Source organism: Vicia villosa, linkage group LG7, assembly GCF_029867415.1.
Source record: "Vicia villosa cultivar HV-30 ecotype Madison, WI linkage group LG7, Vvil1.0, whole genome shotgun sequence".
NCBI lineage: Eukaryota > Viridiplantae > Streptophyta > Magnoliopsida > Fabales > Fabaceae > Vicia > Vicia villosa.
The window spans coordinates 95,315,550-95,458,593 of record NC_081186.1 but is presented as its reverse complement, the minus strand read 5'-3'; the positions used below and the strand labels follow the sequence as shown (position 1 = coordinate 95,458,593).

Below are 143,044 nucleotides of genomic sequence, written 5' to 3'. Positions count from 1 at the left end.
GTTACTTGAGAAGTTAAAGAGATTATCATTCCTAAATCTTAACATGCAAACGTATTGATATTCGCTAAATTTACATCATATCAAGTGATGAGATTGTTATGAATTATGATCATCAATAGATTTGATGAACTCTGTTTTGGCATAGTAATCAAGCTGAGATTCAAACTGTGAATTAGAAGATCTATTTTTGAGATAAACTTATTATGAATAGTATAGGATAGATGATGAATAGTATAGAATAGTTGATACTACATTGTATAGGAACCTCAAAATAGTTTAAGAATTAAGTTATAAATCAAATGGCAAAAGAAAAGTGGTTGGCTATGGCTGTACTGAGTTCGCAAGAATGACCGGCTTCAAGTTTCCATGGAATGAAATGTCAAAATAAAAAATTTGTTGTTTTTCCTTTGATAACGAAACAGTGTACCGTGGATTTTCTAGGATTTATTTTTAATTTGTTTGTATTTGATACTCTCCAGGGGTAGCAAAAGATTGAGGGCAAAGAAAAAACAGTTAACGGCAGATCTCCTTGTTCTTCTAATGGGATGGAGATCATTCTCTTACAATACTCTTTTTTCATCTCTTAATAGGGTTGCAAAACCATATTGGCAATGGCAACCTCTCTCACAAAGGTTAAGATTATTCTTACAATACCCTTTTTGTTTTGTTCAAATGTTGGTTTTAGATTATTTTCCATAACAGTGAAATGCTTCATTTTTTATGCTCTTTCAGGTCAACACTATATTATATTTCAGGTCCAATTGTACCGCGAAATTGTTGTAGTAGTGATTCTCTGCTGAATTTTCAAGGTTAACTTTTAGTTGGAATTTTTTTTAACTTGACTTGAACTGATTGTAATTATTAAAACCAGTCATTTGTTATATACATAACTGAATTTGTGAGAGAAAAAGTTCCTGATCTAATACAATACAAACCCCGTTATATGTATTTTTTTTTCTAATGAACTCAAATGCATCCGCATATTGATATATGTTATTTAGTGCGAATTCCTCTGAGCTAATGAGTTTGACTTGCAGCATTGAGATCATATGCTCGTGGTGCACGAAAGTCCTATGATCTTTTTGGCAGTAGAAGTCCGGGGGATGACGACTTCAAGAAAACCTGGGCAAAGGAGATGGATGAAGACAACACTCTCTGGACAGGAAGCGAGGATGAAAGCGATGAAGACAAGGACTCAAATAGCCGTCTTCATAAAGATATTAGAAAAGCAAGACAGGAAGCTAAGAAACATGCGGACCTGGTTGATGCAGATGACAGTGACGAGTTAAAAAGTGTTTGGTCTGGTAGTGACGAGGAAAAGACACTGTGGACCGGAGATGAAATGGACAGTGACGATGATGTTCCTACAGAAGCTTACCCAAATGAAAGAAGTGATAAGCACTTAGATAAGATTTTCGAGTTTGATGAAATGCCGAAATACAGAACCATCTCTGAGCTTTTGAAAGCCGAACAAGAACCGGAAGAGTTGTCGCCGGGAAAGCAAGCTAGGAAGATCGCGGTTGAGAATGCTTTGAAGAAATTAAAGAAAGGTCCAGATGGGAGGTATACTAATACATGGGAAGTTATGAGTGATTTAGATATTCTAATTGGCGCATTTGAAAACGTTGTTTCGGGACCCGAGTACGAAGAGCTTAGACAAGGAGGGCCTAAACAGCTAAATATTCAGTTTTTTAAGGACATACAAGCGAGAATGAGAGATCCGAATTACAAATTCTCGCCTGAGTTAAAATTGAAACCGAAGAGTAAACTTGTTACTAGAAAGAAATGGCAAAAGACAGAGTCTAGAAAGAGGAAAGCACAGAGGAGGTAAAGTTTTTTTTTAGACTTGTTGTCTCAAAATGGAATCAGAAGTTGGGGCTTGTAAAGTTGGGACTAGTTGTAATAAGATCGAGCACATGTATTTGATTATCCTCATTAAGCTATTTAAAAAATAATTGACTTTGGAAATTTAATTATACCATGTTTAAAGGATTGAGTTCAAAACTTTGTTAATCAAGGAATATGTTCTTGTTTATAGACAATATTAAAAAGAATAATGCAAAACCCTCATCAAGGAACTATATGAAATTAATCCTTAACTTTGTACATTAGAAAACTTGATCAAAATATTACATGCATGTGGGAAAAAAACGTGACTCAACAATACCTAGCAAGTAAGTAAAGTATTCTTTAGATAGACACTTTGTTGCTAAGGAAAACCATATTGAGATTGTTCTAAACATAAATCAACCTTTACACGAAAAGGAAGAACTAAATTAGAAGAAAATACAACCCAAAAAATGTGTATATATAAGCAACATAATCCCATATTTCATTTCATTCATTCACCACCAAGTTCATAGAAACATTAAGCTACCTTTGCTATAAAAAAAGAAAAACACAAGTGAAAATGTCTTTCGATCAAAAAACTCGTGAAGCCGATCGTATCTACGATGATTTTGAACCACCTTCTGATTGGGATCATGATGATACAAGTGACACAGTGATTCTTATGATTCCAGGTTAGTTTTTTTTCTTCTTCCTCATGCTTTTTTTTCATATAATATAGTTTATACTTTATTATATGATACCAATGATACATTGATTACATGCAGGATTTAAGAAAGAACAATTAAGGGTTCAAGTAACTTCAACAAGAGTGTTAAGGGTGAGTGGCGAAAGAAATATGAACGAGAAAAAATGGCGTCGATTTCGCAAAGAATTCTCTATACCATCTCATTCTGACACAAGTAAAATTGCTGCTAAATTTGAAGCTGGAATCTTATATGTTAAGCTTCCAAAACTCATCAACCATCAAAACATTGCTTCAACACCAACGCAACAAGAACCTCAAAAGCCTCAACAACAAACAATTCCTCGGAAACCAAACACTCCAAACACTGACCATGATTCTGATCAGAAAAAACAGCATGAACCAAAGAAAGATATTGAAGAAGTGACTCGAAAGAACGAGAAGGGTAAAGGAGAGGAGGAATCAAGAGATGATGAGAATAAGAAACTTGAGAAAAGGTCAGGGACTATGGAGATGGTTTCAAGACAAAGACAGGAATATGTGAATGCATTGTGTGGTTTGGTGGATGAAGTTAAGAAGCAAAAGAAATTGGTGAATGTGTTGCTACTTGTGTTTTTGGTCTTGATGTTTGGTATCTATGTTAAGAATGTGATTAACTCGTTTTTTTCAGGAGGACACAAACACCAAGAGTTGTAATTGCTTAATTACAATTCAGTTGTGTTGTTATATGCTTTCAATAAATATGTACAAGAATTATAGAGTTATTTGTGTAATAAGTTCTTAAATTTATCAAGAGAATAAAGAATGTTGGAGGTTTATAAGTATGTGTCGTTACATTTTGTCTAAGAAAGAGCATGACACGAAGAGGGAAAAAGTTCGAGGATATCCTCACTATTAAATTCACCGTCAATCACCACTAGACCAACTAACGATTGGTGGACGTTTGTGATTTATATAATCTAAAGTAAGTGGTTGATAAAAAAAATAGAGTGTTGATATGGTAATTATGCTTACCTGGGTCGAGGTAGGAATAAAGTTGTTCCATTAACATATTGAGTTATGGGGATTTCTCTTTCCATCCTCAGTGGTTATCTTTATAAAACTCAAAAATGTTTTTGGAATAATATGAAAGTTAACTTTCGGACGTGCAATACACATAAAAACACACTAGAACACTTCGTAAATGAGTCACTTATAATGTGCCAAAAATAGAATGAAGTTAATCTCCGTATTAATGAAAGGGTGAATCTATAGGTTAAGTTCCGAACTAATCCTAAAACACATTTTGAATTTATGATAATGTGTTTATGTCCACACTATCCGTAGATAATACAGAAGTTAAGTTTCACATTAACCCTTAGAACAACAAATTTTCTTCATAGACAATATTTTTGTTATAAATTTGACATATTTTAATAAAACTTATATAATTCAATCAAACCATTAATTTGATCACAAAATACAATCAAAATATCATCTATAATTCAATCAAGTCATATACTTATGTAATTCAATCAAAATACCATGTATTAAGTAAAAATGAAATACATACATTAATCACAAAATACAAATGATCAAAATGCAAATGATTAAAATAGAACAAAATAGTCAACTACTAGTTATATTTGACCCCATAGTTCCTCCCTTGCCTGCACTGCAAGTAGGTTGTACCTCAGCTATCATGACCTCTATAATTTCCCTCCCATAAGGGCCTTTCTGAAACTCTCATCTCTCTATAATTTTCCTCCCTAGTCCGATCCTCCTCTAATATTTCCTGATGAACTGGTCTAAGTAGCTCTTCCTCTACATCTGATGTCATCTAAGGTTGTGACACTCTTAAAAACCACTTAATGTAGTCGAATGCATTACTTTATGGCTGAAGAGTCGGCACACTACATACATCCTCTAGGACCTTATGATCATGGTACTCTGCAAATATCTATCAACATCTCTACGAGGGAGTGTAAGAGGAGAGTTAAACCAAAGAAGAGACTCCTCAGTTATACACATGAATCCTCACCAAGCCAACGAAGTATCTCAGGTAGACGACATCGGCATAATATTCACTTTTATCCCCGAATATGGATGTGCCAACCAAATACAATAGTTGTGACCTAATTGCACATACACTATGATATGCTGCTTGTTCATCATCACCATCAGCCTCAACTGCCGCATCCAGTTGGTATTTGTATAGCCTCTCCATAAATCAAAATCTGGTATGACATCCTATAGTGTCATCTATCTCATGTTGGGCATCACCTAGGTTAACTCCCAAATATTACACCATCATCTCGAGTGCATTATGTCAAATGAGTCTGGAGTAGCTTAATAATCTTCCCATTATTGGAGGATGTACGAGAAATGACACATCATCAAGTGTGATAGATATATTACCGATTAAAAGATGGAATAAAGAAGTCTTTAGAGGCCATTTATCAATGATAGGAGAGAACAAACCATAACTAATAAAAGTATACTCATTCTTGCATAAATCTTGCATCCTATATGGTTGCATGGCATCCTGAAGGCTGAAACCATGCTTCATCAGACTGCAGAAGCTTCATAATCTTTGTATTATGGTTGATACATCTCAACGACTCACAGTGCTGTAAAAAAATACATCAATGTCATAATTTTCAAATCTTATGACAAATATATTTAAAAGAATAAATACAGATCTATTTTTCCTCTCCATCTCACACGTGTCAGGCAAAATAGTCTGCATACATACAAAGTAGTGGGGTGTTTAAGGGGCCTTTTAGAAAAACATCAGGAATAATAACAATAAGTTGGACTTCTAGGGTATCAGGGGCATCAGTAGAAGACTCATTTCTCTGGGAGGACAATGCTGGAGACACGTAAACTTTAGAAAACGTTGCTTTTGCATCAAATGAATTGCCACCAGCGACTGGACAAAAGGGTCTAACTCTTTCCCTCGAAACTGACACATATTTGGCCACTCTATTGTGCCTTAATTTGTATACATTGTCAAACATTTTACCCGTAATTATACCAAAAAAATTATATCATAATCAGAGAAGCCAAACCAACGGGAAAAAATAGACAAACTAGAAAGAAAAAAAATACAGAACAACAAAATCCAAAAGTTAGCTTCTGTACCATCCTGAAACTAGAAAAAAGCATAAACAAAGCATGGATAAATGCTCAAAATTCAAAATTAAAAAAAAAAATACATGAATGCCTCACTAAAAAATAAACTTATTATGCCTCCTAATGTATCATAAACAAATTATTATGTTTTTAACTTCAACTAATGCATAAAAAAGAACATAAATTTTTTACCGAATGTGAGAGGTTGACAATTTTCGATTGAATGGAGTGCAGTAGAGGTTGATTGATGTCCTAGGATTGAATGCAATAAATAGAAGTATAAAGAAAGCTTGAAAATGATGAAAATGGAATTTGCTCATCAGCTTAACTTTGGATTTCGAGTAAAGCTTTTTGAAAATGAAGAAGAAAGAAGACGAAAGGTCTGACGCGTTTTACAGAACCTAACCTCCGTAAAAAATACAGACATTAACATCTTCAAAAAAATACAAAGTTTGACCTCTGGATATTTTAATATATGTTCTGGCCTCGATCTGAGACTTGACTTTGATTGATTTTTGGTGCGTCCGGAGGTTAAGTTCCAGATTTTAAGGGCATTATTGATTTCTTACTAATATGCGTGAGTACCATTAAGGGTTAAAAGAGTAATCCCTTTCAGTTATAGATTAGGATCACCATTGTTCATATCCGATCTCAACCCAAGCTTTTCCCAATGGGAAGGGAACCAATATCTCTATGGAACACAGAAGCAAAGATATCTAAGCATATAAATATTTTCTGGTGATTTTATAAAACAAAAGATGCTTCAAAAGGTTTTGTGTGTGTATGCGCGCGCGATAATCCCCTTCATAATTTAGGAGTTACTCTTATACTTTTAATGAATTCCAAAAGTCAATCATTTATTACTATCACATAAACTGAATTAGGGATTGATTTCTGATGCTAAACTTGAGAAATAATATATTAGTTTCAAGTTAACTTCACACAACTCAATAATATGCATTCATATCCTTCAATCGTGTGATAAAATGTTTCCAATAAATTATTGTCCAACTAAATATATAAAATTTGTTCTAAAAAATATTAGAATAAAAATGCACATATAAGAGTAACAAAACACACTTGTACCTGGAAAAAAACAAAATAAAAGACACATAAAACTACTATTTATTTTTATCATTTTGCTCTTTAAAAATGATAAAAAATTTCATCGTAGAAAGGTCGAAAGAGTTTGGGTGGTTAACCGAAAAACTTGTATTGTTACAACAACTTACTTAAAAGTTCAAAAGAAAGAAAAACTAGTTTAACTTACAATATGATTTGATGTGAAAATTTTAATGTATTATTTCAATTTTGACAATTGAGCGATTAATTTTCACATTAGTTTGTAGAAAATGCTGACTTAACACGCCACCTGCACTGCTAATCTAGTTGTACTATTTGTTATGTCAAGTGGAACGCTAAACATTTCTTTTGTGAGTATAAATTCACAATTACTTTTTCCTATGCATGAAGCTTCCACAACAGAAACAGATTGATTATTTGTAGCTTCCCAAGAGCCTTTCTGAAAAGAACCACAATGACCCTGTGTATTTCCAAAGCTAGCAAATTGGATTTGGGAAATTACTTGTCCACTTTGGCATGATAGTTCTAGTTGTGCTCCTTCATATACATTAGCACAAATAACTCTTATTGTCACAATTCAGAACTAAACACTTTGAGGATTACCACCTATATCTTCAAATAAAATCAATGTGTTCATGTCATCATTCAAGAATGACCTTGGCACATGGTACCACCTTTGTGACAGACTTCCACAATTGGTATTGCAGTTTCCCTTTACATATTCTCCACGATAATTGCACGTTTCACTGCATCCATTTGTAGTTGAAACCCAAGAAGGCCAATAACAACCCATGTTATGTCCATTCACCCAAGCATGTCCTTTACCTAGGCCTTGGAAGTCCACCACAATAGCGTTTGTTCCAAAAGGAGCTTTAAGCTCTGTCTTATACCAAGTTGATGACATACTGTTGACTGGAAGTTATTCTGATGAGATAGTCAAGTTCAAGAAGGTGCCAATGAATGAGTTTGAGATGACTGATATGAGAAAAATGGTATATTTTCAAAGGATGGAGATTTTTTTACTCTGAGAAGGATATTATTTTGCATTTCCTGAAGTATGAACTTGAACTTATGGAGATATTTGAGTTAACAGATTGCAAGTCTGCAATCACATTTATTGAGATGAATTGCAGGCTAGATTCTAATATTGAGGGTGATGATGTAGATGTTATAAATTATAAATAGTTTGTTGGCTCGTTGAGATATCCCAGTAATACCAGACCTGACATTTGCTATGCAGTTGGAATGAGGAGTAGGTTTATGAACAAACCAAACACATTACCAAACTGCAATTAGGATTCTGAGGTATATTAAGGGGACTCTGAAGTTTGGGGTTTTGTTCCCCCTTCAGGTGCTGAATGTGAGTTAGAACTGTTGTGCTACTCAAACTCTGACTGGTGTGATGATAGAGTTGACAGAAGAAGTACTTCTGAATATTTTTTCAAATATCTCGGAAATCTCATTTCCTAATGTTTCAAGAAGTAACTTGTGGTTGTCTTATCAACATGTGAAGCTGGAAATATATTTGGTGCCTTGACTGCTGTCAAACTGTTTAGTTGGTGAACTTGATGCAGGATCTAATAACTTTTTATTTAACAAATTAATAGTTTCACTGTTGTTACTACCAGAGGTAGCGGATTCAATAATATAAATAATCTTTTGACTTTTACCTTTAAAATCAAAAGTAATAACATTATATATTTATTTTAATTTAATTTCTAACATAGACCAATTTACTAATGTACTTTCCATCTCCTGAAACGGAGACCAATTTAATTTCTAGCAACAGTTTGAATTTGAAAATGGAGAACAACCGTTGCTATTGAAAACTGCTCGAATAAAACAATAGTTCTCTATAATGTTATAGATAAAGAAAATATTATTAGATTCCAAACATACTAGCATCTTTCATAATATTACATTGCATGTCAAACTATACTACATTTTTATTTTCACAAGATATCACTTGTATCTATTATAACATTATTACACATACAATGCTTGAAAATCAATATTTTTTTTATTTAAAATTACTTGTATCTATAGCATTATTAGACATACAATGCTGAAAATCAGAGTCATATACATCTAATGCATAACATAAAGCATCTGTGACATTGCAAACACATACAATGCTGAAATCAGTATTTTTATTTAAAATCATAATAATCATTGACAAGTGCCTCAATTGCTAAGAAAATAACTAATTAATTTTTCTTGCAAATGGTAAAAAGCTTTCCTTGTAAACCACTATCTTGCAGCAATAGTCAACTTTAATACCAAGCTCTTTCATTCTCTGAGTGTTTGAATTAAACCAAACTAATTCATTATCATCTTTTCTGAAAAATATATCACCTTTCTTGCCAACTCCAATGGGATGCACAATGCCGAACAATGGACCAACGGTGAATAGTTTTGTCCATGACTCTTTCACCCCAACTTCACCCAAAATTGATATGTGAAAAGTAGGCGCCACCTCTTCATAATAGGTAAGCCAACCAATTGATCCATTTAACACCACTAAGTGTCTACACACGAATCTAGTATCATCAATACCAATGTCAATATCAGCTTCACTCATATTCGAGGGTATTGATGTTTTAACAAATGTCTCATTGCTTAAGTCGAATGAAGCTAAATAAACTTCCTTACATGTTTCACTTTCACCCCACCAATGACATACTCCATCTATATACGCATGAACACCGCTAGAATAATAATGAATAGGCATGTCTATATCAAGTATTTTCCATGAATTACTATTTAGACAATACATTTCCCAAAAGGGATAATCAAAATCATCTTTTCGTGTCTCATTCACATCTGGGGCGAATCTATAAAAAAATGTAACATTTCTAATAATCTTATAGTCATCTCTTTTTTGGTCATAGCCAAATCCATGAAAATCAATCACGGGATCCCAACTAGGAGATTCAAATGAAAAAGGACTAGGAGGGGTGATATGGAATTCCCCGGTAGCTGGATTCCACAATACATGTCTCTCCAATTCTTCTCCATTACCGAGAATGCCCTCAGGTCCTCTCCCCGCAACTTGAATACAAAGAATACCGTTAACACTAGCAGAACCATTGATGATATAATCAAAAGGGTCTTCAAATGGTTTTGGCCAATCTAATTTGACCATATTCTCAAACCTCTCACCAAATAGAGAACACAAATTATGTCTACAAATATGGTTATGGTTATTCCAAGGTGTACTATTAGGGGGGAAAAGAGATGTATCGTTGTAATAAGAATGGTCCTTGGATAAGAAATTGTTTCGAAACATAGTCATGAAATAAGGATTTTGAATTAAAGGAGACCATGATTTGCATACACAAGAAAACCGAATCAAAGATTTGAGAGGAAGTTTAGACAAAATAACTAAAGCAATATCATCATATATGTGTTCACTAACCTTTTCTTTAGTTGGAGACACGGATTTCTCCATCTCTAAACACCAGTGACAGTGAGTAAGCCAGAGATTTAATAGACGCCGCTGTAGAGAGAAAATTTGTGAGGAAGGAAGATGTAATTAGGGATTATATAACCACTGTATTTGGATTGGAGAAGCCCTAATATAATTTTCTTATATTTTAATATGTTTGTTTCAAATAAATGCATATTATTCATTATTTAATTATGTCAAAGTAAAATGATATTTATGGGTTTCAAATAAATGCATATTATTCATTATTTTATTATCTTAATAACACTAGTATACTCACTAATCACTATGCTCGGGTCTTTGATAAATCCTAGAGAGGTCAGAGAGGATTTTATTACGTAAACAATTATTTTAAGAGCTGCTTGTTTGTTCATCTAATAACTTCTTTGATACTATGTAGGAATCTCAGACATTAAGTCTGGAAATATAATGATCCCTTAACCTCCAAAGGATACCTTTCTTGTTGATCCATTACGAGTTCTTCGAGCCATTCGATTTGGGAGTTTTAGTTTTTCACGACTTTTATATTTTTGTACAGGAATGTATGAAGTCCCAAGCAGACAAGAAAAATGTGGAGAGAAGCTTTAAGGTGGGGGAATGGGTGTTTGTCAAGTTACGCCCCCATCATCAACAATATGTGGTGGCTCACATTAATGCTAAATTGACTTCAAGGTATTATGGCTCGTATCCGGTTTGGGAAAGAGTGTGAGCGGTAGCATATAAACTCAAATTTCCTATAGTTTTGAAGGTGCATTGTGTTCCGTGGTAGGCGCCAATTGTATTGACATAGCTTATAATACAGGTTAGAGAGAGTCACCTGCATACGGATAGTAAGAGTCTCTCTGTATGTGTATTAAGTTTTTATGGAATTAGCGAATAAATCATCTAGGTCTCAAGGTTGGAGAATTTATGGGGTTCCTTTGGGCCGGATAGAAAGGAGAGAAACAGTTTTCTCCTAATTTCCCGGTGAAAGAGTGAAAACAATGGAAGACCGATTCTTGTTCAGATCATGGTGGAAACCATTTTTCTCCTTTGATTTTAGCCTTTTAAACCGCTTTCCCAAAGACACCCCACTAGCTACGTGTGGCTAGTGGATGAGACACGGACCCTGAGTCAGATGAGGCGACCCACGCCCACCATGCGACCTGGTTCGCGTGCCCAATGCTGTTGAACTTGGTTTGGGCTGGTTTGTCATGTGTTGCCCCCTTTTAGGCCCAATAAGATTATTTCAGTCCAATATTCAAAATCTATTTGTTTAAATTAAATAAATGTTAAATCCTTATCTTTGTCCAATAATAAAGATTTTATAATAAGGAATAATATCCCTTTATGGTCATGACATTGCAAAAAGGCAAGGTCACCTTCTGAATGATACCAAAGCATATAATTTTTCTTGAATGAGAGCTTTGCCTACAGAAAAAAAACAATGTTTGCACGAAAAGAAAGTAATAAAATCAAAATAGTAAATTACAAAAACTAATTAAAAAATCACATGAACAATGCATAATAGTCTTCAATTGATGCATATAAAAGCAACACTGCAAGAGCTTTCATTCACAAACATAAATACAAAAGTCTCAAATACAATAATATTATCAACAATGGATCAAATTCAAAAGACACAATCAGCACCTGAACGTATTTACAAAGATTTTGAACCTTATTTTGAATGGATTAGAGATGAAGTAAGTTACACTCTTATCCTAATGCTGCCAGGTATGGTTAACCATTCAATTTGTTGTAGAAACTTATGGTCAAATGTTATTAATGTTTGGTTTAAGCTCTTTCTCATTTTGCCCCCCCTGAAGTTTTTTTTTTGTAAACCGCACCCTATAAAACAAAGATTCTGTTTTCAGAAGCCCCTATCCCTTGTTTGGCTGACTGGACGTGGGAGATTTTGCTGACTGGGCAGTTGAATTTCTTGTTTGGCTGACTGGACTTGCTTACTATGTTTAAGTAGCAAAAATCATTCAAAAAATTTGTCAAACCCAGGAATCAAAGCTGGTTCTTGAATGTTGCCATCATGCATCTCCCACCAACTAAACTGTTACATCTTATTGATTTTTTATCGTTTCAAACTCAATTTAATATATATTATTTACGTTTTAACTATTTTTATAAAAAATATATAGATTAACGTTAATATAAAAAAATTTAGTTAAAAATGAATAAATGTAGTTTATAAAAATGTTTGTTTATAAAAATGTTTGTTTATAAAATGTTAATTTATATAATTTTCTTACTTTATAAAATGAATAAAATATAGTTTATAATAATGTTTGTTTATATATATTAATTTATAATTTTGTTTGTTTTATATAATATATATTAGAATCATTATAAAAATATATATATATATAAATGATTTATAACACAATTAATTTACCACAATTAATTTTTATATATAACTGAATTTTTAAAAATTATTTTATTTATTATATATATTAACTAAATAAAATAAATATAGATGATGCAATAATTATAAAACTAATTATATTTTTCAATTATAAAACTGAGCAATAATTAATAAATCCCTAACAAATATTAACGTTTTATTTTTTTATATAATATATTAACATCTCAAATTTATAAATTTCTAAAAAAACTGAGAAATTCCTATAAAAAATTAAACAATATTAATTTATATTAGTTATACTAACTTTTTATATTAGTTATACTAAAATATACTTTATATATTAATAGTTAGTTTATAATATTTTAAGGACTCCTAGTATAATGTTAACATTTTTTTTGTTTTATATATATGTTTTATTTTTTTATATTACCGTTAACAACATTTATTTTGTTTTATATATATGTTAAATTTTTTTATGTTAATGTTCAGTATATTTATATATTTGTAACATATATACTAAATTTTTTTATTTTATATGTTAAATAAATGTTAACATTCAGTATATATATATATATATATATATATATATATATATATATATATATATATATATATATATATATATATATATATTAACATTTTTGTTTATTACATTTAAAAAAGTTAATTAAAAAATTATATAAAAACGTTAATTAAAAACTTGAAAGTGTTATAAAAATTTAATAGTTTATAAAAAATTTAATTAGTTTATAAATTTAACAATTTATAAATTTAAAATATTATATAAAACGTTTTATATTAATATACTAACTTTTTATGCTAATATAAAATACATTATTATGTTCAGTTTTTATTCAGTTAAAATGTTAATAAGAAAAGCTAATAAAAAATAGTTAGTTGCAACAAAATGGTGTAGCTCAGTTGATTGAGGAGTTTCTCATTAATATACTTGTAGTGGGTTCAATCCTTGGTTGTGGCAGATTTTTTGAATGATTTTTGCTACTTAAACATAGTAAGCAAGTCCAGTCAGCCAAACAAGGAATTCAACTGCCCAGTCAGCAAAATCTCCACGTCCAGTCAGCCAAACAAGAGATAGGGGCTTCTGAAAACAGAATCTTTGTTTTATAGGGGGCGGTTTACAAAAAAAAAACTTCAGGGGGGCAAAATCAAAACTCGCCCTAGTGGCAGGGGGGCATCCTATATTTAACCCTTATTTATATACTTTCAATTTCAACAAAAATAATAGGATTCACAAAGGAACAATTGAGAGTGCAAGTGACTTCAATAGGTGTCCTAAGGATCAATGGTGAAAGGCAAGGGATTGAGAATATATGGCATCGTTTTCGTAAGGTATTTCCAATTCCTCAATATTGTGACACAAATGATGTCGATGCCAAGTTTGAACATGGAGTGTTGTCAATCAAGTTTCCAAAATTGATCACCCCGGATAATAAGCCTCAAGAACAAGAAACTATCACGAATCCACCACAAGAAGAACCTTCAATGGCACGTCAAAATAGTGATGAAGCTAAGGCGCCAACACAAGCACAAGTGGTTGATGAACCGCGAGAGATGCAAAAGGAAGATGAAAAAGAAAATAACAAGATAGAAGAACAAGTTGAGAATGATCAAAAGAATGTGAAGACTAATCATGAGTCGTCGGAGACTAAAAAAGATGAAATAGATAATAACAAGATAGAAGAACAAGTTGAGAATGATCAAAAGAATGTGAAGACTAATGATGAGTCATCCGAGACTAAAGAGGTTATTAAAACTCGCGAAGTTCAGAAAAAGCATCAAAGCAAGATAACACAAAGATTGAAAACAAGAGTTTTAGATTTTAATATAAGCTTGAGATCAAAAGATGATAAGGATGTTGATGAATTAGGTTTTGGTTTTGGTGACACAAGGCCTAAGAGGGGGAAGATGTGTCTGAACATGTTTGTGGCAACCTTGCTGGTTTTGGTGCTTGGAGTCTACTATCTACCATTTACTAATCAATTGGCCAAACTGACCGATTTGTCCCTTGCACAAATTGCATTTACAAAGGAAAAAGGGCATTTTTGTAATCAACTAAATACAACACAAAATTTTCACCTTTTTCAACAAGTGTTACATTCCCATTGGTCCAACTTAATTTAGTCTACTTTCCCTCCATAACAACCTTTGTTTCTAGCACAATTTCAAATTTCAAATTTCACTTTTTCCCAATACACTCTTTTCATATCTATTTTGTGAACCTTAAACTTCTCTCTCTATCTATTTCTCTGCTCATCAACTCATCCATCTTCTCCTAACCCTAGCAGAAAATAATTTCCTTCACTCTCTCCCCACTTTCAAAACAACATATTTGCCCCTCTTCTATCCCTCTTTTGATTTCTGCTCTATAGTGCCATTTTCTGATTGATTATCACTGTCTTCTATATGCAACTTATGTATGTATTATTTGTTTCAGGTCTTCTGTGACTTTGATTGGGAATTAGACGAACTCGAGGTAATGAATTCACTTTATGGAAAAATATTAAGCTAATTAAGCTAATGTGATGTTCCAGTTTGGAAATGATTATCCTTCTACAACTTATCATAGTTATTTTTTCCAAATATTGGTATTATTCTACCGAAAGATAATACCATACTGCCTGTTATTTTTACAATCATTGTTGTTTACTCTTAATGGCTGCATGTTACTATGTGATTGATTTTTAGGAAACTTTAACTTAACTGTGGTGTGCAAAGGGGATTTTATTAGACATATATATGATTAAAGTAGTTCTCTTATTTATAATTTAAGTGTTTCATTGATTCTCCGCCTTCTTTCCCTTGTGATAAAGATGTATATAGGCATTTTACATTCGATTGTTTAACATTCTGCATGAGTTTACTGATAAGCTTATCGAGGCAGAAGAGTTATCAGAAGACCAAAAGGATTCCTTCAAGGTAAAAAAAATATTTTGTTGATTCATTGTTCATATTTTCAGGTTTTTTATGTAACAAGTTTGTTTGATTCCTAGATCCCTTTCTTTTTTTTTTTGGAATTTGTCAAGGAAAAGGTTCGGGAAGCAAAGAAAGCCAATAGAGTGGTACTTTTGATGATTTGTGCTATTGGGGCATTGCATATATTAGGCTATTTTCTGCTTTGTTTAACCTTCGTTTTCTCTTGTAGGCAAGGGAAGCTCGAAAGAAAGCCATTGCAGAAATGAGTGAGGAAGCCAAAGCTGCATTTGATGCTATGAGATTTTATAAGTTCTACCCCTCAAGTTGATTTCTAAAAGTTTCTATTTTTCAATGTTGTGTGTTTTCATTTCTTTCTCAAAACAGCTTTAGAATTAGAAAATATTTTAAATTTCTGCATTTAGGAAATGCTTTTTCATTTCTTTCTTTCTCTAAGGTTGTCTACTTTAAGTGTTTTCATTTCTCTATTACATGTGGAACTATTATTGGTTTTGTTCGTCGATGTTTACTGCTTCACTTCCATTTTACTCAACCTTGTCAACCACCATGTTTATAACCTTACCAACAGTATCACAATTTTGCAGTTTGATCAACATCCTATGTACCTTTCACCATTTAAATTTTGAACTTCGTAAACCCAACCATTTAGACGATACACCTATGATATGATTAATATATAGCACAACTAATGAATGATTTATCTATTTATTTTACATTCCATTTTCCCAGGTTCAGATTTTGTGGGATATAGGGAGAAATAAGTATTATTCTATTTAATGGTAGCAGAACTTTGAGTTACTTGTGAAATCATACATGTGGATCACCTATTAAAAGGTTGGACTTTTCTGCTTTCCTATTCATTTAGCCTTCTGTAATGAGATATTTGAAAGAGTGTGATTTACTCTTAAAATCCTTGGAACTGACATCAGCATTTAGAATACAAGCTCATAGTTAGGGTCATTTTGCAAATCATTTAGATTTAGGTAGCATTATGCAATGAACTTTTCAATAGGTGTTTTTTTGTAATTTATTTCCACAAAGTTCACTGAGTTTGGTTTAATGTTGATTCATTAAACATTTAGTATTCAATTTCTTCTTCTTATTTAAAGTCAACTTTACCAGCAAATATTGATGAATGACTTCAATTTAATGCGCAATCGTGTATGTTCCATTAAAGCATGTAGACTTTATGCCAAGTTCTGTAAAATGATACATGGCATATTGTACTTTGCATTACTCATATTTTCCTAATTTTACTAACTGTTAAAAGAGTTTTCAATATTATAACAAACCAACTATGTTTAGTAAAAAAAAAAACTATGTAACTGTTGTGTAATTTCTGCATTTATTAGTTTTGAATCTAACTTCACAACCCTCAATGAAACTTGACAACCCTCCATGTTAGTGGTAAACTATTATATTATATTCCAAAGTTAAAATTTATTGACCTAAAACTTAAGTTGCCATTGGGTTATATGTGAATCTCCAGGGGTTGTATTAATTTGTAGCTATATTGTCACTGTTGTCTAAGATTGATGTTATACTAAGATTTATAAACAGATGATCTTATCATTCCATATGATTAACATATTTATTGAAATGTAATATAAAAATATTATAAGATTGAATCTTGAGAGCATTCTTATTTCTATCTTAAACTATTAAATGAAAATAAAGGGAGTGAAAATACTCTTACATTGAAAATAAAATAGTTAAATTAATGTTCGATTTGCTGCATATACATCAATCTTTGAGTTTGTGTTTGATATCAATAAAAAAGAACAAACTTAAATCATATAGGTATAGCTACTACAACTTTTTGAATTTATCCAGTTCCATTCCATGTAATAACAATAGTAGGACATATTTTCCCTTAATAAAATGGCAGACAATATTAACAAAAACTTATAAAACCTACTTTAATATATGGCTTTGTGAATTTTATTGAAATTGCAACTCCATTTTCATTAAAATTAGGAATTACACAATCTCACTAATTGTCCTTGTGATCCTACAATTTTACTACTAATATATATTTTCAAATGTATCTTTCAAGAAATCTTATATTACTAAAATCCACATCTTTTATTTTATCTCATAAGTTATTTATAAAAATATATGAGAGAATATGGCATTTAATCAAATAATGTTAACTTTTTTTCCATTCTAATCTCCTATTATAGCATGACATGAGACACTCATTTTTTAACATTAGCAATTAACTCACTATTAAATATTACATACACTCATTCTTTCTTTTGATTAAAATTTTAAATCTCTCTCACATTTTTTTTCAACACTTTCAAACTATCATTTAATTTTTTTCTCTTTATTTATTATCAATAAAAATACTAATAATTTATTTTTTAAATTTTAATAAAATTAAAAAATTTATTTATCTCACGGGTCACTATCAACACAATCCTATATATTATATCAGTTAATCATTATTTTAATTTGAGAAACAAAATCCTTATTTTTAAATATTAATTTTCTTTCTTTCTCCATCTCATGGCTTTTTTTCTTTATATATGATTATTTAATACACTTAAATTTATATGATTATTGTTCAATTTACAGTTAAGTGATTTATTTTTTATTTTGCATTTATATTTAAAATTTTACAATAGCATTTGTTAAAATTTTATTTTGTTGAATTATACAATTGCATTTGCATTTATATTTAAAATTTTACAATTGCATTTGCATTCATATTTAAAATTTTACAATTGCATATGTCCTTTACATTTGCATTTGTTGAATTATATAATGGGCCATGTTATCATCTATTGTTGTTGGACCGTCAATTATTTAATTTAATACTTGGCCCTATTTTGCTATTATGTTCTTGCTGTATCTTAAACATTTTTTGTGGACCATTATTTTAACTTAGAACCTATTTTTCATACTACTAATATCTTATTAGTAAAACTTCTTTTTAAATGGTTGATTTCCATTTTACCTATGCAATTTGTTCAAACTTCTTTACTTCACATTTTTTGTATCTTTCAAAAAATACTACACCACAAGTAATGCACCCGGGCGACAGCACGGGTCTCTGACTAGTATATGTCAAAAATGCATGGTGGTCATCATCATAATTCATAAGCAACTCAAGGAGAATCTAATAAATTTTAATCTCATTTACATTCTTGTAAATTCATAAATAAATTTAATAAAGAAATAAAATAATGAATTTGATTATCTATATATTATCTGCGAAATATGATCAAACTATATTAATAGAATATTTTGAAACTCTTACACTATTTAATATTTTTTCACCAAAAACATGTATTAGTTCTTTAAATATTACAAAATTTATTGTTATACTTAAACTAAAGAAAGACTCACCCAATAATTTCACAATCACGCTCAATTTTTTCATTCAAACCATAATTACACATTGGGACAACATCAACTTGAAACATTCACAAAAAAAGCTACAAATTTCAATCACAGTAACAAAAAGCAAAAAGAAGAAATTTGTGGGAATTAAAGGAGGGACTAAGCAGCTCCCAGACTGATGACACGAGACTCCGTAAACCAAACAAAACTCAAAAGAAAAAGGATTTACAAACAAACTCTCAAAATCAAAAAAGAAAAACCAACCTACAATAATTATCATTTATCTTTATATTTTTAAGGAATTTCCTTTTTCAATAATCCATATTTTTTTATTGTATCTGCTATTGAAATATCATATTAGTTATTATGTCTTTTGAGTGCTTCTTAATATTATCAATAATGCATACTTACTTTTCATTAAAATTTCAAATTATAATTTAAATAAATTATTTCAAACGTCCCTATTTTACTAAAAATATTAATTTTTAATATCTTAATTAAAATTATTGTCCATCTAATTATAATTTTAAATCACAATATTTTTTAAAATAAATAAATAAATTCACTTTCACTGCGCAATTCGCGGGTCAAAGTCTAGTTTATATTGTTATAATACATACATCTTTATAATCAAATCTATCTTTCCAATATATACTAACTTACGATGTGAGATTTATGTTTAATTTCAAACATAAAAATAGTATTATATACATGTGGTTAATTTATATAATATTATGTTCTATAATTTCTTACAGAAGACTTACGTTTTTTGATCTTTTGTATATAGAGTTGAAACTTAGCAACACGAGCAATGGTATTCATTTAAAAACCAACATGAGAAAGGGTGTTTGTTTGCACTTTTTCTTAACACATTTTTAGTAATTCTCTAAGTCTTCAATATGCTTCTCTAAATATACATTTTGGTAAAATTTACTTAAAACCAATACTTTAAATTTTAGGGGCCTAATTATTTTTTAAAAGGAAATTAACATGATTTTAAACGATTTTGTAAAATTTTCGATAAAAATGCATATCGAAGTAGGTCAGATGGATATTTTAAAATTGTTTTTTGTTTTAATTAAGGTCTATTTTCCAAATTAGAACAGAGCCTCTAGATTGATTGGGTCAGATCTGATCGTAACATTAAAAATTAAAGTTATTTGTTACAATTTTCTCCTCAACCTCAATTACTCTCTGTCTAGATTGTTTGGAATCTCATATTGAACACTTGCATCCCCAAATAGATGGACAATCAATTGGTAGCCATCACTAATGTTGACTATTATGTAGTCACAGTAAAAATCGGGTGAACTGATTATTGAAGTTTTCATTGAATGTAATATATTAAGGGTGGAAAATCATTTTCGGAGTTCAATTTGTTAGCCTGGACAAAAGAAGCAGTTGCCACCACCGTTAACAAGCAAAAACAACCAAAATGGCATCACAGCCACCAAATTGAATAGATGCATGATGAGAAATTATACAGCAAAAGAGAGTGAAAAACCAAGACCCAGGAAATAAAGTCGGGAACAAATTTTATCATGACATTAGTTTTGGTGTTCTTGCATTATTGAGATCGAGATTCGAATTCAATAGTCCTTGCAAGAGATTCAAGGGATAATTTCTTTTTTATAGAGGGTTGGTAGAAGAAAAAAACAGTGTAATTTTACTAAGAAAATGCAGTGCAAGAAAGGTGATTGATGAAATTTCACAAAGAAATTTGGTTTCGTGGCAAATTTAGAGGGAAAAAATTGGTCAAGTGACGTTTCAGTTGGCATATACGCTTGCATCCACATCAGCGCCATATAATCTACGGCGTTTAATCTGACTAATAGATTAGATAGAAAGGACTAACGTGACACGTTTTGAGAAGTTGAAGGACTCAAAGCTCTTTTTAAAACATAAGGGACCAAACTAGACCCAGAGGACAAGATTAGGGATGAAAAGGGATATTTAACCTATAAATAAGAGGAGACATGCATTCTAACTATATTAATTTTGCATCATTCTTACGATTACTTGATATGTATGATGTCATGGATATGATCGAAGTATTTTTTTATTTACTTGAGCAAAAAAAATACTTGACCATGAAGCATAATTTGTGAGGGTGTGATCCTTTGACAACCCTTTGAGTCTAAACATGAAGAAAAAAATTGATAAAATTATAACCCTTAGCCAATTTTAAAAGAAAAACGATCTTCATACATTGTCTTAAAGATAGGAGAGAAATGTTTTATCGAGTATGACCGACTCTCCTAACCTGTTGTGATATTTCGTCTTCAAATGGGCTCTTGAGGCCACTGCCTGCAAAGCTACCACAAATGATTTTCTTAGGATTATGTTGTAAACACTTTTGCATATGATGATGAGGTAGCATATTTTCACGGTCTTCTTGTTTTTATCTTTGCAAAATGAGACCGGTAGATGTATGGTTCGACATAGCCGAGTTGAGGAGTCGTTGAATGCCAGAAGATTTCTGCCTTCACGAGCCTTCAATTCTTTCATGCGTAATCCTAATCTCGTTAAGACTCTAAGATACATCAGATCACATGAGCTTTTGTCATCGATGAGGATTCTTCATACGGAATGGTTGTTATGGTGGTCCTTACAACTAGTGGAAGCGTTACATTAGGAATTATATTCACCTTGTGGCCTTGAAACCATAAAATATGCATATATTTTTTTGCTTATGGACTCTTGTTGGTGGTTTTAGCAAATTTATAGAAGATCTGGTACCGGTTGAATCAACGATGAACGCAGCGGTCACTACTACAAATAATACATTTTATGACAAAGCTTTCACCTCCGTCAAAAATAAACCAAGGTATAATGCCAAGGCGCTCCATGTTTTATTTTTAAAAAAATTACTTATTCCCTCGATTTTTAATATAAATGAGACAAACAATTCAAGACATGCTTCAAATTCCAGTTATTGCAGTTTATTTTTTATCTATAAGTGTAATCTAAAAGATTTATCCCTTCGATTTTCATAATAATCGAGGGATAAAATAATTAAATTTTACTATAAAACACTCTTAAACAGATTTTACCCTAATCTTGACTTATATGTAGCCGCCCCACACTCATATGCATCATTCTTTGAGATGGATTGCAAGACAGAAAAAAATCTTCAATGATCTTCTACCTTGAACAAAATATTTTTCTGCTCTTGCAATCTATCTCACTTATTGGTATTGATTTTATTGTTGTATTTTTGGAATAACCTTTCAATATTTTCAATCAAAGAAAACATCACTGTTTTTCCCGGGTTGACAACATTGAAAAATTTATTTCTAAAAATGGTCTAAACTGCATACAAAAAATGGTGAATGGTAAAAAATTAAAATGGAAACATAATATGTTACTTTCAATTTTTTTATCATTCACTATTTTTTGCTTGAACCATAATGCATCAAGTTTTTACGAAAACCGAGAGGTTATCTTATTTTATTTTATTTTTATATTAAAAAAAGAAAATATTTTTCCCTCGGTTTTCTTAAAAACACTGAGGGGTTTTGTTACACTGCCACAACAAGGAATATGTTTCATACATTCATAAAAGAACAACACTCAAGATATTGCCAAGTCATCAATCCACAACAAACTATATACATCTACCACTATATATCTTTCTTGTGAAAGCATTTCCCATAAAAATATTTGCTCAAGATTATGAAATCTTGGAACTTAAAGAAGTTTGAAAAAATTCTCTATGATTGATTGCAAGTGCAGAAAAAACATTTTCCAATGTTTGGATCATATAACTCCGGTTGGAACAGATAACTCCTTAGAAGTTGGATGCATTCAATCCTTAGAAGTTAGAATAACAGCGACTATGATGAAATCGCATTTTTTGTAATAATGTATTTTACTATTTTGGGTAAATAATGAAATGTAAAAAAAAAAGCTTATTCACGTTCGTTTTCTAATGAAATCGAGATGTAAAGATTTTGTACCTCGGTTTTTGAAATATTTGAGGGTATAATTCTAGTGTGATTATTGAGGATATTGATCATCATCCTTAAACAAATCTTCGTTGTCTATTTCATGAGTATCAACACTTAAGACACTACCATTATTGATCCGCGTGAAACATAAAAATCTATCATTATAAAAGCTTCTGAATATAAAAAAAAAAAAGATAATGAAACATCTTGAAGCGCTTGAAACTATCTACATCCAACACTTTGAGGTCTTCGAGAGCATTTGCCATGAAAAAATTTCTATGATGGATTGCAAGAGCAGAAAATTATTTGAGTTTAAGGTTTGTGATCTTAAATATTTATTTGAGCAGAAAATCATTTATTTATCTATCCTTTTTGTTTTATATCATAAACAAATGCAAGCAAAAGTCATAGAGAATATTCTGCACCCAGCATTTGATCTGCCCCAAAATTCAATGATTTAAAGATTCAATATTTTATTTTCACTGACAAATTAATTTTTACTTTAATATTTTGTGTTAACAATGTAATATTCTGGGTAACCATTAATTTGTAAACAAATTAGTTTATTAATATTTTATGTAAACAATATAACAAATTAAAAAATAATATATCTTACCCCTCGGTTTTATTGATAAACCGAGAGGTATGATGCGCTAGTTTTGAAAATTATTAAAATATATATGTTGGGGTTCGAATCAATATGAAGATATCTTTACCCCTCGGTTTTTAAAACATTGAGCGATAAAGTGACAGCTTTTTATGACGCCCTTCGTTACTTCGCTTTTGTAGTCGGGATTAAATGCATTCAGCGTCCGAGGTGTAACGTGTTTTCTGTAGTAGTGGAAGAGCTATGATGTTTTTTGGAGTTGGATCGGAAATCATCTTCTTTGTCTTAAGGTAATTATTGTTGCAATCTGTGACTTTGAGTTAAAAGGGATCTGATTATGTAAGTGTGTAGGAATCAGAAGTCAATTCCTGCATATGGCACCACTATTCCGCTCGAAAATAAAAATGATTGATGAAGTATAAGATATTGGATCTGCGGTGCAAATCTCTATACGACTAGATGGGAATGGACCTGCAAGATTAACACTCCAATATTCTGGTCAATAAGAGAATGAATAATAAAATGAATTGCAGATTAGAGAGTGAATACCTCAAATTCTACGGGAAATACATTATATATGAATAGTAGAATGACTTGGATTGATGTTTTGGTTATACTCGACCCAAAACTTATTGTTCAGACAAACTTCAACCACTAATCGAAATTGGCACACAGTCATTCTTCTATATTTTATATATTATAGATATAAAGTATCGACAAATCTAGGTCACAATATCACAATTCAAACTGTAATTAAAAACTTCAACCTATATTAATCTCAAAACAGATTTAAATGTCCTAATTTGTGAGAATAGTTCAAAAATTCATATTTGGACCTAATTTGTTAGAATAGTTCAAAAATTCATAGTTGGAGTCAAACACCCTAATATTATTTATCAAAAGTTTTCCTAGCGTACCTCTGAAGCATGGGTATTTCTAAAATGACGAAGTACCGGTACCGGATACGCACCCGTACTGAGTGTACGTATTGTACTCGTAGTACTTTAATTTTTTTAAATATTCAATTTTGAGTGAAATTTGTTATTATGTCAAATATCGATATCGTATATTTATGTATTTTAATTTTTTTGATATTATATCTTTTGATATTATATTTTAACATTATTTCTGATCTTTTAAAATTTTTGCAATAATATTTTTATGAACCTAACAATTTAATTCTCTGTTTATATATTTTATAAAAAAACTCTTTTTTTTTATTGACGTATCCATACCTTTTTTTTTTTTTTTAAATGACGCATCCCATACCGGTACCCGCACCGGGTACCGTAACTACCTATGCATTATAGTCTGATACATATTCAAAATCTTTTTCTATGTAACAAATTCTTAAGTCCATATCTTTGTCCAATAATAAAGGTTTTACAATGAGGAATAATACCCCTTTATGATTATGACATTGCAAAAAGGCAAGGTCACCTTCTGAATGATTCCAAAGCATATAATTTTTCTTGAATGAGAGCCATGACTACATAGAAAAAAGCAATGTTTGCACGAAAAGAAAGTAATAAAATCATAATAGTAAATTACAATAACTTATTAAAAAGTCACATGACCAATGCATAATAGTCTTCAATTGATGCATTAAAAGCAACATTGCAAGAGCTTTCATTCTCAAACATAAATAGAAAAATCTCAAAGTAAATATAATATTATCAACAAAAATGGATCAAATCCAAAAGACACAACCAGCACCTGAACGTGTTTACAAAGATTTACAACCTTATTTTGAGTGGATTGAAGATGAAACAAGTTCCACTCTTATCCTATTGCTTCGAGGTATGGTTAACCATTCAATTTGTTGTAGAAATTTATGGTCAAATGTTTTTTTTTTAAAGCAAGATGGAATATATAGGAGAATTGAGGGTTCTCAAACCTGTTTATACGAGAGGCGGAAAAAAAAACAAAAATTCGCCGAAAAGAAATTACAAACCAAATATAGCTATGAGAGGAAAAACAAAGGGTCTTTAGTAAACTCATAGAAACTATATATAGGGTCTTTAGTAAACTCATAGAAACTATATATTGGGTACGTAATTTCTCCGAAAAACGACCACTTCCATAACAAAGACTTGATATTCCAAACCGTATTATCAACAACCCAACCTTCATTGCGGAAGCAAAAACCGTTTCTAGACAACCAAAAAATCCACAAAATAGCTAACCATATCACCCCACATTTACCTTCCTTAACTTTCTTTTTTTTTACAAAAGAGGAACCAATCCATAAAGCTTTGTAAACAATCTTCTTCCATCCCACTAACCGGTTTTCCAACCCAAACCGCTATCTCTCTCCAAACCACACCCGCCTCTTTACACTTGAAAAAAGAATGATCACAACTTTCCGGAATAGTACCACAAAAAGCACACAAAGAATTCTCTATCGACAAAGAAACACTCCTACCCATCAATAAATCCTTGGTTGGTAACCTATTAATTAGAAGCCTCCAACCAAAAGCCTTAATATTAAACGGCACATGCACCTTCCAAATTAAATCCTTCACAACATCGAATCTATTCGGAGGGCCAAACGGATAGTTAAAACCGGCCAAAAACTCGTAACAAGAAGCAACGGAGAACGAACCTCCTCCCAAACCGCTCCACTCCACCTTATCTCTCCCTTCCATAAGGACATTTCGGCCCAACAACAAAAGATGGAGCATGCCATGCTCGGCCACCACCGAAGGGTCGGTATCATCACCCAAAACCACACCGTAATTCCCCCACTTCCACTCTCCATCAACCCAACCTCCCATACTAGCCACTGATACCCTTTTCAAACAAGAAAACGAAAACAACTTGGGAAAAAGCTCCTTTAAACTATAATTATCCGCCCAACAAGATTCCCAAAACGGAGTGATATAACCATTTCCAACCACAAACCTACATTTCGACACTATCGGGTCTTCCGCCGAACAATTGCCAATCGAAATCAAATCTTTCCACCACACTGAAAAAGAAGAAGAAGAAGAAGTGGAAGAAGAAAAAAGAGAAGAAGACATACCTCCACAAAATGAATTCATCACCAAATCACCATACCGGACTTTTAGAACATTGTACCAAGGCGCTTCTTCCCCTTCTAAGATCCTCCACCGCCATTTATTAAGAAGTGCAAGGTTGAAAGTACCAACTTCCCTAAAACCAAGCCCGCCTTTAGAAGTCGGAAGATAAACATTCTTCCAACTAACCCAATGAATCTTCCAACTATGGTCAAATGTTATTAATGTTTGGTTTAAGCTCTTTCTCATTTTCTTCTATATGTATTTATTTATATACTTTCAATTTCAATAAAAATAATAGGATTCACAAAGGAACAATTGAGAGTGAAAGTGACTTCAAAAGGTGTTCTAAGGATCAATTGTGAAAGACAAGGAATTCAGAATATGTGGCATCGTTTTGGTAAAGAATTTCCAATTCCTCAATATTGTGACACCAATGATGTGAAAGCCAAGTTTGAACGTGGAGTACTATCAATCAAGTTTCGCAAGTTGATCACCCCGGATAATAAGCCTAAAGAACAAGAAACTATCACAAATCCACCACAAGAAGAAGCTTCAATGGCGCGTCAAAATAGTGATGAAGCTAAGGCGCCAACACAAGCACAGGTGGTTGATGAACCGCGAGAGATGCAAAAGGAAGATGAAAAGGAAAATAACAGGATAGAAGAACAAGTTGAGAATGATCAAAAGAATGTGAAGACTAATGATGAGTCATCCGAGACTAAAGAAGTTATTAAAACTCGTGAAGTTCAGAAAAAGCATCAAGGCAAGATAACACAAAGACTGAAAACAAGAGTTTTAGATTTTAATATAAGTTTGAGATCAAAAGATGATAAGGATGTTGATGAATTAGGTTTTGGTTTTGGTGACACAAGGCCTAAGAGGGGGAAGATGTGTATGAACATGTTTGTGGCAACCTTGCTGGTTTTGGTGGTTGGAGCATATGTCAAAAATGTATGGTGGTCATCATCATAAGCAACTCAAGGAAAATCAAATAAATTTTAATCTCATTTAGATTCTTGGAAATGCATAAATGAATTTAATAAAGACATAAAATAATGAATTTGATTGATTATCTATATATTATTTGTGAAACATGATCAAACTATATTAATAGAATATTTCAAAACTCTAGCACTATTTAATATTTTTTACCAAAAGCATGTATTAATTGTTTAAATATTACAAAATTTATTGTTACACTTAAACTAAAGATAGACTAAATCGATGATTGTTATGTAACGTTGGAGACTATCATAAAATATTGATAAAATAAAGTATTTAGATCGATGCAAATGTCAAAAATGATAGGGAAGATTGAGATTGATAGCACAAGTTAAGGTGATCATAGTTTATTCTCAAGTTAATGCTAGTTTTGTAATTGAATCTTACAAACACGGTGTTTAACTCAAAATGGTTGAAGACAAAAAACATCGTTTACATGTCATTGTCATCTTCAAATTTGGAATCTCATATCGAACACTTGTCATCCTTGAACGGATGGACAATCTGAGAATATGAATGGGAAGGCCAATTTTATGAGGAAATTGCATGAGAAAGTAAAGATGCAAATTGAAAATAAAAATGATGACTATGCTAAATATGCCAACAAGGGAAGAAAGAGGGTGATTTTTTAATCTGGAGATTGGGTTTGGGTGCATTTTAGGAAGGAAAGATTTCCATTACAAAGGAAATTCAAACTTCAACAAAGAGGAGATGGCCCCTTTCAAGTGTTATCTCGAATAAATGATAATGCATATAAGATAACACTTCCTGGTGAGTATAGTGTAAGTGTCACTTTTAATTTAGTTGATTTGTCTCTATTTGATGTAGTTGAGAAAGCTTTCGATTTCAGGTCGAATTCACTTAAAGAAGGATGGGGTGATGAGGACATATCTAGCAAGGACAAGAGTGAAGCACTCCAAGGACTAGGAGGACCAATGCAAAAGGCATGAGCTAAGAAAGCTAAGGAAGTCTTGGATCAGATGGTCATCACTATCATGGAAGTAAGGCCTAACATAGAAGTCATGGAGTCTAAACTAGTCAACTTCATAAGTCTACTCTAAGGACTAGGAGAACCAATGCAAAAGGCATGTGCTAAGAAAGTTAAGGAAGTCTTGGATCAGATGGTGATCACTATCATGAAAGGAAGGCTTAACTTATAAGTCATGGATCTAAACTAGTCAACTTCATAAGTCTACATGGAGAGGACGTGGATGCATATGATGCTGCATATTTTGTTTTATTAAAATTAAGTTATAATAAAATGTGTGGGCAGAACATTGTTTAAATTAGGTCCAGCACTTAAGTTTATATTATTTTCTAGAGAATTTCTTTGTAGACCACCTATGAGAAGAATCCCTGCTGAAAAATAAAAAACACCCCTGCTTCGGAGATGCATCTCCGAAGTATTTTTTTTTTTAGATTTTTCTAGAATTCGGAGATGCATCTCCGAAAACACTCATTTTGTGGTGTTTTCGGAGATGCATCTCTGAAAGTACTGAAAACTCAAAATAAACGTTAGATTTTAAGTGTCAGGTATTTTTTCGGAGATGCATCTCCGAAAAAATCTGTTCATATACAATTTTCCCTCCTTCACTATTTCATCATTTTCATCACAAAACCTCCATCATTCTCAATCAAATTTTCGTCTCAAAATCAAGTTTCAAACGGTTGATCATACTAAAGGGGGCATAGAAAGCTACAAATTGAGGTAAACATCATTCATTTTATCTCCTATTCCACTACATTATTGTTGATTAAGTAGATTGAAAACTGCGTCACTTCGGAAGTGCATTTCCGAAATAAACCACCTAACAATTTTCGAAAATGTACTTCCAAAATAATGTCTGGCAGAAAAAAATAGTTTTAACAGCTTTAGTATATTTTTGCATATATTAGGTATGGTGCATTCGGACAACATTGTCGCCGATGACTTAGAAGTTCTGGAAGAGGTCAACGTTGATAAAGAGCCGGTTAACGAAGTTAAAACCACGAAGTTAATTCATCTTATGCTTTAATATTTATGAGTTCTAGCTACCTAAAACATGTTTTCGTGGTTTTTATTTGATTTTCGAAAGGTACTTGTTTTGTTTCGATTAAAGGCCCAATAGCACGAGGCCTATTATCCAACCTGATTCGTCAAGCGCAATGTATAAATACCTTCACAAAGGATTTTCATATACACAATCTCTAATCTCCACTTTCGTTACACTATATTAAATCTTAAACTGACTTGGTCGTTGGAGTGCTAACCATGCAGGTACCTCTTCCCCCTCTCTCTGATCTGTCATACTGAGAAGTAACGTAACTGATTCAAGATCAATGTCTCTGGTTCAATAGAGCACTGTGATCGCAATCTTGAATCCACTGTGCCTCATCGCTCTAGTCCTTAGGAAGTTTCGCTCCACCATAATTTTTGCAATCCTCTCTATTTCTGGTTATACAATAGAACAATATTGTTGCCTGTGGGAATCGACTTCTAACTCCTGTGATTTCTATGATTTTGTATCCAGATCTTGGGGTCGATTCGCAACCCCTGCAATGGTATACAAACATGACATTAGACTTTTGATGTTAAGTTATTTTAAATGTGACGTGCATATCGTAATTTATTTAATTAAATGATACATGTGTGTAATATTTTTTAATTATTTTATATTTGTATTTAAATATTATAATTTCAAGAGAGTTGAATGTAAGACAAGACAAACAATGACAACGGTAGAAAAGTATAAAAAATTTTGCTCGCTGTAATAAAATAGTTTATTTATTTCTTGTATTTAAGATAGTCGTAATTGCATTCTCAAATTTTATTTTATGTGTGATGCATGAAATGTATGTTTTATATGCGTATATGAAATACACAATTCGGTGAGAAATTTTAATAAAAATTTCTTCAATTAAATATTACGTTATTAGTTTTTTTTAATTTATCACTCATCAAGACTAATACTAAATAAAGTAGAGTCCATGTTTTATCAAGACTTATTCGAGAGTTGTATTAAATATAGGATCGCAAAACGAGTCAGGCCCGCCGGATCGGCCCGTTTGACCCGCTATTTTGGGCGGGCTGGACTAAAGTTTTCGGATCGGTACCTTAAGTCGGCCCGTCCAGCCTAACCCGCTTTAAAAAGTGGACTGAGGCGGAACAGGTTTTGCCCGCGGGCTTTTTGTTAAAAATTTTAATTTTTATACTTAGAATTAAAACAACTTTAATTATAAAAACAACACTCTTCTTTTAGGATTATGTTGATTGAATTGTATTCTAAATTATCATACATAAATATAGAATTATAAATGTAACATTCTTTCTATAACTTTCTATTACATGTGTTGATTTAAAAAGCTTGAAATAAAAGAACAAAATTGTATAGCACGTATAATTATTAAGTTGTCAATCTCAAATGTTTTCTTTAAAATTAGATGTTGATTTTAAGAAAAGGAAGGATTTGATGATTGTATACATGTGACAAATTTAGGATTTGACTATTAAGAAATTAGTCAATATAAGAATCTATATGAAGTAAACAGCGAGAAAAACAGGTGTTGATATTTTATGCACTACTATTTAATGCACAATGTATTATACAGTGTAGTTGTTATCATTGTTTGTCTTGTTTAAATTCTTAATTGGGTTATTTTAGTAGTTAGTTTTTAAATAGGATTAGAAAGATATGTATTGTTTGTTTATTTATTTATTTATTTATTTATTTATTTATTTATTTATTTTGATACGTTTTTTTATTGTGCTTGAGTTTATTTTGTTATTTTTTATTGTAATTAGTCTTTATTTATTTTACTTTTTGAACTATTTGGACTTAAGACATGTTGAAGTTTTATTGTGTGTTGTTAAAAAAAAATCTTTTATCAACCTTTTCGGTAATAATTAAAAAATTTAAAAATTATATATTAAATTAAATTATAAAATAAAAAATTGGTGGGCTAGTAAATGGTAGGTAGGGCTGGCAATGAACCACACTAACTCGAAAATAGTTCAAAACTCGATTCGAAAATTAAATCGTTGAACTAGGTTCATGAACCAAATGAGCTGAGTATGAGCTAAAAATTAAGTTCGTTAACTAAATGAGCTGAACTTGAACTATACATAGTTCGATTCGTTAGGTTCACGAGTCAACTCGATTATATATCAGATAGATTATATTATCCTTAAGAGTAGGTTTATTTTATTTTAATCTAACGGTTATAATTGATAATTTATATTCTCAAGTGAGAAAAATATTTTTACAAATAAAATTAACATTGTATAAATTCCAATCTTATAACTTTTACTTTATTTCTATATTTTTTATTTGAAAAATGTTAATTTAAAATGTCAAATATATAAGTATAAGTAGACTTTAAAAAATTATTTTTAAGTCTGTGAAATAAGCGAGTTAAACCTAATAAGATTAATCTAACGAGTTGAACCGAGATGTTCGTGAACTTCTAACAAGTCGAGTTTGAGCTCAAAACAAGTTCTGATAAACTCGAACTCGAACTCAAACTCGGCCAATTCTTAACGAGTCGAGTTTGAGCTGAAAAAAGAGTTCGTCTTAAACTCGAACTCGAACTCGAACTCGTCCAATTTTTAACGAGTCGAACTGAGCTGAGGCGAGTTCGACTCGACTCGACTCATTTCCAGCCCTAATGGTAGGGGTGGAAATAGGCTGGGCCGAGTTAGGCTTTGCCAAACCTGAGTCTGGCCTGCTAAAAAATTTGAAGCCTAAGTCTGGCCTGTAGCCTATCGTAGGCTTGTTTTTTTTGCCTAAGTCTGGTCTTTTTGAAGGCTTGATTGGCCTATGAGCCTACTTAAAAGCCTATTTCATTTGAACATTTATAAATAAGTCATTCAACTCAACTTTATATAGACCAACAAATTAAAAGATCAGTGAGATTAAATATTTGTTTGCATTGATTTATTTGAGTTTACCTAGTAGCATAAATTTAGTGATACTATTTGTTTGAGAGAACTTATGGAAGCAACTTATCACATTGTTCATAAGATTTTTTTTCATTTTATTTTCATAATTTCTTAAAGATAACTAAGACTTATTTTTATAGTTTAATTCAAAGTACAAAATACAATATAATAATAATAATAAAATTATTCATATTTATTTAAATAGGTCGGTCTCATAGACTTAAAAGACATTTTATATGATATGTGGCCTAGCCTTTTTAGCTAAATAGGCTTATAAAAAAGCCTAGGTCTTTTTTATTTATATAAAAAGTCTGATCTGGTCTAAGCCTATGTAGGCTGAGTCGTAGGCCCCTATTAGTCGGTCTGGCCTATTCTCACCCTTAATAAACGGGATGGACTTGACTTTTAAGCTCGGACACTTAAGTTCGTCTGCCTCGCTTTTGGACGGGTCGTCCGCTTTGTCACCCCTAATTAAATACAATTAGAAAGAGTTTCTACCCAAATAATTTATTTTTGTGTAATCGACATAAAACAAAATGAAATATGAATTTCGGCCCACTCAAAAATCTCCCAATGAAATTTTTCAAATTAAATATTGAAGATCATTTGATTTGATTTGATTAAAAATAGTAAAAATATTTTAGTAAAAGTACCTATTAAAATAATTTAATTTGATACAATCTCTTATAATATTTTGTAGTTAGAATTTCTTTTATATTTTACTCTAAAATATACTTATGAAGAAGATAAACTTCAAATGGAATTTTTGAATTGATGCAGAAATTGAGAGCAAATACTAGAATACTTGTTCTCTGTCTCTCTTCCCTTCATGAGGAATAATATCCCTTTATGGTGTCATGACATTGCAAAAAAGCAAGGTCACCTTCTGAATGATACCAAAGCATATAATTTTTCTTGAATGAAAGCCTTGACAACAGAGAAAAAAACAATGTTTGCACGAAAAGAAAGTAATAAAATCATAATAGTAAATCACAAAAACTAATTAAAAAATCACATGAACAATGCATAATAGTGTCCAATTGATGCATATAAAAGCAACATTGCAAGAGCTTTCATTCTCACACATAAATAGAAAAGTCTCAAATACAATAATATTATCAACAATGGCTCAAATTCAAAAGACACAACCAGCACCTGAACGTGTTTACAAAGATTTGCAACCTTATTTTGAGTGGATTGAAGATGAAGCAAGTGCCACTCTTATCCTAATGCTGCCTGGTATGGTTAATAAATAATGAGTTTGTTATATTCATTGACCATCACATAATTAAAATTTGTTAATCTCTTCAATTTGTTGAAATTCATGGTCAAAATATGTGTCAAAATGTGATTTATGTTTGTTATAAACTATTTCTCATTTTTCTTCTATATGTATGTATATATTTTCAATTTTATTAAAAAATAGGATTCACAAAGGAACAATTGAGGGTGCAAGTGACTTCAAAAGGTGTTCTAAGGATCAATTGTGAAAGACAAGGAATTCAGAATATGTGGCATCGTTTTGGTAAAGAATTTCCAATTCCTCAATATTGTGACACCAATGATGTGAATGCCAAGTTTGAACGTGGAGTGTTGTCAATCAAGTTCCCCAAGTTGATCACGCCGGATAATAAGGCTCAAGAACAAGAAACTATCACGAATCCACCACAAAAAGAAGCTTCAATTGCGCGCCAAAGTAGTGATGAACCTAAGGCGCCAACACAAGCACAAGTGATTGATGAACAACGAGAGACGCCAAAGAAAAAAGAAATGAAACCGATTAGTGATGAAAAAGAAAAGAACAAAATTGAGGAACAAATTGAGAATGATCAAAAGAAAAATGAAGTGGAACCAATTGGTGATGAAAAAGAAAAGAACAAAATTGAGGAACAAATTGAGAATGATCAAAAGAATGTGAAGACTAATGATGAGACTTCGGAGAAAAAAGAAGTTGTTAAACCTCACGAAGGTAAGGGAAAGCGACAAGGCAAGATAACACAAAGATTGAAAACAAGAGTTTTAGATTTTAATATAAGTTTGAGATCAAGAGATGATAAGGATGATGATCAAGTAGGTTTTGATTTTGTTGACACAAGGCCTAAGAGAGGGAAGATGTTGATGAACATGTTTGTGGCAACCTTGTTGGTTTTGGTGCTTGGAATATATGTCAAAAATGCATTTTGGGCATCGTCAAAATCATCTTAAAGAGAATCAAAAGAGTTTCAATCCCATATGCATATTGATTCTTGTAAATGTATAAATAAATCCAATAAAAGAATAAAATAATGAGTTTAATTATCTATGTATTTATATATTATCTGCGAAATATGATCAAACTATATTAGTATAATACTTCAATACTCTTGCACTATTTAATAATTTTTTTTTACTAAAACCATGTATTAATTGTTTAAGTATTTCAAAATTTATTCTAACACTTAGACTAACAGAAAGACTAAATTGATCATCGTTATATAAAATCGGAGACTATCAAAGAATATTGATAAAACAAAGTATTGGACAAATGTCAAAAATGAAAGGGAAGATTGTGGTTGATAGCTCAAGTTGAGGTAGATCATAGTTTATTCTCATGTTGATGTTAAATTATTTTGGAACATCACATTCAAATGTGGTCCCTTCATCACTTGTTTTAATTTGACCATTGTAATACACTAAAAATAAGTTTTTGACTCATGTTTATGAATGGGACTATTTCAGAACATGTCTCTTTCTACAAATGTTTAGTCATGTGATCTAAGTCGTTCAAAGTGTTAATGCAATATAGAGATTTAAAAGTGTTTGTGAATTGGCGTTTCAACATTACAATTTTTTAGTATAGGCAATATTAAATTTTTAAACACCGTCCTAATATAACATCCATATATCCTCTAGATTAGATGCATAATTCAAAAATATTACGTCTAAGTTTAAATGTTGTAAAGTGTCCAAAAATTAAAGAATTGTTCAATGCATTTAAGGCATTTAATGAGTTACTCACACATTCTCTGAAATTTCAAAAATATTTTTCAAATTCAGATTTTAAAATCTGAATATAAGTTATCTTTGAAAAACGCCAAAACTAGATATTAAAAAGAAAATTTCTTTACCCACCTCCCTATGGGGTCACCCCCAGCGAAAACCCCATTTTATCCCGGCTTCGGAAATGAACTTCCGAAGTATTTTTTTTTTTAAAATTTTCTAAGACTTCGGAAGTGCATCTCCGAAAACACCAAATGGGGGGTGTTTTCGGAGATGCACTTCCGAAAACACCTTTTTTCAGATTTTGGGGGTTTCGGAAATGAACTTCCGAATTATGCAGAAACTGTGTTTTTTTTTATGTTTTTGGAAACAGCCTCGTATTTTTAATTAAAGGAAGACGGCAAATAAAATAAGCGATATATAAACAGAAAATACTAATATACTAATATGATAAAAATAGTAATATATACAAGCCGATCCGATCCAAATCCAAATAATAATGGTGTACGAAAGATACAATCCGAAAACAAAAAAAATAATAAACCCGACCACTACTGGGTATGCCTAACCCTCTCTCCCTGAGACCTCCTCTGCCGCCTGTATGCCGCCGCACGGCCTGCATCAGTGACAATCATCTCCATCACGGCGACTGCCTCTGGACCGCCCCGATGAACGACACCTCGATCCAACGCGTCCCGCCCAAGCATCTCTATCCGCTGACAGATCGGCAGGAGATCAATGGTGTGGTCATCCTCGGCCTGCTGGTTCTCCAGGATCTCCTCGTGTGCTGGCCTAGGAGCGCCGGGAGCGTCGGGTGTCAGCAGAGGATGTGACACCCGGTAGAACCATGTGACGTACCCCTCCACACTGTGCCAGTCCTGGGTAACCCGAATGCGACGATACTCCTCCGGTACCACATGATTCTCCCAATCCTCAAATATGGCAGTGAGCTGCACTCTGGTCACTGTGTCGGGAGCAGCCTCAAAAGGTGACCTGGGTATCATCTGCACAAATCTGAACTGCCGCATGCACCGCTCAGGGAGATATCGGACCGTGATGTTGGTCCCGCATGCCAACCAGCCAGAATACAAAGATATGCCGTCAAAGGGGACAACCTGAGTGTAGTCGCTGAATAGCCTCCAGGTGACGTCATCGTGCATCGTGCGGTCCAGGTACCCACGGTATGCTCCCACCGCATTGTTCCCCCTCTGGAGAACGTATCTGGCGGCCCTGGGCATGGCGTCAACGTACTCAGGATCAATGTGAAAGCCGTGGATCCAGGAGAAGTAAGAGATGATCCAGCTCTGAAACACAAACACGATAATGTAACGTACCGTAAGTAAATACGAAACATAAATAAATACGAAACATAAGTAAATACGAAACACAAATACGAAACATAAATAAATACGAAACAATTAAAATGAAACGTACCGTGAGTAGTGTGCAGGATCCGGTCAACTGCCTCGTCCTCTAGTTGGAGGCCTCATTCAGCTTCTGGTATAGGTATGCCAGAGTAGCTGCCCCCCAGTTCCACTGGTGAACGGTGGTCAAGTCCATGAAGTAGCGGAGGTAGGTCACGTCGACGTACCTCGCACTCTTGTCCACAAAGATCGCAGCGCCTACCACATGCATGTACCAGCACCGGAGAGCGCAGCCACGGTGATAATGTGTAAATAGGTCGTCACCCGCATCCTCGGCATCGGCCGCCGCAACCAGGTGGTGCTCGAAATAACGACTCAGTGTGGTGAACCGGATATGAGGCCCAGATGTCGTGATGCACTCGTAGTCAGCAGCTTCGGGATCCATACCCAAATAGAGCGTCATCCACTCACTGGCTTCGATCCTCTGGATCCGGGAGTGGGTCAACAGCGCCCCCCTGATCGGCAGGTGGAGAAGACACTGCACATCATGCAAGGTGATCGTCATCTCCCCAACCGGCAAGTGGAAAAAAGATGTCTCCTTGTGCCACCGCTCCACAAAGGTCCCCTGCATGTCGTGGCTGATGGTGGAATACCCTGTCATGCAGAGCCCACTAAGCCATGAACCTCTCACAGCGTCGTTAAACCACTCGGCAATCGGTTTAAACAGACTGAAAACCTTCCGGCCGTGATTCACCATTTTCAACGGCTCTCTCTCCTGTTACAAAAAAACAAATAAAAAAGTATGTTAAATAGACCGTTAAGAAAATATTGAATAAACGTCTAAATTATAAACGGTTAAATAATGTAGTCGGGCAAATTATAAAAAATACCTCTCCCTCCCAGATAGGCCGAGCGACGTGCTCGCGGTAGGATATCAGCACGGAAGTGTCACTGGGGCCTCCCGGGTAGCCCCCCTCCTGCTCATCCTCCTCCCCGAGTGGAGGGTCAACATCCGGTACCTCCTCCGCCTCGTGGTATGACACTGCCACCTCCGATACCTCCTCCTCCTCTCGCTGGCGGGAAGAAGATACCCGAGCCAGACGACTCCTCGATTCAGATGCAGAGGTACCCTCGTCCATCTCCACGGGAACTCGCACACGTCGTCCCCGTCCCGTGTCGACGCCAGCTGCGCCGCCGCCCGCTCGCGTCTAGCCGACGCAGTTTGGGTCTCTCTACCTTGTCTGATGCGTGCTTGGTTGTCTGACATGTTCCTGAAAACAAATGAAATCAATTATTATGCGAGACAACATAAAGAACTAAAAAAAAATTGCACTTCTGATACAATTCGGAAGTTCATTTCCGAAACTAGGAATGGAGGTGTTTTCGGAAATGAACTTCCGAAACACCCCTCCGAGGAAGTTTTCTGCAACTTCCATGGCAGACCCCAAAATCCAACTTCAAAACAACTTGTAATGCTTCTAACAACCTAAATACTACTAACAACCTACCCCTATATCATTTATGCAATTGAAAACAACCCTAACATTCATTTGAAATATGGATCTAACAATTATAAAACTTACAAATTGAAGTGATTCGAGAGCTTTTGAATGTAGTATAGCAAGGTGATTGGAGCCTTTGATGCAGCCTTGGAAGTGGGTTTGCAGAAAATCTCAGAGGGGTTGAGTTTGATATTGGTTTAGGGCAAATGATTTGGGGGGAGGGGGTTGTTTTGCTAAATCTACAAAACGCGCAGTATTTCGGAAATGCACTTCCGAACTGGTGTTTTCGGAAATGCATTTCCGAAATAAGACAAATTTTTAAAAAAAAAGGCGCTTTCGGAGATGCATCTCCGAAAACACCTTTTTCTTACATTTCGTAAATGCATTTCCGAAGTCAGGGATATATGTGGTTTTTCACCAGAGGTGACCTAGAAGGTTGGGAGGTCTATAAAGAAATTTCCTTAAAAAATTATGGACTTGGAAATCTATATAGTAAAGTATACAAATCAAACACCGATCACACCTAACACATCACATTCGTAACCAATCTCAAGACCACACAATTCAAAATTACTACAAATTTCAAAGTCTGGATATTGGAATCTGGACGCTTCTAATTAAGTAAACTCGTACTTTTCTTTCTCCCTTCTCATTTTCATTTCTGCAAAAGAGCAAAAACAAAACAAAAAATAGAGAGTTTCTCCTCATTTACATTTACAGAGCTTGTTCTCCTTATTTTCAAGTATTCTTGGAGCTTATATATCTTTCATTGAATCTTATCATAACTATACTCCACTACATTGCATGTATTGAACATTGATTTGGTAAGTTGCTCATTCCCTTTTCTTTTTTGATTTCACATGCATATATTACCTAAATAGTTTATAAGTATGATATTTTAGACTTAAATACTATAGATATGCCATATGTGTTTGTCCCGAACTGCGTTGCTTTGAATTTTCGAAGAGTGGAGCTTAGATTCCGTGCATGCTTTGTTCTTTAGTTTGTTTTTCTATTCTAGTGCATGCTGGATTTCAAAATTCGAACCCTTTGTCTGAAGATTTTTGAAATAGCCTATTATCTGATTTTTGGTTTGTTTCTTTTTGTACTTGTTTCTGAATTTTATTATGGCATCTCTCTGCTTTGCTTGTTTGATTGCAGGAAAAATGTTTGACAACCAGGAAAGACTGAGACATGGTAGACTGGCCCAACATGCTTCTATTCGCAAGAAAATAGCTAGACCCGTGCGACCTGCAGTTGGAGAGACTTCTTTTGATTATGATGGATCGTCTTCCCAAGTTCATGTGTATCCAACATCGTCTTCCCAGATTCATGTGTTCCCTAATGTCCTAGAAGCCTCTCCTGCCCCAAAAGCTCTTGTTGCTCGAGATACAACGGATGTTGTTACGCATGATGGTTTCCTAGAAGGTCCCTCAGACCTTTCACTACTTCCTTTGTATCTAGACCATGATGTTAGGCACGTATGAAAAGGAGAGGTAACATACATCTTTAATTACTTTTTAAAATATCTATGTTATAATATTTTAATTGATTGATGATGGATGTATTGTGTTTTTTACCAGTATCATGATACGTTAAAATGTGTCAACCAAGGTAGAAGGTTGTAAAGTTGACACAACCTGATGAGTCGTGGTTCCTAAATGTTATGCATTTATCTAGGTTGCATGACTAAATATGGATATGTTAATCATGACTTATTGTCTACTTTTGTGGAGATGTCACGCTGATACGTCATCATTTCACTTATTTGTGAGATGTCCATCATACTTGATGATGTATTATGTCTCCTACATCTTTCGATCTAGGGAAAATTATAAAACTACTCCATAACCAGCAGAGTTAAAGCACTAGACATGATGGCGACATATTTGGGAGCTAGCTCGAGAAAAGCCTAACAGAAGATGGATGACACTAGAGGATGTCATGCTAGATTTTCATTCCTAGTGGATCTGTGTGAAAACCACATGGCTCTAGCTCTGGATGATGATGGTGATGATGCACAAGTTGCATACTATATAGTAGGTGCATTGAGATCATACCTCTTAGTTTTGGTCGACACGTCCATTTTTGTGAATAAAAGTGTCATCTAGTCGATGTTGTCTACCTCAGATATTTCATTAACTTGAAGAGGTTTCACAACTGGGAAGTCTCTTTTTTGGTGTACTTCTACTCCAAATTAGTTGAGGGTAGTATATGGAAGACTCGACAACTGACAGGAAACTGTCTATTTATGATAATTTTTTTTCATCTTTATCAATATTAATGTCAGAATACTTGTGTTGCATTGTTACTAATATTTCATCTAAACCATTTTTAGACATAGAACCACCAGTATTTTCCATGTTTCACCAACAGGGCATATGTAGAAGACTACTTTGAGGCTTTTCCATGTTCGTGCTCGATCATCCAGCTTCGAGGGAATCAGGCGATCGACTCATTCTGAGTTGTTCTTGATGGTATCGTGTCAGATGATACTTGTCGCATGTCATACGCCGATCACCATGAGACACAACTCTTGAAGGTGATATCTTTGTACTTTAGAAGGTTGGATGTAACCCCCCCCCCCCCCAATCTACCTGAGCGAGTCTTGTGTTAGTTTAGGTATTATCTAGGATATATCCTGAGACCCAGTCGTTGCTTCTCCTGTCAATGTCCTCCGCAGGTATGTTGATGAAATTTTGGTAGCATACTATGAACGTTTGGTCCTAGAGGATGTATGTTGTGTGTCAGATCTTCGTCCATGGAGTACGGTATACGACTACGTAAAATGATTTTATAGAGTGTCACATCCTTGCATGCATGACACCAAATACATGACGAAATCCCTTGAGGTCGGTCAACTCGTTAGGAAATCTTATAAGTTTAGTCTTGTCTAATTTTACAACTCAAAAATCAATTTTTAAAACTTTCCTCGGAAAATTTGAATAAAGCCAATGAAGATCAAGTTGATTTGATTTAGTTCAATCAGGTTTACATTTTTAAAATTTTAATCAATTTATTTTTTAAATCTATAACAAATCAACCTTCTTAAATACAATATAGATTTTATATACTATTAAATAAATACCCAAACTAATATGTATATTAACTAAAAACACATTAGTACTAACATAAAACTACTATAATATCAAATAAAAAAAAGTAACAATAAACTATAATAGCTTGATTCAGATTTTGGACGATCAATTTTGTATGATGATAAACAGATACCCGAACCAAAAGAATGCAGGTTTGATTGGTTTAGTTCAGTTATTGAATCCACTTTAAACTACAAGATTTTTTAAGGACTAAAAATGAAAACATGTCTTGAGCTGAAGACAAAACCTTTAGACTAGTTTGTCGCTAAAAAGAATAGCAGTAAGAACAAACAAAAAAGAGTAGTTTCAGGTTTTAGCATTACCAATATACGAGGTCACCTCATTTGTTACCAAAGCATATTACTTTTTCTTGTTCCACCAGACAGACAAAAGTCATAAACAGAAATAACATAATGTTTGCACGAAAAGAAAGTAATAAACCAAATAAACAGAAATATAATACTTGTAAAATGCATGCTTAATACGTTTCTCATAAACTCAATTGAGTATAAAAGGAACATCATGCCATGACCAATTCAATTACTCAGAGGCAAACATACATTAAAGCAAAAGAGATATAATGGATACCATGAGACAGACAGAAGCTAATCGTGTCTATGAAGACTTTGAACCATCTCATGAATGGGATAAATACAATGGGCGCTTCACAGTTTCACTACCAGGTAAACGTTATTTCAAGTTTTCAAAGAAAAAATCTTAGAATTTTATAACACATTTATTAAAATGTTATTACCATATACTAATAGATCACGGTACTGGCCAAAATCATGTTATCATAATACAGTTTAATAAATCTAAGTGTAAACAAGCTAAAATAACGATGATTTTATCCTAAATAGTATGAATTGTTTACCGAAACAAGGTCACACGAGACAACTATTTTCCAGATCTAAAAATTTAGCTTTTCATTGATTTGCAGGTGCATTAATTTTTACATCCGAAAAATATATTTAATATACTTTCAAGTTTTAAACATGCAGGATTTAGAAGGGAACAAATGAAGGTTCAGGTGACCTCAAAACCTGCCCTAAGGCTGATGGGCGAACGACATGCCTTTCAAAATAGATGGCTTCGTTTTAAATTAGAATTTCCTGTTCCTTCTGATTATGACACGGACAGCGTGACTGCAACATTTGAGGGTGGCAAGTTAACTGTCAAATTTGCCAAACTTACTAAGCCTGAGGAACCAGAAAATACTCCAACGCCAAAGGAACCATCACAAAAGGCTGATGAGCAAAAGGGTCCTCAAGAGGGTACTGCAAAAGCTAAAGATGAGAAAAAAGAAACAAATGAAACGACAACAAACCCACCAGAAGAAGCTCAAGGGCCAAAGGAAACATCACAAAAGGCTGATGAGCAAGAGGGTGCTCAAGAGGGAAAAGAAGAGAAAGCAGAAACAAAGACTGATGAAGTCTCTGATCAAAATACACTGCCACACAAGGAGAAGGACTCAATAACTGAAAAGAGCAAAACAGAAACAGAAGCTAGCATGGACAAAGTGGCTGAGAAAGTGAAGACTAATGGCTCAACTGAAAAAACAGATGCAGAAACCTCTAAAGTTCCTAAAACCAAAGCTGCAAAGTCTGTTGCAAGAGCCAAAACCAGGCTTGTAGATTTCACTCTCCCTAAGGCTCTCTCTAATCAGGATGAAAATGAAAATGAGGCCCTTGGAGATTCGACCAGAGGTCTTAAGAAATGGAAGAAATTGGTCGCCTGGGTCATGCTAATCTTATTGGTTGTGGGAATTGGGCTTTATTATAGAAATACATTTGGATCATCTCAGGGAGAATTCAGCTTCGAAGATAAGCTACTATTTCCTAATTGATGTAGTAATATTTATGAACATTGCATTACCTTATTTTCATTTTCATTTGTGTTTAAATGCATATATCCAATAAAAGAATAAAATTTCACATATAGTTTGGACTCTGCCAACTGTATTTCAGCTCAATTGTCATGTAGATATATTCTATATTTCATAAATAAATATTTATATTCTCTTTTATTCCAATAGCTCAATTGTCATTTTATTACAATATTAAATATTCAAGGTAATTTTATCACATTTTGTTTATTTCATCTCATCCATTCCACTCATCATCAGATAGAAAATAATAAACATAGCCGATTCACTCTAAAGATACTTGGGGGCAAAAAGGGAAGCACATGACAAAATAGAATCAAATTTACTTACAACAGGAACAAGAAACCTCAGAGCCCCCACCATCAGTGGCTGACAAATAACTCTGTTCCCAAATATCAGTAGGAACTGCTTTAGCGTGAGGAATGTGTCGAGGATGTTTCTCTCTCTTGTCTCCCCTGAGCTGCTTAAGACCGTGCTTAAGTGCTGGCAATAAAGCTTCCATACATTCAGCAACGGCATTTGGGTTTCCCGGCATGTTAATGATCTGAATATTGACATATCAAAGCCATAACTTAGTCACAAAGCTATTACAAATGTATCAATAAACTGATGGGAAAATTGTGTTTTGAGCCGAAGCTCAGCTTCCATTCATTATACTATCAAAGTAGACATAGAATTTTGTGTTTTTGTCTTACCAAGGTGGATCCTCTGATTCCAGCTGCAGAGCGTGAAAGCATTGCCGAGGGAGTCACCTATTTTTGCCAAGAAACAAGGCACAAGAGAATTACATATCATTGGAAAATGTACTAAATCTGTTGTAACTTTCAAAAATCAGCAAATAGCAAATCCAAACTTATCTGAGAAGCAGGAAAGAGAATGCATGTCATATCAACAAAATTAAGCTTAAGCATGCATAAAATTGCATCAATTCAAAATACTGAAGATCAAATAAAGAAAATAAAAGGCTGGTCTTACTTTAAACAAAACATAAATTATAATTCTACTTGAATAAACTTTTATACAAAAGCTCCTGACTAAGGACCCTTTGTTTTATATTTAGAAAAATAGATTTTTTTTCTTTGTATTTTTTAAAATGATTTTAATAAAAAAAAAAAGTTAAATATCCAATAACATAAATATACTTTATTGAAGATTAAAGCATAGTCAAAATTACATAATTTTTCATAAAGATATATCTCAAAAATATTTTTTATGAAAAGATTCAAAATAGCTTCAAATCTAAGCGGTTTTTTGAAATTTTGATATACAAAAAAGTTAGTTTTTATGAAAAGATTCAAAATAGCTTCAAATTTAAGCGATTTTTTGAAATTTTGATATACAAAAAAGTTATAGTAGTTTTTATGAAATGATTCAAAATAGCTTCAAATTTAAACGATTTTTTGAAATTTTGATATACAAAAAAGTTTTAGTAAAATGATGAAATACCTAAAATAACATTTAAGAAAAACCATTTAACCCAATTTTTCAATTGAAGCTTTTTTTTTAATTCTTGGTAACTTTTTTTAAAACAAAAATATGAAACACTAAAAAAAATCATTTTTTTTCAAAACATAAACAAATTGGTCTTAAATCATTTTTTACTTATCATCAAATGAATGTGTTTTAGTTATCACTTCACGTCCAATTGCAAGGAGCTTGCAAATAACAGTTTGCAAAAGTAGCATTACTCTAAATTTACAGGCTTCTTTTTTGAAATCACATAGACATAATGATAAAAATTGATAGCCGGCTGACCAGCACAACTAATCAGTCTGGTACAGTTCTTTGAACATTAATTTAGAAAATAAAAACGTGTTAAAAAATTTGAAAGTAAGATCATGAGAAACCACACCATACTACAACTATCTAACTATTATTTCTAAGGTGACTAACATAAGCATAGCTGCTCATACCTTTAAACTCTCTTGCATCATTACGTATAAAAGACCAGGTGTTTCTTTTTCAATCAACTCTTTTGTAGCTTCCGGTGTTACATCTCGTGAGGTAAAGCCAGTCCCACCTTGATTGGCAAAGCCAAAAAACAATGGAAGTCAACTCAACACAACTACAAGTTTTGCTCTTTAGAAAAACTGATAGGTTACATAGAAATGTACCTAGAGTAATTATAAGATCCATTTGTTCGTCATCGCTCCATCTTCTAAGAATGTCCTGAATTTTTGCCACATCATCTGGAACAACAGAAGTTGCTACAACCCGGGCACCTCCTAGCCTTTCTGAAGAAGAATTAACAACAGAAACTGCCCTTGGACCACTGTTTAGTTGTAAAGGAGTCAGCAAACTTTGAAGTTAATGTCAACTATTTAAAAACAAGCTTGGACTGTCCGGTTGAACCAATCAAAACATGAACCATCTGTGTATCTTGTTCAACTACTCCATATTATATTGTTTAGCTCAGTTATGGTTTGACCAAAATTATAACTAGTTGAACTAATCAAACCCATGACACAGAGATCTTGCTAGTTTGATATTCAGTTAGGATTTTAAAACATTGGCAAACAAGCATCATGACATTTTTTTTACTTTGTAAACTTGTCCTTAGGTAATCAGATAACTCCAATCAAAATAACTATCACTATCATGCCACAGAAGGCAAAAATACTACTAAACTTCCAGAATCTGTCTATTCCATTCGATCCCATTTCAACTAACTTCGGTTTGGGGAAATCTTCAGAGGATTTCACTTAAATAAATGCAGAAAATTCACAAAATAAAGACTACAGGCCATCATCCTTGAGCTCTGAGTTTGCTTGCATAATTTTTTTTCTAATGACTCAACTTGAAATCAAGATTTCCAACAAAAAGGCTTACAACTTTGAAATCTAGTAACATGCCCAAATAGAAAATTAAAAGAAAAAATGCCTAACCCAAGGATGACTGAGAGACCATTTCTAGGGGATAGAGTCACTTGCTCAGTGAATCATTTTTTCTTATTGTGATTGAATCTATCATTTCTTTTTATGATAATGTGTAAATTTTGGTAAAAGATTTTATACCTCTCAAAGCAATAATGGGCAAACAGGCAGTTTAAGAAAGAGAGAAAATGAAGAATAAATAAGGTATAGAAAAAAGTACAGTCCTATTACATGAATGAAACACTGACAAACCTCAAGTGTTACACATAAGATAAGTGGGAATTCAATAATATGAAGCCTAAGTTGATACCAAGTAGACAAGGCTGTTTTTTAAAGTCAATAGTTCCACACCAAAAACAGAAGAAACTAGAGAGAAATTTGTAACTTCTAAAGATCCAACTTCGAGACTGTTGCAGAACATTCTGTATATCCAATGCCCCTTTTGGCATTGGCTAATATAAAGTTTGCTCTTTACTTTGGCATCAACTTTGTGACCTCTTTCAAATAATGATTAAAAGAGGTGTATCTAGATGCCATTCAGCCTTATCCAACTGGGAAAATGATTTAACAATTATGACAACACCAGATGATATAACTTTTTCAATAACATACAAATGCTGTAGTATATGAGATATCATACCCAGATCTAGCTTTATTGAGAAAGAATGCAGTAATAAATGCACTTTAATAAATGCCAAAAATTCACAAATGAAGACCATGGGCCATCATCCTTGAGCTCTAAGAGCTTGCTAGAATAAATTTCTTCCTAATTAATCAACTTGAAACCGAAAGTTTCAGCATAAAAGGTTACGAGTTTGAAATCTAGTAAAATGCTCAAATAGAAAACTAAAAGAAAGAATGCCTAACCCTATGATGACTAAGAGACTGTTTCTGGGGTGTAGAGCAACTTGCTCAGTGAAACATTTTTTTCTTATTGTGAGCAAATTTGTCCTTTCTTCCATGATGATGTGTAAATTTTGGTAAAAGACTTTCCAGCTCTCAATAATGGGAAACTTGTAAAGCAATAATGGGCAAACAGGCAGTTTTAAAAAGAGAGAAAATGAAGAATAAACAAGATATAAGAGGAAAGTAAAGTCCTCTTAGATGCATAAAACACCGACAAACCTCAAGCGCAACACGTAAGATAAGTGGAAATTCAATAATATGAAATCTAAGCTGATATCATGTGAATAAGGCTGGCTGATTTTTAAATAAAATAGATCCACACCTAAAACAGAAGAACCTAAACAGAAATCCGTATCTTCTAAAGCTAAAACTTCGAAACTGTTGCAGAACACTCAATACAACCAATGCCCCTTTTGGCATTGACTAATATCAAGTTTGCTCTTTAGTTTGACATCAACTTTGTGACCTCTTTCAAATAATGATTAAAAGAGGTGTATCTAGATGCCATTCAGCCTTATCCAACTGGGAAGAAGATGACTTAACTATGACAATACCAGATCTAACTTTATTGAGAACAGACACTGTTGCTCCATTCCTCTAGCATGCACAGAAATGTTTTCTTTGATTTGGAGTACACTAGATGCACCCAATTAACAAGTAACAACAAAAACTCATAGCTAGCCTAGTAAGACAAGAATAAATATGTTGAAGATGGCCAATAGCCCGTTACATTTTTTTTAAATCATGTAATTTACCAGTTTGTTTCATAAAAAAAATGTCTGGTGAATTAGAAGCACCTAGAAGTTGCTTCATGTGGAAAGTGCAAAAACTAGTGTTTTAGCTTTTAAATATTCCTCATAAAATTGGTTTAAAACCACAAAAAAAATAATGCTCTCACTTTGTTTAACAATGAAATCCAAATGTGTTACAAAAATGCCTAGTCCTGATCTTCCTCACTGTGCATGTTTCTTTGCGCAAATCCAGATAATAAAATATAAAACGAAAGTCAACAATACCTTCGATCTGGGCCAGCCCCTGCAGCAACTGTGTCACTTACTGTAAGAATAGCCACTCTGAGGTCAACACCCCCAGAAGAATCTGTAGTTATTTTATCTGGTTTAATTCCAGGCAAAGTAGAGGTTGAGTCTGATGATGTATGATTCTTGTCAAAACTCACAGGTTTTAGGTTGGAAATCATGATAGCTGCCACTGGGGTCCCAGCAGATATAACACGGCCTGTTGCTGGAAACTCCATCAAGGCATTAGCTGACTTCATGCTAAGTAGTCGACTACTCCTCTGATGACCAGTGCTTTCGGCAACAAAACTGAAATTCATTGGCAACAAATAACGCTTGTTCATCAATGAAACCCGGTCAAATATAGGCATAGCAATTACGCCTCTGGAAAACAAGTAAATACACCTCCCAAAAAAATACGTGCCATAAAGAAAATATTTGTACATACATATTTCTGACTAAAACCACGATAATGCAATTCATCATTAACCTACCCAGGGCTGCCTGTTCCATCATTGTGAGTCCATATAACGGTGGCACGATGATATTCTGGTCTAAATTGATCTGTCTTAATGGGCCGTTGAAGCCGAGCTTGCACCCTGCACAGAAATGAATGAATGAAATCCTAGAGAAAGCAAGTATGACATCTCAACAAGAAGTGTGCTTTAGAAGTTTAAGTAACCTCGGATGATGAGGATTTGTCCATCCTGCGAGATGGCGTATAGCAGGGACCACAAAAAGATGAAAGCATACTGAAGAGCTGGCAGGATTTCCTGGTAGCCCAAAAGCTAGAATTTTACTTTCTGTTGATTGAGCACTAATCTCTGCAAAAGTAAATGGCTTGCCTGGTTTAATACACACCTGAAAGATAGATAATCTTGAGTTAAGATTAACATGATTAATAAAATCACACCCACCAAAGCATTCGACAAAATTTTACTAGTTCTACAACTACATAAAGACAACATACACTTTGCACCACCAGACCAAATTACAGGATCGCCAGAAAACTGATAAGAATCAAATAAAATTGTAACATAACCTTATCGAAATGAACTTTTCCTCGCTTTTCAAGCAAAGGCCTAATAAAATCTTTGTCTCCCATCGAAACACCTCCTGAACTTATGAGAATGTCAATTCCAGAAGCAAAAGCCTTATCCAAGATCTTTCCTTGGCAATCTTCATCATCCTTAGCAATACCAAGGTCCACAACTTTGCACTGATGTTGTACTGCGGCTGCCAGAAGCATGGCACGATTAGAGTCCCTAATCTGCATAGGATCTATGTATTAGCTTATGTTTGTTTTAATTACATTTACCAAGTAAATCCTATAAACTACATCCACATTCAAATATATGGCCAACAAATGGTTAGTTGAGTAGCACGGTAAAATAAGTAAAATGTTGTGCACCAAATTCTGAACAATACATACATATACATAGTAAGAAATTCATATTCAAATTCCTAATAACTATAACATTATTGTTCCTGCTAAGCATCTTCACAAAAATTTAATGAACTCATCTGACATGTGCTAGTCTTCCATAACAATACCTGACCACGACCCAAATGCCCAGTAGATGGCTCTACAAGCTCATCACCGGTAGAAAGAACGGCAACAGTTGGAGTAGGATACACCTGCATCAACAAAAAATTTCAAACATAAATATAGAAGAGCACATGCAAGTGCCTCTGAGCAGTAGAACCCAAGTTCCATCATGGAAGAAACTAGATCATCTATAGATTCAAGAAACTCTCTAAACAAAATACCTTTACTGTTGTCACACCAACTGTAGCAAGCAAGCCAATCTCAGAAGCACCTAATATTTCTCCAGATGTTAAGACCACTTTATCTTTCTCAATATCAACCCCCTGTCAATGAATATTTTTTGGATGAACCACAAAATTATACAGACCACCAAGTACATCAAAATATCCACATTATAATTATAATACACATAAAAAAGAACATTGCATTAATGAAGAATGAACCGCCGTTAATGTTGTCACGCGTGATTATATAACATAACTTATAGACATGGTAAATAGCTCTAAACTCTAAACCCTATAACATAAAACATGTGACTCCAAACCCTAAAATGTTGGTTGTATGGTAGTGAATAATATTTAGGGTATATGATTAATAGCATGTTTGGTTTGGCTTCTGGAAGAGCCAAAAGCAATTCTAAAGGTGTAGAATTGATTCTGAAGTGATTTTGAAGTGTTTGGTTCTTCTAAAGTACAATTGATTTTGCCTTCAAAATTGATTCTACTGAAGCTAGAATTTGTAGCTTTTGAGTTTAAACGTGGTTTTTACACTGAAATTTGTTGTTCAACTTACTTTTACAAAAATGTATCCAAACATAAATCAATTCTACTAAACTCAATTATGTTAAAATCAATTCTGCCAAACTCAATTCTGTCAAAAACAATTTTGTCCACGCCAATCAAAACACACACTAATATCATAATACTAACACGACGCAAACACACATTTGAGTCCATTGTTACTGGTGTGGTATCTGGTGTCCTTATATATGGTTCATAACTTATAAACTCAATATTATAGAAGTGATAATAAACAAAATACACACCACTGGCCGTATATCATTGCCTTGTGTGGTTTTCACCAAAATTTTGACCCTTTCAGCCTGATCTGAAGTATTGTTGACTTTTTCAGTATCTTCAACCTGAACAACCGCATCAGCACCATCAGGTATAGGCCCTGAACCAACACAATCACAATCCCAATCACAACTATTAATAATACCTAGCTTAACAAACTTCAACTATCGCAACCAATTTCACTTTCAATCATGAAAATTAAAACCGAATGTGAAGACTATTGAACAGTAAAATTAAACTAACCTCCGGTAGTTACATAAGCGACAGTTCCGGGAACGACGGTGACACCAACCGCATCGTCACCAGCTCTTGATTCAGCAATCACCGGATACTCACCAGGCCCGTCTGCAGCTATAACCGCATAACCGTCCTGTTCCAACACCAAAAGCCCAAGCCCAAGCCCGGGCCAACACGTTAGTTAAGTGAGAAATAAATAAGAATAGGGGAAATGAGATAGGGTTTTGAAAAACCTTGGTGGAAGCGGGGTAAGGAGGTAAAGGATCAGGAGCGTGAATGTCTTGTGCTAAGACCTTGCCAAGAGCGTCGTGAAGTGAAACGGAAATTGGAGAGAGACGGTTAGCGGCGTTAAGAACCGTTTGGAGAGCGTCAGTTACGGAGATCATTGTTTTGATGGATTATTTTTTGGGTAGCGTCCAATGTGACCGATACTGATACTGTTGTTATCTATTTATTTTATTTTATTTTTGTATAGTTATTTTCTCATTTATTGCATAAGGTAAGAAGAGACGTGAATTGAAAGGAGTGTCAGGGGAGGGAAAGAAAAATTGATGACTGTTGTTGTCTCTTCAGATGTGCAGGAGTCAGGAAATTTAGGGTACCAAAACATCTCCATTTTCAGGAGATTTGTTGTGTTTGGCAGTCACTGTTTGCTCTTCTTTTCCTTGTTTTTTTTTTTTTAATTTTGATATTCCTTCTTGTCCAGATACATTGAATCCGAGGTAGTATTTACTTGAAAGATATTTTTGTTTAATTTTCTATAACAAACATTTTTAACGTGCCTATTCTCACGTTTTTGCTTGATATAAAAAAGTTTTTGACTTGAAAGCAAATCAGACATTCATGAAGAGTGAAATGTACTTAACATGAGAATTCATTCCATGGTTCAAAAGAAGCAAAGTATCTATAGTAGACTAAGAGCAATCGATGGACTCAAACCCTCTGCTAGGGTTTTTTGACAACACGGATTCCGGCAAGGCTCTGGGGAATACCTCAGAGACAATCACGACCAAAAGCAAGGCAGAAGTTGACCTGTTGGACAGAAGCAAGAAGAGAGTGAAGGAAGGGGAGAGGGGATTGATCGAAAAAGGAGTATCCTTTAGGGATGTGATGACTGGAAGATGTGAAGAAGTAATGGTGGAGGAGAAAGGCTGTGATCAGATTGAAATGGAAGATCAAGAGGATGAATGGGGGGAGATTCAAGTGGAGGAAGAATTCATTGGTGGTTATGAATGCCCTAATTTCATTTTTTCGGAGAAGGAGGTGAAACGTATTCAAAAACCATGGAGGAGAGGCGTAATAGTTAAGCTGTTGGGGAAACGTATAGGCTTTAAGGCTCTGGAGAACAGGCTGAATCAAATGTGGGTTCGTAAAGGTATTATCACTATCATTGATCTCGGCAATGATTACTTCTTGGTAGCCTTCTCTCATGAAGATGATAAAAAAGCGGCCATGGAAAATGGACCGTGGTTTATTTACGATCATTATCTTACAGTGAAGGAGTGGAGACCAAATTTTCATCCGGAAACGGATACCATCAATGAAGTGGCTGTGTGGGTGCGCATCTCAGGGCTTCCGATTGAATACTACGATACTAGGGCGCTATCTGTCTTTGGAGATCGTATTGGTCGTACGGTTAAGGTGGACAAGACTACTATTAAGCAAGAGAGAGGTAAATATGCTAGGATTTGTGTTACAGTTAATCTGGCGTCACCTCTCCTTGCCATGCTGAGGATTCAGGGAAGCAACTATAAAATTGAGTATGAGGGCTTGCATCTGCTTTGCTTGGCGTGTGGTCGATATGGCCACTATAAGGAAAATTGCCCCACGAATGTCAAAGGGAAGAATGTGTTAGGGGATAACAGCAGTATTGGGGGAGTGATGCGTGGTGCTAGTGAAGGTGGTGGCATAGACAAAATCGGTGGTGGTGTGATGGTAGAGGGTCCATGGAAAGTAGTGCAAAAGCAGAAACGGTTGAGGAGACCGGCGGAAGGCCGGAGGAACAATGCTCAGGGGACCATTAATGCCATAGTTAATGGAGGAGGATCTCGATTTCATATTTTAGGAAAGGAATATCAGGAGGGTAATGAGGAAATTATTACACATGATGATGTGGAGCAACAGGTTTTGGGAAGTCATAAAGATATTATTATGGGGCCAAATCATGATGCTATTATTATAGATAGTACTATTAACGTTAATAATCCAAAAAGAAAGGCTGACGTGGCTACTACTAGCACTAATAATAATGAAGATATTATTAATTCTTTGACATCACTAGGTATTAATAGTGGGCCCAGGATAATGGCAGATATTCCTCAAAGTAGAAGAAGTGGGAATAAAATGCATAGAGGGGCAACTAAAAACAAAAAGGCCACACTAGCATCACGTGGAGGAATACAACTGAAGGAGAAGTCTGGTGGCATCAGTAAATCAGGGGTGGAGTATACTCTAGAAAAGGCTATGGCTGGTGAGATTAAAGAAAAGGGAAACTACAGGACTTTTAATTTGCATCAGAAGGAGAAGATTAATTGTTTGGTGGATACGGCAGTAATCTCTTGTAATACTGATGCTGTAGGGGGGGCCCATGCATCGGATTCTTCTCATGCAGATGGTGAAGAGGCTATTGAACAAGATGAACCACCTGACTACTCTTGCCCAGGAACTTTGTTCCAATATCCTAGTGGTGCTGCCATTGCACTGGAAGTTGTAGGCAAGGGTGACACAGATCTTACAGATGTGGTTCACGTAGGAGAGGCTGAGGAAACTGTGCAGGAAACTCCCTGCTAAGCTTTGGTCGAGGTTTCGGTTATTTTTCTCCTTGTTTTGATGATGTGTACAAATATCAAAGTAATGTGTTGGAATTGTAGAGGGGCTGCTAGTAAGGCATTTTTTCGGTATTGCAAGCAGTATGTGGATAACAACAATCCGAGTGTTCTCGTAATACTGGAGACAAGATGTGATCCGATTCGTATAAAGAAATCTTTGATGAAGCTAGGCTTTGACAAAATGGAACATTCAGATATTTTGGGATATGCAGGAGGTATTGTTTTAGCTTGGAGATCTAATGATATCAGGATCCAAGTTAGTCAAATAAACCATCAATTTATACATTCCAAAGTCAGTATGGATCAAAATGAAGATTGGTGGTTTACTGCGATATATGCTAGCCCTAATGACAATAATAAGAAAATATTGTGGGATGAGTTGCAGGATATAGCTAGTGGCTTGAGAGGAAGCTGGTTGGTTGCAGGCGACTTCAATGATTTTGATTCTGTATTGGATAAAAAGGGAGGGTTGCCTGCGTCAGTCCAGAGATGTCAAAGAATGAAAGAAAGAATGGATTGCTGCAAATTAAATAACTTGGAAATGCGTGGTCCTAGATTTACGTGGAGGGGGCCTGTGTTCCATGGTGGGCAAAGAATTTATGAGAAGCTTGATAAAGCAATTTCAAACGATGAATGGAGAATGCAATTTCCGGATGCTAGTGTCAAGGTGCTAGTGCGCGTAGAATTCTCAGATCATCATCCCATTCTCATTATTCTGGATGATAGCCAGCGAATTCAGTATAAGAGATCTTTTAGATTTGAGAGTGCATGGCTCATGCATGAATCTTATCAAAATATGCTCCAGGATGTGTGGAAGAATGATCACTCTTTTGACAGCAATCTTAATAATGTGATAACGGGAATTAAAGTGTGGAAGATGGAAACCTTTGATCAGGTTAAATTAGCCAAACAAAGAATCCTTCGAAGGTTAGAAGGGATTCAACAAAAGCTGCAGCAAAAAGATAATTATGGCGGTATGCGGATTCTCGAAAATAAGCTCCAGAGGGAATTAAGTGACATTTTGAACAAGGAAGAAGTTATGTGGTTTCAGAGATCCAGGTCCTTATGGCTGGCGGATGGTGATCGAAACACTCGTTATTATCATCTTCAAACTATAGCGAGACGCAGGAGAAACAAGATTGTGATGCTGCAAGATTCTATTGGCAATTGGATTAGTAATGAAGATGACTTGAAGACTCATGTTACTACGTTTTATAAGAATCTTTTTGCATGTCCAAGTGGTTGGAGCAAGTGGCGGCAGACGGAGGTGAGCTTTCCTAAGCTGTCTACGATCAACATCCAGTCTCTTGGTGAAGATATTAGTGGAGATGAGATCAAACGCGCCCTTTTCTCGATGAAGCCGTGGAAAGCCCCAGGCCCGGATGGTTTTCCTCCCGGCTTTTATCAAAAATCTTGGAAGGTAGTTGGTTCAGACTTGATTAAGTTTGTACAAAGTGTGTGGAAAGAACCTGGCCTTATGGTGAACATTAACAAAACTGATATTTGTCTCATCCCCAAAGTGGAGCAGCCAACCAATGTTACCCAATTTCGCCCTATTTCCTTATGCAACACGTTATACAAGATTATTAGCAAGGTGGTAGTTGCAAGACTTAAGCCATTGATGCCTTATCTTGTATCTCCTCTTCAAACGGGATTTGTTCCCGGTAGATCAATTCATGAAAACATCATTATAGCGAAGGAGATTATGCATTCCATGCAAAGAAAGAGAGGTCGGAAAGGTTTTTTTGCGATCAAGATTGACCTCTCAAAAGCATATGATAAACTTAATTGGGAATTTATTTGGAGAGTTTTGGATGAGTTAGAGCTTCCTAAGGTTGTAGTTAACGTAATCATGCATGGTGTTTCGAGTGTTGAGACAAATGTTAATTGGAACGGGAATAAGAATGAGTTCTTCAGACCGCATCGAGGAATCCGTCAGGGTGATCCTATATCGCCCTATCTCTTTGTTCTCTGCATGGATAAGCTGACACATATGATTGAGTATGCCATTCAAAAGAATCAATGGAAACCGTTTAAAATTGGTAAGAATGGTACAAGCATTTCTCATCTCATGTTTGCGGACGATTTGCTCATCTTTGGAGAAGCTAATGAGGTCCAAATAAAATGTGTGAAGGATATTCTTTGTCAATTTTGTAGCATGTCAGGACAGGAAGTTAGTATGGAAAAAACTAATATTCTTTTTTCTGAAAATGTCCCTAGAAGTATGAGAAGAAAGCTTGTGCTGCTATCCGGTTTTCGTGAAACTCTAAAGTTTGGCAAGTACTTAGGAATTCCTCTCAAAGGGAAAGCTTGTAATAAGTATGACTTCCAATATGTTGTTGATCAAGTAGCGAATAAATTGTCAAGCTGGAAAGCTCGTAATCTTTCTCTTGCGGGGCGTGTGACATTAGCCAAGAGCGTTATCGAAGCCATCCCGGTTTATCCTATGATGACAAATTCTCTTCCTAAAGCTTGTATTCATGAGATTGAAAAGATTCAGAGAGGGTTTATTTGGGGTGATTCGGATAGTAAAAGGAGATTCCATGCGGTTAGTTGGAATACTATTACAAGTCCTAAAAGTGATGGGGGGCTGGGCTTGAAAGATCTTAATATCATAAATGATACTTGTCTCATGAAATTAGGTTGCAAACTGCTTAATGACGATGAGGATTTGTGGTGTCGTGTTCTTCGCAGCAAGTATAATGTTGATAAGAGAGGTGAGCCATTGCATGCGAAAGCATCGGACTCCTCCTTATGGAAAGCTATATCAAAAAATGCGGTGCAACTTGCGGATTTAGGTGTTTGGAAAATTGGGGCAGGTACCAATGTTAATCCGTGGACTCATTGTTGGATTGAGAGAGGCTTGATTCTAGCGGATTTGAATCTCAGTATCCCTGCGGAGCTTCAAAATTGTTCCATCAAAGATCTTGCCCGTGACCAAAGTGAGTGGAACTGGGAGACTATGGCTTGGCTTCCTGAGTTTGTTAAGCATAAAATCGCTGCAATGGTCCCGCCAAAGGAAGAGAATGGTGATGATTGTCTTGTGTTTGCTACGGATGAGGAGGGTAATTTCTCCATCAGTAGTATGTATAAGGAGCTTACTCGTGCGGATGGGGATACCGCGAGTAAGGATTGGTCTCGTGTTTGGAATTTGAAGGTGCCGGAACGTGTTAGATCCTTTATGTGGATCCTCCACCATGATCGTTTACTCACTAATCATCGAATTAGTATGGCTGGTTTTGGTGTGGATGGTTGTCGCTTGTGTGGTGCAGTGAAGGACACTAGTTTGCATGTGCTCCGTGACTGTAAGGTGGCAAAAAAACTGTGGGACAGTATAATTCCCATTACTCTAACTGTTTCTTTTTTCAGTGCAGGTTGGACTCAATGGCTTCAGCTTAATTTATTCAGTGACAGTGTCGGTTTACCGGAGTGGTGTAATCTTTGGGCCACTAGCTGTCACGCTCTTTGGCAATGGAGGAACATGGAAATTCATGACACAACTTACAAAAGACCGCTGGTGATGAAGGATGTGATAGAAGACAAAGTGCATCAATACAATAAAGCGATGCTTGTTCAGCATAATGTTATGATGCAGTGCCACGAGAAGGTACTGGTTCATTGGCATGCTCCTTTGGCTACTATGGTGAAGCTGAATGTAGATGGTGCTCGAGATAGTAATGGTCTAGCGGGCTGTGGAGGAATTCTTCGTGATGCTAGTGGGTTTTGGCTAGGAGGCTTTGCCAAAGGCATTGGTAATTGCAGCTCTTTGATGGCTGAATTGTGGGGTATTTATCATGGCTTAGTTATGGTTTTCGATCTTGGTCACCGTATTATTGAAGTTGAGACTGATTCAAGACAAGCTGCAAATTGTATTCTTATCGGGAGCTGTGGGAATAAAATGGTGGGAAACTTAGTGAGGAATATTAGGGAGAAGATGCTGTTATTTGATAAAGTGGAAATTCACCATATCTATAGAGAGGCGAATAATTGTGCTCACACTCTTGCTCTGGAGGGTAAAAAGCTGGTTGGTGCGAGTAAATTCTATCAAATGGCGCCTACTTGGATGCTTAATTCTTTGAAGAAGGATCAAAATCCTGATTGTGTTGCTAGGGTTATCCCCTTGTAGTTTTCTTTGTTTTTTTGGGCCTCGGCCCTCCAAAGTATCAAAAAAAAAAAAAAAAAAAAAAGTTTTTGACTTAGCACTTTTGATCTCCTATGATATTTTTAAACTTTTAATCCTCAATTCAAATTTTAGTTTTTTCTTTTCGCTCAAACAATGATGACGAGAACGGTTTAAAAAATGGTGAAATTGAATTAAAAATAAACTAATTGAATATTCGAATTGTTATATTTGACTAGTGAACTAAATTATATGATACAAACGGTTCTACAACTAAATTATATGATAAATAAACTAAACTGAAATTGAAATCGAACCGAATTTAAATTGAAGATAAAAAATACTAAAAAAACGTTTATTAATTATTTTATAGTTATTTATTTTATTAATTATTATATAATATAATAAGTAATTATTGTGTGATTTTGTGAACATATGTGTTATATGTGTGTTGGATTATTGGCCGTGAAAATAATGGAATGAGTAATTGGGCCTCATATTAATGTTAGGAAAAGAAAAGGTGGGAGCATGATTTAGTAAGTCCATTAGTGAGAAAATTATGTATAGTTGGGGTTTTAACAAAACAAGTGAATTAGAAGTTAGAAAGAGTAGTGAATAAAAGAAAAAAAGAGGAGAAAAGAAGAGAAGAGAAGAGAAGAGAAGAGAAGAGAAGAGAAAAGAAGAGAAGAGGAAACTCTAGAAGGAGAACTTCATCTAAGGTAATGGTGGGTTTTCATTTGATTATGGAATATATATGATGTATGTAATGGGTAGTAACATGTATTAGGATTTGGGATTTCAATTTCTAGGTTATGACATGCTTGGGGTTTTTTTGAGATTCCATGAAATTGATACTTGAATCGTGTTGTATCATTGTTATGTTAAATATATGTTGTTTTTCACAGTTGTCATCATGTTTATGTTATATTTCTTTTATGATCTTCTACAGTTATTCACAGTTGTCATCATTAAAACAAAAACCTATTACCTGTAAAATAAGGCTCCACATACTTCCTGGATGTTTTTACAGCTTTAAGATTTTCGCAATCTCGAAATATTTTTCTTTTTCTTTGTCGTCTTAAGGTTTTAAGACATAATTCAATAATTTTCAACTTGTCTTGAAACCATTGTGGTGTCACTTTATCCATCAATCACCTTGTTTCTCTTTACCATGTTGAAACATTATTCAGAACCCTTGATCAACTTCTAGCCATCCTCGAACCTTTATCTTGCCACTTGCATCCACTTGTTTCAATTTTCATGCATATGTAATATAACAATCCCAAAAGCATGGATCTTCAACCATCATTGATTCTAGTTACTTTTGAATGCCTTCCTAAAGGTCCCTTTTTTTTTTAATTTTGCAACCATTTAGCCACATTCAAAGCATACCATCTAAGGCCAACACATATGCACTTTTTAGATGGTATAATCTCTATCATTACCTTATCACAAGTCAAATGATAATCAAAAGTCTTTGTAATCATTCCCTAGATACTAGTATTTATGGTAGGAACCTCCACCTCAAATTAAATATTCTTTGACATAGTTTCTAAAAACTTCATTCCTAAGTCTTTACTCTTATTCCCCTGACATGACTAAATAAAAGCAATACTTCTGCAATTAATGAAATTCAACTATCTAGGTTTCACTCTCAATAACTCACAAACTTTCCCACCTCTTAGATAACCATTGAAGATATAATAAACAACGTTACCATTAAGCTGAGTTAACTTGAATTGATCAATATGCAAAGTTTGGGTGAACTTCGAAATAAAAGAAGTTTTTAAGTTTTCTACTACAAATTACCATAAGTGTTTGAAATTTATTTTTGTAATTGAACACTATTGGAACATACTCTAAATTACTTTGAAAATAATAAACTACGTTAAACAAAGTATCTAATATCATGTGCATGTATATTTTAGTCAGAGCGTGATCAAATAAGAATCATGGTCCATTTTTACAAAGCATGTCTCCACCATTAAAAGTAAAATCACTCGCAAGGATCCACAAATCAAAGAAAGGATGCACAAACCATGTTTCCAGAAAGGGCATGTGCACTTTAAAGTAAAAATGATAATTTGCCTTAACGTGACAACACATGGTCAATTTTTGAAGAAAAAGAGTGAATTCCAAGATAAGTAAATTGTCTCTTGAGGATACAAACTTAACTCACGTCACATTTGTAACATATGAAGAAACCTATCGACAAAAGTGCTTATATGATTGACATTCATCTTCTACTCCATCTATAAAAAGAGATCGACACTCCCATTTCAAGTCATCTTGGTGAAAAACATCAAAAGGCTCTCCTAAAGAAAAACTCAAACACATTGTCTCTTTCATTTTCAAGACCATAAACCAACTACTTCGTAGAGTTATTATGAAGTTATATGGTGAAGTTGTCATTTATCTTTGTATACAAATACCATTCTCATACTTGAATATCCTCAAGCGATATAAAAGGCTTGTAGAAAATTGTGAAAAGCTCACTGAAAACTTAAACATTTAGAAGTGTAAGTCTCCTAAGGCCAAAAGAATACAGAACACATAAATAACCTTATTGGGTTATTTTGGGTATTAATAAAAATCCCACATACTATGAGGACTAAACTAACCGTTGTTTTTGCGAACTAAGGTAAATCCTTGTGTGTTATTACTCCCCGCTCTTGTTAGTTCAATTTATCAATACTACATACATTCTCACTAAACTTCATTACCTATTCATAAATTGTAGCCTTAGACTATTGACAAGTTCTTTGAATTTATCAAGCTAAAACAAAAAATTTAAAGGGTCGCAATTCAACCCCACTTCTTGTGAAATTTATAGTTACTTCCTTTGGTATCAGAGCATCGGGCTCCGATCTTTAAAAGAAACACTTAACCATGTTAGAGCAAAACAATCTTGAAAAGAAACGTCTGAGCAAACCAAACTTATAGCTGAAAAAGGGTCATCATATAAACATCCTTACTTCAATGACTCATGCTACTATTACTGGAAAGGGAAATGAAATTATTTCCATTATCTCAAGATAACAACATTTTGTCAGTTGTCAAAACTGGAAACTTTGCACCCATGACTACTCCAACAGAAACTTCTGCAACAGTCCCTAAACAACAAGCAGAATGAAGCAAAGATGAAAACGACAAGGTACTTCTAAACTTTAAAGTTAATTTCATCTTGTGCATTAAACATATAAGAATATGATATAATATAAGAATGCAACACTGCAAAAGAAATTTAGAACACGCTGAAAATTCATCACGAAGGAACAAGCCACGTCAAAAAAGAAAGAATTGACATGGGAGTAAAGAAGTTAGAAACCTTTAAGATGAAGAAAATGAGACATTAGATGAAATCTTTGCAAGATTAACCATCATTGTAAACGAGCTTAGATCCTTTGGAAAACGTACAATACTCATGAAAGAGTAAGAGAAAATCATAAGAAACATTCCAAAAATATGGAGACCTATGGTCACCGCCATCACTTAGGCAAAAAACTTGAAAGAATTGCGGGTGGAATAACACAATAGATCGCTTTGTGCTCATGAAGGTCTAATCATGGAAGACTTATATCAAAATAAGGGAAATATGCTTGCTCTAAACTCCTCTCAAAATACAAATACTCGAAATGAAACTAGCTCATCACAAAACCATGATCGAAAATGCGAGGAGTTAACAATTTTGATTTGTGTTTAATGAAGTTTTCTATTTTGAGCATTAACTTGGATTTAGCCTCAAAGATCCAAATCCACATTTTTCAGACCGCATTTTTTAGGATATCCATTTTCTATAATCATGTCTTATTGATTTGTTCTTAATTTTTCAATGTTACAAGTATATATTGGGATACTAATGATCCAGACTCCCTTGCCCGTTTGACATTACCTATGAACCAAACTCAACAGACTCTATCACCAAACCAATAATTTCATTGAGTTGAATGACAAAGGTGTTAAAGGGACAGTGTGAAAATAATTACATTCATCATAAAATTTTGTAATGACGTGTTTGTTGAGAATTTACCATGGAAATAAGTGACTCAAACATTAGAAAAAAGAAGACACCAACACAATGTAATTATTTAATCATATAATTTTGAAACACGGTCTCCAATAAAATCACATGTCTCACAAATAAAATGTCATATCCAATAAACCACATAACTCGTCCCTTAAACCCAAACACAATGTCTAATCAACTTAGAGAGCGACAAAATACGTAAATCCCTTCTGTTTAACACATCATTTTTAGAGGGTTGAACCAATATTTTCAAACCGCCTCACGCCCATTCCATTTTTTGGCGGACACACATGAACATGACGAATATGACCATTTGTCACTTTTAAGATTTAAGAGTAACAAAATTAGTCGGGTCCACTCATTTAACTCATATTTTTTGTATGCTAAACCACAGTTTCTAACACATCTATCTATTAAAGAGTGATTTAAACAAAAAAGACAATATATTACCCTTAAATAAGTTGACATGACTCAGTAACACAATTTAATAGTCGTCCCAAATAATTTGTCGCAAACCAAACAAAGTTTGGATGACTTTAATATTGATTGACTTTGGTGACTTTGTCTCTATGTTTCTCTAAACCAAACACATTCTCATATTTATTTTAATCATCTATATATAATTCAATTACACTACCATATAGTAAAGTTACTTAATCCATTTCCGACACAATCCTCCTCTATAATCTAGTTGAATCAAAATATTTCAATTGAACAATCTAGTAGTAGAATTTAAGAGAATAATAGTATCCCTAGTTCATGAGAAAAACATTTCCACTTAAGTCGATTGAGACATATAACACGTGATATATATAGTATCAATAGATTCACCTACAACCAAACTTAGAACAATAGCATCCAAACTCCCAATAACAATCTGCCACGTCAAGATTCCGCACACAGAATTCCATTTTCCAGGGACAAACACGACATTTCACATCCCTTAAACGTCAAAACCACTCCAAATAAAAACCTCAAAACCGTGACGTACCCAAAATCATCGTCATTTCATTTTCCTTCAACCCAAAACACTTCTCCCCCAAATCCCCCAAAACAAATTCAAAATTAAACCAAATCCCTAATTCTCAATTTCACACACACACTCCTTCTCCGTCGTCGTTTTACATGAACTCCGGTTCCCAAAACCGCCATGACCAGAACCCTATCACCGGAGCGACAACCACCGCAATCGTCACCGTCAATTTCTCGGTCGATTACGCAAACACTTAACGGCTCGCACAAGTTCTTGATCCAAGGCTACTCTCTTGCGAAGGGAATGGGAGTCGGAAAACACATTGCGAGCGATGTTTTCACCGTCGGAGGTTATCAGTGGGCGATCTACTTCTATCCTGACGGCAAGAATCCGGAAGATGGTTCGACTTATGTTTCCGTTTTCATCGCGCTGGCTAGTGAAGGAACCGATGTAAGAGCGCTTTTTGAACTCACGCTTGTCGATCAGAGTGGAAAGGGGAAGCATAAAGTTCATAGCCATTTTGATCGATCTCTTGAGAGTGGTCCGTATACTCTTAAGTACAAGGGTAGCATGTGGTAGGGTTATTTCTTTGATTTTTACGTGATTTGAAAATTTGAATCTTTGTGGTTTTAGTTTATCTCTGAATTGTGGTTTAATGTGAATATAGTTTGTGAATTTTTGTAGTTTAAAGTTGGTGTGAATTTCACATTTTTTATGCATATGATGAAGTGATGAACCGTGTAATTGTTGTTATTTACAGTGATTCACTATATCAGTATTATTACTCTTTTAAGACACTGTTTTATAGGCTTATTTTGTTAATAATGCTTGATTACTTAGTGTTTAGCTCACAAAAAACGTTAGATAGGTGAATTAGAAGCTTGTTCTTAGTTATATTTAATGGTGTACTCTGTAGCACCGACAACTTTGAAAAAAAGTATGTCTATGTCCGTGTTGGACACCGACACTTGTGATTACCTTCAATTTATTCACATTTTCAAATTATTATTGACATCGACGTGTCGGTGTCGTGTCCGGTGTCCGTCATAGATGGTGTATATGAAATATAACGATATTACTATGTGATACATGATGGCTTTACCAACAAAAAAACTATCTTGATTACAGCCTTCAATGAATCTTAGTTATTTGGTTTGTCTATGCAGCTGTGCGGGGATACGTAGTTAACAAAAAAAAGCCTCTACCATTTCAATTTTTTCAAAATCAAGGACATGTGTTTTCTTTAAAAATTTGGGGAAGGGATAAGTTATTATTAACTAAAATGGCATTAGCAGTCATTTTATAATCGTCCTGATAAATTTTGAACTATTTCCGCTTTGATATCTCTTGGTCAGTGCATGTTAAGATCCGTATGACTGTACGGTTGTGTTGAGATTTATGAAATGATAATCTTGTGTGTTCTTAAAAAATTTGGGGAAGGGATAAATTGTTATTGATTAAACTGGCATTAGCAGTCATTTTATAATTGTCCTGATAGATTTTTAACTCTTTCCTCTTTAATCCCTCGTGGACAATGCATGTTAAGATCCGTATGAGTGTACAGTGTTGTGTTGAGATTTGTGAAATGTTAATCTTGTTCACATGTTCTTGTAGGGGGTACAAGCGATTTTTCAGACGGGCTTCGCTTGAGAACTCCGATTTCCTCAAGAATGACTGCTTAAAAATCAACTGTACAGTTGGAGTTGTAGTTTCTGCGACTGATTGTCCTCTACTTAACTCTATTCACGTCCCAGAATCTGACATTGGAACACACTTTGGCTCATTACTGGAGAATATGGAAGGTTCAGATGTTACTTTTGATGTCGCTGGGGAGAAGTTTCCTGGTCATAAGATCGTGTTAGCTGCTAGATCCCCAGAATTTCGATCCAAATTTTTAAATGGTACGGATATTGATACGGACAAACAGGAGATTGTTGTAACAGATTTAGAACCAAAGGTTTTTAAGGTAAAAACTATTTATTTCTTATTCTTTTTTCTCCTCTTTCACCATCTTCTTTCCATGGTAGTGTTAAGCTTGGCTAGGATCTACTCTCTGTTATTATGTACAACTACGGAAGATAGATATCCTGATTTACCTCTTACTTTTACAGGCAATGCTGCATTTTATCTACAGGGATACCCTTACAGAAGAGGCGGATGTGGTTCCATCAACATCATCTAGTGATTTTCCGGGTTGTGAGACATTGATAGCAAAATTGTTAGCTGCAGCAGACAAGTATGGCTTGGAGAGGCTTAAACTGATGTGCGAGTCTCGTCTATGCCACAACATTGATGTGAGCTCTGTAGCTAGCATTTTAACATTGGCTGACAAATGCCATGCGGCAGAGTTAAAAGCTGTTTGCCTAAAATTTGCTGCTCAAAATCTAGCAGGTATGTCTACTTAGTAATTAATTACCTGTTTTTGATTGCTTAGCACGAGCAACCATGCCAACATAAACACCGATGTTTAACTTACAGCACTTGTCACTGGAAAAGTAACTAAAAATATAAAAGAAAAATGCATTCAGCTGCTAGCTTCATCTGCTTGTTAAACACAGTTGTTTGACATACTTCGGTAGGCACAGAGCAGAAAAGGTAGATAATGTATTCCAAAATAAAATTTACAATCCTAAAACATTCAGACAATTCAGTATGATTGTACATCTTGGGGATCTTTGCTCTCACTTGCATCTAACCAGTTACAGAACTCATGACATAGCTAATTCTGTGGAGGATTTGACGAGAGTCCACTAGGGTTACTGTTTTTGATTCATATATGTCAAATACAAATTAGTAGGAATAAATGATACAATGTCATGGCAATGTGATTAAGCACCAGAATATTGAGAGAGATGAGAGAGGGAAAATCAGGAAAAGAAAACTGAACTGACAATATTTGTTTAGGATTTTTTATTGTGTAAATCTTGCATTCTTAGTGAACTTTATAATGCGACTTGTTTAAAAGGAAATTATATCTTCCAAGCTTTTACTTGAAATGAAAGATTTTAGTTTCTAATTACTATAAAAATGCATTGCTTACTCGCTCTCTCGAAAGACATTATGACATTATTTGATCTACTTAGTTGGATCTCACGTTGTGGGAAAAGATTTTTGTTGTTGATTTTTTGACCTTGTGTGCATTTTAAAACATTTAGACCAACATAATCCTTCCTCTTCCCTTCTATTGTTATTTTCTTTCCACCACATTTTTTGTGCTTATATATTTCTATGTCAAGCATTTAAGTGTTCTGCATTCAGAAAGGCCCAACCATTGTTATTGGGTTTGCATTTGTTTTTCTCTTTCTTGTGTGTTTAAATTTTAGAACATTTTAGATTTAGATTGACCGGCCATCTTTTGACCCCTTGTTGTAAATTCATGTTTTAATCATGTACTCTTGTATTAAAACTACTTTTTGGGCATAGACAATTATTTTAATATACTTTCAACTATCCACATGCTTAATAAGATTATTCTTTTTGTTTGGACTCATTGCAGCTATCATGAGGACAGATGGATTTGAGTCTATGAAAGAGAAATGTCCATGGTTACAGTCAGAGATATTGAAAACAATTGCTGGCTGTGAGGGTGATACTTGCAGTACAGGGGAAAAATCTCAGAGTGTGTGGGCCCAACTTTCAGATGGTGGTGAAACAATTGGCAGGAGAGTTAGACAGAGACATTGATATCTGTCGTCACATTGGTATCTCCGATTCTTTTTGTAAATGAAGTTGATGATAACGTTGAAAAAATGGGGATAGTTAAGGCCAAAGAGAGGGAAAAACCTTTTCTGGTGAATTTCTCCATGTTTCAATAGAAAGTTCTTTAGAAAAAGAAGGTAGACTAGATGCTATGCAGGTTATACTTATGTCTCCCGTGGTGTGTTGTTAGTACGGAGTAATTATTGAAAATGAGCTCATCTGCAGTAGACGTTTGTAGAGGATCCAAGTCCATTATCGTTGCTGGACTTTATGTCCCCATGTCCTTTGTTCAAACCTTAATGTTTGTAGAACTAGGTTCAATAGGATGGTTGCTATACCTTGTAAAAAGTATTCATTTTGTAAACATCGTTTCTGTAATTTAAACCTCATAAAAAGTGGTAATGTGAGATAGTCCATCTTGAATTGATTTTTTATTGTATCTGGGTGGCAATATCTTGCATTATTACCACCTTGTTTTTCCTTTTTTTTTTACTTTAGAAGGAAGGTCTAAGACACATCATTGTTGATAGATAGCAGAACTGGGCAAAATGATTGGAGATGTTTATATCTCATACTGTCTGTAATCAAGAATCCTAAACCCTAAACCAATATAAACCATTTCAACGTCTTGCATCAATAGTCTTAGTGTCGTTGTAATTGACGGATGATAAGGTCCTTTATAATAGTACGAGGTGATTGATACACATTTTAAATATAAAATTTACCTGCTTTGTGAAGCTAAACGTGAAATGTGTCACCGGACCAAAACAAGTTGGGGAAATTGTTTTTAGACAAGAAAGATGTTGAGCAAAACTTAGATATTTCTCCTTTTAAGTATTCTCCTATGAAGAAGTGTTGCTTCTTCTGGTTTACAGAGTACCTCAGAATAAGTCTAAGTAATCTCTTCCAGCTTTCATTTTTTTCAATCTCCAAATTCAATCCATTAAAAGGTTAAATAAATTGTGAAATTTTCAATCATATACAAAGGAGGGTTTGATTTAGCCATTTATATAGACTTAATTGCATTATGTATTATTCTATTTTACTCACTTGGATTTGTCTTTAAAAACCTAAGATATTAAGAGTTAGTTTATTTTATCTTTAAAAATTTTTTTTTTTAAAATATTAATAAAAACTTTAACTCATTTTTTATAAAATAAAGAAATTAATTTTATTAAATTAAATGACATAAATATTCATTATTAAAGATTAAATTATTATATGTTACTTAAAGTTCTGATTGAGCAAATTCTTGATTTAAAAAGATGTAATTTAAAAATAATTTTTATGAAAAATCATTTTAAATAGTCTTAAATTTGTAAGTATTTTTTGAAAATTTGATATTAAAGAAAAATTGTTTAAATACATTTTTATTTGAATTTTTAATTTTAAAAACTAGAAAATTATTTAAACAAAAATATTAAAACTATTATAGTAATTTTAAAAATCTGAAACAAATAATTTATTTTAAATGATTTTTAAAAGATGTTAATGAACTTTAAACGATGTGTTTGAAAGAACTTGAATTAATTCTGACCAAAACCAATGACAAAGTTTTATTAAAGCGAAAAGATGTCACAACACTTCTTAAGACAAAATTAATAAAAAATTTAAATTTAATTTAAAATGATTAAATAAAAAATTGACTGATTTTTAGATACATATAACATATCTAACAAAGTTATTATACTGTTATTTTGTTGAATCCGTTAAAAAAAAATATAAGGTCACACAGCTAAATTAGTTATTCTCAATCTTTTATATGTATATCTAGGTGGACACGATTTTTGTTTCAATAGGTGGACTTGGCCTTTTGTGAAATAGAAAAAAGCGCATTACTTGTAGTCCAAGTAGTTATAACCATATTTATTCATCACTCTCAGGTTAAATCCTAAAGAAATTAACACACAATACAATGGTTGCGATGGAGTTCTGCGGACATTGTTGCATTCTTCGTAACACTACATCTTATTTATGTGATGCCGTATATTTCAAGTGAGTCAATCTATAATTGTCTCTTTTTTTTAATTTGTCTTCAATATGATGATAATCTCTCAATCAAATTCTGATTATGATTATTGCACTTTAACTTATAATGAAAAACAAGATTTTATGTTCTATTGCTGTGCCGTTAATTTTGATCCAAGTGATTTTCAATGGTTTGATTACAGCTGTTGCAGAGATTGTGGAAAGGTTCTGAGTGAGACTTGTGCAGATAGTGGGACAGTTACAAGAGAGTCGGTTCCTATGAGTTTGAGGACAAATAAAAGTGATAGAATAATCAAGAAAAAGAGTGTGAACAAAACCTAAACAACAATAAGTAAGTACTCTATCTTTTTGTTCAAATCTTCTCTAATTTATTTTTGTCAATTTTTCATATTTGATTTATATTTATAATTTTGTTCAAGTCATCTTTGCAGGCCACAAGCACACCCTTCATAACTACTATTGGAGAAGTATTGGTGTGGTGGCTTTAATTTGATTTGGATTTGTTTGACAAAACTATTGGCAATTATTTACCATTTAAGACTATATAGGTTGGGGTTACAAAAGAAAAAAAGAGTATGGTGGTTTATGATATAATTTTTTCTCAATTAGAGGTTATCCACCACTAATTATTTTTTAGATGATTAATGTACTTAAAATAATGTACTTAGAAATTGTTTTAAGGGCTATGGTTAATTTATTAATTTATTGTCTTACTTGTAGACGTTTTTCATATCTTCCAAATATAAGCTTTTGAGAATACATCTATTTTTTTTTTTTTTAAACAGAAAAATATTATTAATATTAGGCATGAGACATGCCAAGGATATAAAGGGAGTTGATTTGAATATGTATTACAATTTAAACAGACAACTCATTACACCAACCCATACTTCTGCTACTAAAAACAAAGGATTGCCAAAGAGTTTATTACACCAAAACTATTAAAAAACTGATACTGCTAAAAGCCACTTGCAGAAAACATTATAACCAGCTCAATATTATAGCTCTACCAGAATAATCCACCATTCCAACCACTTTTGATTCAAAGAAACTCTATCCAAACTGCAAACACATTTTCCACCTAGCCTGAGAATCACGCCACAATGGTTGACTAGCACGAATCTCAGCCGGAACCTCTTGCAACAGACTAAAAATCACAACTCAACCCTCTGCTTTACCGAACCTCCATAACAAAATCACTAACTTCAATATCACGTCTCGATCATCTAAGTTTGCTTGGCAGAGAAAGAAAACTTAATTCTCTTGGCTGCGCCAATTCACGCCACACATCTAAGCACCGAAGTCTTAGCGACAACGACAACCAGAGCAGAAAAACCGCATATCAAAGTAAATTTTGAACAGTGAACAAATTTTGGCATCTCCTAACCCACAGCTAAACCCCCTGCTATAGCATCAACCCCTTTTACCGATGAGAGATCTTTATTCATTCTTAATTCCAAGACAAGCTTTAGGATTCAATTACCATTGCGACATATTAACATTGATATTAACCTATTGAATTCGCAACCAATTCCAAGAGAGCATTTTAGCCTCTTCTACCATTTTTTTAACACAAATTTCTTTGTTTCAAAAGATTCTATTGTTTCTCGCTTTCCATATAACCCAAACACACGTAAACCACACCACTTCAACCTTCTTTGACACCAGTCTTCCATAGCCCATCAAGCCTTTAAATTGCTCCAGGTGTTGCAGCCCTTCTCTTTGTAACATTGTGGATATTCTGAGCCAATGACATATGGAATACCACATACCTGCAAAATATGAGCACTCGAAAAATAGATGTGAAACTGATTCCTCTATCCCGCACTCCCCTACACATCTAATTAAACTTATGTTTAACACTCCTCTTTTGGCTAGATTATCTTTTGTTGGAATTTTGTTTTGAAACATTCTCCACACAAAACACGTGACTTTTGTTGGTACCCCCGCCTTATTCCATGCTCTTGATCATAATGGATTGGAACAATTAGGGAGATTCATGATTAAGCCCTTGTAGGTATCTTTTACTGAGTATTCATTTGAACACTCCATAGAAGAATCTGTGCCTAATTTGCAGATTTCCTTCCACCATGAAGAGTGGTCTTTGTCCCCCGAAAACTGGACAATATTAAGTGACCCGTATTTATTTACCAATGCCCTGTACCATAGCCCCCTCCTCTCATTTTTAATTTTCCACGCCCATTTTCCTAACAACGCTGCATTAAAAAGTCTCAGATTTCTGATCCCTAACCCCCCCGTCCTCTAACGGCCTACAAACCTTTTCCCAACTTACCCAATTAATTTTCCTCTCTTCCTCACTGCCTCCCTATAAAAACTGTTTGAAAAGATATTCTAATTTAGACACGATACCTGATGGAGCCTTGAAAAACGAGAGAAAGTAAACCGGAAGTGCCGATAAGATAGATTTTAAGATGACTACTCTGCCACCAAAGGACAAATGTTTATTTTTCCAACATGATAGTCTGGATCTTACTTTATTTACCACTTGTTTCCAAGTTTCTTTCAACTTAGGATTTGCACCGATTGGGAGACCGAGATGATTAAATGGCAACGATCATATTTTACAATTCAGGGTGCTTGCTGCCTCTTCCATCCAACACTGGGCAACGTTGATTCCAATTAATGAACTCTTGTGATAATTTACTTTTAGACCCGACATCACTTAAAATAACAACAAATTTGCCTTTATGATTCGAATATTTGACCACCTCTTTTCACCTATTACCAAATTGTCATCAGCGTATTGTAAGTGAGAAAAACGATCGTCTCCCAAATCAAATTTGTAACCCGAGAACTTCCTGACTAATTAGCTCTCTTCATCCGCATATTGAACCCTTTGCCTCTATTAGAAACAGGAATGGAGACAATGGGTCTCCTTGTCTTAGACCCCTCCCCATCTTAAATTCCTTCGTGGGGCTTCCGTTCACTAGAACCGAGACTGATGACGACTTTAGACACTCTGATATCCACCTCCTTTACTTCTCATGAAAATTCATTTTTTGCATCACAAATTCTAAAAAAATCCAATCTACCGAATCATATGCTTTTTCGAAATCCACTTTAAATAATATCACCTCTTCCTTTTTTCTCTTGGCTTCGTCCTTAATTTCATTCGCAATGAGGATCCCGTCGAGGATTTGCCTACCGGTAATAAAAGCTGATTGTGTATCTGAAATTATACTTCCAGCTACCTTTTTCAGCCTGTTAGCCAACACCTGTGATAGAACTTTATAAATACACCTTATCAACAATATGATCTGAAATCTGATATCTTCGTCGGGTTGTTTTTCTTCGGGAGCAGCACTAGGAAAAAGCAATTTGCTCCTTTTACTATTTGACTGTTAGCATGAAGCTCTTCCATTAACCTCATAAAATCAGCTTTGATTTCAACCCAAAATTCTTATAAAACCGAAGTTTACTCCGCCTGGTCTTGGACTTTTAGAGCTCTCACTATCCCAAACAGAAAATTCCTTGTTAGCAACCGATTAGATTTCAATATGTCATATCCACCAACAACATAGATCCCATCAGAAGAGCACTAAAAAATCAAGAGTGAAAACCTACCTCTCAATCAATATAAACACTCGATCCACTAAAGATCCAAAAATAAGATATAGTTTTGAAGGCATTCAGTGAAGGTGCAAGAGTTTATCACTTATTTATCTAGGAACCATTTTCATGCCTAATAAATACTCTTTTTCTCCAACTATTTCGTTAATTTGAGACAATATTAAAGATAAAATCATACAGATTTTCAAATGGACTATACTACAACATGCCTAATCAAAACATAACCATCACACCTGTCTCCTAAAAAAAACTCCAAAAGCATTATAGGATAAGTAGGTATAACAACCTATCACCCCAAAGATTCAATGCCACACAGACAAGACAGACTTACAAGTATCAAAGAGATGGAAAATCGACTCCACCAAATACCCACATCTAGGACAAGGGACCCCATTTGGATGAAAAAACACTCATCTCTTACTCAAGTTTTTTGTAAACAATAGCCTATAGTGCGAGAATTACCAAGAGAAGATCAAAATCTTGGAAGGAATCCAACTATCTCAAATGAGGGGAAGGATTCAACTCTTAGTTGGAAAAGAAGGCAAAGAAAGACTCGAACTAACCCTTTGATAATAATTAAACGGAGGTCATTGCGAAATTCATGTTCTAGCATGCTTCCAAATCCACTTATCTTTATCTAGAGAAAGTGGCATCACAAAGAAGAGATATGAGCTCCTAAAAAAGGGAAGCTTTCTAAGAAATAAAAGGGTCTCTTCCACGTAAGATCTCAAGTAAAACCCTATTAACTATCAAACCAATATCTCCCATCAACCCATTATACTAAATAAAGTTCAAGAATAAATCATGAAACTTAATCTTTAAGGGTGTAAACCGTAACCAAAGATCCTTCCAAAAGGCAATTTAGGAATCCTACCCTACTTTCCTAATGACTCCATCAAGAAGCCACTTAGATTTTTCCTTCTCTTTAGACCCAAGAAAAGCTATTCTTTTATTTATTTTTTTTGAAACTAGAGATACCCCTTTTCAATAGAAAGAAGTAGAGTGGGAACATTTAGTACAAGAATATATATATATCCTAAGACTAAGAACCTCTGCAAGCATCCTACATCTCCAATTTTCCAAAAGGGCAAGATTAACCAACCAAAGATCCCTCCCTCCTAGCACCCATCTATTCTTCAGTTTGCAAACATTCTTCCACATTATTTAGGATATCTTTGAATCACCTTTAACCCCAAAAAGGAACCTTTTTAGATGCTTGACAAGCTTCTCCCAAACTTTTACATGCATCTTCAAAAAAAAAACATACAAGAATAAAACTAGAATAACATTAAACACTAGATTAAGGATCACCACTCTACCACCCAAACTGACATATATATCGCTTTGAAGATTGAGTCTCTTTCCTAGTAAGTTCACTAAAGGATCTCAAGTAATTTAAACCCTAGGATTAACCTTAATAGCAACCCAAAGATACTTAAAAAGAAGATTTGAATCTATGGGCTTGCAGACATGATGTCTACATTAACATGTTTGGCTTTAATGATGATAAATCTCTTAAGTAAAGTCTTCATCAGAAAAATAATATAGTTCATATGGTATTGATGGTGATAACACTATAGGGGTGAAGTCATCATACGATGTGGTGATCAAGTTATGGTTCTTCAAGATCAAGATATCAAAGCCTATCTTTGGAGGACAACACCTTATGTGAAACCGCATTCGGTGAAGCCAGTGAAGATCATTGATCATGCAGTGTGTTTAATGGTGATGACTATATTAAAGAGTTATCTCAATCCTTATCAAAATAAGATTAAAAGTTACAATAAGTGTTAAAGTTAAGATAACGTAGCAAGGAAACTGCAACTTCATAGTTGTGAAAGAAAGGAAGTGTGAAAGCTTGTCGAGTTTGTGTCTAGTGATCCACGCATCCAAAAATATAAGACTTGCTCTCGAAATTTCTAAGGAAGATTATACTCGTACTTTTGAGTGATTGGAAAGCCTCTCTATCTTTATGAAAATAATTTATATATATATATATATATATATATATATATATATATATATATATATATATATATATATATATATATATTATATTTGTACTTAGCTAGTTGGTTACTAGCTCAAAAATTTATTTATAAATGCATTTTACATTCTATAATCGATTATCCCTTACGCCTAATTTATTATCTCTCTTTATAATGTCTCATAATTAACTATTAGGGTTTATAGTCAAATAGTAACTTCTCATTTTATAAACCTTCAATTTTTGTAATTGATAATCGATAAAATAATTGGCTCATTCCATATTTTTTTGCTATAACTAGTGGGTTCCTCTTCACTTCATTTTACCACAGAATACATATTCTAAATACATTTTCCTCACTCTCATATCTCATCTCTCTCTCTCTCTCTCTCTCTCTCTCTCTCTCTCTCTCTCTCTCTCTCTCTCTCTCTCTCTCTCTCTCTCTCTCTCTCTCTCTCTCTCTCTCTCTCTCTCTCTCCCCTCTCTCCCTCCCTCCCTCCCTCCTTATTTTTTCACTTTTGCCTTAGTACTATTGAGAGTGAAATCTTTTATTTGTGAGGTGTTTAGGTCTGGTGTAAGAGAAATATTGTAAATTTTCATTATGAGAAATTTTTATTTGGTTGTGAGGTAAACCAATTGATAAAGCTATTATATTTTTGTTCAGGAGAACCAGTTAAAACCTGTATTTAGTTGAAATGTCTTTGTACCTAGGTCTGACAACGGGGCGGGTCAGAGACGGTTATTACCTCCCTCAAACTCAAACCCGAATTTTCAAACAATCTCCGTTCTCCGCTCCAAACCTAAATGAGGACGAAGAATTAAAACCTGACCCAAACGGATTCGGGTATCCCGGCTCCGCCACCATTCATTAGTAAAATCATTTTTTTAATAGAAATGCTTTTAAAAAAAATCAAATTATATTATAAATAATAAAATAAAACAATTTTAAAAATTTCATACATGTATTTCAAATATTTTAAATAATAAATACAAATCAAAATATTAAAAAAATAATAATATAAATAATAAAATAAACATGGCAAATTCAACAAGGAAACAAAAGATACTCCCTCCGTCCCTTTATAATTGTCACTTTTGTGAAAAGAATTTATTTCACTTTAACTGTCACTTTCAAATTTCAATGTAGTAATCACTATAGTTTTGTCAAAATTGTCCCTAACTAATTATTATGAGAGAGAAAAAAGTATATTAAAATGATTAAAAATTAAGGGTATTATAGATAAAAGAAAAATTATAGTTTAAAAAATAATAATCATTATTAGTTTTCTTGGCACGTGTAAAAAAATCAAAATGTGACAATTAAAAAGAAACGGAGGGAGTATGTATTAACACTTCTATTTTTAGCTATTACACTTCTCATAAGGTCTTTTCATCTTTGTTGATGAAATGCCATTATCTATAAGTACACTTCTATGTGATGTTTGAAGACATTATTTATAGTTTACAATAAAACGTGAGTGGAACTTTAAATATGGAAGGTAAGGTGTTTGAATTGTCTCACATGAAAGAACATGGAAGTTTTTGCCGAAGAAATTTGATTCCTAATTTCAATTTTCAAACATACATACACTTGTTGTATTCAAATATAAAATTTTAGATTATTCCCAAAAGCTTATATTTGAAAGTTGTGAAAAACAATCTACAAGCAAGACATAGTAAATTAATAAATTAACCATAGCTCTTAAAATAATGAATTGTTCTTAAATATACATTGAACAAAATTATCTCATAACTCAAATTTAAAACCACCTTAAACAACTAAAGTAAACAAAACTTATAAATGTGTCCTTCAATTAAGAAGAATTGAACAAAAAATGCCTTAGGTATAGTTCTTTAGATTTTATTGTCACACTCTTATTCTTCTTTATTCCATCACTTTTACACGTCCTCAAACTAATAGGATTAGACTCTGTTGAAACGTTTCCACAATCTGCACAAGTCTCACTCAGAACCTTTCCACAATCTCTACAACAGCTGTAATCAACACATTGAAAATCACTTGGATCAAAATTAACGGCACATCAATAGAACATAATATCTTGTTAATAAGTTAAAGTGCAAAAATCATAATTAGAATTTGATTGAGAGACTATAATCCTATTGAAGACAAATTATAAAAAAAGCGATTATTGATTGACTCACTTCAAATATACGGCATCACATAAATAAGACGTAGTGTTACGAAGAATGCCGCAATGTCCACAGAACTCCATGGCAACTATCGTGTGTTAGTTTATTTAGGGTTTAACTCGTAAGTGATGAATAAATAGGGTTACAGCTACTTAAGTTTGACAAAAGAAACTCAAGAATAGGGGTGTGCAAAATATCTGGTTTTGATGTCCAAATCCATAATTAAACCTAAACCACTTTTAAATATTTGGATATAATTGAATGATTATTAACCGGTTAAATTATTTTGGATTCGGTTATAATCCGGTTATTATCCAAATCCAAATATTTTAATTTTCAAAATATTAATTTTTTTAGAAAAAAATATTTTTGGAAAAATTAATTTTTAAAACTGGATTTAAAAAAAAACGGTTATATAATCATAACCAAATTTATAACCGGTTTTATAACCAGTTTTGATTAAAATGTGGTTATGGTTATAAATCCAAACCATTTAAATAATTTTAAAATGGTTATGGTTTGATTTTTGAAAATAACCAATCATGCACACCTCTGATCTAGAATAACTCAATCTTTTTTTAACTACTTAGAAGAGCAAAAGTAAAATAGATTACTATAATAGATTTTTATTTATACCATTTAAGATTAAGGTGGTGGAAAAAAAAACTAATTATCAAATGATAAGGAACCGACAAAAAATAATAGAACAATAAAAACTAATTCACCTGTGTATTTAACATTATAATACTTTTTAACCGATTTAACAAAATATTACTCCTTCTGTCTCATAATGAGTGACTCATTGAGTCATTTCACACATTAAGAAAAAAGTATAAAAGTAAGAGAGAAAATAATGTTTTACTATAGCGCCCCTATTATGTATTGAGAATAATGAAATTTTTATTAATTATAGGGTAAAATTGGAAAAGGTGTATTGAAAATTGAAATTGATCATTCATTTTGGAAAACTATTTTATTCCAAACGGATCACTCATTGTGGGACGGAGGGAAATTTTTATTAATTAGAGGGTAAAATTGGAAAAAGTGTATCGAAAATTAAAATTGATCATTCATTTTAGAACATTATTTTATTCCAAACGGATCACTCATTGTGGGACGGAGGGAGTAACATTATAATACTTTTTCAATCAATCATATTTTAATATTTTATTATCTTAAAATAAATTAAATTTCTTTATTAATTTAGTCCGAAGGAGTGATGTGACTTGTGATATTTTTAAAAAGTTTTATATCAATAGTTCGTTGGTTCAGTGTGATTGACGCGAGATTTTGTCGGAAGGACCATAGTTTGATTCTCCGCAAGTGCGATTAGGAAAAGCCGAAATCACTTGATGTCAAAAATGACCTCCGAATTAAATTAGTCTGTTCAGTAGACCATATGTTTTTTTGTGGAATTAGAATTGTTCTGGTGCGGTAAAGAGAGACTCACTTGCAAGGTTAACATTTCAACACTTAAGTCAGTGAAAGAATGAAAAGTGATGTGAGAGTAAATATAAATTTTAATATCTCATAATGGTACACTTCGTCTTTTATATAGTAGGAGCGATTTAAACTGAAACCGAGGAGTGCATCATGGATTTTTGGCAGTCATCTGATTGATTTAGATGGTTAGTAATACCCTAGAGGTGAAATTGTCTACTTCAGGTGAGGATAAAGGAATATTTGTTTCTCATATGTGCTTCCTTGCTTTGCCTCTGGCCCTTTTGTCTTGGGCCTTGTGAGCTGCCTATAACAATTGCCCTCGAGTCATTCCTCCACCGTATGACGAGGGTTTGTTTGATATGAACTTGCCTATCCACTTTGCTCGAGGAGGTGAAAGCCTTAATAGATTTCTATAATCATTGGGAACAAGCGTATCAAATGTCTTTCTTGTAATAGGTAAAGTTTCACAAGGAATAACTGACGTGTGTCCATATGCTAGTTGGTAGTGATGTTTTATGTTCCTTAGGGTACTTGAATATTTTAAACAACCTTCGATGAAATCTTGAGGCTTGATGTTGCCTAGTGGATCATAAGGTCCTCAATGGTTGAGGCACATATAAAATATCTCTGAAGCATCATCTCTTTCTTTTTTGTCATTCAAGATCTGCAAAAGAGCGTTTTCCTGTCTTGCAATCTTCGTTCTTTCTCGTAAGCTCTTCTGTTCCAGCTTCTTGGCTAAGCTCAAACACAATCGTCGTTCGGTGCCATTTGACACGCACAAACAACCAACATATTTCTATTAAGGTAAAACTAGCGCCTTTTCCTGCTTTCGCTCTAGGATTTTATGGGCAGTGAGTTTTTGATATCTCTGTCCCTCAAATTATATTTAATCGGTATGTTTGATTAGAGTACTGACTCTTCATATTACCCCTTTTCTGTGTTGACAGTGTTCTTTAGAATGAACATTCCACCTACCATGTATCGCAAGGCAAACATGGATATTTCTTCACCATGGGTGGATTAGGATTCATTGAACACAACCTATATTTTCGCCTTTGAGGGTGGTTTTGATTGAGCCTTTTCCGAGGTGAGGCCATATTCATTCTTATGGATTGCTTATCCCTAAGAAATATAAAACAACGTGTAATAAGTATGATGTATGTGTCATCCCTCTTCACGAGTGTATGTTCTCTTTGACATGTTTATATTTTCCATTTAATACATTGGAGGTTAGCATTATTAATCACTAATTAATTGTCCCTCCAAAATTGCATCCGGTTAGTAAGACTTTCATTAGGGTGTGTTTGGTTCGGGGTAGATGGAGGGGAGGGGAGGGAATATTTTTAATTAAAGGTGTTTGGTTCAAATTTTACGAGGGGAGGGGAGGGAAGGGGAGGGGAGCAAAATCCCTCTGAAACATACTTTTTGCGTTCCTCCAAAACGGAGGGATTTGGAGGGGAGGGAATCTCAATTTTAATATTTTAAAAATTATTATAATTACTATAATATCCTCAGTTTAATTTTAATATTTTAAAATTATTCACTTTCTTTTGTATTATTGCTCTCTTCTGTGTGATTTTTCTCGATTGCTTCTATCAACTTATTATAATTATTCTCCACCTTCAAATTATTTTGAAATTTTTGTCCTTAATATAAATCATAATCATTTTATTTTTTTGATTATTTTATAACTCTTTTATGTTTATTTATGTGTTTTTCTAATTTTGTTATGTATCCTATCATATTTTCTTTTATATCAAATTTACAATTTTTCATTTTAATTAATTAATTTATTTTATTAAAAAATTTAAACTATTTATATTTAATAATAAATTATTTTATGTATTTTATGTGTTAAATAATTCATTACGATTTCAAAGTTGTTATCAACATATAGTTTAATTTGTTTTTGAACATTTTATTCGAATTAAGTGAACTCAATTTTTTAACGTTATGTAGTAAATTATAAATTTTTAGTCACTCAATATTAGAAATTTTAATAACAAAAAAATATGTATAGATTTTTCACAATTGAATATCATATTGTATCACTTATATAAGATAATAAGGATAAAAATGTAAATTATTAATAAAACTCTTCCCCTCCCCTCCTGAACCAAACATATTTTTAATTAAAATCTCTCCCTTCCCTTCCCCTCCCCTCCCCTCGTTTGAACCAAATACCCATCTGATTAAAAAAATCCCCTCCCCTCCCCTCCCCTTCTCTCCCCTCCATTAAAATCCCTCCCCTCCCCTCCCCCTCATTTAAACCAAACACACCCTTAAAGTATTTTAATATTGGTGCAAATACAAGGGAGTGTGTTAGCCTTGAGACTCTTTTTTCCATTTCTTCAAGGTTCAATGTAGTACAACTACTTCAGACAATGGTCAAGGATTAATAACTCTTCCCCAGCGTGCTAGGATGTTTGACGTTTTTCCGCATAACATGAAACACTTCAAGGACCAATTCTTCTTGCTCATTCCTCTCAACAAAGAGGCTCATGCTAATATTTCCTCCATAGATCTCAAGCCTTACTATCAATGCTAAACTATATTTGCTAAGTTCTAGCGCCAAATACATTTATTTGTGGAGTATCAATCCTATGTTTACTAGATGGATGACTTGAATCAAGAGTGTTATGCCTTCTAATAAAGCATCGAAGAAACAATTACATTTATTTGTAGAGGTACTTGATGTCCTTTTGCGAAGCTCCAAGTTACATTGAGATGTTATGCCTTCTAATGAAACATCGAAGAAACAATTATGGAAAACAACTCAATGGAGTATAAGAATGATATTTTTGGTAAGGGAGATAAAGAATGTCTCATTTCTTGAATATTTTTATGTGGCCCCTTTTGTGTGTGTGTGTGTGTGTATATATATATATATATATATATATATAGATAAGATAAAATGTGAGAAAATAATGTAGCGAACGAATAAGGTTGTCAGAGTAATTGTTGAAAGTATTTTGGGTAAATATTTTCTAATATATCGTATCCACAGAGACTGAGTAATATTGTTGTCGTTCTATAGTCGAATTATAATGAGTTAGTGAAAAGTTTTGGTTTTGATTGTTTGTTCTCAAATTGCATATAACAGAATAGTAATTGAATGATAAAAAGCTTAAAGATGAATAACAATGGTGAATGAATATCTTGAGTTCTAGGGTTCATTAACCTATTCACATGCAATAATCAATTAATCCACAAGTGAACATTATCTAAGTTATTATCTTCATTCATCCTCAAAACTGATATTATGTCTAATGATCAATCTAGAACCACCTCTACCGGTATGATATTTGATCTCTCAGAATAACTATAAAGATAAAGGGAATTAACCGCGATGATTTATGAAAACTTCTTCAAAATCTCATCTCTGAGTATTAATCAACAAGTCAATGTAAAAACCTAGGGCAGAAGTATAAACCCTATCTCTCGATTGATAGTTCAACAATGATATAAAATAAAAGTAAGGTTTTTCATTGATAATAAAACTTAAATATTTTTTCATAGGAATTAATCAAAGTAATTGCATCTTCATAGGTTAACTACTACCTTAAACTCAACACAATGGGGTTTAGCTCTCCATAGCCATGAAGAACACACAAGATTTCATGGAAGGATTCATCTTCATCAAGGGAATGTCTTCAATTGATGTTGAATTCTCCGTCGGAAGTTGTTTTCTACTCTGGAATAGGATTGCTCTCTGAAATTCGTTCACCAAGGATTTTTCTCTTATGAGGATTAGGGCTTCTATTTATAACAATTTATCCTTGTAACGCAGTCATCGCGCCTCGGCACGTATTGGCGCGGTGCGAACCTAAGTCAGAAGGGATGGCGCATCTCGCTCCTTATTGGCTCGGCCTTCCTTCTTTGTGATTCTTCCTCTCCAGAAGCTCTACACCTGCGTGTTTCTTCGTCTTTACTTCTAAACTTCAATATCTGCACAAATAACACCCAAAGTGACGCAAGTTGTTCTACAATTAGCATCGAACCTCTAAAGTTCAATTCTAATAATAAAATCCTTAAAAAGCACAAGATATGTTCACATTCAGCTCAAAAGGTAGGTAATTTGACGAATGAAAACACTACTAATTCACTCCTAACAGTAATCCCCTATCTGACAGTCTTACCAGTGTTCCAGTCATCAACATACTTCAACAAAAAATATGTAAAGCAAATTATAAGCTTGTGAACAATACAAAATCAGTTAACAACAAACAACACAAATAACATCATTCATCTACAAAAATATAAATTGACTTTAACATAAACACAACATATCAAACATACTTGAACAACAACATTTATCAACATACCTAACAAAATCATCAACATACTTCAATAAAAAATATGTAAAGTAAATCCTAATCTTATGAACAAAACATAAACTAACTTTAACATAAACACAACACTCTCCCCGTTTTCATAAATGGACGAGTATTCCAACAAAAGGGCAATCATTGCAAGTAATAGATAGATATTTCAGTTAATGAGCGAGCAGGAAGCTGGTAAGAGTGGTATATTACATCACATGTTCTTGGAGAACCTCATGCGCTGCCTTTTATGTTGATGAACATACTAGTACACAATCCCTCAAATATTAGGTATTGGAAAGTCCGAAATGATTTAATTTATTTGCATCCTTTTTTTTGAATGAGTCCATAAAGTGTATTCAGGGATGAGTCCCTCAGGCATTCTTTGAACGCGTCTCTTTAGCATACTTGGAGGCAAGTCCCTTGAGTTTGGTCTGAGATAAAATTTTAAATGTGAGTGGAATAAAATTTCAAATGTCAATGGGTTGATTCCCCAAACATCACTTAAGGAAAAAAAACCTAAATATTAATTGAGGTGCACGCTAGAGCTATCAATATGGGCTACCCGATCCTAAACGTGTCGATCCTAGCGGGCCATTGGCTTTTCAGGGCTGGGCAAAAAAGGTCCTGTATAATATAGGCTCGAGATTTACTACCCGACCCGGCCCTAGATGAGCTTCGGGCTACCCGACCCTAAATTGACTTTTTTATTTAAAAAAATTAAAATAAAAACTCCAAAATGTTTATTATAAATAAAATTAAAAATAATGTTATTTTAAACATAATACATTTTTAAGTACTATATTATCTCTTATAAATACTATAATGTGTTTCTAAATACAATATATGTCAAAATTGTATAAAAAAAATACTTGAATATTTATTATAAAAGAAAAACTAATATAATATGATGAAAAAATGTTGATTATATTAATGTATAATATTTAAAAGAGAAAGATTGAATAAAATAGAGATAAAATTTAGTGAAGTGAGAAAAATCAATATGCTATTATGGAGTAAGATAATATAAATATTAATATATTTTTTTAAAATTTATAATTATGCGGGCATGATGGGCTACCCACGGCCTATATGGGCTAGCCTTCATGGGTAACACACTTTTCAAGGCTCGGCTAAGAAGGCCATGAAAAATATGATCTCTAATTTTAAGGCTCAAGCCTTATGATTTTTTGGGTCTCGCAGGCCGGTCTATATCGGCTAGCCCATTTTGACAGCTCTAGTGCACGCGCAATATTATATGCGTTCAAAGATGATTTAAACTTTAGGGAATATGAATCAGTCTAAATCTGTTATACAATTTATAATCCACATAAAAGAGTTAAATACATAAAACTTAAAGCTTTGTTTGCGAGTTTGGACGGGAATGAAGGGGAAGACTTTGAAAAATAAGAACGATTTGGTGAAAAGAATAGAAAAATTTTGGTTGGAAGGGTTTTCGAGGGTTAACTTTTATTCATAACATCAAAACCTCCCTAATTTGAGGGAACTTAAAATTTGTATTGAATGATGGTTTTTGGTGATTTTGAAGTACTTGCATAAATTTTTCAAATATCTTTTATGTTGTTATAGTATTCTAAAAGTTAAAAATATAGTAATAATAAATATTATTTTATCATTCTATACAAATTTATTTTTCCAAAAAATATCAAATATTTTTTTATATTTTTTAAAAAATAATTTTTTTATTGAAATACACTAACCTTATAAAGAAATTTTACACCGTCAATAAATCACAACCGTTTATTTATTGGAGATATTTAACTTTTATTTTAATTATTTTTAAAGTAATATAATTGAATAAATTTCCCTTTTTTTACTTATTTTTAAATAAAAATACCCACTCACTCAAGTATACGAAAATCACAAACGGAAACCTAACGACATTCACATTTCACCTCCTCCGCCGCACCGGCTAACAAACCCGCCGCAATGAACTCCCCATTCACAGAAACAACACTGGACGAAAACGACGCATCAAACGAAGTACCGAAAGGCAAGAAAAAAGGCAAACACGATAAACCAAAACCCTGGGACGACGACCCCAACATCGACCACTGGAAGGTCGAGAAATTCGATCCATCATGGAACGAAGGTGGAATGCTCGAAGTAAGTTCCTTCTCCACTCTCTTCCCTCAATATCGCGAAAAGTATCTCCAAGAAGCTTGGCCACTCGTTAAAGCTTCCCTCAAAGAATTCGCTATCTCTGCTGAACTCAACTTGGTATGCATATGTATAATGTATTGTATGCTATTCGTGTTGATTCTGCTTCGTGCATTTTGAAACGCTAATCGATTGATTTGAGTTTATTGATAATGTGGATTTTGTTTATTGATTTTGGAATTTGTAGGTTGAAGGTTCGATGACGGTTTCGACTACCAGAAAGACTAAGGATCCTTATATTATTGTTAAAGCTAGAGATCTTATCAGGCTTTTATCTCGGAGTGTTCCTGCTCCTCAGGTTATTTTTATTATTCTTTCAGCTATAGATACATTATAGGGTTTGATATATGATTAGGGTTTGTTTGGCTTGATTTATTTGAGCTTTACTGCTAGCTTACTGTTTGGTAGAGCTTGTAAACAGGATTTATGACTATCCGTAAGTTGTTTATAGCTTTATTTATATAAGCACTAACTCTAGAGTAACTTATGAAAACAACTTAGGATATGTTTGGTTTAGCTTTTGGAAGAGCTAAAAGCAATTCTAGAGGTGTATAATTGGTTCTAAAATGATTTTGAGGTGTTTGGTTCTTCTAAAGTAGAATTGATTTTACTTGAAGCTACAATTTGTAGCATTTGAGTATAAATGTGATTTTTACGTTGGAATTTGTTGTTCAACTCACTTTTACATAAATGTATCCAAACATAAATCACTTTACATCCAAGTCACTTTTAACCAAAATAATTCTACAAAATCAATTCATTCAAAATTAATTCTCCTCACCGCAGAATAGTGTGAAAATAATTTGGCCTTGGTTTATCTTTTGTCGTAGAAATCTTATATTTAAAGCGCTAAGTTGAACTGTTTATCCGAGCAAGTCTTTTTTTTTTTGCTAGGGTCTTAATCTCTCTACAGAATAACTTTTTATCTAATTTAGTTCTTCTGTTGTTTTCGTTAATGTTTAGATGCTGACTTGTTGACATCAGGATGCTAGTACCTAAATTGTTGACTTTGAGACTAACCATAGATGAAATTTTTCACCAAACTATGGCTAATCGTTGATAAAAAAAATGTAGGGGCTATATTTGATAAGTGATTGTTTTGTAGGGGTTAAAAACATTTTTTAAGTTTAAGTTTAACCCTAAATTATAAACTGTATCCAAGTATTTAGATGGATGACTTAAAATTTAGTGTTATTTTTAAATTTATGATATATTAAATAGTTGGTTGATTTAGGTGTTTGTATGTTATATTGATTGTGTTTCGCAGGCAATAAAAATACTCGACGATGAAATGCAATGTGACATCATTAAAATTAGCGGGATGGTTCGCAATAAGGTAACTTCAATGAGCTGCCTCTCTAATTTTAGTTGACCGTATTTTTTTGACTTGTGTGGTTAGTTGTCAATTATTTTTTCCACTCTGCACATTCTTATTGCTGGTTCATACATTTATGAGTTATGTCCTTTTGTTCCCCCTTTCTCCTGTGTGGTTTTGTTTGTTTTGTTTTAATCTTAGAATATCTAAGCCTCTTTTAGATTCATATTTGGTTTAATTATTAATCCTTCGCGTTCGGTATGTTTGCTGTTCAATACCAAACTTAAAAACGGATGGAAAACAGTTTGGTAAAATTAGACTGAACATATATGTACATCAATTCAAGAGTCAAATTTAAAACAGGACAGATCATGTGTCTTTGTTTGAATCTTCAAATGCGCACCTCTGTTCACCATAGCAGCTATGGTTTGCTGCGCGGTGCCTCTGTTCACAATGGACTGCCATGAGACAATGTTAGGATATATACACATGAACTTCGCCAGATTGTGGCTCGATAATTATTCAACTTGCCCGACCTATCCTTCTGAGACACAACATTAATAAGACTCAAATTTTTAGTTAGTTTCAAAATGATTTTTTATATTGCAGTGAAATTCACCTAACACTTTCTAGTCACCTTCCTTGATAAAGTGCTGAAACTCCTAAAATTATGTAACAAAAAAAACTATCAAACCCTGGAGATTTTTTCTTCCATGCTCAATCAGCTCTTTGGACTTCTTATTTTGCATATAAGCTTATATAGATTCTGTATATAGCCTGATAGTTTTCAAAATAGAAGCATTTCAAAGAAGTTAGTCTGATGGTAGGAAGCTTTGATTGATATTTGACTGCAGGAGCGGTTCGTAAAAAGAAGACAACATCTTGTGGGTCCCAATTCTTCTACTCTGAAGGTATGTTTTGTGTAGATTTGTTGATTTTAGCACTTAGGATTGACTCTATTGTCTTTTCTATTATTACTTTGTACTGCATTCCTCTGTTAACTTAATCTTTGTGACTCACTTTTCTTCAACTATAATGGTGCAGGCTCTTGAAATACTCTCGGGCTGTTACATTCTCGTCCAGGTAATTACTTGTTACTTCAAATTCTAAAGGCTTATTTACCTTTGCTAAGATTTGGCTTATTCTAAAGGCTTATTTACCTTTGCTCGTAATTTCACAGGGAAACACTGTTTCTGTGATGGGTTCTTACAAAGGTTTGAAGCAAGTCAGAAGGATTGTTGAGGAATGCATGCTGAATAAAATGCACCCTGTCTACAACATTAAGGTTTATAAATTTGTTTTTCTTTCAAACTTATTGTCTAGTACAAATTTCTGGTGTAGAGAATATCTTATTTCTTTTCACATTATCAGATTCTTATGATGAAGAAGGAACTTGAAAAAGATCCAGCACTTGCCCAAGAGAACTGGGATAGGTTTCTTCCAAAGTTTAACAAGTATGGCTTTAATTATTTGATATTTTGTATATATAGAGTATGTATGCGTCCTCTGCTTCAGTTTTGTTGATGCTTCTTTCTTTTTCCAGGAAAAATGTAAAGCAAAAGAAGGTTAGCTCTAAACAGAAGAAGCCGTATACACCTTTCCCTCCTCCTCAACCGCCTAGTAAGGTGAGACAACCAATTTCTCCTTCCATGTTTATTTGATGAGCTATGCTCTTCCATCAGCTATTCTGTGAAGTAAATTCTGAAGCGCCCTTCGTAATTTATGCGATATTTCAGGTTGATATAGAAATAGAAACCGGAGAATACTTTATAAGTGACAAAAAGAAATCAAAAAAGAAATGGCAAGAGAGGCAGGAGAAGCAGGCTGAAAAAACCGCTGAAAACAAAAGAAAACGAGAAGAATCCTTTATCCCTCCCAAGGTATTCTGCTGTTTTTAAAATAAATCATGCCATGAATTCATTGAATTGCATATTGCTTTATAGTTTCCTTCATGGCGTTTCATTAAACTTCTATTTACACTCTTTAGGAATCTGCAAAACCGGTGGATAACTCTGAGGATGCTAATAATAACGTAACTGAAATGGCAATGTCCTTAAAGGTGCGAGATTCTATTGGAATTTGTATTTGGCATGACAGTTTTTCTTATTTTGTAATTACAAGTTTTCTTTGCCAAGCTAATACAAAATGATTCCTCCTCAGGAAAAAACAAAGAAGTTTGGGAAGCGCAGATCTGAAGAAAATATAAATGCGGAGACATATATTATTGGGTCATCAGAACAGCCATCAAAAAAGAAATCTAAGCAACAAAGGTCTTAGCACGATCTTCATTCTAGAGATGGAAGATGCATGTGTGATCTAATGGCTGTAACATGTACACCCTTCTAGGCCCTGTACCACTTTTCCCTTTCAAAATCGGTTCCAGACACTTATGTATAAACTATATTTGATACATTTGCGAAATTTGGGGCAGTACGATTTTGGTATCTGTAGAAGAAAATTTTTTATTGATCACTTTTGTGTTGATCTTGACAAAAAATTTTTCCTTTCAGTTTACAAGAAAACCACAGGATGACTTTCAGACAAGCTATCCCCTCTAATCCAACCTGTTTCCATTCCTCTGGTTTAATATATGCTTTAAATTGCGCATGAGGTTATATTGACTAATCTTGATATTATAGATACTTGTGATCAAATGAAAACAAAAGCATTATTTGTAACAAGCTACATATGTTATTAATTTTAGGAATTCGTAAGTGAGACATCTTATTTTACTAAAAAAAATTGTTTGAAAAGGCATCTTTGAAATGTAAACCTTTTTTTCTTCTTTCTGTATCATTAAATTGTAAATCTGAACAAAGCCATACTTAAAATGTTGTATAAATCATTTATGGAAAAAGCTAACATGTGCCCCAAGGGCACATGATAATGAGACATTTATAGAAATATTTTCTTGAAATGTGTTCATTCAATGTATCGAAACTTTAAATATGATTTTATTGCATTTAATTATATTTAACTTTTTCTAATTATAGTATCCTTATTGCATTTAATTATAGTTAACTTTAAATATGATTTTATTGCATTTAATTATATTTAACTTAGCATGACCCATCATTTATTTGTACTTTTAAATTTAGTCGTCATTAATAATGAGAAAAAGTAAATTCCGGAGATATCTCTGGACAAATTTTTGAACAAAATAAGAAAGTCTCATTTGTAATGTCTTTATTTTTGTATATTGAGTACGAAATAACATTTCCTTAAGGGTGCGTTTGTTTGATGGATTTAAATTACATTCCTAGGAATGTTATTCCTTGGAATGGTAATCTCACGAGTTTTATTCCCATCAATTTGTTTGGTAAATAACTAAGTTTCCAAGGAATAATTTTGAATTTTATTTTATTTATAATTTTAAATTTTTAAAAATATAAAATATTGTGTTAAAATGATATGAAAGTGGGTAGTTTGAGTTGGTTATTTTTTATTCCCATGAGGAATATATAATTCCCACCCTTTGACATGGGAATAAATAGTTAAAATTTTGTGAATAACTTATATTCCTGAGAATTATTTATTCCAAGGCATTTTTTTTCTTTCTCATCTACCAAACAAAGGAATAACTATTTCCAGCCTCAAATTCCCAGGAATCTTTTTTCTAGCACCGAAACAAACACACCCTAATTTAATAGAAATTAAATCTTGACTTTAAGAGATACTCTCTATGCAATCGTCCGAAAGAATCACCGATCTCATTAAATAATTATTATAAAATGGCATATAGCCTATAACCAAAGATAAATATAGACATTTTTCATTTACTTTTTTTTTTCAAAAATAGTATCAAAATGATTAATTTGATTTATTTAGGTTTTCAACCCAAAAAATTATCTAGTCTTTTAAATTAAATTTATTTTAAATCAATCGATCCTTATCATAAAGAATTTGTTTACTTGTAGATACATAGAACTAAATACTTAGAAATAAAAATATATGGATAACTAAAATGATTTTTCTTATAAGTAAATATCTAAATTGGCTATTATGCCTAAGAGCATACCAATAGTATCTATGATAGTTTCACTTTCATATAATAGTTAAACACGCTAATTTTAAAATAATATTATAAAAATTTATATTATCAATTATGGAATCTATTTAATTTATTATACTGCAAAATTCGATCTATAATCGATTATGGATCTAAATTATATAGTTATAAGCACAAACTAACTAATTCAATCTAAATAACACTTAAATAAATCAAATTAATCTTCTTTTGAAAAACAATACAAACCAAACTAAATCAGATGCTATTTTAATTTTTAATCAGCCCGCTTTTTGCCTCAATTTAAATCTGATCTAAAAAAAGAATAGCTGACACTCATGTTTAATGAATTTTTTTTGTTATAAAAAATTTAGATGAGTTAGACTCCGGAGATTCAACAAGGTCTGGGAAGACCTCAAGGCTCAAAGAGCACTTACATAAATACTTACAGATTATCTACTAAAGATGTCATCCTATCTGCAATAAAAATTAAACTCCAAGCCCTCGATATGTAAGACAACTTCTGCTAACTGAGTCAATCTTTCTTTGACTAGATTGTTTGGTGGGTGTTTGATTGATGAAGTCTAATTTATTTGAAAAAACCTACATAACATAAAATGAAATTAACTTGTGAATGGATTGCATCCTGTTGGAATATGTAGCATGGGAATTAGTAGTGTAGTGGAATTTTAGTAGCATAGGACAAGAGTCAACACTGTAGTAATAAATTTATTATAGGAGGAGAGATGTAATATAGTAAAGTCTTCAAATATTATTGACATTATATTTCACACGCTTGATATAATTATACATAAAATATTTTAGAAATATGCATCAATTTCAACCCATTCACAATATTTTAGTTGTGTGAAAACCAAGTTCATTTTGAACTGCATCATAGTAGTTAATAGCTGCCAATAGCGGCACTATCCCGCTATGAAAAGAGCCTTAACGGTGCAGAACACTATAGTGGTCACTATAGGATAAATAGCGAGTAGCGGAGGCAGAGCGTTTCCCGTCCGGAGGGGTTTTTGTCCCGTTATTTTTTTTCCTTCTGAAAAACTGAAATTATCCCTTAAATTTAGAACGGTTTAAGGGTAGTTTTAGGTTTTTCAATCAAATTTGAGTTGAGACTCAACCATAACCTACCTTCCCTGACGTTTTTCCACTTCATCCATTCCAAAGAAAGATCACAAGTTCCTCTCTCACCTCTCTCACTTCATAATTTATAATTATTATTAATGTAATTTATCTAAAAAATGATTAAATAGCACCTATCCTACTATACGCTATCCTACTATCCAATTTTTGGGGTCTTTCATTCCGCGCAGCTATCTGGGATTAACTACTCTGAACTGCACAATTATCAGTGATGTTGAATTGAAGTTTTCAGAGTTGTGTTTGAGTATAGCACAATAATAGCAATCTCCTTACATCTTCATCCCCAATGCATCATATTTGGCATGCTTCTCCCATAACCTCTAAAACATGGAACCCATAGTTCAACTTCATCATCATTAATCTAAAAGGGAGTTGCTATGTTTGAACTATGCCAGGTAAAATGCAAATCTAAAACATGCACAGTAAACTCAAATTTACCTGAAGTGTGTTCCTAATAAGTTTGTACAGAATTTGGTAAGATCCATCACATCACAGCTGATATCAACAAATGACAGCAGCCTCATTTTTGCAATGCATTCTTCACGCACAAGGCCTAAGCAACATTATTTTATAAAAACATTTAGGTAGAAACATAAAGGGGAAGAGAGCTCTGCAAATATAACTAACCACTATCATTTGTGCATGAACAATATTTACCAGTTTTTCAATGACGCGGAATTTGCAATCTGAAAGTCTAAGTATGCATCAAGCCTGAGTTAGTTGAGATTGTTAGGAAACTAAAAAGAATCACCATGGATAAAATCTATCAACTTCAGCCAAATATGGAAAACATTGTTGCCAATACAAAGCTTTGCAGGCAGGCACCATAAGAATTGACTTTTACTCCACCATTGTTTTACCATATTTCGTTGATTCATTCCACTCGATTTTTCTTCTTTCTGTTCTGATCAAAGTCATCTGTGGGCTCTTCTTGAGTAGAAAATCTCTTGACAGAACATTCATTTACATCATCACAACATGCAACGACATTCAAATCTGGTAACTGACATAGATCCATGGTTTTACCAATTGGTTTATCGTATATAAGATAAACCGCTATCTTCTTCACAACGAAACTGTTCTCAAAAACAAAAACAATCTCCACTTTGTTACCGGGTTCTAAACTTGATACTACTCTCTGCCTCTCTTCATCTTCCAAGGAGACTAATGCCTCTCTCTTATAGAGCTGAATGGTGGCCTTTGTGTAATTTTTCACTAACACATTTTTAAGGCCATCTGTTGTTATGTTATCTGGAGTGGTAGTATAGACAATACACATCATTGTCTTCAAGTTACACCCTTCTACTTGAGGGACTTTAAAAGTTACCGACGAACCTTCAGAATGAAAGGTTAACCAATCTGGATAGCTATCACCAGGGAAGAAACAACCACCACTCCCATTGACATCCATATTCTGTAAAAGAAAATATAGGATCAAAACTTAATTGACAAGTATACTAATAGCACCTTATCATTTATTCAACAATTAAAGATATAGTTTTCCTCATAAGGTAATTAATCGTATTTTAGTTGTTAACTTGTTTGAAGTTACACATATATATTTCCTTGGATTCATAAGTGAGACTTATTGTGCTTCTGTTGAAGTTAAACAGGGGGGATAGCATACCGAACCTGTAAAATTTTCTCTCTGAGAATATCGGTGACTTGGCAATTCATTCCCATTTGAATGAAAAGAGAATTCATGAAATGTTTTGATCCCAACACCTGCATTTGACTGCGGCGTTGAATTAATGTAGAAGTAGTCATGTCTAATACTTGAGATGTAGTTGCAGTTGATTCAAATTCCTTAGAAACTGTGGCATATAAAGCATCCAAAATTATTTTTGCATCAAGAGAAAGTTGATATTCTGATTTGCAATCCACCCAAAGACTTCGGAGTTTTGGATGGTGGTTAGAAAAAGATGATAGTTCGTGAGAACTACTACTTGGTACACCTAAAGCAACAAGAGATGACATGGGAGAAAATGTTTGAAATGGGGATTTGACATTATTTGTTGGTGACATCCAAGACCAAATGATAGATGGAAACACATGAGAAGACAATCCTTCATAGCCGCACAGAGAAATATATCCAATGCTTTTGGACCGTACCACTGAAAAGGGCACTTTTGTTATTGCAGTGTTATTTGCAAGCAGGGAGGTTAAAGATTCCATCTGCTCCAAATCCTCTTCCAACTTGTCAATCTTTATACAACCAGAAAGAATGAGAGTTTTCAAAGTTTTCAACTTATAGATGCTTCTTGGGAGGCTACAAAGGCTAATACAGTCTTCCAGATTTATCAGAAGAATTTTACTCAGATGTTCAATGCTAGGAGAAATCTCAGACAACCTTGAACAGTCTTTGAGTACTAGCTTTTCAAGATTAGGCATGTATGAAAAGTCAGGGGTGTGTGTCAGACAATGTGAATGACTAAGATTGAGAATTTTCAGACCTCTCATCATCTGCAAGAACATAAAAATTAAATATTACAATAGTGTAGCATCAAATTTTCCAATACCAATCCTATTGCCTTGACTATTGCTAATTTATTCATGCTTAGTATAAAACTTTTTTAAACTATCTTCCAATTCTCTAATGCTAAATGCTTGAAAAAGTTTCATTATCACAACCACTTTACTTTAAATATGAGAATTTGATTAATATGAAAATACGTAATTAGATAAGAGTGAAAAATAAGTTTGTAGAACAATATGCTATTTATAGTTTTAAAATTTAGCTGAACTATTGTTTAACAGCAAAAATTAATATGCTTCCCAATTTGAATATTAGGAAAACTTTTGACACTTGCAAAATTAGAAAGACTGACAGAAACAAAGACCAAAACAACACCTAAAAGTACACCATATAATAAAATTGTATTTCAAGTTGAGACGCATACAGTAAAAAACTTATGAATGTAACAACAGAAAAACAATACCTGAGCATCTTTCCACAAAATGTTGACATTGCTTCTCTCTAACTCGATGGAAACTAAATTTCTTCGACAAAGATTTGTAGGTATGTGCGTTAAAGGAAATTCATTCCATGACAGCCATCTTAAACCGCTTGAAAGATATTCAAAACTTCCATCAAGTTTTACTCCAACAAGTTGAAGCAGCCTGAGTCGCGTCATCTTCTTAAATGCATTAGTACTAAAACATTTTGCATTAGCTCTTGGCAACTTCAAAGACAACCCCTTGATGGATTTTGTTCCCTATTAATTAAAATCAATCATAACATAACATAATAGTTCCAAGGCACATATACTAGTATTTAAACCAATCATTTATTACTAACTAGAAGCCAAGAAGCACAAACTATTCATAGCCAAACTAGTATTCAAATCACAAATAAATCAATCAATGTTAACAAATGGCTCAAATTTTGTTGTTTTCCTTTCTCAAGCTTTAGATATTTTAAATCAATAATTGAAAAATGAGTATATGAAGTTCTTACAGATTGATCTGATAATACATCAAGCACGTCATCATGAAACCACAACCTACAACGCGCTCCAAGCTCCTCTGGTGATTTCTCACGAATGATTTCTCTTCCCATATCTCGAAGCAAATCGTGCATTCCAAGTTGGTTCTTATCATCAACAGTTACAAGGCTTCGCTCAACAAGAATACTAATTCCAATTTCTGCAAAAAGTCCACAACCATTTAATACAAGCATAACATCATTTCGATTCATCCCAATAAAGAAACAAGCTATGTCAAGGAATATTTCTTTTTCGGTGTCATCATTTAAACCATCGTAGCTTATTTTTAGCTTCTTTTGTACATGGTTGTTAGGAATTCTTTTGAGTTTCTCCAATACATTATGCCACTCGGTTATCCCCCTATCAAACAAATGCGACCCAAGGACTTCCAGAGCCAGCGGCAACCCCCCAGAATACTCAACTACATTTCTGGAAATTTCAGCAAAATCTTCTGTAGGACTTGCTTGTTTGAATGCATGCCAACTAAATAGCTTGATTGATTCACTTTCCTCCATATGCTTCATTTTGTATACTTGGTTAACCCTATTCCCACGAAGTATATGCCTATCTCTTGTGGTGATGATTATTCTACTCCCTGAACCAAACCATTTATGACTTCCACACAAAGCATTGAGTTGGTCCAATGTATTAACATCATCAAGTACAATCAATACTCTTTTATGGCGGAGTCTATCCTTTAATATGATTTTTCCGTTTTCAATGTTTTGTATTTTGGTTGTCATTTCTTTAAAGATATCAAAGAGGAGTCTTTCTTGTAAATTCACTTGGCTACCATTTTCCTCCCAAGCTTCCCGAATATTTGCAAGGAAGCATCTACCGTCAAAATTTCGGCCAATTTTATTGTAAACAGCTTTGGCAATTGTTGTTTTACCAACTCCACCCATACCCCACATCCCCAGTAGGAGAACATCATTTGTTTGTTGGATATCCTTTTCTAGCAGTTGAATCATATCTAGCAGTTGAGGGGTGGTGTCATGGGTGGAGGAAGCCATCAGAAAATTATTGTGAAGACTGTGAAATGAAGATAGCAAGCAGACACGAGATGAAGTCAATGTAAAGTCCTTGTATCGAGTTTACTTGTTTATTGAATCAACATCGGGAGAGGATCCTCTCCATTTCTTAAAGAAATGGCAAACACCATTACTAAAGTTTTGGAATATAATATATTTATATTATTGAAAAGTGTGACATATATTTTGTATATTTTGATTTTTATATGATAAAATCATTAGTAATGGCACTCTCCATTTCTTTGAAAAAATGGGGAGGATCTCAACTCCAACAACGGCGGGCGCTCCACTTATTATAGTAGTTTATTGGAAGATGTACACTCCCTATAGTTTTTAGTGTTGCTTCAACTATCAACTATTTACCCAATACTATAATGTTGCCCAATCTTACTAATATACCATTCCTTCAAATATTTTTTACACTAACAAAAGACTATCTAAGTAATTAACAAAATAAATATTGCTCAATGCCATTTGTGTGCTTCTCATTGGACGAACTCAAAAAGTGTTGTACTTCCATTTAACTTTTTAGCATATTTCGTTTCCTCTCCGTCTTATCTTCTCTCCCTTTTCCGCATAAACCCTAAATTCATGTCAGCGATAATCGAACCAGAACCCTCCTCTTTCAAGCCAGTCATTGTCAAAACTGGACGTGCCTCTTCCTCTTCCAAACGCTCATCTTCCATATTCATTGTAACTCAATCCACATACATCAATAAATCAACGAGTTCACAAAATCAACATTAAAATCGTGTCTATTGATGATTCATCATTTCCGTCGCCATCACAATCGTAGGAGAAAGGCAATGTATCTCTGTTTTAACATAGCTTTTGATTTTTAAATTTTTCTGAATTTCAGTTTTAGGGTTTGGATTTTGCTGATATTTCTCTGTTTTGTCTTCAACAGTGACTTTTTTTTGTTGCAAAGATTTAGTTTTTCAACATCAAACTCAAGATATGTTCTTCTCAAGAGTTTCGTATGTAAGTTTAAAGTCTCAACTTTTATTCTTGATGAGTTTATAGTTTTCTCTTCTTATTTATGTTTGTACAATACATTGTTTATTGTAAAATACAACTTTCAGTTAAATGGGGTAATGCTTGCAACTTTAATTTCTATGTAAGAGGACGAGTTAGGTTAGATGCATTTCATGTGTAATTTTTTCCAGATCTGAGCACACAAAACGGTTTTACTCAGATGAATAAGTTGATGGAGATGTCCATTTCAGTTTGAACTGGTGGAAAAGGTACAGTCATAAGGTATTTTTGAAACTTAACATTGGTATTTTCTAATATAAGTTGATGCATATGATATTTGTCATTGGAGTCATTAGCTATATGTTGACATGAGCTATAGATCTTATAAATATAAGTTATTTCTCCATTTCTTGACAATGCATTTATATTCATAGTGATTTCAATTCACTTAGCAATGACTTTACTGTTATATATTTTTACTAATTCAACTTATATCCTATTTACAGGTCAAGCAAATGGATCAAATTTGAGTGTATTATTGAAACAATGGTCTGCATAATCCCCAGACATCATTTGAAATTGTTGAGAAAACAGTTTATAAATTTACCCCAAGTTTAGCAAATACAAATTGATTACATGTTGTCTCTTCATTGCCTTTCATTTGGTAACCATATGTATTTTGAATGTTAATAATTCAATTTTAATGTTAGTAATCCATTTTCTTCAAAAACTTTGCTCGTTATTGAATTTGATGCACTTTAATGGACAGGGTGGCCTTCATTTTTGTTGCAGCTGTTTCTTGCAGGGCTGATTCGGCAATGCGCTGTCTTCCGGGTTTGGTTCAGTGCTGGATGGTTTCCGTTGGAGGGTGTCAGTCTGGGAGGCGTTTCTAGAGTTAGACGACATCATCAATTTCGTGTAGTTACAGCTCTGCTAAAATTCTTATCTCAGGTTTGTTTTAGGTGGAGAATCGTTGATAAGTTAATATGGAGATAATTTTCTTTTGATTCATTTGTGCTGGTGGATATTTCTAGCAGTAGCCTTTCTAGTGTGGCTTAGCAGGTTAAACAGTCTGGTTTTTTCAGTATAGAGATATCATTTGAGAAACTAGAATCTTTTGTCATAACTTTCTTATTTGTTATTCATTTTATATTGAATATTGATATTGTTTTTTTCTTTTTCTGAAGAGGGATATTTGGAGGATTCCTTTTTGTAATTTTCAGTAAGGGATATGTATTTACCATAACATTGAAGTTCCATGTCAATCTCTTTGGCATTAGAATCTCGTGTGCCGTTTATATTACACGACACTGATTTTATTTTCTTGAGAACTAACTAAACTTCAATTTTTTTCATTTGAAGATTGTGCATGTGTATGTTCACCTGGCTAGAGGTGACACAAGTTCCATCTTCCCATCTGCTATCTTAAAGGATGGTCGGTCATGCAATGATCAGGTTAGTTTTGTTAGACTTTTAACATACTGCAATTGTTCTCAAGTAGTTTATGATCTGTACTTACCATAAGCCAATAACCGAAGGCAATCTGATCTGTACTTACATAGGTTTGTTGGAATAATCAAAGATATTTCGCGGTGTTTTCAAGAGAAGGTCAAGGTATTTTATTTCCTCTTACCTTACCTGGGATAGTCATGATAATAAAGTTTTCGTTGTTACCAGCGCATCACTGGAGTAGCTCTTTTAGAGGAGTATTAGAGTTTCAGATTATGCTCTGAGGACACCCCTGAACTAATTGTATTATAACTTAAAATAAGCAAATTATAGATACTATTGTTGTTTGAGATATGCTTGACTTATTTCTCTGTCAACTATTAAGATTCCAAAGTTGCATAATACTTTTGCTTCTCATTTCATGTTCAATATTGTATTTCACAATTCATTCCTTAGGAATCAAATGTGATCTCCTGCCAGTTAGTATATCCCATTATCTCTATAGCGAAGCTTTTATACATAATCTAATTGTTCTATTGTTTATAGACACTCCCAAATTGTTTTTTACCCTTGATTCTATACTGGAAGTTTAAAGTAACTTTGTAATTTTGTTGGAGAAGTATTTTTTTTAAAGCTATCAGTGGTTGAAGGGAAGACTTTTCTATTGTTTTTAGAAAATTATGCATAATGTCGGGTGAATTTTTTGCTCTCTTTGTTGAAGCATCTGTATTTTGCATATTTGGATTATGTTTTTGTTATTTTTTGAAACACTGGATTTACCTATTAGACCCTTGAAAGCTAGCAGCGCTGAACAAGAAGGAATAAAAAAGTCAATGTCATGCAACTTGAGACATTTTGTAAATTTCATCAGACAGAATAAACTCCAGATAGAGATCTTCAATATTGGATCCAGTCAATATAAGCTTGAACTTAGTTTTTCGTTATATGTATGTTTTTATGTAGCTTGGTCCTAAGGTAGAGGATGTAGAGAAGCCTGTAAATCCATTGGTGTTTCTCTCAAGGCTCATACTGATGTACATATGGGCTAACAACAAGGTTGTTATCAAGCTATTACATTCATTGATTTGTAGAACATTTATGCTCCATTATGCAAAAATGAAAATCTCACTTCCAAGCCCAAAAAGAACATTGTAAACTTCAAATTTCAATATTCTTTATGTTTTTAATCCTTATAAATAGAGATTTAATGTGACTTAATTTGTTTTTGTAGATTGTGAGTGAGACATGCAGTGAAAATTATGCGTCTGCTTATCTTAATAGACTAGATGTTCAACAGGCTATTCATACTAATGTCACAAAACTCAAATATGAATGGAGTCCATGCAGTGGTGTCATTAGAAAATGGGTTGATAGCGCTCCAACAGCCCTTCCTCTTTTACATGAGTTTCTCAATAAAGGCCTCAGAGTTTGGATTTTCAGGTTAAATATTCATTCTCACTTTTCTTTTTGTTATTGGATACAAAAATCAACGTCATCAAATTAATACCGGTTACTTTTTGTTTATATTATACAGCGGTCATACAAATGGAAGGGTTCCTGTTACTTTGACTAAGTATTCGATTAAGAAGATGAACCTTCCGGTTAAATCTGTTTGGTACCCTTGGTTAGCCTATGGAGATGTTGGTGGCTATACTGAAGTATAGTAGGGAGGCCTAGCATTTATTACAGTGAGAGATGCATGACATCAAGTGCAAGTAGTATGATTTCTTTCTCTATTTAACTTTGTCTACCTTCCATTTTCTATATATTTTCTATTTCTGTCTGTCTTATGCTGTAATAATTTTTCATTGAAAATTTGACTCATCTCTATAGGATGGGAAGCACACGTTTGTCAGTGCCAGCACCTTATCGGTGAAGACTTTGATAGATGTGTCGGCTGAATCAAATAATTGCAGCAAGCTACAAGGTGAATCCAACAGTACCCTGTTGCAAATGTCCATTCTATTGTTTTTATTTTCTAATGGAATTCTGTGCTGATTCATCACATTATCCGGCGGTGGAAATAGTGATGCCATGTATTTTGAAGATTCGAAGTAAAGCCAATTTGGTAACTCTTTGCGTGGCTGATTGCTATAGCTTGATCAAGTGGAGCCAATTTAGTGCTTCACACTTTTTTCTCAACGTTCTATTTATCATATATCCCTTTCACTTGTGCTACTCCCACCTAACATGTAAAAGGAAGCCATACATCTACTTCTGAATCAGGGTCAGAAGCTGAAGATATAGCTTATCCAAAAGCAAGGAAGGGTTATTCAATAAAGGAAGGACATGCTTTTAGTTGATTAAGAATAGAGAGTGAGCAGCAAGATCTAGATCTACCTATATCAAAGGGCTATTCAATAAAGAATAGAGAGTCACCAGCAAGAATATTGTAATGTCGTTTCTGCTTCAGCTTCTAGATGAACAAGATGGTACTGAGTAGGAGTACTTATTAGGTTTAATTGTTTTATAACTCTCTGAATTGTTTGAATATTTTTAAAAAGTTCCTTGAGCTAAAGAATATATAATTTTGCTCTATTCAATGATTTGTTTGCTAGAATCTATTTTCTTCTCCACCTAGAGCTACTACTTCCCATCACATGATCAGAATTTTCAAAGATAAAGTGTGGATATATAAGGCAGAATTATACAAGGCAGAATTATATATTTTTAATTGCTCTATTCAATATATTTTTTAAAAAGGGACATAAGATTAATAAACTAACTACATTACTTATGTGTTCTATATTGTTTTCTCTTTTGACTAGGGGTGGAAATAGGCTGGGCCGAGCTAGGCTTTGCGAAGCCTAAGCCTGGCCTGTCAAAAAAACAGAAGCCAAAGCCTGGCCTGTGGCCTGTCGTAGGCTTATTTTTTAGGCCTGAGCCTGGCCTTTTCGAAGGCCTGGTTAGCCTGTTAGCCTATATAAAAGTCTATTTATTTTAGACATATGTATATAAACAATTAAAATAATTTTTAAATAGACTAACTAACTAAAAGATCAAGAGACTAAAAGTTTGTTTGCATTGAATTATTTTAACTTACCTCTTAGCATAATTTTTACAAGACTATTTGTTTAAGAGAACTTATGAAAACAATGTTCATCATGTTTTCATCTTATTTTTACAAGTTCTTCAAGATAACCAAATTTTATTTATGTATTTTAATTCAAAGTATAAAACATAACATAATGTAATAAAAAAAAGTATTCATATTTATTTAAATAGGCCGCCCTGATAGGCTTAAAAGGCTTCTTTTAGGGCCTGAAGCCTAGCTTTTTTAACTAAATAGACTTATAAAAAAGCCTAGGCCTTTTCTATTTAAAAATAATGTGTGGCCTGGCCTGAGCCTATATAGGCTAGCCTGTAGGCCCCTGTTATCGGCCTGGCCTATTTCTACCCCTACTTTTTACCCAAATTAAAGCACTCCTCTAACAAAAACAAACAAAAAATATCTCTAGCCACATTCTTACTTTTCTATATAAATTTAAGTTTAAATATTAAATTAATAATTTTTATATTAATTCAAAACAATTAAAATAATTTTAAAAAATTAAATCTAAATTAAATTAAACCATTCAAATAGACTATTTTTTGATGATATTATTTAATTACACTTAATTATTTTTAATTTACAATTAAGTAAATTATTTCATATTTTGCATTTATATTTAAAATTTTATATTTGCATTTCTTAAAATTTTATTTTTCTTCTTTAACTCACATGTCCTTTTTTATATGGTTCTTCAATACATTCAGTTTTTATGATTATTTACTCTAAAACAATTACTATTCAATTGATCAAATTACCTATTACACACAAAATTAGCACATGAATACAATAATAAAATGTTTAAACTTACGGGCCACTTTCAATACAATGCCTATTTTATTTTAATCAACAATGACTTTTATTTGAAAACTAAAGTCTTTATTTTCAAATTTCAAAACGATTCCTATGGATATTCAGTTTTCAAAGAATTGAGAGTATAACAAAGCAATCGATAAAAATCCTAACGTTTATTTTAGTAAAACGATTCCTTTTGATTATGTCCATTGTTCATAGTTCCTTTTATTTATATTATTCATATCATTCAAAAAATTCACCAAAAATTATTGTCATTTCACTTCAAAATCATTTACAAATAAAAAAAACAATTATGTAAGTAACACTATAACATACCACTTTATTTACTTTTCAATAAGCAGAAGTCAATTGTTTGTCTCTTATTTGTCCAATTTAATTTTTCCCTCTTTTCCTCCATAACATTTTTAGCTATTTCTCATCACTTTCCCCAACACAATTTTCTCTCTATGCTCTTTTCTTTCAAATTTTGCATTTATAGCAAAAAAATTATATTTGTATTGGTTAAATTTTTTTTTTCAACTTACATATTCTTACATGTTATTAGGCTGTAGTTTACGGATCACTATCAACAAAATATATATTTTATTTATTTTTTCAAATGTTAAAAATATTTTTATTCCCTTTCTATCTCATGGGTCAATTTTTTCTTTGTATAATTTTTTAATATTAAGTAATTCATTTCAAATTTATTTGTATTAAAATAATTTTATACCATATCAATTGCATGATAGTATAATGTATTTTTTTTAATTTTAATAACATTAAAAATATATTTATCTCACGCGTTACTAACAAGTAAATATTTATTTTCGTTTAATCAATCATTATATTTATATAAAAGACAAAATCATTATTTTAAATATTAATTTTGTCTCCATCTCACAGTTATATTTTTTCTTCTTTGTGTATGATTATTTAATATAATTAAATCTATATGATTACTCTTCATTTTAAAAAAAAATGTTCATTTTAAAAAAGATAAATCATTTCAAATTTTACATTTGTATTTAGTATTATCTAAATATTGTGACATTAAGGCTCATTCATGTTTTATCACAATAACAAATATTTTATTATTTTTTATTTCATACTTATTATTTTAGTTATTTACACAATATCATAATTAAATTACTCGTGCGGGAGCACGGGTCTCTTACTAGTTTTTATTTAAAAAATGTACCCATCATAAAGTTGCGTAATAACATTTAATTATTTATTAAATATTACAATTGTTTGTTAATTTTCAAAGCATTTTATTCTAGAGGTAACCTTATCCAACTTTTTGAGTTGAATAGATAAAAATTCACCTTTTAAAAATGGACTTTGAAACCGGCCACATAATTAATTAACAAGTCGACTTGCTTACGAAGTCACTCTCATTATGAACTGCAAACTAGAGTGTTCTCTTTAAAATGTTTTGTATTAAGAAATTTGTGTAAGGAGACTATCAACCATAACACTTTTAAAATAAAACAATTCATGTAGGATTATTATTGCATTTTGTACACAGTGAGTCTAGAAATACATATTTTATGGTCACTCTAAATAATTTCTCAATCAAATAGAAATTTAAATATTTTTCTAAAAAAATTTAATAATGATCTTTGACTATAAATAATTTCTCAAACTAAAAAGAGAGAAGTTGACACTTTGACAATTCAAAGATGCAGAGTAAAGAAAATGGGGTATGGAAAACTCAAAAGTAGTTTTTTGTGTGTTATAGAATGAAACATGTGCATTCCTTATGTAATGATAGTCTAAGTGGTAAATCTGATAGTTTGTGGATCAGATGGATCCACTGCTATTATACTAAGCACCAAGACATTCTAACCATGACTACCAGAAAGTCCAGCTCTTGGATCATGAAGAAGATGTTGAAAATCAAGGGTGATATTGGGCAACTTCTGGAGTGGAAAACCATGCTAGCTAGCAAGAAATTCCACACAAAGGTTGTTTACCTTGCCCTTCTAGGAGACAACCACAATGTGTTTTGGAGATCAGTGATGTATGGGAACATGGCAAGGCCTAAAGCAATGCACACTCTATGGATGGCGTGCCACTCTGAACTAGCAATAAATGAGATACTGATGCAATTTGGGTTACTGTCTAGCAATGACTGTTATTCTTGCAGGTTACTGGATACTCTAGAGCATTTATTTTTCGTCTGCTACACAATGCGGGATGTTTGGAAACACATTTTAAGATAGATTAGTGATCCCCACAACCCAAAAGGCTGGAATAAGGAGATTCTTTGGATTGTTTCAATCTGTAAGAAGAAGGGGTGGAGAAATCGTGTTCTTTAGTGTGCTTTCACGGAGACATTTCATGAATGCTGGCTGTATAGGAACCATGTGTGTTTTGGCAAACAAATGCAGCAACAAGGAGTCGTTCGTAGGATTATGGATGTTGTTGTGTTTAGGTGTTGGGTTAACCCTAAACTTAGAGACCATATAGGTTGCCTGCTTCTGCCTTGATGGTTGTTGTTTTGCCTTTATGGTTGTTGTTTGTAGCTTTGTGCCTTAGCTAGTTGGATCCTATGGATCACTTGCGTGTATTGAGTTTTTGAATTGATCAGGACTTTATAAGTCTATCGGGATACTAACTGCAAGTATATAGTCTAGTCGTCTTAGTTTTAAAAGATATTGAACCTACAGAGACTGAGGATCAACATAGTACGATCTTATGTTACTAATGTTAGCTAAAGCTATCGGGTTGTTGGTTTTGGGGAAACGGAAACTAAATATGATTTTAATAATATGCTAAGAGTACTAGTATGCAACAGTCAAACGTTCAGGTTCAATAAATTATCAGTATAAATTAAGTATAGAAACGCTTTTTAGAATACGGTATTTGAATTAAAACCCCTCTTTTCACACTCTCGTGTTTATTGATTTAGATTATAAAATCAACCTTAAAGTTTGCTCTCGCTAAATCATTTAACAACTAAAATCATTTTTTGAAAATCAAATAAAATATAATCAACTCTAAAGCGCTCTCACTGTATTTAGAGTTGATGTTTTGATATCTACTATCCAGTATAAGACCTCAAACTCTCGTTGTATTGATTTTAAACCTTAATTTGTGATTTACTTATGTAACAAAACAATTTAGTATTGATTTTAGAAACCAAAACCAAAATTACGTTTAATTAATTTTTAAACCGAATTATTATCGAACATGTCGGTTCAGTGACATTACATACCAGCGCGAGGGAATTAGCTAGACATACTTCTTAATACAAACAAACATAAACATAAACAGTAATGGAATATAAATTTAGACATGGAAATTAAGTAAGATAATATTGAAAGTATATAAACTGAAAACCTGGAAATCAAAGATGTACATCAATAATTCTTCGAGTACCACATGAACGAGGTTCTTCGATTACAATTGAATGCCAAAAATAGTAACTAGTCTAAAGTGTAATAATCCCTCAATGCAAAGAATCATTGCTTTGAATGGTAATTTGAAAACTGGAAATTAAATGTTGCAAGGAATTTGAAGTAATAATCTAGCAGAGAAGACAAAAACAAAACAATGACAGAAGAGAAGAGAGCTTTCTTTTTGCAACTGCCAACATATATATATTGCTCCCCTTGAGTGACCTAAGTCTCCCCCCAAATATAGGTGTTACACTCCGAAATTTGTCCTCTTCATCTGTGCTATAAGTTATGAAAGACTTTTATTTCGTCTCTAAAAAATCAAAGAAAAATTATAAAGAGTGTCTAATACACGGTGTCTGCAATCGTTAATTCAACTGAGATCCGTTAGATTTCATGTCAAGGTGTTCTTAGGTGTTTCAACTCCTGCCTTCTTCGAGTTTTCCTTAAGGCGTGGTGGTGGTTATGTTGGATTGATGTTCAAATGTGAATCATGGCGTAAAGGAATAAGGTGGTGATTAAGGAAATTGTTTGTTCTCTCATTTGCTTATGACTTGTTGCTTATAATGCGAGTTCATTTGAGACCAAAGCTAGGGGTTCGTTAAGAATGCAAGTTGATTTGGGTTTGAAGTTGACTAAGTGATTCCATGAATTCAAATTTGTATTTGAGGTTAATTGATCGGATTCAAGTTCTCAAGCATGATTTGTCAATGGTTTGTTTAAACTTGTTAATAAAAGGAAGGTTCTTTCATATGTTTTGGCACACAACCCTTTGAACGTGATTTGCATAATATAGGGTGCGAACTAGAAATATATTTCCGATTTTGAGAGACATTTTAAGAAATTCGTGTTGTGCATAAGAAGGTTATGAGATGGAATAAAAATTCTCTTTTATTATATTTGATATGATACAACTGATGCAATCAACGTTATATCTTGCGCGGATAAATTTCATATGCAACATTTTCAAAAATTTCATCTTCATTATTAATTGTTCTTCATTCAATTTTTCTTGTAACAAATAGATTAAATCTTTTCCTTTTGAATTTATTTTTTTTCATTTAATTTTCTAGTAACAAATAGATTTAATAAATGATTTTTTCCATAAAAGAACCTCTTTAAATTTAAATAAATAAAAATTATAGAACAAATTGCCCCCTATACAAAGATGACGTGGACGCTAGATCTTGAGATATATTCTCGAAATCATCAAACAGAGCATCCATGTCTCTCCTCTTCATCGCCAGAGGAGCACATACAGCAGGATCCCGAGGAATGGTCTAGGTAAACCCTAACTGACACATCACCCGCTCAGGCATATAAGGAGTAGTCTCGCGAGTCCCACATGCCAACATACCTTAAACAAAGAAACCTCATCAAATGGTATCGTCTCACGGTGGTTAGCGTAGGCACTGAAGTGAATGTCCTCATGCACAATCTGGTCCAAGTAAACCCGGAACAATAGTATTGCCTGGTTCCCTCTGAGAGGCTCGTATGCACAGGCACTCGGCATATCCTCAGTATAACCCTTAGCAAGTGACCATCCTGAAATGCGGGGGAAGTGTTGTAGGATCCATCCTTGAAATAACAAAATTAAACCAGTTAGTTTCAGAATCCGAATAGTTAACAAAGGCCGGTAAGAGATATAATTTATACCGTCATGAGTGACATGCTGCCAGTCATCTGCCTCGTATTCCACTTAATCCCCTCATCCAACATGCTATACAAATAAACCAAGCAGGCAGTCCCCCAGTTCCACCCATTGATCGCCTCAAAATCACCAAAGTACCTAAGGTACATGATGTTAGTGTAAGTGGCTCTGCTCCATAAATATTTGTGTGCCAACAAGATACAAGATGTATGCTCTCATGGCATACCCCCTGTGAAGGGTAACCTGCTCGGCATCACCATCAGCTGCTGTAGCACACGCAAGCTCATCCCTAAAAACCTCCGCCAAGTAGTTATACCTCACATGGAAACCACGTGTCTTATCAACCTCCTTCATGGCGCTATCTAGGGTAACTCTCAGCCTCTCAACGAACAAAGTAATGGCCTCATCTTTGTCCAACTTTTGGTGATCCAGAAAGGCCTCTCTGACCGACAGGTGAAGCAGACACGCGACGTCATCGAGTGTGATTGTCATCTCACCATTTGGTAGATGAAACATCGACTTCTCATGGTGCCACCTCTCAACAAAAGCGTTGATCATCCCCCAGTTGACCACGCTATTAGTAGTGGTTGTTGCTTGCTTGATTCCGTTAGATGTTATATTTATCCAATGTTTGATGATTTGTGTAGATTGTTTGAGAAAAAAATTGATTGTGAGAGAAGGGTTGAAAGGAGAGTTTGAGAGAGTTTATTACGTTTGTTTTTGAAATAAGTTGCTGTTATAGGAGGGGAAAAGTTTCTGGCGCCCTTAAGTGCGTCCAGGAATCGGAAATATACATGCAGTTTAGAATCAGAGTTATACTTCTGGTTTACACCCAACCCTTTCAACGTGATTTGCATAATATAAGGTGCGAACCAGAAATATATTTCCGATTTTGAGAGACATTTTAGGAAATTCGTGTGGTGCGGAAGAAGGTTATGAGATAGAATAAAAAATTGTCTTTTATTATATTTGATATGATACAACTGGTGCAATCAACGTTATATGAATGTCCCGGCGGGATAAATTTCATATACAACAAATTCAAAAATTTCATTTTCACTATTAATTATTGTTCTTCATTCAATTTTTCTTGTAACAAAATAGATTAAATCGTCTCACTCTCACTGTAAGAATTATTCAAAATCGTTACTCTTTCCTTTACCTATTACTATCATCTTCCATTCTTTAGGTTTTCATAACTGTGATTATTTGTTAGGGCACTTCACTATTCATGCTTAGATTAATGCTTTCACATCCATTCCTTAGGTTTTCATAACTGTGATTATTTGTTAGGGCACTTCACTATTCATGCTTAGATTACAGGCTTAGATTAACACATAATATTGTTGAATGCAAAAAAAAAAAATGAAGAAAATTGAAATTTGAAAATGTACCTTCCAGAACTGAAATTGAATTACTTTTACAATTTTACTCATACATGATATTTACACTTGTTCTTGAATATGTAGTTCTGTGATGACTATGCTCAACAAAAAGGCCAATCAAAATGATCAAATCAGCGACTTACCAAGTAATGTCATCGATGCCATCCTAGCAAACTTGGAAATCAAAGACCAAATTAGGACTAGTATTTTATCTAAAAAGTGGAGGTATATGTGGACTTCAGCCCCACAACTTTGTTTTGACATAGATTTTTTTAGAAGTTTTAGGCATCTTGATGATGCTAACCCTGTAATTTCTAAAACCGTCACGAATATTCTTATGGGTCACAGTGGGCCAATACACAAGTTTACTCTTTTCATACCATTTGACTCCCCCTTTTTTGATATCGAAGTGGAATACCTCAATACGTGGATTCCGATTTTGTCAAGGAAGGGCATTAAATATCTTAACTTTGTGAACGTCAACTCAGTTCCTGATGAAATCCCATATATTATCTTCTCTTGTAAGGAATTGACTTACTTAAGATTTGGCGGATTTAACATGTTAATTCCACCTGATTTCTGCGGCTTTAAAAAATTGCTTGAACTTCACTTAGATATGCTAGTTTTCGAGCCCGGTGCACTTGAGACTCTTGCGTCTGGTTGTCCCTTTCTTGAAAAGCTCATAATTGAATCATGTCATGGTTTTGAGCATCTTGATATTTCTTCTCCTACTCTCAAAGTCTTAAAGATAGTATTAGGAGATGATATGAAGTCAATTTCTCTCGAGAAATCAAAGAATTTGGTCGATTTTACACTTGATGTTAATGGTATCAGGGTATATGGTTTGATCAAAAGCTTGCCAAAAATCAAGAGGTTTTCTGTTGAAAGAAGTTTCTATAACAAGGAGGAGAAGGTTAGAAAACATCACTGATTGTATTATTTTCATTATTGTTCAGTTGGTAAATTCGATCTGAAATTGAGAAGAGCATGACATTTAGTTGACATATGGTCTTGTTCAAATATATGCTTTTTATATTTTATTGTTCTTATTGCCATATCTATCTAGTTTGGCCTTATGGGTAGATATTTTTAAGACTGTATACTATTTTATTGGATACATTTATATGAGAAGTAATGTTGAATTTTGATTGATGGTCCAATCCAATATTTATAATCAAAACTGTGTTAATGCTAATTCAAAGTGTTGTACAGATAATCTCATAGATTTTTTGTTTGTATGCATAGTATCCATATGCAGATATTATTCCTCCCACACTGCTAGCAAGGTCATTCAACTCTTTAGAGTATCTGAAATTGGGTGACATGAATTTGAATGATAAAGGAGAACTTTTGTATGTTGTTAGTATTCTCGAAAGTTCTCCTAGGTTGATTGAATTTGCTTTATACCAGGTGAATATGAAAACCTAAGCTACTTAAGCTTGTTTCTGATTGTTGTATATTGACTCTTAAATTATTGTTGTATTTTGACTTTTTAATTTTATACTCCAGCCTTGCAACAAAGATGATACCTCACAAGTGTCAGACCATTCTGAAGAGTTACAAGAATGTTGCTGCTGGCTTAGACTTCAGATAGTGGATATCTACGTCGCAGGTTGCCCTCAGCAAGCAATGAGTTTGGCACAGTTCATACTTGTAAATTCTCCTGTGTTAGAGACTCTTACTTTTAATTATTGTTATGAGGAATTAGATGCACCTAAGCTGTTAAAAATTTCACAAGGCTTGTTATTGATGGAACGAGAATCGCCAAGAGCACAGGTTGAGTTCAATCATTCTACCTTCTAACTATTTCTGTAATTAGATGAAAAGATTGGCTGCACATTGGACCACAGTTTAATTTATTTATTTTCAATCTATTTGGTATTATGTGGCCATTGTTTGTAATATTTTTGTGAAAATCAGTAGGTTCCTTAACTTTCTGTTCTGGTTGTTTGTTGTCTGAGAGTAGATTTCTGGATGATAAATTGTGAAACATTTTAATTAGGGGATTAGTTATATTTTCAATTTTCTTTTGATTTAATTGGCGTGGTCCTTGAATTAGTTAGTATCAATCGTTAGAGTTTTTTCTTCTTTCATTTGAATTATTTAATTATTTTCTTCTTTCTTTTGATTTATTAGAATTTGATAAGTTATTGGATCCTATATATATTTCAAATAGAGGATTTCTTGAGCTAGTTCATACATGTAACACTTGATAATTTTAGAAATATAAAAAAAAAAAAAACTACTGCAAGGATAATGAAGCATTAATTAGAAACTTGATGACACAAATTGATCAACAATTTATAAAGTTGCTTACAAGCAACTATGAAGGCAATGTACTTGATAACCTTAAGGCTATTTTTGAGAGTTGGGAAGGGAAGGGAAGGGAAGGGAAGGGAAGGGAAGGGAAGGGAAGGGAAGGCGTTGTAAAATAGGAAGAATTGGGTGAAAAGAAGAAAAGGATTTTGGGTGTGAGGGTTTTGGAGGATTTGATTTTATTCATAACACCAAAAACCCCATAAAATGGGGGAACTCAAAAATTATATTGAAGGAGGGTTTTAAAGGGATTTGGAGGGCTTAATAAATTTTCCAAATATCTTTTAGATTGTTATACTATTTTGAAAATTAAAATTTTTGTAACAATAATGACTCTTAATCATTCTACACAAAATCATTTTTTCAAAAAATGTCAAATATTTTTTTATATTTTTTTAAAAATTCGATTTGGAAAGTCTTCCCCTTCTCTCCCCTCCAAACTCCCAAACATAGCCTAAAGGGTTCGTATGAACAAAGGATTCTTAAAGTTGAAAGCATATCAGAGAATCAACTTGTTGATACACTATAAAGAGAATAATCAATTCCCAATAAAGCATAACAACATTGTTTTTACACCATAATTTTGAAAAATTTCTGACGATACCGAAAATTTATGCGTGATACTGGAATTTTCACCAAAACAAGATTTCCGGTAGATTTGATAAATTTTCCGGTATTTTGTACCGCATATTTCATAATTTTCGGTATCGCCTACTGTAAATTACAAAATATCCGATATTTTCGCCCGAAAATTTCGGAATCCCCGGTATTTTCATTTGATGCTGATATCGGGAATTACAAAAATTCCAGTACTCTAGGAAAACCACCATTAGTACACACTGATGGCTCAGTAGATGCAACAATCGTGGTGTCTGTATCAGCACGGGACACCACATCCACTCCCTCCTGGACCGGCACCTGAACATGCTCTTGCACCAACTCCTGAACCAACTCCAATATCGGCTCCTACACCACCTCATGCACCACCTCCTGTACCTGCTCCTGCACCTGCACCACCTCATGCACCACCTCCTGTACCTGCTCCTGCACCTGCACCACCTCCGGCATCTGCTCCTCAACTATCCGCTCCTCAGCAACTGGCTCCTGAACCACCGGCTCTAGTACAACTACCTGTTCCACTGTAGGAACAGGAGGTTGACCATCCACAATTGTCGTAGGAGCTCTAGCAGTCCGTCGACGAGGTGCACGAAACCCCGACACGACCTGCTCAGCCATATGTTTCCGGTGAGAACCGGTCGGACGACGGCGATCACCCTGCGCCTCTGAGGCCTGTGCCTCATCAGTTGCTCGAACCACGTCATCTGCTCGATCATTAGTCCTGTTGGAAATATAATTTTCTCTGCCTTTAGTCCTCACTGCAGGCAAAGTTAAAAATCATTAAAAACTTAGCATTTTTTTGAATTTGTAATTTGGCTTTGCCCTCAGAGAAGAACAAAAAAAAGGATCGAATCAGCGAGTTACCAGCCATTGCTATAGATGGTATCCTAACAAATATGAAAGTGACAGAGCAAGTCAGAACTACTATTTTAGAAAGAAATTGGAGGTACAAGTGGACTTCAGCCACAAAGATTTGTTTTGATGATCAATTTTATCAAAGATTTATGCGTTTTCCTTACACTGATATTCATAAAGTAATCACCGATGTGCTTAACCAACACAATAGACCGATATATCAGTTTTCTTTGCGCATATTTGAAGCGTTGGATTTCGGTATCAACAAGGAGAATCTCAAAATATGGATTCCCCTCATGTCAAGGAACATAAAATACCTTGGGATTTTGTCTCAGTCTAAGGATAAAGATGAATTACCCCATATTGTCTTCTCTTGTAAAGAGTTAACATACTTCAAGTTTAGTTCTTTTAATCTCTCAATTCCACATCATTTCCAAGGCTTTAAAAAACTTATAGAACTTCACTTAGATTCTATTGAAGTTGAGTCGAGAGCACTAGAGAGTTTTATGTCGGCTTGTCCGTTTCTAGAAAAGCTCATCGTTGATGGATGTAGTAGCAGCGATGATCTTGTTATATCTTCTACTTTCCTCAAAGTATTTGTTCTGAAACTGATCCAAACAAAGACAATTTGTCTTAAAAAGCAAATAATCTGATCGAGTTTGCACTCACGACATCTGAGAGCAGATGTCTTATCAAGAGTTTGCCAAAAATGAGGAGGCTTTCTCTGTTTGGAACGAAAAATGTTAGAATACTTAAATAGCTTTATGTTTTATGGTAATATTTACAAGATAAGTGATGTTCAATTTTAATAGATAATGATCATTTATTGGTATACATAGTTTGACTACTTGCTTGATCCGATGCTGCAAACCAATTCATTCATCTCTTTAGTGGAACTGAAGTTGAGTAACCTAAATTTGAAGGAGAAAAGAGAACTTCTACACATGTTGCTCGTGTACTTAAAAGTGTGTCTAGCTTGGTTAAAGTTGACATACAGGTGAACATGAATGTACCTAAGAACTGCTTCTTAGCTTGTTTCTTATTCTTGCACTTACTTGACTCTAATTTTTATGTTTCAATCCATTCATAAGAGTTACAAAGATGATGATGGCACACAAATGATATATATTTCAAAGGTGTTGCAATGTTATAAATGTTGTCCAAACCTTCAGATAGTGGATATCAGCATCGGAGCTCGCTCTCTGAAGCATATATTGAGCTTGACAGAATTCATACTTGTTGAATGAATTTCACATGACAAATTTTCTGTTTTATAAAAAAAAAAAATTTTGGAAAATTTTTTATTCTGTTTTTTATATGTAATGCTAATAATTAAATTCTTTTTTTAAAATATAATATTAATAATACTATTCTGTTTTCATAAAATATTTATTTATATAGAAAAAACATAAACAAAATAAATTTGTAACATAATATTAAAATTTTCTGTTTAGAAACGTATATTATCTTGTTTTTAAAATATATTATTTATTTATATATAAAAAACAAAAAAAACAAACTATTAAAATAAACCTAAAAACATTAATTCACTATAATATAAACTAATTAACATTGATGCAGTAAAATATAATACAATCAAATCATAGAAATTCCATACACAAAATCATACTTCAACCAAATCATAAACTCTAACATAAACTCAAAAAACAAAAACTATAAAATAAAATCCTAAAAACATAAACTCTAACATTTTAACCAAATCACAAAAAATTCATACACAAAATCATATAAATTTTATCATGATATTTCAAAACTAACAACTAATTACGTTTAGATTAAAAAAGAGTTTGATGACAAAACGTTGAACCAACTATAAAATTGGGGCTTAGAGGTTTTGATTTTTGATAAAAATGAAAATTTTAAGAGATTTTGGGTGTATATAATGATGAACCCATAGCTAGTAAATGGGGAAGAGAGAATAAGTATTTGGAAAAATGAGATATAAAATGGATTGTGGAGAATGAAAGAGAAAAGTTGGTATATATAACAATGTTGCGAAGTCAAATTCACCCCGCAACATTTATTATCGTTGAGAGTTGTGAAGTGGCTCCCACCCCGCAACTTTTGTGTCAGTCAAAGTCTGCCCTGTGCTCAATGCCATCAGTAAGTTCATACATTGTCCTATCAACTTTTTGAAAAAACACTTGCAAAATGTTTTGCACCCCGCAACTTAAAGAGACGTTGGGACTTGCAGAGTTACTTTCACCCCGCAATGTCTCCCTTTGATAAAGTGTGAAACGGTCACCTACTACATCTGACAAACAATAAATTCCAACCTTTAATTTTCTCCCATTTTTTGAAACATAGTTGCGGGGTGAATAATACTTCACAACGTTATTTTAAAAAAAAAATCAAATTTCACCTATCAGTTACGAGAGGGAAAATCTTTTTCTTTTATTTTATAAAAAAAAATTGTGTTGCGAGGTGAAAATCACCCAGCAAGTACATTATCTTGCTAGGTGCTTTTCACCTGGCAAAATGAATGTTTTCTTGTAGTGATATGTTGCTCGTGTACTCAAAAGTGTGCATAGCTTGGTTAAAGTTGACATACAGTTGAACATGAATGTACCTAAGAACTGCTTCTTAGCTTGTTTCTTATTCTTGTACTTACCTGACTCTAATTTTTATGTTTCAGTCCATTCATAAGAGTTACAATGATGATCATGGCACACAAATAATAGATATTTCAAAGGTGTTGCAATGTTATAAATGTTGTCCAAACCTTCAGATAGTGGATATCAGCGCCAGAACTCCCTCTCTGAAGCATATATTAAGCTTCACACAATTCATACTTCCAAATTCTATATGGTTAAAAACTCTTACTTTTACTTGTTGTGAGATATTAGATGCACTTGTACTTATTGTCAGAAATTAGATGCACTTGTACTGTTCAATATTTCAAAGTAGGTGTTGTCGATGGAAAGATGATAATCAACTGCGCTTGTGAAGGTCCTTTGTGCTACCTATATATATAAAAAAAAATAGTAATGACCTTGTTGTAATGTAGCCAAATGGTACTACATTGTGTTTAACCTGGGTGTATAGTTTGATTTAATTATTGCGGGGTGGACCAATTACCTCGCAAAAACGTTAGTCGCAACTTTTTTCCAGATGAAAAACACCCTGCAATGTTGCCATGTGAAAATCACTTCGCAATTTTGGCATGTGAAATTCATTCTGCAGCGCACTTTCCGAACATAAAACAGAACATGGTGCAATGAGAGCAGTGTCAGAGCAGAGGAGCAGAGCAGGTCGAGCGGGGTGAAATTCAACGGACAAATTTAAATATCCGAAAATTTGCTGAATGAATTTTACCTGACAAATACTCTGTTTTATTAAAAAAAATGGAAAATTTTTTATTCTGTTTTTTATATATAGTGCTAATAATTAAAATTCTTTTTTAAAAATATAATATTAATAATACTATTTTGTTTTCATAAAACATTTATTTATATATAAAAAACATAAACAAAATAAGTTTTTTACATAATATTAAAATTTTCTGTTTAGAAACGTATATTATCTTGTTTTTAAAATATATTATTTATTTATATATAAAAAACAGAAGAAAAAACAAACTATTAACATAGACCTAAAAAAATTAATTCAGTATAATATAAACTAATTTAACATTGATGCAATATAATTTAATATAATCAAGTCTTACCAATTTCATACACAAAATCATACTTAACCAAATCATAAACTCTAACATAAACCCTAAAAACATAAACTGCAACATAAAATCTTAAAAACATAAACTCTAACATTTCAACCAAATCACAAAATTCATACACAAAATCATATAGATTTTATCATGATATTTCAAAACTAACAGCTAATTTTGTTTAGATGTGAACGTTAAAAATGGGTTTGATGACAAAATGTTGAACCGGCTATAAAATTGGGGCTTGGAAGTTTTTTTTTGTTGATAAAATTGAAAATTCTAAGAGATTTTGGGTGTATATAATGATGAAACCGTAGCTAATAAATGGGGAAGAGGGAATGGGTATTTGGAAAACTGAGATATAAAATTTTAAGAGATTTTGGGTGTATACAATGATGAACCTGTAGCTAGTAAGTGGGGAAGAGAGAATGGGTATTTGGAAAACTGAGTTATAAAATGGAGTATGGAGAATGAAAGAGAAAAACTAGTATTTATAATAATGTTGCGAAGTCAAATTCACCCCGCAACATTTATTATCGTTGAGAGTTGTGAAGTGGCTCCCACCCCGCAACTTCTGTGTCAGTTAAAGCCTGCCCGGTGCTTAATGCCATCAGTAAAGTTCATACATTGTCCTATCAACTTTTTGAAAAAACACTTGTGAAGCTTTTTTCACCCCGCAACTTATAGAAACATAAGGACTTGCTGCGTGACTTTCACCCTGCAAAGCATGCCTTTGAAAACTGTCAAACGGTCTCCTACCACATCTGACACACAATAGATTCCAACCTTTAATTTCCTCCCATTATTTTGAAACATAGTTGCGGGGTGAATAATACTTCGCAACGTCATTTTCAAAAAAAAAAAAAAAATTCACCCATCAGTTACGAGAGGGAAAATATTTTTCTTTTCTTTTATAAAAAAATTGTGTTGCGCGGTGAAAATCACCCCGCAAGTACATTATCTTGCTAGGTGCTTTTCACCTGGCAAACTCACATGGCAAAATCAATATTTTCTTGTAGTGACATGTTGCTCGTGTACTCAAAAGTGTGCCTAGCTTGGTTAAAGTTGACATACAGTTGAACATGAATGTACCTAAGAACTGCTTCTTAGCTTGTTTCTTATTCTTGTACTTACTTGACTCTAATTTTTATATTTCAGTACATTCATAATAGTTACAAAGATGACGATGGCACACAAATGATAGATATTTCAAAGGTGTTGCAATGTTATAAATGTTGTCCAAACCTTAAGATAGTGGATATCAGCGCCAAAGCTCGCTCTCTGAAGCATATATTAAGCTTGACACAATTATACTTGCAAATTCTATGCGGTTAAAAACTCTTACTTTTACTTGTTGTGAGAAATTAGATGCACTTGTACTGTTCAATATTTCAAAGGAGGATCACCAACTGCGCTTGTGAAGGTCCTTTGTGCCAGCTATGCCTAAAAAAAGATAGTAATGACCTTGTAGTAATGTAGCCAAATGGTACTACATTGTGGTTAACTGGGTGTATTGTTTGATGTAATTATTGCGGGGTGGACCAATTACCTTGCAAAAAAGTTAGTCGCAACTTTTTGCCAATTGAAAAACACCCCGCGTGAAAATTACTTTGCAAGCGCACTTTCCAAACATAAAACAGAACATGGTGCAGTGAAAGCAGTGTCAGAGCAGAGGAGCAGAGCAGGTGGAGCTGTGCAGATTTGACAAAAACTTGCAAGGTAAAATTCACCTGACAAATTTAAATATCCGAAAACTTGTTGAATGAATTTCACCTGGTAAATTTTCTGTTTTAAAAAAATATAAATTTTTTATTCTGTTTTTTATATGTAATGCTAATAATTAAATTCTTTTTTTAAAATATAATATTAATAATACTATTCTGGTTTCATAAAACATTTATTTATATAAAAAAACATAAATAAAATAAGTTTGTAACATAATATTAAAATTTTCTGTTTAGAAACGTATATTATCTTGTTTTTAAAATATATAAAAACAGAAAAAAAACAACAACCTATTAACATAAACCTAAAAACATTAATTCAGTATAATATAAACTAATTTAACATTGATCCAGTAAAATATAATACAATCAAATCATAGAAATTTCATATGCAAAATCATACTTCAACCAAATCATAAACTCTAAAAACATAAACCGTAACATAAAATCCTAAAAACATAAACTCTAACATTTCAACCAAATCACAAAAAATTCATACACAAAATCATATAAATTTTATCATGATATTTCAAAACTAACAACTAATTTCGTTTAGATTAAAAATGGGTTTGATGACAAAACATTGAACCAGCTATAAAATTGGGACTTATAGGTTTTTATTTTTGATAAAAATGAAAATTCTAAGAGATTTTGGGTGTATATAATGATGAACCTGTAGCTATTAAGTGAGGAAGAGATAATGTGTATTTGGAAAATTGAGATATAAAATAGTGTGGAGAACGAAAGAGAAAAGCCGGTATTTATAACAATGTTGCGAAGTCAAATTTACCCTTTATTATCGTTGAGAGTTGTGAAGTGACTCCCACCCCGCAACTTTTGTGTCAATTAAAGTCTGCATTGTGCTCAGTGCCATCAGTAAAGTTCATACATTGTCCTATTAACTTTTTGAAAAAATACTTGTGAAATGTTTTGCACCCTGCAACTTAAAGAGTCGTTGGGACTTGCGGCGTTACTTTCACCCCGCAATATTTGCCGTTGAAAAAATGTCAAACGATCACCTACACATTTGACACACAATAAATTCCAACATTTAATTTCCCCCCATTATTTTTGAAACATAGTTGCGGGGTGAATAATACTTCACAACGTTATTTTTAAGCAAAATCAAATTTCACCCATCAGTTACGAGAGGGAAAATCTTTTTCTTTTTTTATATAAAAAAAATTGTGTTGCACCCAGCAAGTACATTATCTTTCTAGGTGCTTTTCACCTAGCCAAATCAATGTTTTATTGTAGTGATATGTTGCTCGTGTACTCAAAAGTGTGCCTAGCTTGGTTAAAAATGACATACAGTTGAACATGAATGTACCTAAGAACTGCTTCTTAGCTTGTTTCTTATTCTTGTACTTACTTGACTCTAATTTTTATGTTTCAGTCCATTCGCAAGAGTTACAAAGATGATGATGCCACATAAATAATAGAAATTTCAAAGGTGTTGCAATGTTATAAATGTTGTTCAAACTTTCAGACAGTGGATATCAGTGCCAGAACTTGCTCTCTGAAGCATATATATTAAGCTTGACACAATTCATACTTGCAAATTCTATGCGGTTAAAAACTCTTACTTTTACTTGTTGTGAGAAATTAGATGCACTTGTACTTGTTGTGAGAAATTAGATGCAATTGTACCGTTCAATATTTCAAAGCAGGTGTTGTCGATGAAAAGAGGTGGATCAATTGCGCTTGTAAAGTACTTTTGTGCTACCTATGCATACAAAAGATAGTAATGAGCTTGTAGTAATGAAGTCAAATGGTACTACATTGTGCTTAAGCTAGGTGTATTGTTTGATTTAATTATTGCAGGGTGGGCCAATTACCTCGCAAAAACCTTAGTCGCAACTTTTTTCCAATAATACTATTATCTTTTCATAAAACATTTATTTATATATAAAAAACATAAACAAAATAAGTTTGTAACATAATATTAAAAAAAATTGTTTAGAAACGTATATTATCTTGTTTTTAAAATATATTATTTATTTATATATAAAAACAGAAAAGAAAAAAAAAACTATTAACATAAACCTAAAAACATTAATTCAGTATAATATAAACTAATTTAACATTGATGCAGTAAAATATAATACAATCAAATCATAGAAATTCCATACACAAAATCGTACTTCAACCAAATCATACACTCTAACATAAACCCTAAAAACATAAACTGTAACATAAAATCCTAAAAACATAAACTCTAACCTTTCAACCTAATCACAAAAAATTCATACACAAAATCATATAAATTTTATCATGATATTTCAAAACTAACAACTAATTTCGTTTAGATTAAAAATGAGTTTGATGACAAAACGTTGAACCAACTATAAAATTGGTGCTTGGAAGTTTTGATTTTTAATAAAAATGAAAATTTTAAGAGATTGTGGGTGTATATAATGATGAACCCGTAGCTGGTAAGTGGGGAAGAGAGAATGGGTATTTAGAAAACTGAGATATAAAATGGAGTGTGGAGAATGAAAGAGAAAAGCCTGTATTTATAACAATGTTGCGAAGTCAAATTCACCTTTTATTATCATTGAGAGTTGTGAAGTGGTTCCCACCCCGCAACTTTTGTGTCAGTCAAAGTCTGTCCTGTGCTCAGTGCCATCAGTAAAGTTCATACATTGTCATATCAACTTTTTGATAAAAACACTTGCGAAATGTTTTGCACCCTGCAACTTAAAGAGTCGTTGGGACTTGCGGCGTTACTTTCACCCCGCAATGTCTGCCTTTGAAAAAGTGTCAAACAGTCACCTATCACATCTGACACACAATAAATTCCAACATTTAATTTCCCCCCATTATTTTTGAAACATAGTTGCGGGGTGAATAATACTTCACAACGTTATTTTTAAGCAAAATCAAATTTCACCCATCAGTTACGAGAGGGAAAATCTTTTTCTTTTTTTATATAAAAAAAATTGTGTTGCACCCAGCAAGTACATTATCTTTCTAGGTGCTTTTCACCTAGCCAAATCAATGTTTTATTGTAGTGATATGTTGCTCGTGTACTCAAAAGTGTGCCTAGCTTGGTTAAAAATGACATACAGTTGAACATGAATGTACCTAAGAACTGCTTCTTAGCTTGTTTCTTATTCTTGTACTTACTTGACTCTAATTTTTATGTTTCAGTCCATTCGCAAGAGTTACAAAGATGATGATGCCACATAAATAATAGAAATTTCAAAGGTGTTGCAATGTTATAAATGTTGTTCAAACTTTCAGACAGTGGATATCAGTGCCAGAACTTGCTCTCTGAAGCATATATATTAAGCTTGACACAATTCATACTTGCAAATTCTATGCGGTTAAAAACTCTTACTTTTACTTGTTGTGAGAAATTAGATGCACTTGTACTTGTTGTGAGAAATTAGATGCAATTGTACCGTTCAATATTTCAAAGCAGGTGTTGTCGATGAAAAGAGGTGGATCAATTGCGCTTGTAAAGTACTTTTGTGCTACCTATGCATACAAAAGATAGTAATGAGCTTGTAGTAATGAAGTCAAATGGTACTACATTGTGCTTAAGCTAGGTGTATTGTTTGATTTAATTATTGCAGGGTGGGCCAATTACCTCGCAAAAACCTTAGTCGCAACTTTTTTCCAATAATACTATTATCTTTTCATAAAACATTTATTTATATATAAAAAACATAAACAAAATAAGTTTGTAACATAATATTAAAAAAAATTGTTTAGAAACGTATATTATCTTGTTTTTAAAATATATTATTTATTTATATATAAAAACAGAAAAGAAAAAAAAAACTATTAACATAAACCTAAAAACATTAATTCAGTATAATATAAACTAATTTAACATTGATGCAGTAAAATATAATACAATCAAATCATAGAAATTCCATACACAAAATCGTACTTCAACCAAATCATACACTCTAACATAAACCCTAAAAACATAAACTGTAACATAAAATCCTAAAAACATAAACTCTAACCTTTCAACCTAATCACAAAAAATTCATACACAAAATCATATAAATTTTATCATGATATTTCAAAACTAACAACTAATTTCGTTTAGATTAAAAATGAGTTTGATGACAAAACGTTGAACCAACTATAAAATTGGTGCTTGGAAGTTTTGATTTTTAATAAAAATGAAAATTTTAAGAGATTGTGGGTGTATATAATGATGAACCCGTAGCTGGTAAGTGGGGAAGAGAGAATGGGTATTTAGAAAACTGAGATATAAAATGGAGTGTGGAGAATGAAAGAGAAAAGCCTGTATTTATAACAATGTTGCGAAGTCAAATTCACCTTTTATTATCATTGAGAGTTGTGAAGTGGTTCCCACCCCGCAACTTTTGTGTCAGTCAAAGTCTGTCCTGTGCTCAGTGCCATCAGTAAAGTTCATACATTGTCATATCAACTTTTTGATAAAAACACTTGCGAAATGTTTTGCACCCCGCAACTTAAAGAGATGTTGGGACTTGCGGCGTTACTTTCACCCCGCAATGTCTGCCTTTGAAAAAGTGTCAAACAGTCACCTATCACATCTGACACACAATAAATTCCAATCTTTAATTTCCCCTCATTTTTTTGAAACATAGTGGCGGGGAGAATAACACTTCACAACGCTATTTAAATAAAAAAAACAAATTTCACCATTTAGTTACGAGAGGGAAAATCTTTTTCTTTTCTTTTATAAAAAAAAAATTGTGTTGCAAGGTGAAAATCACCCAGCAAGTACATTATCTTGCTAGGTGCTTTTCACCTGGCAAAATTAATGTTTTATTGTAGTGATATGTTGTTCGTGTTCTCAAATGTGTGCCTAGATTAGTTAGAGTTGACATACAGTTAAACATGAATGTACTTAAGGACTGTTTCTTAGCTTGTTTCCTATTCTTGTACTTACTTGACTCTAATTTTTATGTTTCAGTCCATTCATAAGAGTTACAAAGATGATGATGGCACACAAATAATAGATATTTCAAAGGTGTTGTAATGTTATAAATGTTGTCCAAACCTTCAGATAGTGGATATCAGCGCCAGAGCTCGCTGTCTGAAGCATATATTAAGCTTGACACAATTCATACTTGCATATTCTATGCGGTTAAAAACTCTTACTTTTACTTATTGTGAGAAATTAGATGCACTTGTATTGTTCAATATTTCAAAGTAGGTGTTGTCGATGAAAAGAGGATCACCAACTGCGCTTGTGAAGGTACTTTGTGCTACCTATGCATAAAAAAAATAGTAATGACCTTGTAGTAATATAGATGGTACTACATTAAGTTTAATCTGGGTGTATTGTTTGATTTAATTATTGCGGGATGGACCAATTACCTCGCAAAAATGTTAGTCGCAACTTTTTGCCATGTGAAAAACACCCCACAACGTTGCCAGGTGAATTTCACCCTGCAGCCCACTTTCCAAACCTAAAACCGAACATGGTGCAGTGAGAGCAATGTCAGAGTAGAGGCACAAATTTGATAGAAACTTGCGGGATGAAATTCACCTGACAAATTTAAATATCCGAAAACTTGCTGAATAAATTTCACCTGGGAAGTACTCTGTTTTATAAAAAAAGATTAGAAAATTTTTTATTCTGTTTTTTATATATAATGCTAATAATTAAATTCTTTTTTAAAAATATAATATTAATAATACTATTATGTTTTCATAAAACATTTATTTATATATAAAAAACATAAACAAAATAATTTTTTAACATAATATTAAAATTTTCTGTTTAGAAACGTATATTATCTTGTGTTTAAAATATAATATTTATTTATATATAAAAAACAGAAGAAAAAAAACAAACTATTAACATAGACCTAAAAACATTAATTCATTATAATATAAACTAATTTAACATTGATGCAGTATAATATAATACAATCAAATCATAAAAATTCCATACACAAAATCATACTTCAACCAAATCATAAACTCTAACATAAACCCTAAAAACATAAACTGTAACATAAAATCCTAAAAACATAAACTCTAACATTTCACCAAATCACAAAAATTTCATACACAAAATCATATAAATTTTATCATGATATTTTAAAACTAACAACTAATTTTGTTTAGATGTGTACGTTAAAAATGAGTTTTATGACAAATGTTGAACCAACTATAAAATTGTGGATTGGAGGTTTTGATTTTTGATAAAAATGAAAATTTTAAGAGATTTTGGGTGTATATAATGATGAACATGTAGCTAGTAAGTGGGGAAGAGAGAATGGATATTTGGAAAACTGAGATATAAAACGAAGTGTGGAGAATGAAAGAGAAAAGCTGATATTTATAACAATTTTGCGAAGTCAAATTCACCCCCACAACAATTATTATCGTTGAGAGTTGTGAAGTGACTTCCACCCCACAACATTTGTGTCAGTTAAAGTCTGCCCTGTGCTCAGTGCCATCAGTAAAGTTCATACATTGTCCTATCAACTTTTTGAAAAAACATTTGTGAAGTGTTTTGCACCCCGCAACTTAAAGAAACGTTGGGACTTGCGGCGTGACTTTCACCCCGCAATGTATGCCTTTGAAAAAGTGTTAAACGGTCACCTACCACATCTGACCCACAATAAATTCCAACCTTTAATGCATTCAAGATTGCAGCAAATACACCAGAAGAAGACTTAAACAAATTACCATTACCTACAACGAAAAAATGTCATAAGCAAATACGCCCAACGAGATCGCATAAATGAGTGTGGCTCCAGTCTTGATGTTGCTGTTGAGAACTGGAATATTAGTAGACCCCACACACCTGTGATCAAACAAAACTATCTATATGCAAATGCAACTCACCGGGAACCTGAACACTGCATTACTTCAACGAAATTTTGATTCTCCGAAACCAAATTCTCCGAGACCAATAACACTACTATTGGTCTCGGGGAATTTGTATGCCATTAGAATAATACAAATCCCATACATGATATACCACTCCCAAAAGCAAAAACAAAATAGGAGTTATAGCTTATCAAACCCTACACATCTCATATTCCCCAAATAGGAAAAACATAACATTAGCCAAAGAAAAAGCTAGTACTAGGCAATAGAGTAGAGATAAAAATCCTCCTGATAAACACCAACCAAATTAATTGTTGACAATCCATGTCCCGAATATTCTCCAAAAGCCAAGGATGACGGAAAAATAAACACCAACCCAACATCCTAACTAACCACCAGAATAATTAGATTTACTTAATAGTTCACACACTCACTCCATCCAAACACACGTATTGACAATTAGTAATTGTTCAGAAATGATCTCTGTACTCCATCAACATTGTAAGACGTCAAATGGATTTAATATCCAATTAACAAGAGGGTAATTAAATCCAAGATCTTTATACTTTAACCAATTCCAAGACACCATTTGAATAGATTCTAGTTGACTTTCAGTGATGGTGTCTTTGTTCTAAATATCATATCATTCTGACCTTTCCAAACTAACCAAATGCAAGCAAATCAGATAGTTTTGAAACTCTTTTTCCCATTCCGATATCCAATAGATACTTTCAACCACCAAGAGATTGCATTCCAAACCTCGCCTATTTTGGACTATCAGAGAAAATGTGAGAAACATCATCTTCTTTTCAGCATACGCAACTTGAGATTCATCCAAAAACCCCATTTTGAAAAGATTGTATTTTGTAGGGACTTTATTTTTGCCATATTCTCCAAACTAGTGTCCATACTTTAAGCAGGATCAGATTACTCCACGCGACTGAAAAATTCCTCATACCATCTCCATCAAGGTAGAGGAATGGGTTTCCTTTACCTAATAAGCTATTTTACCCCAATTCCACTTATCTTCAGAATCTTCCTTCAGCATAATCATTTGAGCTTTCTCTTTCATTTCATCTTCAAGCCTTCTTTCCTTTTCATTCAAGGTTCTTTTTCACCTGATGTTCCAAATTCTATTTTCTCCACCTTTCATTATTTTTGGGTAAGCTGGATATGGCGAAGAATGTAGCTATGGTGGCTGACTTGTTCTATCGGTCTCGTGTGGCTGTTGATAGTGGTGATTTGGAGTTAGAGATGGTGGTAGGTGAGAGAAATTTTGAATCAAAGAAAGAAAGTTGTGAAGAGTGGTTGGAGAGAGAGGATAATGTTACAAATTTTGCTTGCAAGGTGTTTCAGCAAAGTTCCTACCATTTTTGTTTTGTTTTTTTTGGTTGGTTTAGAAGACTTTTAAAACCCCCGCAATTTCAAATATTTTTAGATTTTGTGAAGTATCTTCCAAGTGGCGTGCCACGTTAATGGAAACTAATAGGAGGAACCAATATTGAGGACGGAAAAGTTTACAAGAACTATTTATTAAAGACAAATTTTAAAAGAACTAAAATTGCAATGTCATAGGGACTAAAAATATATTTAACCTAAAAAAAATTAATCGAAGGAATAGGTGAGTGCGTGGGAACTTAACTTTTATGATGTGTTTGTTTGGAGTGATTATGAAAGGAAAGATTGAGGAAGGATGGAAGACTCTATTTTCAAGATCCATCCTCCATTTGGAACAACATTAAAATTGAATTCATTGATAATTTTTAGTGAGTCCCACGTGCTTTTATGTTTCCATTTAAATAGGGTAAAGATCCTCTCCATTTCTCAAAAGAAATTGAGAGCATAATTACTAAAGTTTTCATTGTATACAAGTTATATAAAGACAAACAATGGTATTCAAAAGACAATAGTGTCCTTGTTTTTAAAACTATTTTATTAATATATAGAAAATAAATATTAATACATATAAAAATATTTGTGTCATTTTCTCAATATCTAACCTTCTTTCCTCTTAATTTTCCTCTACTTTCGTTTCTATCAAACAACTAAATTTTATTCTACTTTCCGTTCACTTTCATTCTTCAAACTTCCAATCCTTCCATTTTCTTTCCTTTAACTTTCTCTCCCAATCCAAACAAAATCTTAAAATGGGAGATGGGCAGAGGTGATATAGAGGGGAGGGGCTTCTAATGCTGAAAACTGTTCACACGGTTGCCATACCTAAAATTTATCGAATGCATTTTAATTTATAATTTTTTTTGTTGAAATGCATTTTTATATTATTGATAGAATTTGATTCAGATACATAGTAATAATAAATAGTTTGTCCTAGAATACCGTCCATTAATTATGATAGCAATTTTTATTTTGATTGCATTGCACATGAAATTAATTATATACTATTTTCAAATAAAATATATCTTTACAAAAAGTGTTGAGCAGAGGCCGCACGTGCAATGTCCTACCTGCTGGCATGTTCATTTCGTTGCATGTGCACTCTAAAAGTGATTTTTTTAATATAATAAATGATTTAATTTTAAATCTATATCGAATTAACTTCCTTCATTATTATTTTTTCAAAAAAATACACGTCAATATTTCCTGAATTTTTAAAATGTATTTTTTTGGTACAAAATTACTTCCTGGTCTATAATTCATTAAAAAGGTAAGATATAAATTCACAAATACACCAATAACTTCCTTTTTAGAAAAAAAAAATCTAGAAAAAAAAATCTAGGACGCGTTTGTTTCAAGGATTCATAAAAAAAAATTAGGAATAAAGTATTTGGGAATAAAAATATAAAGATTTAATTTTTGAGTATTTTTTTAAAATTGTGTTTGGCATATAATTTGGTATTTCTTGGAAAATGAGTAGTTATATTTTTTTCAAAAAATATTATATGAAATTTCATGGGGATGAACATTCCCACCTTCTTTTCATGGGAATAAAACTATGAGAATTATGAAAGTTATTTCATTCAAAGAACTATTATTTTTCGAAATAATTTTTTTTTAAACTTTGTAACAAACATGGAAATAACTATATTCTATCTCATGTATTCCCAAAAATATAATTTCTAGACTTGAAACAAACGCATCCCTAAAAATTATAATAGGAGAATTTAAAAAAGGTGAACACTCCGGTACCCTTGAATTTGGTTGGGTACCGGTACCTTCCTCCAATCAAAGAAAGATATTAAATGCCACATCATTTCTTAATATTATTTTATTTTTAAAAAAATTAAAATTTTAAATTAATTAACACAAAGGGTACCGGTACCCAACTAAAACTCAAGGGTACCAAAGAATTTGCCTTTAAAAAATTGTATAAAAGTGATTTTAACCTGTGAAACCTTTCATTTATAGTGTTCAAAAACAAATTAGTTTATTTTTATTAATACTTGAAAAACAATTTAGTCAAACGGACTTAAACTGATTCTCATATGAATATATATAAAGCATACACACACGTTTATTTATACAGTATTTGCTAAAAATAATGTTTTGCACAAATCTTTAAACACATTTTATATTCTTATCACAATGTAAGCATTCTTTAATTTAAAGGATAAAGCTAACATGTGCCCCAAGGGCACATGTTAAGAAACCTAAATATAGTAAATTTGTATTGGAAAACGTAATAAACACATTAATTATAAACTTTTTATGAAAACAATGCACAATTTCTTAAAAAAAATTTCTACATTTAGCTTTTAACATGTACCCTTAGGGCACATGTTAGCATGACCCTAATTTAAATAAGGGTGATACTTAGCAGGGTTTTAAAGGTATTCTATAAGAATATTAAATAATAAAAATATAAAATATTCTTTATAAAATTAATATTTTAATTTTTAATATATTTTCAATACATTAAATATACGTAAAAATTTGTTATTTTAATTATTTAAAGAATGCCTAAAACATTAGTTAGAATTTCCCTTTAAACAAAAATATAGTAGAACATGATTGACTATTAGGTACAAAATTTGACCCATTATGATATAAAATGAAAGACATTGGTCATTTCTGATGTCCAATATTTTCATCAATAAATAATGTTATCTTTCTTGATTCATACCTCATTCCTCGAAAAAGCACTTATTTTACATATAATTATTAATATATAGTATTACAGTTTGTGAAAATGAAGAAGAAGCCATAGTAGGCGGCAAAGTAAAATTTGAACTGAAACTCTTTCATTGAATTGTTTAGTGTGGGAGTTACAATATATATGCCAAGATTACAATCGGGCTTAAGTTCTATGCTGGGCTTAATACATAGAGGAATGGGTATAAGGCCCAATAATGAGAATAATAACTCTAATACCCCTCCTTAAGCTTGGGGTATATTGTGTGTAAACCAAGCTTAGAAATGTTCTCCTGAAACAGCTTAGGATCTAATGGTTTTGTTAAAATGTCAGCAAGTTGTTGTGTAGAGGGTACAGGTAGGAGACGGAATAAATGTTGTGTTAGCTTCTCACGAACGAAGTGACAATCTAAGTCAATGTGTTTTGTTCTTTCATGGAATGAGGAGTTATTTGCAATGTGTATAGCTGAAGCGTTGTCGCAGTAGAGAACAGCCGGTTTGGTGAAGGGTATGCGTAGTTCACTGAGGATGTTGGTGAGCCATTGAAGTTCACATACGGTAGAAGCCATTGCCCGATATTCTGCCTCAGTGGAGCTGCGAGAGATTGTTTGTTGCTTCTTTGATTTCCATGAGATGAGTGAATCACCTAAGTAGATGCAATATCCAGAGACAGAGCGCCGTGTTTCGGGGCACGTGGCCCAGTCAGAATCTGAGAATGCCTTGAGTTGTAGAATAGATGTGTTGGGGAATGAAATGCCTTGAGCTGGAGAAGCTTTGAGGTATCTGAGGACACGCAAAGCTGCAGAATGGTGGATATCCGTGGGTTTGTTCATATGCTGAGTCAATTGCTGGACAGCATATGATATGTCTGGTCTTGTGTTTAAGAGGTAGATAAGCTGACCAACTAGCCGCCTGTAGGGAGTAGGATCTTCTAAAGGAGTGCCAGTTGTTGAGGTGAGTCGTGTTTCACGTGTCATTGGAGTAGAAGCTGGCTTGCAGGCTAGGAGTCCAGTTTTATCGAGCAAGTCTAATGTATATTTCCTTTGGCAGATGTTGATGCCTTGTGTGTTCCTTGCAAGCTCCAGACCTAGGAAATATCTCATGTGCCCTAAGTCTTTGATGTGGAAATGTTGATGTAAAGTCTGTTTGATGGAATTGATGATGTCAATGTTATTTCCTGCAATTAGAATGTCATCAACATAAATTAGAATAAAGGTGGAGAAATCTTTGCAATTATGTATAAATAAGGAATGGTCTGAAGTGCATTGTGTAAATTGGTTTTGGAGAAGAACAGTGGAGAGTTTGCCAAACCACTGTCTACTAGATTGCTTCAGACCATAGATGGATTTAAGCAATTTACACACAGGATTTGGAATAGTGGAGTGTAAGCCTTTAGGTAGAGACATATATACTTCCTCATCCAAATCACCATGCAAAAAAGCATTGTGCACATCTAATTGGAATAAATGTAAATTTAAGGAGGAAGCTAAAGATAGAATCAATCTTACTGTAGTTAATTTTGCAACAGGGGAGAAAGTTTCAAAGTAATCAATACCTTGGATTTGGTTAAAGCCTTGAGCCACTAACCTTGCCTTGTGTCTTTCTATTGAACCATTGGAATTGAATTTGGTTTTATAAACCCATTTGCAGCCAATAGGTTTCTTACCTTGTGGAAGAGTTACAATATGCCAAGTCTTATTTGTAGTCAAGGCTGTGAGTTCATCTTCCATTGCCTTTACCCAATGGGGGAGTTGGCTAGCTTGTTTGTAATTATTAGGAGTGCAATTGGTAGTAATGGCAGATACATAAGAAAAAAATGCAGGAGATAGATTGCAATAAGATATGAAATGAGATATGTCATACAAAGTAGAAGAATATACTATGTTGCAATCAAAGTCTTTGAGATGTGCAGGTGCAGACCTAATTCTAGTGGATGTTCTAAGGATCTGTTGGGCAGGTAAAGGTGGAGAGGAGGAATTGGGATTCTGAATCTGTGTTTCAGAATGTGTTATAGGAATATGTGCAGGGTTAGGCTGAGTTTCAGAAGGAGTGTTTGTTTGTGTGTTTGTTGGAGAGGGTTCTGCCTCAGTAGTGGGAATATTATGATGTTGTGGGGGTGGTGAAGGATTAGATATATCAAAAAGGAAAGGAATAGTAGATGTGTGATTATCTAGATTGGGAATATCAGTAGGATGTGTGTGTGCATTAGTTTGATAAGGAAAGATTTGTTCATTAAAAGAACAGTTTCTTGAAATAAAAGTAGCTCTAGTATTTAAATCAAAGAGGAGGTAGCCTTTAATCCCCATAGGATAGCCTATGAACAAGCATTTAGTAGCTCTTGGGTCAAGTTTATCTCTATTCCTAGTGATAGTGGATGCATAGACTAAGCATCCAAATGTTTTTAAGTCACTAAAGTCAGGATCAGAATTGAATAACAGTTTATAGGGTGTATTATTTTGTAGAAGAGGGCTACAGAGTCTGTTAATGAGAAAGGTTGCATGGCATAAGGCGAAAGACCAAAAACACTTGGGAAGGTGGGCATGGAATAAGAGAGATCTATTAACATTTAGCAAATGCCTATGTTTTCTTTCTACGGTTGAGTTTTGTTGTGGGGTTTCTACACAACTTCTTTGATGTATGATTCCTAAAGATGCATAGTAAGATGGCATGATGAATTCATTGCCATTATCACTTCTAATAGTCTTAACAGTACATGAAAATTGAGTTTGGCAATAGGTAATGAAATTCTTAATGTGTTGTCTAGTAGCAGCCTTGTTATGCATTAAAATAGTCCATGTGTAGCGTGAAAAATCATCTACAATAGTCAAAAAATAATGAAAACCATCCATAGAAGGTGAAGAAATAGGCCCCCAAATATCCATATGAATTAAGTCAAAACATTTAGTAGATACAGAATTACTTGTTGGAAATGGAAGTTTTGTTTGCTTAGCTAGATGGCATGTAGAACAATCATTGAGTTTACAATATTTGACCATAGGAAATTGTATAGACATTGAATGTAAAACATCAAGAGAGGGATGGCCTAATCTATAATGCCATAAGGGGTGATTAGATTGCATAGAGTTTTTATTACTGATAGAGTTACATTTAGCAATTTGTAAGGGAAGTCTGTCCAGAACATAGAGGCTATGAATCTGTGTCACCCGTCCAATCATTAGCTTGGTAGACACATCCTGAATGAAGCAGGAAGTGTGTGAGAATGTGATTGTGTAGGGTGTTGTCTGACATAGTTTAGAAATAGAGATAAGACTAAATGTAAAGTTAGGCATGTAAAACACATTATGCAATTGAAAATCAGCATCAAAGATTATAGAACCAGAAAATTTTGCAGTTAATGTAGCACCATTAGGTAAATGGATGTTCACAGGGTCAATGGGAGCTAAAGTGGAGAAATTTTCAGCAAAGGGACACACATGATGTGAAGCCCCTGAATCCAATATCCAAGTAGATGGTTTATGTAAAAAATTACCTGTGGAGTTAATACCTGAAATCACAGCAGCCTCAGAGTTAGATGACTTGGAAGCTAAAGAGTCCTTCCTTGATTGTTGAAGCAGCTGGATGAGGTGTTGGTACTCTTCTTTTGTGATAGAAAGATCCTTATCAGGAGCAGTTGTTGATCTGGCATCAGTAGAGACCTTTGAATTCTTGGAACGATAACCCGGAGGGAATCCATGTTTGAAGTAGCAATTGTCGATTGTGTGATTTGTTTTGCTGCAGTTGGTACATAGCATAGGGGTTCTTGGATTGGATTTCCCTTTGGGCTTGGTGGAGGAATTCGCAGCAAGAATGGTAGGGTTCATGGTGGATGCAGAATGAGAAGTTGTTTGTTGTTGGGCAATCAATGAATAGGCTTTACTGATGTTGGGAAGAGGATCAAGAAGTAAAATTTGTGTGCGAATGCTGCTGTAATTGTCATTGAGGCCTTTGAGGAAGCATGTGACATACTCCATATGCTTGTATGTACGCACAGCCTTGGCTAGGTCACAGGTGCAGGGTGTTGGACATGAGCAAGAAGGGGTTGGACGCAAATCTTCGAGTTCATCCCAAAGAATTTTCAAATCTGTGAAGTATGTTGATAGGGTACGGTCTCCTTGTTGAATGGAATGCAAATCACGCAGTAAATCGGAGAATCGAAAATGATTACCTTTCGTGAAACGGTCTTTGAGATCTTCCCAAAGATCGTATGCCGAATCGAAGCATATAATGCTCTGAGCAATGTGAGGAGAAAGAGTGCGTGTAATCCATGATAGAACCATACTATTGGCACGATCCCAAAGCTCAAAGTCGGGGTTCTTGGATGAGGGTTTGGGTAAAGCGCCATTGATGAAAGATAATTTGTTCTTTGATGTCAGTGCGCGACGCATCGATTTACTCCAGTTGTGATAGTTGTTGTCGTCTAAAGGAGGAGCAACCAACGTAGCACCTGGATTTTCTCCAGGATGGAGATAATAGGGATTTCTTGGATTCGAAATAGGATCATCATGTTTAGGGTTGGTTTCTGTGGTTTTAGGTTGTTGTTCATCTTCTGATGAAGATGACATGTTGGTGTGTATGATGAAAGAGAAATGCAGATGAAAAAGGAATTGAATGCGGAAATGATGTTTAGATCACTGATACCATATTACAGTTTGTGAAAATGAAGAAGAAGCCATAGTAGGCGGCAAAGTAAAATTTGAACTGAAACTCTTTCATTGAATTGTTTAGTGTGGGAGTTACAATATATATGCCAAGATTACAATCGGGCTTAAGTTCTATGCTGGGCTTAATACATAGAGGAATGGGTATAAGGCCCAATAATGAGAATAATAACTCTAATATATAGCATGATCCTTACTAGAGTGATAAAAGAGAATATTCTTAACAACTAATTGATAGTTGAGATTAAATCTAATACAAATATACAATGAGTTAATCTTTCTGCATTACACCAATATTTGAAGTGGCACTTCAATCCAATAATTTCTCTTAATAACTTTTAAAATATATACAATACACAATTATTAAAATTTAGATAACAACTACCTTTAAATAAAGATATAGGAATCGCATAGAGGCAGTAACTTAAAGTTCAACAAAAATAACTTTGTATTATTTTAAAAAATTGAATCTTAATTAATCACACAAACTTTAATATATATTATTTACATATTATTGATTGACGCCAATATTAATACTATTTTCTTAATAAGTATTATTGATTGCTGTTGAAATGAAAGTAATTAAAATTGGACAACACATCAAACCGATGTACTTTTGAATTTAAGGTTAGGTTTGATTGAGATTTCGGTTGGATCAATTATATATATAAATAAATAATTTTTTTTGTTATATATAAGAATAATAATATACAAAATAATTATATTTTTTAAATAATAATAAAATTTATTGATAATTTTTATATACTTAATATTTAAGAGTTTTTTTTTTTAATTTTTTATAACCTTTTATATTTTTAATTGGTTAGATAGATAAGTTCAAAAGTTTCGTTTTCATAATAATAATAATAATAATAATAATAATAATAATAATAATAATAATAATAATAATAATAATAATAATAATAATTAATAATAATTTTATTAATTATTTATTTATGCTATTGCTTAATCATTTCTTATGGTTGAAATTTATGTCTCCATTTTCACTTGTAAATGTCTCCTAACATTGAAAATGAATAAAGTCTTACTCGATAAAGGTTAATTCAATTTGAATTTTTTAACTCTAATTTAATACATGTTTCTTTTTCAATTTAAATGAAACATGTTTACAGTTCACCAAGACTTAAAATTATTGACTCTCTTTTTTAGAAGACAAATATTAAACTTTAATAAAAACTATATCTCAAGCATAACATGGTTAATAGATAAACACAAATACAAAATATTATGTGTAATTGGATTATGAATCGAATAAACCAAATGGTATATAATTTAGGTTAAATTTATTTAATTAATGATTAAAAAAATTCTTAAATTTTATATCTATGTTTAAGTTTAACTCATCTAATTCGACAATCCGCAATCCCTTTCGAAATATAGACCTATTAGTCTAAAATTCCGTATGTATAAGGTTCTCGCAAAAACACTCGCTAAAAGGTTTTAAATGGTGTTAGATTGAGTTATATCTTCGAACCAAACAAATTTCTTGTGTGGGAGACAATTGGTGGACATGGTGATAGTGATCAATGAGCTGATCGGTTTGGCTAAAAAACGAAAGGATAAATGTTTTATGCTAAAGGTGGACTTCGAGAAAGCTTACAAATATGTCAATTGGGATTACCTAGAATTTATGTCTAAGAAGATGAGCATCTCAGATATTTGGACCAACTGGACGAGAGCTTGCATTTCCCCTAATGTCGGTATTAGTTAACGACAACTCAACAAAACATTTCAAGGTGGGTAAGGGGCCGCGACAAGGAGTTCCTCTTGCTCCCTTCCTATTCTTAATTGTCGCAGAAAGTCTCACGGGTCTAGTGAAAAAGGCAGTGGAGCTAGACTTTTTCAAAATATTCAAAGTTCACGATAGTCCCGAGTTTAATATCGTACAATATGTATATGATACTTTATTAATAGGCTAAGGATCATGGGACAACCTTTGGAGCATTACAACTATCTTGAAAAATATCAAATTGGTATCCGGTTTAAAGGTTAACTTTCACAAAAGCAAGTTTTATGGATGGAATTCAGAAGAACATTTCTTGCGGTCAGCATCAAACATTCTATTTAGTAATCTTGATAAAACTCATTTCCATTTCTTGGGATTTCCGTTGCGCGCTAAACCTCAAAGATGAAGAGACTAGGAAGTCGTCTATCACCTCTTTAAAAAAAATCTCTCCATTTTGAAAAGGAAGAAATTGTCCATTGGTGGAAGGATGATATTCTTAAATTCAGTCATTAGTAGTCTTCCATTGTTCTTCTTTTTCATTCTCCAAAGCATCAAAGAAGGTCATTGCGGAGCTGTCTTAAGTCCAGAGGCGCTTTCTTTGGGAAGGAGATCTGAAATCGGGTAAAGTTTAATGGATAAAGTGGGACATTGTATGTTCATCAAAGGAGGAAGGAAGGCTCAGAGTGAAAAATATTCTCAACGAACATAACACTGTATTGTCTAATTTAATCAAATTTAGGTACGTGGACGTTTCTCATAAGCTACTTTGTCCGGACAGATTAGAAACAAATGTTGAAGATGGAGAAGTAAATTGGTTCGGAAACATGTCAAAATGGGGCGACTCCATTTCCTTTTGGAACGAAGTCTAGTGCGATAATATCACGTTAAAAGCTAAATTCTTTGACATGTTTCTTCTTCCCCAAAACAAAAACGTGAAGGTTCGAGAGATGGGAGATTGGTTTGCAGATTCTTAGGCTTGGAATTTTCGTTGGACCAGACAACTTGTTACGCAGAAGCTGTCTCCACTTCATATTCTAATAAAGCATGCTTTAAATACTATTTCTTTACCGTCAGATCCTTCTCAGAATTATAGCTCGAGCAACGACTATAGTGATGTCTGCATTTCTTAGACTCTAAGCAATGCATCATCTTCATAATGGCGTGTAATAGGCTTTGACAATCCTCTATTCCTAGTAAAATAAAAGAATTTGGCTGACGCTTAATATTGGATAGACTTCCAACTCAACTGAATCTTTGGCATAAAGGCATTCTCAATAAAGGCATTCTCTATCACAAAAACTGAGAAAAAAAATGGAGAGGATTTTGTCTAAAAAAAAAAAAACAAGAGTTTTTTTTAAGAAGTGAAAAATCTGTTGGTATTGATAGGTTGTACACCTTGACCAAGTTGAAACAAAAATAAGATGTCACAGTTATTTGAACGCCTATTATAGTAAAAAAAAAACGATTAAAAAAAGCGCTTAAAATACAAAAGAAAAAACAGCAACGAAGCTGGGTCCGGTGGCAGCGTAGCAACTTCGCTGGCGCAAACACATTCTTCACACTATAAACCACTCATTCCCATTCCATTCTCCCAAACATCTCTCACTTTCTCTCTCCAAACTCTCTCTCTCTCTAACTGTCTCTATCTCTAACTCTCTCTTCAATAATGGACCTCCATCGCCGGCCGCCGGCCGCAACCATCCCCGGCGCCGAAGCGACAACCGACCGCCACCATTCCCGCCGTCTCAAATCAACTTCCCCTACACCGTCCCTCAAAGCTTCCGATGCACTCCCTCTCCCTCTCTACCTCACCAACACAATCTTCTTCACGCTCTTCTTCTCCGTCGCGTACTACCTCCTCGGAAGATGGCGTGACAAGATCCGTAGCTCCACTCCTCTTCACGTCGTCACTCTCTCCGAGATCGCCGCCATTGTTTCCCTCATCGCTTCTTTCATCTACCTCCTAGGTTTCTTCGGAATCGATTTCGTTCAGTCGTTCATCTCACGCGCTTCCAACGACGGTTGGGACCTCGACGACACTATCACCACCGGCCAAACAAACTTCCCGGTCGCTAGTTCCATCCCAGATCAGCCTCTTCCCAAATCCACCGTACCGAAACCCTCATTCTGCATAAAAGAAGACGAGGAGATCGTGAATTCGGTCGTGGAAGGCACAGTACCTTCCTACGCGCTTGAATCGCGGCTCGGCGACTGTTACCGTGCCGCCGCGATTCGTCGCGAGGCTTTACAGAGAACGTCAGGGAAATCGTTGGAAGGTTTGCCATTAGAAGGGTTTAACTACGAGGCGATTTTAGGGCAGTGTTGTGAAATGCCGGTTGGGTTTGTTCAAATTCCGGTTGGTGTGGCGGGACCGTTGTTGTTGGATGGGTTTGAGTATACAGTTCCGATGGCGACTACTGAAGGGTGTTTGGTTGCTAGTACTAATAGAGGGTGTAAAGCGATATATGCTTCTGGTGGTGCTGAGAGTGTTGTTTTGAGAGATGCTATGTCTAGAGCACCTGTTGTTAGGTTTTCATCAGCTAAAAGAGCTTCTCAGTTGAAGTTCTTCTTGGAGGATCCTCTCAATTCTGAGACATTGGCTGTTGTTTTCAACAGGTTTGTTTCTATTTCTTTTGAATGATTTTGTGTTGTTGAAATGAAATTAGACTCTAATTAAGTGCTTATAGCTTAATCATCTATCGTATACGTGTTTATATAAAAATATGAAACTGTTTTGTTTTAAACTTTAAGTTGTTGTTATAAGCTATTATGGAGAACTTGTGAAAATTAACTGAAAATTTATGAGCATCATAGCTGTTTTCTTAAGCTTTTTCAAATCTTAGAAGTAGTGCTTATGTAAGTAGATTTATTTAAATAAGTGATTCCAAATAGACACTTATTGGTATCTGAAAGGTATGGCTTTGTTGTCTTGTGTTGTACTAAAAGTCATTGATTGATCAAAATGTTGCATGTGGGATAGTTTCTAAAAATATATGTACCGACAGACGATGCTTTAATTCTTTGTCGCGTAGTGATTTATTTTGAAGAAGTGTTGTATAATATGCAGTCTCAATTGTGTCCAAACATAGAGATAACATGTGGAAATATAAAAGTGTCGTTGTCATTCAGGATACAGATCCCTAAAAGGTGGAAGTTCCATTTCCTGCATTGTGATATATTGCAGAATCATAGGCAAATGTGGAACCTCGATTACAATCGCAAAACGCAAACATTAAACTTTTTGATGACACAGCATAAATTTGTCGACATTTTCTTTGAAGAAAATCCTGTTGACATTAATGGGCATAACTGTGATTAATTTGACTATTTTCTCATTTCATTTATCTAATTTATTGTTTGTTGATTTGTTTTTTTCTTTAATTTATTTCATTTGAAGAGTTTGATGTAGATGTGTTTGTTTTTATGTTGGATGACGATGTTTGAATTTATTGCTTGTTCTTTAAAATTTGAAAGAAGAAAATGAGGTATATAGAGGATTGGCATTTGAAAATAGTTTATGGGTTTTGTATGCAAAAAATATTTATGTTGAGTTTTTGTGTTTGTTTGCTGTGGTTTCAGGTCAAGTAGATTTGCCAGGCTGCTAGGTATTCAGTGTGCTATGGCTGGGAAGAATCTATATATGAGATTTACCTGCAGTACAGGTGATGCCATGGGGATGAACATGGTCTCCAAAGGGGTGCAGAATGTTCTTGATTTTCTTCAAAATGATTTCCCTGACATGGATGTTATTGGCATCTCTGGTAATTTCCATGGCCTTTTGGATGAGACTTACTTTTAATCCTTTTCTAGTAAACCTGCATAAAGTCACGAATACCATTTGTTTTGCTTGTACTATTGCACATGTCTCGCTCATGAAAGTGGTCCCATTACATTATTTATACATGTTTCTTTCATAAAAGTGGTCCAATTACATTATTTTGTCTTTTGCATTGACATCCTTGACATCTTTACTTATTTTATTGTTATAGGTTATATAATTATAACAGGACGTTTATGCCATACATTAAATACATAGGTGATTTTGTCAAGTTTCCCTCATACTTAAGAAATTGTCAAGTTGAACTTATATCTGAGCTTGATCTGTTTGTTGTATCTTCTTTTTGAGAAAAGGGTTATGTCATTATATAGTTGTAGTTTAATCTCATTTTTAAGAGCATGGTGCAAATAATTGAGCTTTGGCACTATGCTTACTCTCAAAATCATTTTAACTGGAACGTTGGACCAAAGATGTGATGGTTGTTTGTACCAATTTGATCTTGTAGGAAATTATTGTGCGGACAAGAAACCTGCTGCCGTTAATTGGATCGAGGGACGTGGGAAATCAGTTGTTTGTGAAGCAGTTATCAAAGAAGAAATAGTGAGGACGGTATTGAAGACCAACGTGGCTGCCCTGGTGGAACTCAACATGCTCAAAAACCTTGCTGGTTCTGCCATTGCCGGTGCTCTTGGTGGATTTAACGCCCATGCTAGCAACATTGTGTCTGCCATTTTTATAGCCACAGGTCAAGATCCAGCTCAAAACATTGAAAGTTCCCATTGCATAACAATGATGGAGGCCGTAAATGACGGAAAAGACCTCCATATCTCAGTGACCATGCCTTCCATTGAGGTGATTTTGCATTCCTGAGATTTAATTTAATCTTAAATTTTCCAATTTAATAGCTCTAGGCCTAATGTTCTATATTTTTCTTGACATCTCAGGTGGGTACAGTAGGTGGTGGGACGCAACTTGCATCTCAATCTGCTTGCTTGAATATGCTTGGTGTGAAAGGTGCAAGCAAGGAATCACCGGGATCAAACTCAAGACTCTTGGCAACCATTGTTGCAGGAGCTGTTTTAGCCGGCGAGCTGTCTCTGATGTCTGCCATTGCTGCCGGGCAACTAGTCAAAAGTCACATGAAATACAACAGATCATGCAAAGATGTGACTAAAATATCATCTTGAGCACGACGACATGGTTGCAGTCATCATTGTTTATGTTGTCTAAAATAAAATAAAAAACTGTAGGGAGGGTCTCCGCGCAGAAACCGGAACTTAGGGAAGGAAAAATAGAAGACATCGGATTCATTGTTAATACCCATATCTGGCTCTGTTGCTATGTGAAATGTTTTGTCATTTGAACGGAGGAAACTAGAGCTCTACCTGTTAGGTTATCCTCTCTAGATCCTTCCTCTAAGCCAAGCCACTGGTTGGGTGTTACCATTCTTGTTCTCCTTAGCCAAGACATTGAAGTGTTGTATTATAATTCTTTTCCTGATATATATGTTTAGTAGTATATAATTTATGTATCATTGTCTCTGAAACATTTATATGTTCTATGTAGTTGGGGACCAGTACAATGAAATTAATTTGACCATGTCTTTCCTATGATTTTTCATTCAGTCTGTGTGGATGTTGAAGTGCGAATATCCTGTTGCCGTTTTCACTTACCTTACAACCTTTTTTGGTGACGCATTTCATTGTCACATTCCTACTTCTGTTTAGATTCATTATTTAATATCCACAGTCCCTCTTGAATTGTAAAGTTAGGTAGGATGAATCCACAAAATTGAACTTGTGAATTGCCGTGCACACTATTTACAAAGTTTCCCTGCCACATTTTTGGGATCTAAACTCACCAATAACTTGTGAGTTGAAGAGTGTAACTGAATTATTTTCATGTAACATTTTGGATAAGTAAACTAGCTAAGCAACAAAACCATTTACTTGAACATCTTTTTTTCTTTCTCTCACCAAAATATAAGAGTTGATATTGATTGTTATGTATGCCTTTGTCATTCCATAGTCTTGCCTTAAATAGCCAAGTTTGTTCCAAAATTTCCAAATAACTGTTATCTTCTAAGGATACACACTAAGGAATCCAATAATAGTAAATGACAACTCATGTTTTAGAAGTATCTTAAACAAAACATGACAAAACATAAATAATAAGAATAATCATCGTATTTAATTAGTAGTGACATGTGGTCACAATACTCCTCTTTCAAGGATACACTTGTCCTAAGGGTGAAACTCCGGAAACTTCTTCAACAAGTCGTGGTAAAACTCTCAAGTGGCCTGAGCCTGAGGGCTATCCTTCCACTGAACCAAAATCTTCGAAGCAGCTTCCATCCAATATTTTCCATGTTCCTGTCCATAATAGTATGCAGAACTCTGTCTCAGTGCATGGGGTAGGAGTCAGGGGCTGAATGCAAATATCAGATTGGGGATGATATGCAGTAGACTTGTTCAAAGCAGTCCCTTGTATCTTAAAAAATTAATTCCAAAATTTGCTAAGAAAATTATATCACTTGTGGTGTAATCAAGGATGCTTAGGAGTTTAAAAACATGATCCACAAATAACAACATCTATGGCAATATAAGGGTGAGACATGAAGAAATGGTTAGGCAAAAAGAAAATTATTACTATCATCCTGAGGAAAGATTTGAAGATGTAGTTCATCAAGGCTTGGAAATATGTCTGGCATTGGTCAATCTGAAAGGCATTACCAAGTATTCATAGTGCTCACTCACTCACTATGAATCTTTACAGCAGTTTTGTGTTCCTCTCTACTGTCATTCTCAAGTGTTCATAGTGCTCACTGCTCACTATGAATCTTAATACCAACTCAGAATAAGAACTTGTAAAAAGTGTTTATAAAGACAAATGAAAATGAAGGGCTAGAGACAAACATATATTTTGGTTTTTTCTCATGGGAACATTTGTTTGACTTTTATTTATGATGTAGGAGTAGTTTGTTTGAGGGTAGAAAATTATATTCTTGGAATGATATTTCTCATAATACTAGTATTACTAAATAGCAATACTATTTCCAGATAATCATAATGTACTAGTATTTGGCAAGTACCAACATTTTAAGTATATTGCTTCCAAGAGTTGAATACATAACACTTTTGAGGAATACAATACTTTTGAGGAATGATGATCATATACAACTGGTGAATTATAGCAAAGCAACAAAAAACTAGTGGCAGACAGAATGAGTAAACTTTTGAGATGATCTTTCAATTCTCAAAGAGGTCACGTGAACAAAGGATTCTTAAAGTTGAAAGCATGTCAGAGAACCAACTTGTTGCTATACTAGTTAAGAGAATATTCAACTTCCAATAAAGCATAACAACACATTACACACCTACTTCACTGAAGTGTTGTTACTTTCCTCAACCAAATTCATAATGTAATTGTTCAAGCCATGCAAGAGATGTGAGGCAACATAGCCTCAAATAAAAGGAGTTAAAGACACATAAAGCAATCCTAAAACTATTACACTGAGAAATCAGGAAGCTGAAAGTGCAAAGCTAAATCAATGCATCAACCATTGAGCAATTAAGAAAGCGTCCGACTTTAGATATGGCAGACCCGACTACTCGTGATGTCGCGGCAGACTCATCCTTTGCTCTGGCCAGATTCTCTTTGCAAAGAATCTCTTTCTCGCATACGGTTTTCAGCTTCTCAGACAGTTCCTTCTTCTGTGCTTCACATTCTTCCAACTCAAGCTCAGACTGTTCCACAAGCTTCCTATTCTTAGCTGCTTTCTGTTTCAGCTCGCTAGACTGCATAAGAATCTTCTTTGCCTCGAGTACCTCGGTTAGCCTCTTGCTCAGCCATTCAACTTCCACTTTCATATTTCTTATTCCATCTACAAGAGCAATCTTGTTTCTCAAGGAACTTTCTTTAATACTGCGAACATCTTTCTTTTCGAAATCCAATATGATTCCGCAGATAATCTCCAACAATTCTGACCTGTGTTTCGCCGATTCCGTGACACAATTCCGAGCAATATCTCCATGTTTGTCCATTATTCTTCTTAATATTGGCATGAATTCCATCTTCACATGATATCCATTCACCGTGTCCTTATCCTGACTCCGTATATCACTCGGTATATCAGAATCAGCCTCATCACCATTTTCTTTCCCCATCATAGCAACCATTTCAGATAGTTCGGAACTATATGATGGGGACGAGCATCCACCGCTTAAAATACACTTCCTTTGATTATCATCTGATGTTTCACCTTCCAAATTCTCATGCTCAAGAGGGATAAGTTCCAATGTTGGAGCAGGAACAAATGCTACCAGGTTTCTTGAAGGAGATTCTTTTATATCAAAATCTTTTTCCTGCATCAAAATATCATAATAGATAGTAATTATTATCAGTTAAGAAACTAAGATAAAACATATGTTAGAGTATTCCATACCGAATCGATCGTCTCGGCTGGATCATCAACTTGTTGGATGTCATCAGGAGCAGAAGAATGCCCTCTTAACAAAGATGTTATTCCATTTTGAATAGGCTTTGAAGCAGATCTTAAGGTGCTGCGGCGACAATTAGAAATCTCTTTCGAATTCTCAGTTAAATTCTTTCTAGCAGAAATAGGACATTCCCAAGAATCTGACTGAAGAACATATACATAAAAGCAACAAGTTGAAAGTTAGGGTTTATACCAACAATAGTGAAAATATATACTACATTTATGGTTTGTTGTACAATAATGAAAAGAAAAAACCCTTTTACAGTGAAAATGAAAAGATCATGAGAATGGCCAACAGAAATAAAATCATCATATCCACATGAATATTTTTGTTGCAAGCTAGGTTAAACACATTTCAAATGCCATGCATGCATGGTAGTCTAGAACTGGAAGCTTGAACATGAGATGGACTATAGAAGCATTAGGAAACAGAAAAGAG

At 33.5% G+C, this 143,044-nt stretch overlaps 16 protein-coding genes and 2 long non-coding RNA genes across 20 annotated transcripts in view; 12 read left to right on the top strand and 6 right to left on the bottom strand.

The window, feature by feature from the left end:
- Window positions 1-1,985, top strand: part of LOC131615976 (uncharacterized) — a 2,570-nt gene extending 585 nt beyond the window's left edge. Inside the window, exons 2-4 of the mRNA XM_058887178.1 lie at window positions 480-632; window positions 733-809; window positions 1,038-1,985. Of these exons, the coding sequence (XP_058743161.1) occupies window positions 541-632; window positions 733-809; window positions 1,038-1,831 (963 nt within the window). The 5' untranslated portion in view covers window positions 480-540 and the 3' untranslated portion in view covers window positions 1,832-1,985. The remainder of the gene's footprint in view (window positions 1-479; window positions 633-732; window positions 810-1,037) is intronic.
- A 287-nt stretch (window positions 1,986-2,272) lies between these two features.
- On the top strand, window positions 2,273-3,505 carry LOC131615977 (inactive protein RESTRICTED TEV MOVEMENT 2-like). The gene is made up of 2 exons (XM_058887179.1): window positions 2,273-2,522; window positions 2,616-3,505. Exons 1-2 carry the CDS (start codon window positions 2,411-2,413, stop codon window positions 3,227-3,229), a joined length of 726 nt encoding a protein of 241 aa, XP_058743162.1. The 5' UTR covers window positions 2,273-2,410; the 3' UTR covers window positions 3,230-3,505.
- A 5,223-nt stretch (window positions 3,506-8,728) lies between these two features.
- LOC131617884 (F-box protein CPR1-like) lies at window positions 8,729-10,280 on the bottom strand. Its single transcript, XM_058889154.1, has one exon. The coding sequence runs from the start codon at window positions 10,179-10,181 to the stop codon at window positions 8,934-8,936; it is 1,248 nt and encodes a 415-aa protein (XP_058745137.1). The 5' UTR covers window positions 10,182-10,280; the 3' UTR covers window positions 8,729-8,933.
- A 1,499-nt stretch (window positions 10,281-11,779) lies between these two features.
- On the top strand, window positions 11,780-15,796 carry LOC131619759 (inactive protein RESTRICTED TEV MOVEMENT 2-like). Its single transcript, XM_058890825.1, has 4 exons — window positions 11,780-11,894; window positions 13,781-14,643; window positions 14,990-15,028; window positions 15,698-15,796. Exons 1-4 carry the CDS (start codon window positions 11,780-11,782, stop codon window positions 15,794-15,796), a joined length of 1,116 nt encoding a protein of 371 aa, XP_058746808.1.
- Window positions 15,797-25,055: 9,259 nt separating this feature from the next.
- Window positions 25,056-27,449, top strand: LOC131617883 (inactive protein RESTRICTED TEV MOVEMENT 2-like). The gene is made up of 2 exons (XM_058889153.1): window positions 25,056-25,191; window positions 26,713-27,449. Exons 1-2 carry the CDS (start codon window positions 25,077-25,079, stop codon window positions 27,384-27,386), a joined length of 789 nt encoding a protein of 262 aa, XP_058745136.1. The 5' UTR covers window positions 25,056-25,076; the 3' UTR covers window positions 27,387-27,449.
- Window positions 27,450-33,406: 5,957 nt separating this feature from the next.
- Window positions 33,407-34,632, top strand: LOC131617882 (inactive protein RESTRICTED TEV MOVEMENT 2-like). The gene is made up of 2 exons (XM_058889152.1): window positions 33,407-33,573; window positions 33,761-34,632. The coding sequence occupies exons 1-2, from the start codon at window positions 33,459-33,461 to the stop codon at window positions 34,537-34,539; spliced, it is 894 nt and encodes a 297-aa protein (XP_058745135.1). The 5' UTR covers window positions 33,407-33,458; the 3' UTR covers window positions 34,540-34,632.
- Window positions 34,633-35,791: 1,159 nt separating this feature from the next.
- LOC131615974 (protein MAIN-LIKE 1-like) lies at window positions 35,792-41,815 on the bottom strand. Its single transcript, XM_058887177.1, has 3 exons — window positions 37,568-41,815; window positions 36,748-37,452; window positions 35,792-36,617 (listed from the first exon to the last, which is right to left on the bottom strand). Exons 1-2 carry the CDS (start codon window positions 37,814-37,816, stop codon window positions 36,787-36,789), a joined length of 915 nt encoding a protein of 304 aa, XP_058743160.1. The 5' UTR covers window positions 37,817-41,815; the 3' UTR covers window positions 35,792-36,617; window positions 36,748-36,786.
- LOC131615973 (uncharacterized) lies at window positions 41,807-43,303 on the top strand. The gene is made up of 2 exons (XM_058887176.1): window positions 41,807-41,960; window positions 42,279-43,303. Exons 1-2 carry the CDS (start codon window positions 41,858-41,860, stop codon window positions 43,121-43,123), a joined length of 948 nt encoding a protein of 315 aa, XP_058743159.1. The 5' UTR covers window positions 41,807-41,857; the 3' UTR covers window positions 43,124-43,303.
- A 100-nt stretch (window positions 43,304-43,403) lies between these two features.
- On the bottom strand, window positions 43,404-51,390 carry LOC131615972 (molybdopterin biosynthesis protein CNX1). Its single transcript, XM_058887175.1, has 13 exons — window positions 51,053-51,390; window positions 50,826-50,952; window positions 50,552-50,682; window positions 49,728-49,829; window positions 49,512-49,595; window positions 49,000-49,227; window positions 48,640-48,818; window positions 48,452-48,556; window positions 47,958-48,266; window positions 45,277-45,434; window positions 45,076-45,182; window positions 43,858-43,914; window positions 43,404-43,706 (listed from the first exon to the last, which is right to left on the bottom strand). Exons 1-13 carry the CDS (start codon window positions 51,203-51,205, stop codon window positions 43,485-43,487), a joined length of 1,962 nt encoding a protein of 653 aa, XP_058743158.1. The 5' UTR covers window positions 51,206-51,390; the 3' UTR covers window positions 43,404-43,484.
- Window positions 51,391-62,783: 11,393 nt separating this feature from the next.
- Window positions 62,784-66,893, top strand: LOC131615971 (BTB/POZ and MATH domain-containing protein 4). Its single transcript, XM_058887173.1, has 4 exons — window positions 62,784-63,342; window positions 64,382-64,733; window positions 64,879-65,158; window positions 66,264-66,893. The coding sequence occupies exons 1-4, from the start codon at window positions 62,945-62,947 to the stop codon at window positions 66,449-66,451; spliced, it is 1,218 nt and encodes a 405-aa protein (XP_058743156.1). The 5' UTR covers window positions 62,784-62,944; the 3' UTR covers window positions 66,452-66,893.
- A 1,432-nt stretch (window positions 66,894-68,325) lies between these two features.
- LOC131615970 (uncharacterized) lies at window positions 68,326-71,679 on the top strand. Of its 2 annotated transcripts, none has more exons than XR_009287989.1 (3): window positions 68,326-68,461; window positions 68,638-68,786; window positions 68,887-71,679. It is a non-coding gene; the product is annotated as an uncharacterized LOC131615970 (long non-coding RNA). The 2 variants fall into 2 exon arrangements; XR_009287990.1 differs by having other exon boundaries at window positions 68,875-71,679.
- Window positions 71,680-75,761: 4,082 nt separating this feature from the next.
- On the bottom strand, window positions 75,762-76,359 carry LOC131617881 (uncharacterized). Its single transcript, XR_009288699.1, has 2 exons — window positions 76,197-76,359; window positions 75,762-76,028 (listed from the first exon to the last, which is right to left on the bottom strand). It is a non-coding gene; the product is annotated as an uncharacterized LOC131617881 (long non-coding RNA).
- A 7,445-nt stretch (window positions 76,360-83,804) lies between these two features.
- LOC131615969 (KRR1 small subunit processome component homolog) lies at window positions 83,805-88,230 on the top strand. 2 transcript variants are annotated; one of them, XR_009287988.1, is made up of 12 exons: window positions 83,805-84,190; window positions 84,318-84,428; window positions 85,398-85,466; window positions 86,300-86,356; window positions 86,490-86,528; window positions 86,626-86,730; window positions 86,817-86,899; window positions 86,989-87,070; window positions 87,182-87,325; window positions 87,433-87,504; window positions 87,606-87,777; window positions 87,956-88,230. XR_009287988.1 is itself a non-coding variant. In XM_058887172.1 (11 exons), the coding sequence occupies exons 1-11, from the start codon at window positions 83,900-83,902 to the stop codon at window positions 87,720-87,722; spliced, it is 1,170 nt and encodes a 389-aa protein (XP_058743155.1). In that variant the 5' UTR covers window positions 83,806-83,899; the 3' UTR covers window positions 87,723-87,881. The 2 variants fall into 2 exon arrangements, 1 of the variants encoding a protein (XP_058743155.1); XM_058887172.1 differs by lacking the exon at window positions 87,956-88,230 and having other exon boundaries at window positions 83,806-84,190; window positions 87,606-87,881.
- Window positions 88,231-91,337: 3,107 nt separating this feature from the next.
- On the bottom strand, window positions 91,338-95,820 carry LOC131619758 (disease resistance protein RUN1-like). Its single transcript, XM_058890824.1, has 5 exons — window positions 95,711-95,820; window positions 94,070-95,129; window positions 93,552-93,827; window positions 92,245-93,075; window positions 91,338-92,026 (listed from the first exon to the last, which is right to left on the bottom strand). The coding sequence occupies exons 1-5, from the start codon at window positions 95,818-95,820 to the stop codon at window positions 91,487-91,489; spliced, it is 2,817 nt and encodes a 938-aa protein (XP_058746807.1). The 3' UTR covers window positions 91,338-91,486.
- A 12,010-nt stretch (window positions 95,821-107,830) lies between these two features.
- On the top strand, window positions 107,831-109,874 carry LOC131617880 (F-box/FBD/LRR-repeat protein At1g13570-like). Its single transcript, XM_058889151.1, has 3 exons — window positions 107,831-108,749; window positions 109,082-109,246; window positions 109,346-109,874. Exons 1-3 carry the CDS (start codon window positions 107,928-107,930, stop codon window positions 109,637-109,639), a joined length of 1,281 nt encoding a protein of 426 aa, XP_058745134.1. The 5' UTR covers window positions 107,831-107,927; the 3' UTR covers window positions 109,640-109,874.
- A 1,900-nt stretch (window positions 109,875-111,774) lies between these two features.
- Window positions 111,775-112,278, top strand: LOC131619757 (F-box/FBD/LRR-repeat protein At1g13570-like). The gene has a single exon (XM_058890823.1). It carries the CDS (start codon window positions 111,775-111,777, stop codon window positions 112,276-112,278), a length of 504 nt encoding a protein of 167 aa, XP_058746806.1.
- A 23,575-nt stretch (window positions 112,279-135,853) lies between these two features.
- LOC131615967 (3-hydroxy-3-methylglutaryl-coenzyme A reductase 1-like) lies at window positions 135,854-139,720 on the top strand. The gene is made up of 4 exons (XM_058887171.1): window positions 135,854-136,945; window positions 137,909-138,090; window positions 138,613-138,959; window positions 139,052-139,720. The coding sequence occupies exons 1-4, from the start codon at window positions 135,996-135,998 to the stop codon at window positions 139,292-139,294; spliced, it is 1,722 nt and encodes a 573-aa protein (XP_058743154.1). The 5' UTR covers window positions 135,854-135,995; the 3' UTR covers window positions 139,295-139,720.
- Window positions 139,721-141,377: 1,657 nt separating this feature from the next.
- The window catches only part of LOC131617879 (uncharacterized), a 1,818-nt gene continuing 151 nt past the window's right edge, over window positions 141,378-143,044 (bottom strand). Inside the window, exons 2-3 of the mRNA XM_058889149.1 lie at window positions 142,552-142,749; window positions 141,378-142,471 (exon numbers count right to left, since the gene is read on the bottom strand). Of these exons, the coding sequence (XP_058745132.1) occupies window positions 141,650-142,471; window positions 142,552-142,749 (1,020 nt within the window). The 3' untranslated portion in view covers window positions 141,378-141,649. The remainder of the gene's footprint in view (window positions 142,472-142,551; window positions 142,750-143,044) is intronic.

Bases quoted from the DNA above. Each gene is read 5' to 3' on its own strand.
- LOC131615977 (XM_058887179.1), top strand. From the start codon at position 2,411: ATGTCTTTCGATCAAAAAACTCGTGAAGCCGATCGTATCTACGATGAT. The intron at 2,523-2,615 runs GTTAGTTTTTTT...GATTACATGCAG, and splicing joins AGTGATTCTTATGATTCCAG to GATTTAAGAAAGAACAATTA.
- LOC131617884 (XM_058889154.1), bottom strand. From the start codon at position 10,181: ATGGAGAAATCCGTGTCTCCAACTAAAGAAAAGGTTAGTGAACACATA.
- LOC131619759 (XM_058890825.1), top strand. From the start codon at position 11,780: ATGGATCAAATTCAAAAGACACAATCAGCACCTGAACGTATTTACAAA. The intron at 11,895-13,780 runs GTATGGTTAACC...CAAAAATAATAG, and splicing joins TCTTATCCTAATGCTGCCAG to GATTCACAAAGGAACAATTG. The intron at 14,644-14,989 runs GTGTTACATTCC...TATTTGTTTCAG, and splicing joins ATTTTCACCTTTTTCAACAA to GTCTTCTGTGACTTTGATTG.
- LOC131617883 (XM_058889153.1), top strand. From the start codon at position 25,077: ATGGATCAAATCCAAAAGACACAACCAGCACCTGAACGTGTTTACAAA. The intron at 25,192-26,712 runs GTATGGTTAACC...TAAAAATAATAG, and splicing joins TCTTATCCTATTGCTTCGAG to GATTCACAAAGGAACAATTG.
- LOC131617882 (XM_058889152.1), top strand. From the start codon at position 33,459: ATGGCTCAAATTCAAAAGACACAACCAGCACCTGAACGTGTTTACAAA. The intron at 33,574-33,760 runs GTATGGTTAATA...ATTAAAAAATAG, and splicing joins TCTTATCCTAATGCTGCCTG to GATTCACAAAGGAACAATTG.
- LOC131615974 (XM_058887177.1), bottom strand. From the start codon at position 37,816: ATGGACGAGGGTACCTCTGCATCTGAATCGAGGAGTCGTCTGGCTCGG. The intron at 37,453-37,567 runs GTATTTTTTATA...TTTTTGTAACAG, and splicing joins GGCCTATCTGGGAGGGAGAG to GAGAGAGAGCCGTTGAAAAT.
- LOC131615973 (XM_058887176.1), top strand. From the start codon at position 41,858: ATGGATACCATGAGACAGACAGAAGCTAATCGTGTCTATGAAGACTTT. The intron at 41,961-42,278 runs GTAAACGTTATT...TTAAACATGCAG, and splicing joins CTTCACAGTTTCACTACCAG to GATTTAGAAGGGAACAAATG.
- LOC131615972 (XM_058887175.1), bottom strand. From the start codon at position 51,205: ATGATCTCCGTAACTGACGCTCTCCAAACGGTTCTTAACGCCGCTAAC. The intron at 50,683-50,825 runs GTTAGTTTAATT...GTGTTGGTTCAG, and splicing joins CGCTTATGTAACTACCGGAG to GGCCTATACCTGATGGTGCT. The intron at 45,183-45,276 runs GTACATTTCTAT...TTGCCAATCAAG, and splicing joins GGATCTTATAATTACTCTAG to GTGGGACTGGCTTTACCTCA.
- LOC131615971 (XM_058887173.1), top strand. From the start codon at position 62,945: ATGACCAGAACCCTATCACCGGAGCGACAACCACCGCAATCGTCACCG. The intron at 64,734-64,878 runs GTAAAAACTATT...TTACTTTTACAG, and splicing joins TAGAACCAAAGGTTTTTAAG to GCAATGCTGCATTTTATCTA. The intron at 65,159-66,263 runs GTATGTCTACTT...GACTCATTGCAG, and splicing joins TGCTGCTCAAAATCTAGCAG to CTATCATGAGGACAGATGGA.
- LOC131615969 (XM_058887172.1), top strand. From the start codon at position 83,900: ATGAACTCCCCATTCACAGAAACAACACTGGACGAAAACGACGCATCA. The intron at 86,900-86,988 runs GTATGGCTTTAA...TTCTTTTTCCAG, and splicing joins TTTCTTCCAAAGTTTAACAA to GAAAAATGTAAAGCAAAAGA. The intron at 87,326-87,432 runs GTATTCTGCTGT...TACACTCTTTAG, and splicing joins AATCCTTTATCCCTCCCAAG to GAATCTGCAAAACCGGTGGA.
- LOC131619758 (XM_058890824.1), bottom strand. From the start codon at position 95,820: ATGAATATGGAAGATGAGCGTTTGGAAGAGGAAGAGGCACGTCCAGTT. The intron at 93,828-94,069 runs GTAAGAACTTCA...TTTAATTAATAG, and splicing joins ATGTATTATCAGATCAATCT to GGAACAAAATCCATCAAGGG. The intron at 92,027-92,244 runs GTTCGGTATGCT...TTTCTTTTACAG, and splicing joins TCAGAGAGAAAATTTTACAG to AATATGGATGTCAATGGGAG.
- LOC131617880 (XM_058889151.1), top strand. From the start codon at position 107,928: ATGACTATGCTCAACAAAAAGGCCAATCAAAATGATCAAATCAGCGAC. The intron at 108,750-109,081 runs GTTAGAAAACAT...TTGTATGCATAG, and splicing joins TCTATAACAAGGAGGAGAAG to TATCCATATGCAGATATTAT. The intron at 109,247-109,345 runs GTGAATATGAAA...TTTATACTCCAG, and splicing joins TTGAATTTGCTTTATACCAG to CCTTGCAACAAAGATGATAC.
- LOC131619757 (XM_058890823.1), top strand. From the start codon at position 111,775: ATGCGTTTTCCTTACACTGATATTCATAAAGTAATCACCGATGTGCTT.
- LOC131615967 (XM_058887171.1), top strand. From the start codon at position 135,996: ATGGACCTCCATCGCCGGCCGCCGGCCGCAACCATCCCCGGCGCCGAA. The intron at 136,946-137,908 runs GTTTGTTTCTAT...CTGTGGTTTCAG, and splicing joins TTGGCTGTTGTTTTCAACAG to GTCAAGTAGATTTGCCAGGC. The intron at 138,091-138,612 runs GTAATTTCCATG...TTGATCTTGTAG, and splicing joins GGATGTTATTGGCATCTCTG to GAAATTATTGTGCGGACAAG.